This window comes from Photinus pyralis, unplaced genomic scaffold (assembly GCF_008802855.1).
Source record: "Photinus pyralis isolate 1611_PpyrPB1 unplaced genomic scaffold, Ppyr1.3 Ppyr1.4_unclustered_Scaffold1534, whole genome shotgun sequence".
Lineage (NCBI taxonomy): Eukaryota > Metazoa > Arthropoda > Insecta > Coleoptera > Lampyridae > Photinus > Photinus pyralis.
This window is the reverse complement of record NW_022171035.1, coordinates 2,111-134,458: the sequence shown is the minus strand read 5'-3', so window position 1 is coordinate 134,458 and position 132,348 is coordinate 2,111. Positions and strand designations below refer to the sequence as shown.

Sequence of the window (132,348 nt, the reverse complement as noted above, 5' to 3'; positions counted from 1 at the left end):
AGAAGTTTAAAAATTGGTTTGAAATTTCCAACGAGCAAACGATCAATTTATTAATAAACCATATCTATAATGTGGGGTACAAATCTTGTAATCTTCTAATCTTTATGCACTCGAATTTAAATAGGGACAATAAGTTTGTCAAAACCCTCAACAAATTTATTATTTAATGAACCTTCGATACTTATTATTAACTGTGTGTGCGTATTGGATTTCGTTTCGCACATTTTATAGAATTGCAAGTAGGTAATAAATTATTCGACAGAGTAGGTACCTACAATCAATGTATTTTTTTACGGAATGCATCCTCTTGAAAGGTCGGGTAGTAAAGACAAGTTAAAAAGTAATCGTAAACGATTTACATAAAGCGCATTTCCACTTGCATTCATTTCCCATTTGTAAGATGCAACTTCTATAAAATCGTAAAAATCCGGCCACAAATATGAAAGATAGCGTTGCACATGGGCAATCCATTTTTGTTGTACTTCAATGTCAGTTTATGAGAAGAATTTCATTTCAATGCTTTTCTAAATAAGAAAGTTGGAACTGCGCATGCGCAAACCTAAATTTTGAAACTAATGTTAGATTTTCCTTTGTTCCAAGCGCCTAAATATCAAATTTCACTTAAATGCTTCCATAGATAGAAAAGTTGGCACTGCGCATGCGCAAAATAAAATTTGGAAACTGGCGCTAGATTTTCTTTTATTCCAAGTGCCTATGTATCAAATTTCGTTTAAATTCTTCCATAAATAAAAAAGTTGGCACTGCGCATGCGCAAAACCAAATTTTGAAATTGGCAGTTGATTTTCCTTTATTCCAAGTGCCTATGCATCAAATTTCATTCAAATGCTTTTATAAGTAAAAAAATTTGCAATTCGGTTTATAAATGGTCGAGATGCGAAAAGGGCACTGTGAATTTTGAATCGATTCGATTCAACTTTTGGCGTTGCGTATTATATGGCTAAAGCTATGCCCATATTTAATTTCATGCAATTCAGTTCATAACTAACGGAGATGTAAAAGTGATCGAACATTTCTAAACAAAGTTATCGTTCACACGGACAGATAGATGGACAGACAGACAAAGGAACAGACGGACAGACCAACAGGCAGACGACAGATAGCAATGCAAAATTATAAACGATCTCTAGGATCGTTAATAAACGGCAAAAGTGTAAAATTATGGAACATGTAAAAAACGGTTTTTTGTTTTTTTTACAATAACTTTTTTTGTAAGCGGTACAGAAAAAATTCCTTCCTTGGTACAAGACTCGACACCATAACGAACCAAATAGCGAAAAAAGTAGAACAATAGCTCTTAAGATGAAGAACTAGTAGCGTCGCAAAACGAGCGGACGGACAAAGTGGCCACAATAGCGCATTTTTTTTTTGTGGAAATGCGCTACAAAGTGAAAAATTCATTGATTTATTTAAAGAGAATATGCGTAAATTTATCAGTTCAAGGTCAGACATTATAAATGAATTCGTAAAGCCGCGGCTTTGAGTGGTTCATAAACGCGCTAATTCAGCTACCCAATTTAGTGATCTGTCCTACATAACAGGGGGCACTGAATGAAAATTTTCCCACGCTTACATCACCATCTACTTATGAGGTGTGTGAAAGGTGTATTTACTCTATGCCCAAATAGGCAAATACAATCAATCAATCAATCAAAATACGTTTATTTACATGTCAAAGATGAGACAATAATTGTGGTAGTAGCAAAGAGTAATTATGGGTACTCTTTGGTAGTAGCATTGATTATACACACAACGTATAATCAATGGCAAAAAGCGCTTTCTTTCGGTGATCCAAACGCGTTTGGATTGTCAAATCACGTTCTTTCGAAGTGTGATCTTATAATCATGATTGCTAAAATCGTGAACAAACTGAACATAAAAGTTTTATGACACGAATTCCTAACCTATAAATGCAAGGATATTTTTGCTCCAATGTTAGATTAGTCAATATTTGTAACTGAAGAGGAGCATAATCGTGCAAGTACTTCCACTTGTATTTAAATTATTTTCATAATCCAAACAAAAAATACGTAATTCGAATGCAAATGTGCGCTACGTAAACTTAACCAAACTTTGATTCAAATTCGCGCGTTCTTTCGTAAAACGTGATCCTACTAATCACGATCTCGAAATCATGATTGCGCAGTAGCCGAAAGAAAGCGCCTACAGTATAACAAGTCTCTGCTCTAAGCTGGCGAATGCAACCAATGTAAGTGGTTACCAACACAACCTTGGTCTGTCACGTGAATTTAGTTGACAAATGACAAGAGTTGTATTTTGTGGTTAGAAATATCGGTTTGGGAATTCGGCAAATCCCCAAATCTCTTGATAATAACTAATAAGTGTAGGTGTAGGTGCTTATCATATCGTATTAAGATAATTTGCTAGTTATAGCGTGTTAACTTATATTAAATTAAATTTCCATCCACTAAAATGAATAGTGTGCTTCATTTAATTTTAGTTATATTTTCCATTTTTATCTGTGCACAAACGCATGAAAATGATGTCTATACAGTGCAGTATAATACAGACAATTATTCAGAAGAGATATCCAAGCGAAATCATTTTATTATGTTTTATGCTCCTTGGTAATATTATTCCGAAGACCTAAAAATCATTATATTACTTTCTATCGTCTTTAGGTGCGGGCATTGTCAACGATTGGGCCCTATATGGGAGCAATTAGCTGAAATGTTAAATGAGGATGATACAAATATTCGAATAGCCAAGGTAGATTGCACTGTAGATAGTAAAATATGCTCTGATGAAGATGTCACTGGGTATCCAACTCTGAAGTTCTTTAAACTGGGAAACAACGTCGGGGAAAAATTCAGAGGAACCCGAGATTTACCATCTCTTACTTCTTTTATTAATGAACAGTTACGTTCGGTAGGTTTTTTATTACCATATTACACGCACATAATGATTTTTACTCATTACGTCAAAAATCAGAGAAACATTACTCATTATTTACTTAAGTCAATAGGAGTTTGTTTTGTAGGCCGAAGAAGATGACACTGTAAAGGTCCCTCAACCGCTACAAGGATTGATCGAACTTACTGATGAGAATTTTGAAAAACATGTCTCCTCAGGAAAACATTTTGTTAAATTTTATGCACCATGGTGTGGACATTGTCAGGTATTTGTATAACCTTCAAATAGTATGTAATGCATCAATGATTTTGTAGAAATTGGCACCTGTTTGGGAGAGACTCGCAGAATCATTAGAATTTGAACCAGAAGTTAGCGTGGCGAAGATTGACTGCACACAGTTTAGATCAATTTGCAACAATTTTGATATTAAGGGTTATCCCACACTTTTATGGTTGGAGGATGGCAAACGCATTGATAAATATCAGGGTCAAAGGACTCACGAAGAATTGAAAACGTATGTGAATAAAATGTTAGGCTCTAATAAAGCAGATGTAAATGAACAGAAATCTGAAACCGTTAGCAGTAGTGCAGTTATGATTTTAACAGGTGATGATTTCAATCATGGTATTGAAAAGGGTATCACATTTGTGAAATTCTTTGCTCCCTGGTAAGTAATTTTCCTAATGCTATGAGTACTTTGAGTTACCTTTTAGGTGTGGTCACTGTAAACGATTGGCTCCTACATGGGAAGATCTTGCAAAGAAATTTGTGGACAATCCTCAAGTTCACATAGTGAAAGTTGATTGTACCTTAGAAGTGAATAAGCAACTATGCAATGATGAAGAGGTAAGTTGTACTACTCCATGCTGTACGAGTTAAACTGATGCTTTAGGTGGATGGATTTCCATCCGTATTTCTTTACAAAAATGGAAAGAAAATCTCTGAATATAATGGAAATCGAAGCTTAGAAGACTTAAAAGAGTTCATTGAATCACATGCTCATAGTCGCGATGAATTATAAATGTATATACATATCACTTAAGAGGGATTAATTAAAATTTTGTTGATTTTATAAGTGGTTTTTATAACCAGCAACTCATCTATACAGATTGCCTTATTAAGAATTGTGAAATAGCACAAGGTTAACTTGCCATTCTTAATTGGGCGACTTGTATAATTTTAGTACAGTTTTTGTATGTTTGGAAATGTATTTTTTTACTTGTTTGATAGTTACGTTACTTGTAAATGGCAAAAGACTGTATTACTTTTATTAGAACGTATATTAAAGTGATTTCCTCATTAGCTATTCGAATTTCGCGGGCTATTATGACAAACGCAAAAAAAGTACAATTTTTGCCGATCTACCTTTCATTGCATTACTGGTTACTCGAGAAGATGCAAGTTGTCTTCCGTGCTGAGGAATTGAAGAAACAACACACCGGAGAGCGTTTATAATTTTAATTTCTAGATATAAAAATTTAAACCTCTCTTTCCTAATTTTTAGACCTTTTGTTTTGTCATATTTTCTTTTACACATTGTATAGATAGTGTCATATTTCATAGTAGATTAGACTAGATTGTACACTTGGCAGTTGAATGTTGACCATTATAGTCCGGGAGGTAGCGTCCTATTTGACCGGACCATTTTCGCAAAGTTCATCTTTCTACTATAGATTTTTGATCCATAACCTATCAACGATAGGGGCGTCAGCTGGTTCAAAAGCGTGGCTTAAGATGGCGAGAGGCTGAGAAAGACGTTAAAAAAAATTGTTTTTCGGACCATTTTCGCAAAGCTGAAAATGGTATATATAATAGTGTACAATGTAAAAAGAGGATAAATAACTGTCAGCTGATATTTAATTGTGGCAAAACCTGTTAGCTGGGCGTCCAAAGTGTAGCGCTTTAGCGCACGCGGCGACTTTGAATTTTGATGCCCAGCTAACACATTTTTCCACGTTATCGTGTCAGCTAACAAGTGGTTTCCTTTTTTTTGTACCATAAACTGATGAGGTACTCATTTCCATACATGCTGATGTCATATTATTGGAGAAAAATATAATTGAAAGAGAATACATGAGTAAAATGGTATCACATAGGTACTGTATAATAATATTATACATAAATTGAAACATTGTATTTTATAATTTGTAACGTCGTTAACATAAAATAAATCAAAAGAGACAAAACAAACCAAAAAAAGGAAACTAATAGCCCTAACCATAACCACGGCTGCGGCTGCTCACGGAGAGACTACTTAGGTCTATGTTTGTGTGAGATTATCTTTCAGGCGCGACTAACTTTTATTTCCCTGTTAGGGAGCCGTGCCCAAAAATTAGAAAATACCCCTCTGGTGCTCGAGGAAGCTAAGGAGAAAATAAGACAAACAAGTGGAAGATTGTTTAAATATTTTTGGAAATAAAGACAGCGTATATAAATTGATGATTTAGATCCCCAAACTATGGGCGGGTCTCAAAATAATATATACTATTTTTCACTACTAGCGTCTGATGACGTGATTATTAACCTTTTTTCCACTTGTAAAGTAGGCTTTCTCGGCATTTGTTCAAAATGGTTAATAATGTGGACATTATTAACTAGTAGTCAATAATGAGAACTGTCACGGTCACTTTTAGAAAACACAACCCACCATTCGCCATTTCCAGAGAAAATACATACCTAAAATTATCACATTTTGAAAAAATTCGAACGAAATTACTCTTTAAAAATATCTCAATGACAGAACAAAATACGGCCTGTTTGACTTGTACTTCCACGTACTTGATTGACATGTTAAATTAATAAACAAAAAATTCTGTCCAACCGTTCACTTTCTTATCAATATAATATGTTAATTTAGAGGACTTCAAGTGCTAGTAGTGAAAAAAATAGTATATATACCACGGTAGAGAAGTCTATTATTGCCTTCGCACCTTACACCCCTCGGCGCAAGCGCCTCGAGATGTAATCTTGGTGCTCAGGCAATAATACTGTACTTCTCTACCTTGATATATAATGTACTATTTCGAGCTTTATTGATATCAATTGAACGAGGATAAATCCCAATAAACTTGGCTGGCAAAATTGAAACTTCCGCACCTCATGCACGCAATAGCGAGACGATTATTGAATGCTACAAAGAAACCAAAGATGAGACAGAATGTAGGAAGCAGGGTGAAAAATAAACGAGCATTCAATTATAGGGTAGAGAAAAGGATTAAAGGAGCAAAACAATTAGAAAGAGAGTAAAAACGGAGCAAGGAAAATAAAGGCTAATTTAAATATAATTTGCAATCACAAAAATAAAAGGAATTCTACTCTCACTATTGGTAAGAAAGCAAATAACAAAACCCCAACCGATTATGTAGCTCAGTGGTAGAGCGATGGGCTACATAATAGCCGAATGTCGGGTGTTTGAACCTGGGCCGAGGTAAGAATTTTTCATCTGTGGAAGAGATGGGAATTTTCTTAGATCAGTTTCAAGCATTCTGTCGACTACTCCGAATTATAGGTTCTCCTATTTTTGCAGTTTTCTTAATTCGTAAGGTAAATGCTGGAGTAGTATAGAACAACTTAAGACCTTCTGCAGAGGCACATCTAACAAGTTAAAAAGTAATCGTAAACGATTTACATAAAGCGCATTTCCACTTGCATTAATTTCCCATTTGTAAGATGCAACTTCTGTTAAAATCGTAAAAACCCGGCCACAAATATGAAAGATAGCGTTGTACATGGGCAATCCATTTTTGACGTGCTACTTCAATTTCAGTTTATGAGAAGAATTTCATTTCAATGCTTTTCTAAATAAGAAAGTTGGAACTGCGCCTGCGCAAACCTAAATTTTGAAACTAATGTTAGATTTTCCTTTGTTCCAAGCGCCTAAGTATCAAATTTCACTTAAATGCTTCCATAGATAAAAAAAGTTGGCACTGCGCATGCGCAAAACCAAATTTTGAAATTGGCGTTTGATTTTCCTTTATCCCAAGTGCCTATGTATCAAATTTCGTTTAAATTCTTCCATAAATAAAAAAGGTGGCACTGCGCATGCGCAAAACCAAATTTTGAAATTGGCGTTTGATTTTCCTTTATCCCAAGTGCCTATGTATCAAATTTCGTTTAAATTCTTCCATAAATAAAAAAGTTTGCACTGCGCATGCGCAAAACCAAATTTTGAAATTGGCGTTTGATTTTCCTTTATCCCAAGTGCCTATGTATCAAATTTCGTTTAAATTCTTCTATAAATAAAAAAGTTGGCACTGCGCATGCGCAAAACCAAATTTTGAAATTGGCGTTTGATTTTCCTTTATTCCATGTGCCTATGTATCAAATTTCGTTTAAATTCTTCCATAAATAAAATAGTTGGCACTGCGCATGCGCAAAACTAAATTTTGAAATTGGCGTTTGATTTTCCTTTATCCCAAGTGCCTATGTATCAAATTTCGTTTAAATTCTTCCATAAATAAAAAAGTTGGCACTGCGCATGCGCAAAACCAAATTTGAAATTGGCGTTTGATTTTCCTTTATCCCAAGTGCCTATGTATCAAATTTCGTTTAAATTCTTCCATAAATAAAAAAGTTGGCACTGCGCATGCCCAAAACCAAATTTTGAAATTGGCGTTTGATTTTCCTTTATCCCAAGTGCCTATGTATCAAATTTCGTTTAAATTCTTCCATAAATAAAAAAGTTGGCACTGCGCATTCGCAAAACCAAATTTTGAAATTGGCGTTTGATTTTCCTTTATTCCAAGTGCCTATGTATCAAATTTCATTCAAATATTTTTATAAGTAAAAAAGTTTGCAATTCGGTTTATAAATGGTCGAGATGCGAAAAGGGCACTGTGAATTTTGAATCGATTCGATTCAACTTTTGGCATTGCGTATTATATGGTTAAAGCTATGCCCATATTGAATTTCATGCAATTCAGTTCATAACTAATGGAGATGTAAAAGCAATCGGACATTTCTAAACAAAGTTATCGTTCACACGGACAGATAGATGGACAGACAGACAAAGGAACAGACGGACAGACCAACAGGCAGACGACAGATAGCAATGCAAAATTATAAACGATCTCTAGGATCTTTAATAAATGGCAAAAGTGTAAAATTATGGAACATGTAAAAAACAGTTTTTTTGTTTTTTTACAATAACTTTTTTTGTAAGCGGTACAGAAAAAATTCCTTCCTTGGTACAAGACTCGACACCATAACGAACCAAATAGCGAAAAAAATAGAACAATAGCTTTTAAGATAAAGAACTAGTAGCGTCGCAAAACGAGCGGACGGACGGACGGACAAAGTGGCCACAATAGCGCATTTTTTTTTGTGGAAATGCGCTAAAAAGCATTATGCGAGTCACTCTGTAATTGGGCGTAAGCCGGTTGAGGGTCTAGAACAAGAGGGACAATAAATAAATAAATAAATAAATAAATATTTTTCAAGAATTTGTGTACCGTTCGAAAGCTCATTATATTTGCTGTGTCACAGAACAAAAAGAAAGTCAACAACCACTCTGTAAACTGTATATGCGCGAGAAGTGTAATAAAAATCTCAGTCGCGAGGTCTTTTCGTTATGAGTGCAGATAGACCAGAGACATGGCTCTGAGATAGACGTATAATACATGAGCGAGACAAAATATATCGAATTAATCAAGGTAATTTTTTTACTAGAACATTTTTTCAATTAGACCAACGGACAACGGTTTAAGAAATATAAGAGGTTTAATATTTATTAAAAGCGTAACGCGAGCGCCCCAGCTCTTCGTAACACCGACCGACGCGACGCCTGCCTTTATTAACACGCACGATGTCGCATAAGTCCGTCTCAGTCACACTCACGCAGACCCGGTCTGTTTTCTTTTAACGCATTTTAGAATTGTCTAAGAAATGTATTGGTTGCGTTTTGTCCAAACAGGAAAATAAAAGTTAGTAGCGCCTGAAAGATAATCTCACACAAACATACCTAGTCTCTCCGTGAGCAGCCGCAGACGTGGTTAGGGCTATTAGTTTCCTTTTTTTTGTTTGTTTGGTCTCTTTTGATTTATTTTATGTCCTTAACCACGTTACAAATTATAAAATACAATATTTCAATTTATGTATAATATTATTATACAGTATGTGATACCATTTTACTCATGTATTCTCTTTCAATCATATTTTTCTCCAATAATATGACATCACCATGTATGGAAATGAGTACCTCATCAGTTTATGGTACAAAAAGAAGGAAATCGCTTGTTAGCTGACACGACAACGTGGAAAAATGTGTTAGCTGGGTCATCAAAATTCAAAGTCGCCGCGTGCGCTTGCGCTAGCGCCCGCTAACGCTACGCTACACTTTGGAGTTTGGACGCCCAGCTAACAGGTTTTGCCACATTTAAATATCAGCTGACAGTTATTTGTCCTCTTTTTACATTGTACACTATTATATAATGAAAATGGTCCGAAAAACAATTTTTTTTACGTGTTTCTCAGCCTCTCATACCATCACACCATGCAGTCGCGCCAGCTGACGCTTATTTTAAGTGCTAAGTAAAAACTACCAAGCAGAATAAAAAGTAATTGTGCGAAAATGACCCGTCAAAATAGGACGCTACCTCCCGTACTATTACAGTAAATGTCGTAAATTGCCGCATGGATCAAACCAAATACGTTGGGCGTTTGTTGAACTGTATTTCGGTTGAAATTGTATTTATGTCTTAAAACGTAGAGAAAAATTTTAATGAAACTAAAGAGTCTAAAGTGTGAGAGTGAAGGAACTACGTTCTAAACTAGATTTACGAGAACGCACTTCGTAACTACGCGCTCCTCGACTAACGATAGCGCCATCTCAGAACGAGGGGACCACATATCGGCACGCTAATGAACGTACGATTTTCTATTTTTACGGTTAGTTACACCTCTTTAAAAAGCAGATGACAGCATCTCCTGACTGCAAATTAGCAATGCCAGTTTATCCTATTTGTTTGTAACTCTTATTATTGTATTTATTCTATGATTTGGGGTTATTTTTCCAGGCATATGTCCTAAGTACTGGTTCTCTATTTATTATATACATATTATATTATATTATTATATTCATATACAGGGTGTTTCATAATTGAGTATCAATATTTAAGGGGGCGATTTTTGGGTCTATTTTAAAAAGGAAACTTCATATGAACCTATGTCCTAAACGTCTTAACTTTGAGATACAGGGTGGTAAAGTTTTCAAAAATAAATCATTTATTATCAATCTCTGTAATACCACTTTAGATATTTTAATGAAATTTGGCATGTAGGTACTATGTACCCAGAGGCATTTTTTAACGTACCACATTTTTTGCGCATTTTCCAACGAAGTTGGGTGCGCTATTTCTGTCAGTCGATTTTGGGTAAGGGAGGGGGTTAGTCTTAAACCTCACCGCGTATCACCAGAGAGGAAGGGGGTTTAAACGATTACTAAAAAACAAGGGGGAAATCGCAGATGGAATTTTGTACACCATACATATCCATTTGGTGTGAACATCCATGGATATCCACCGGACATCTTTGGACATCCTCGGAAATCCTCTAGATATCCATGGATATCTGCGGATCTCCGTGGACATCCTTGGATTTCCATGGATATACTAAGACATCAGATATGTTTTTGGAAATCCGCCGACGTCTTTGAATTTGCTCTAGGACCCTTAATTACACACACCTAGATGCATTGGAAAGCCGGGAATAGCCATTGATGATAGAGAGAAGTTCAGAAATATTCCCTAGAACTCTTACCATTCGAAATCTGTTGCAATCGTACTAAAATACAAGCCCTACAAAAAAGTCCATCACAGTTTTTAAGCGCATTTTTGCAAATTTATTTGTAAAAAGGTAGCTGCTGGCTGGCTGGTTGGCAGCAAATGCGGGCCCATAGAAGAACGCTTGTAGAAAGACGAGGAGTGTCCATGCACCTACCGGGGCCGTGTAATTAACAACTTTAGGGACGGGGCTACATGTGGAGGGTCGCCGACATCTGGGTACCATCCCCTACCCTGCTATACTAATCTGAAGATTGGTGAGTTTTTTCCTATCTTCTTTCATAAATTTGATCCGATTGCTTCCAAATTGGTGTCGTCGGATAGATCTTAAAAACGCGTACAACTTCTGCGTTTTGTGTTTTTTTCCTAGGAGCGAAATTAACTACCTTTTACAAGGCGTGCGTCTTCGAGGGATAGTCGACTTAGTACGCCCAAAGGTTTCTTAGAGCTCTAATTGCGGTCTCCCTATTTTGTAGCGGGTTTTTAGCGAAATGAACGGGACGTCGGAAGTGGGTACCGACAAAGAGAATGTGGTAGCCCCCGACAAGATCTTACTGATGCTGGAATCAAAACTTGAAGCACGATGTATATCCTGGCTTTACTATAAACGGTCGTAGTCGATCGGTGTTGGACCTTTGGAAGCATCCAACAGCCAAAAACATGATGACTTTGCAACGATGTACGTGCGTCTTCATGTAACTGAATTTTTACGTAGGTACGAATCGCTTTCGATATTTTCTGTAATTTAGGTAGCAAAGGCCTTTTGATTCCAAAGTCTCTTGATTTTGATCAACAAACATCCATATTAAATAAAGCGTCACTGCTTTGGTCGTGGTCTGTTCGAAAATGTAAGGATAAGTTAATTGGTCGTCGGAATTCCGCGTGGCCGTTAACAAACCAGAATGATCTTATTAATTCTTAAGAGATTTCTCAATACGCTCGAAATCAAATTACTCCTTTAATTATAAAGATATCGGGAGACACGGTTTTTGGTATTCAATTTTGAATCTTTACATTTTTACAACCTCAGTACTAACGACTGACTAGAAATTTACTTGTTTGCACATTAATAATAAGTAATGATCGAATGCAGCAATTCACTTTTATCGCTAATAAGTAGGTATACATCAAGGTTAGTAGAGAGAGAAGGTTGCCTCATAACTTTTGAGAAACGCGTCATCGAGAATCCGGAAGCCCCATTTGATTGGTGATTACATTTTTGTTGACTTTGACAGTTGTATTTGAACTGTGTACTTAATTGTCAGATAATGCTGAAGTTTCTATTACGTATACTTATTATAATTCGATTGAATACTTACTGTTGGATACTCAAGTATCAATATAAGCTATTAGATGCCGAAATCTTTGTAGCGTTGCTATATGCAATTGCAGCTCCAACAAATTAAAAGCAAATGGATCGCAGATTTATAGTTTTTCGCTTTTCCAAAAGGTAAGTACTGTATTACAAAAAGAATAACCTAAAGTGTAATGGAAAGGGGAACCTGAACCCTGTATGCAATAGACTGCAGTCTGCATTTCCCGGCCGAAGACTATGCAGATCAAGATGAAATGTAAGCTATTTTGAATAAAGTGTGCAATATTTCGCTAGCATGTTTCTATCTATATGCAATGCAGGAACTTTTCAGCACATCCATGTAAAGTTCCATTTCGATCCATTTTGCATTTTTTGAACTTGCTCTGTTGTTGCGTAATAATTCATTTTTATGATCTGGGCAAAATGGGATTCTGGGTGACGTCATTTGTGTATTTTAATACTGAACGTTTATTGGCTGAAAGTTACGAGGCAACCTATTCTTTACTAACCTTGGGTATACATAACATGAAAAACCAGGTGTCAAATTCTTGACAGAACAGCTTCATTATGCTTAAACCAAAAAGGTTGTAAAAGTTTGTAGTTTAAACAAAGAAGAAATGTGGATTACTAATTTTATGACATCACGGCGCTAAAAACTCAGATAATAAAAAAAACGCGTTTGACATATGGCACAAAATTTTTGGCGAATTCAAATTAACCCAATAACCGTTTTGCGCAGAGAACAATCTTAATTTTGGAACATTTTTTTCTTCGTTTTTTTTTGTTATAAAACCTGACATAATTTTTGTAGGTGGTACACAGAAAAATACGATCTTCACGGATATCTTTGGATATCCTGTGGACATCTACCACTGTGTACACTGGATGTCCACTGCGATTTCCCCCTCCTAAAAAAGCATCCGTGATTAATGGACGACCTCTTATAATATGTTTGATTACGTGCTGTTTTTTAATTCAAATTTATTCGGGATTCGGTTAGTTTTTTGGAGGGAATAGTCATTCCGGTGGTCATTTTTAAACGTTGCCGTGATGATTTTATTTCCGTATCGGAAAACGGTAATTTGTGAGAAAACTTTGACACTCACATGCCAGATGCACAGTATATTCTCATCAAAAAGTGTGGTTATTGTGGAAATGTGCACGAAAATGTCCCGCCAACCGGAAAACGTGTTTTAAATCACGTTACGAAGGTACGCCTGGTCCGAATGGATTACATTCTATAAGAAATACGAATGACGATTATTATAAATGAAAAACCATAGAAATGGTAATACCGGCTAGATATTTAATATTTCTTTATTGCTATGGATACAAAAAATTATGTATTGCAAAAGAAAAGAATTGTTTTATACATAACATGTAGATATTCGTACATATGCGTTAGTTACAATCAGATATGTAAATATAACATAAATATACAAAGTATGTACAAAAATTTAGCCTTTGCTAAATATTATACTTATGTGTCTATGATGGCTACTCAATTTACAGAATTTTTTCTAATAATTGGTGTTTAAGTAAACATTCAAAATTACAACATGCGCCTTAGAATTAGATGCACGAGAACTATAATATAATATATTTAGTATGTTTGTAAAACCAGTCGACGTACTATACCTATTAAACAATGAATTGTTGTATGTACGAGGATACCTGTGCTTATACGTCGGTTCCAACTTTTCGAGTTTGGCGATCTGCATACCACTACCTCGTTACCAAATTAACAAAACCATTTCACACAGTCCATACGCCGTAGGTACTTACCTTTTCGACACAAAAGTTCACCTATCCAACTTTAGGTGCCTAGGATACTAGGCAGCTCGGTATAACAAATGTAATAGAAATGTTTTTATGTGAGGCATTTTGGCGGCAGTCTACTATGTGGAACTTTTTGGCATTAATATGATATTGGTTTGGTTTCCCGTACCTACTTTTCGACAACGCCAACGATATTAATCTCTGTCCACTGACTTTCACCAGTGTTTTGCAGCCACAATCCCATTTTTAAATCCTGTGGTAGAATATTACAAGTTATTATTTGTTTATTTACTAATTAGAGTAATGTGCGTACCTACCTATTTACAATTTTCGATTTGGTTAATTTTTTATATCGTCACCATGTGCAGTTTATTATTTTTATAATAAACACACATAAATGGATGTGTTAAAAAAATTTAAAAAAAACTACGAAATATGACATCACAAATTCATATTTTGTGAGTAGTTAGAATGCATAACTGATCTATGTAATGAATTTTTGGAGTGAAAAATATCAAAATCAAAGTTTGCCTGATTTAAACACTTGTTCAGTTGCTTATCTCAAACTTCTAATTCTGGCACCTACCTTGTTCTTTCAAAATGCACAACTATAGTACCTATAATTATGTATACGAACAGAGTTTTGCAATGAGAACGAGAACGTACTACAAGTCTTCGAAATATTTGTCCATACACTTCGAACATTGTAGATTTAGAAAGTTAATCACCTAACTCTTCCCGATGGTGATCGTAAATGTGAACGGATGTATCCAGTACGGTAGTCAATTATGTCCCTACGGTGCTGGCTCGTCGTTCGATGTTTAGTCCTCCTACTCCATCTGATAATAACATAACAGTTAATAACAAGGAAAGCATGCGGTTAATCAGAGACACAATTTCCTTAAAAAGGCACTTTGCATAATTTATAGGCGTACTGGACATTCTTATCCAGAGACTTTAGGGTTGAGTAAATTTTAAACTAGACCAAATGACGGAACATAGCCATAAACCAAAAAATAATACACAAGGCATATTTTCAACTCTGAAATTACTAACATCAGTGGTTTAACAAGAATATATCGCGTAGGACTAGAATACAATAAAACTATACCATGTATCAGTTGAAACATTGAGGATAGGTACTCCGCTTCGTGCCGTGTTCAGTTGGCCATTTTTTAAAATTGTAGTTGGCTTCAGGAATACGACGCCATAAAAAATGGTAAGCGCCTTTGTTTACAAACATCGAGGTACGCAGTAGGTATAGATAAAAATATGTGACACAAGGATGGTGTTCAAAGCTTGTTTGTATGTGGTTTTTTTAAACACAGAAATAGTTTACAGATAACAAATACGGCTCTTTTACAAACAAATAAGCTTACAAAAGGTGTATATTTGTACCTATAGCGTCTTATCTTAACACGTTAGCAAATAAAAAAAAATCCCATCATTTACCCCGAATAAATTTAGAACCATTAGGTCTTGCTAGGGTCCGTGGTATGCACATTAATACTGCACTTGATGCATGGAAACCGCTTTTAAGTATGGTAGTTTAGACTCATTAGATCAACTTGGTTCTTGATTTTAAAATAGATACTCATCTTTTAGAATTCATTTTCCAACCCCCTTATAGTAAAAACTTACTAACAAAATCCATATTAAGATGCTAGCCGTCGTGGTCGTCGTTCGTCTAATTTCTGTAGCTGTCACGCGGGCGGCCCGAGTTCGATTCCCGAAGGAGAAGAAGTGAAAGGATAGGTACTTATGCCTCGCACCGGTAGAGGGAAGAGACAACTAAAAGAAAGCCAAGAAAGTATACGAAACTATAGGCAAGGCACTAACTAGAATAATCGTCTCTAAAAAAAGTAGGGTTAAAAGAGACATAACCCCGTACAAAATACTGCAATGACGGGAAATTCCCAAATCCAGACGGAAGCAGTAAAAAAGAAAAACCTATGAGTCCGGAATTATTGTAGTCAAAGGCGGGACAAGCACCTAAGCGGACCTACTGAAAGGACAGCGTAAAGCACTTGAGGGCAAGGAAAAAGGAACTAGGCTAGAGGGCACAGTGCAGGATGAAAGAGGAGGAAGAGCGAACCACTTACTACGTACGAGATATGGATGAGATAACAAATACAGAGATGATTAAGGGGGCTGTGGTGGATGACCTGGGGAAAGTTGATAAAATTGAGTGAGAAATCCGAAAGCGTGCAGAGGTCCACCACACTCAGGGTGCCGACGGAGTGGGAAAACCACTTGCAGATCATACCAAGGTTATGGGTTGGGAGCGCAGTATTTTAAAAAAAAGGTAGAAATGTCAAAATGCTGTGGCATTCATAGCAGAGAGGAAATGTGTACCAGTCAACGCACGGTCAAAAATGATGTCTAAACTGTGGCGAGAAGGGCCACTATGAAGATAAATGCGAAACCCAAAAGACATACCATGCAGAAGAGAACGCGCCATTGGCAATGGCGTGCCCAAAGTTCAAAGCCGCAATTAGGAATGTGCCAGTCTGTGATAAGCGGCAGAACAGCTGAATACTAGACCTTAGATGGTAGGTGCCGCCCAGTGGTCCAGTTTTATCTATACACAGATTTGGCTACCCCCCCAAGAAGAACTGCGGAATCAGTGCTCGACCTCACGTGCACTGGATTGGCGGAGAGGCTTTACATTCAGGAGTGGCAGGTTATTGAGGGAAATGTAGGAAACAACAAGAGGGAGATGACAAGGAACTGAAGGAACCCCTAGATGAAGCAAGAGGGTGGGTATATAAACCAGAAGTAAAAGACAAAGCTTGAAAGCTTGAAATTAGGAGAGAGTTAAGTCACGTAAACGGAACTGAAACATCGGGGGTGATAGAGCGATACAGAAAGCTTGCGGGAAAATATTTCTCAAATACTGGTGCCTGGTGGACATAAGAAGTAGCATACGCTAGAAGATAACCTCTTAATGTAAAAAGATGATTTCGAAACGCCAGGATGAAAACGCAAGTAAATGGGTGCGTTTGAGTCGGAATTTAAAACTTCATGGAAAGATCTTAAACAAGTATAAATTGTGCACAACCCTTGTGCAGATAAAGTGCATTTTTTAAACCGAAATAGCTTTTGTTTTGATATCACCAATGGATATATTTCTTGCAGACGCCTTCATCGCCCTTTGTGAGTACCCTCTTCCGACAATCCGTTCTTGAGGTATAAGGGAATGTACCCGATCACGATAAGGGGTCGAGGAGGAGGGCTATGGTTGCTAGAAATTAATTCCTTTCGTTGAGACCTTTCATTAGAGTACCACGAAGGATAAAAGCCACTCCCCCTCCCCCCCCCCTCTACCACGTACTTTGATAAGCTAGCTATCAAGGATAGAACATGTGTTTACTCCCCCCCGAGACCAATGGTTATCGTATGTAAAAGTTATGCACGTTTTACTTTCAAAAAAAGCATCTCAGGAAATAATTCGGGGGGGGGGGGCTTTGAGACAGCGAAATTTGATGGCCGCCTGGCACACCTTCAAGGTGTACGTTACCTACTGCAAAAAATTCCAGGACTCTAGGACCATTCCCCTAGAAGTAGTTCGATAGCAGATTTTGGTTTAATTCTTAAAAAATGCGCAAAAAATGCATTAGGGTAGCAATGAATCGCGCATGGCAGAAACTGATGAAGGATCTTAGTACGTAACCATGGAGGAAAGGCTACAAAATAGTGGCCAAGAAATTTTTGCCTGAAATACAGTCTTCGGAAGAAGAAAAAACAGAAATGTGGACGGCCTGTTTCCAAAAATGCAAGAGATCATGTGCCGATATCAGGTATGGAACCGTTTGGTAAAAGAGAATTTGAGGTAGCCGTGAATAAGTTACGAGACGTAGAAGTGATTAAATTGCCAGTCAAAGCCGATGGAGGGAAAACGCTGGAAATGTTTAATGGTCTATCCAAATGTGAGACAACGAGATCAAACCAGCCGATAAAATATACATGTAGGTATGTGGCCTTAGTGATGGTGAAGACCTATTGAGACATGAGGATTGAGTGTTTTTGTGAAATTTTTTAATTTTGTTTATTTCTATCGGGTGAAAGGTTGGGAGTGAGTTACTACGTACTCGTTAACCTTTAACAAGAAAACCGAACACACTAGTTAAAAGAATACAGTCACTAACGACATGCTCAAACACGTGTTTAGGAAAACGAATGTGGTGGATCCAGCGGCCTCAATCGGAGTTCCTTTGTCCCTACTGATTATTTACTTTTGGGCTCAACGCAGGAAAGTGTGCTGAAAGCAGTTTATTATACATCTAGTAGGTTATTTCACCAGCACGTTCAGCGGTGGACTCAAAAACAACCAAAACTTTACCAGATCTTTTTACCGGTGTTGATTGTAGTAGGTCACGATCCTTATTGGAAGGAAGGAATATTATTTCCTCAATAACGTTTTCATATCCACATTATAGGAACTTCGAAAATAATCGAAACGCATGTACCTAATTTACCACGTTGAATTTTCAGAAATCAGTTTGGTAAAGCTTTGCTTATGTTGACTTTCTGTGTGCGTACACAACTGAATAATCACGAAAATAAATTATAAATTCAGAAGTATGGGCCAAATTGATTTGGTGGGTCTAGAGAACCATTTTGCAAAAGGATTTGTTAGCATCATTGTTATGCAGATTTCCTCCAAGATTGTCATTGTACCTCGGGGAGTAGAATGCGCGTTAGCGTTATACAAAAACACATTAGAGACGAAATTGAGACAGCTAAAATAACGTTTACTTTGAAAAAAAAAAGAATTTTAGTAGGTAATCAATTCCAAAAGGAAGTACTAAACCAACTAAGTATACCTACAAAACTTACATATTATGTATAAGTATATAAATAATGTCTACTTTCTGAATATGAACCTACACATGCTTAAGAGAAAAATTCTATAATATTATTATTATCAAATTTGAAAGTAATTTAAAAAAGCACAATACTATATAGTTATGAAAACTCACAGATTGAGAACCTTCGCGGTGTTCTTATGGGATCTGTGGCGAAGGCAGTCGATCCTCTCGCTTGTAGAAGGACGGTCTAGTGTAGACAAACGCGTGGCAGCACCAAAGGCAAGTACACCACACACACGTAATGGGCAAGCACAAGTTTAAGACTTAACACAATCAAAAAGTACATGTACACTTAGAACAAGAGAGGAAGTGGACATGCATGGCGTGGCCAATAAAATAAAAATGTACCAAAAATTAAGACATGCTCAGGTATATTATATACCTAACGTACCTAGGTATAGGTACCAACCGCCAGTCAAACAAAGTAGAACATATCAAGACGTTGTTGCGGTGGGTATATAGTTGGTCCATATTTTTAACGTGTTGTATTTTATCAATGTTCCCGGAGAACAGCAACACTATTTTTGGCACAGTAAGGCATGCATAAAAAAATGGGCAAAAAATGTGTTCTTGGAGGTTCATGTGTTATGTGTGGGTTAAATGCAATGGTTGCTATGTTAATGGGTACAGAGGAGTATTGCATAAACTAAGCACTATGAAACAAAAACAAATTTTATTAGTCACTCTCTTTTTACAAAATTATTGTCGTCTAAAGTGTTTGGTTCAGCTCTATCTACTAAAAGTAAGTTCTCTTTAAAATATTGTTGCTTTGCGGATGCAAGTTTCTAACGGATCTTGTACATCATTAGGAGGACAACGCAACACACTACGCATACATACAGTATTTCGCGTTTTTTGCCCCTTTCGGGTTCGGGGGCGGGGGTTGGCATACTATAAAGTAAAATACTAAGGTTACTACTACTAAAGTTTTCTAACTTCTCTAACATCTATCTATTTTACTTCGATATTGATAAAATATTCCCCTTTTTGGTAAATGAAAAGAGACGGAAATTAAATGAATTGCAAATATTAATTATTTATTCGTATTTTTTTTATTAATTTATGTCAGCATTTTCTATTGAACGGAACCCCTTTAACGTACTTTAAATATTTTTACACGGTAAATCTGACTCATTTGGAGACGAAGAACTGCTTCCAACAAGTAACGGATCATTTACCACAGGAAAATGATAGAGAAGAGTTACTAACCTGACAATCGATTCGTTCACTTACAAACAAACAGATAATAGTATTTTATTTGTTACTCAGTTGTAAACGTTGATTAACAAGACAAAACGCAAACGGGTAAACGTCATGTTTAAACGCTACTGACTTGTAAAACTGACAGCTGACGTGTAAAAATTTTACAAGTTAGTAATCTAGTAATTTCATTGGCCAGAATTAATGCGAAGTCTCTGTTACATGGATAATATGATATTTTAGACATTTCTTCGAGATCAATTTTAAGAACTAGTTATTTACGTTTACAAATGAGTAACAAATAAAATATTGTACATTATACGCCAGGTAATAGTTTTTTTATCCTATACAAGGAGAAACTTACATTTTCTCGCCTGTGTGAGGACGCGAAAGAAGACAATTGCACGCATGGAGCGAGAAAATTCAATTTTCTCGGCTAGGCGAGAAAAAAAATACGCCTTATGTAAGCTAGATGGCGCGGTTGTAATAAAATGTCTAAAGTCACTAGATATAGAAAGTACCGCAATCATCTGCCATTTTTGGGCAAATTTGCTGCCAACTTAAAAAAATTGACAAATAAAATCTGAATAGCGGTAATTTTTTATAACCTAACTTTATAGTACTGTCATGTTTTATAAAAATATATACAGATATCTCCAAACAGGTGGAACAATCCCTAACATTAAAGTTTCTAGAATCTGGTAACTTCCGCCATTTTTGGGCAAAAATCATGCGTTCTCTCTCTAACACACGAGCCCAATGGATTGCGGTACTTTCTATATTTAGTGACTTTAAAAATGTCAAAGAAGTTATTTCTTTTTAATTAAATAAGAAACATAAAATCGTCAACACTGATTTAATAATTAAATTTACCCTATGTTCACTTTATTTTACTGAATTCAAGAATTTATTTAATTACCGCGAACCTGTACCTATCAATGTTCCGTGAAATTGATAACTTTCCCAATATCACGTGACCAATTCAAACGTTTCAAACTTAAGTCATAATCTCCCATTTACTTTCAATAACGAGCATCTGTATCAATACATTTAACACCAAAATCTACTTTGCACTGTAAGTAGAACACCGTTTATCCGCAATAAGTAGCATTTTAACATACGAGACTACCCCGAAATTAAAATGTGTCCAGTGTGACTGTAAGGAATGAATAAATCTATTTATAAAACACATTTTTTTAAAATACAAGATCATCAAGGATTTAAAGTGTGCCCATTGCGCGTTCGTCACCAAGCATAAATCCAGTCTTAAAAGCATCTAACATTTGACAAGACATGGATCCTGCTAAGAATTTAAAATGTAACCGGTGTGATTTTGTCCCTGAAAACACACATTCAATTTTAAAACACATTTGTTAATACACAAGACCAGTAATAATTTCAAATGCGCCTGGTATTAATTACAACTCCTTAAATCCCGTTATTTTCTAAGGAAATAATCACGCGCCAGTGAAATGCCGGAAATGTCAACTCAGTTCGCACATGATCGGTATTCTCCACTTGCACCTCTGCTCTGTTGCACCGTGACTCCCTTCGGTGACTCCGCACTGTGCTATCGCAAGCGCGCTAGAATTTGAATTTGCGTTGAACTGTATTATAAGGGAAAGGAGTAAATCTACTAGTAAAAAAATACTCGTGGGTCCACTTAGATTGCACCGTTTCGTAAAATTTTTTTCGCGTAGTCAGCAGGAAACGTGGAAATAAACAAAACAAACGCGTGCACGTTGACGCGTTAAAGCAAATCCAAATTCAAGCGCTTGCGATCGGACGTTGTTGAGGGATTAATTTTAAATGTAAGTGTATAGGATAAAAAATATTGTGTGCACCACGGCACGAAAGTTGTTTTCCGGGCCTCAGGAAGTGGCCAGCCTCGGCTGCGCCTCGCCTGGCCATATCTTCCTTCGCCCCGGAAAACAACCACTTTCCCGCCTTGGTACACAAAGTACTATTACTGGCTCTAGGAGATAACAGGCTCGCCTGACGGCTCGCCAGTCAACTTCTCCTATCGCCAGTAAAAACTCACTTACCTGGCTAATAATGTAATAGTTATTTACATATGAGTATGGTAAATCAAGGTTTACGTTAACGAGTGAGATGTTTACTGCCGAAGCGTAGCTGAGGCAGGAATTTCGAAACGAGTAACGTAAACTGATTTGACATACAAATAATGTAAAACATTTTATTTCATACTGCTCTATTTCTATTAAAATACCATTTTGATTAAAATGTTGTAGGTACACATTAAAATAAAAGCAAAAGTCGATCACTTGATTTGATGACAGTAGTTTGACAAATATCAATGCATACGTTTAGATGGATGTCAGTTGCGGTTGCTAGGCAAAATTTCCAGTCTGGTAAAAATTTTCAGTCTGGTAAAATACGATTTACCCAGAGACTTGCTATAACTAGACCGCGCGTAACGTAGATTTTACTATAAACGCCTGTTGTCAAGATAGGATAGGCAACCAACTGTTCATCGCGGGGCGGACGTACGTTTTGCATCTTGCTTTAGCATATGTTTATTCTAAATTTTAGTAGCAAAAAAAGATAACATATAAATGTTAACTGTTTTAATCGAATTTATTGGTATTTTATTTGAACTAAATTAGTATATAACTGCCTTACTCTAGTCCTAATTTGATTTATATGTGTATTTTGGTGGTGAACACGTATGAGAAAATATACTCTTAAAACTAAAGATGTAAGTAGTAAGATATGATTATTTAGCGGATTTTGATTCAATATATGCCTAGCCAAAAACCCAAATGGGCTGTAACTGTTATTTATTTTTCTTAGACTGCTGATAACCATTTTGTTTACAACGCGGTGTGGTGTGAATTGAATGAAAAACCTGAACACATTTTCAGCAATTTGGCAAATTTTTAATGCATCGCTTGATACGTGCAACAATCCTCCACGATTTTTTCTAGTTAAAAGCTTTAAATGACTCTCTGATGCGAATATCGCAGATGCACATATGGAACATTTAACAGACTTAGCTTTTTTTTGTTGTAACAAAACCTGAAATATACTTAGTACCAGTAAGTACTTAGTTACGTCTATACGTAATAGGCAAATAGGTACTGCCGTTGTCTTGCTGGTAAAGGATGTCGAATAATAGTTCTACGTTATTTTAAGTGAATGGGAAAGTCGAAAACGCTCGGTATTGCATTATTGTTTAACACCTTCGTCGGTACCTTTCTAAAATCGGCTTCATTCCCCGCAAAGGCACTATGGTGGGAGTAAATTTTTCTCTTCGAATCTAATCCATTGGCCCTTTAAACTTTTATCCGTTGAAAATCTGCATATTATTTAAAATTTTATCGACAGAGTACATGTTGATACGCACGAGTTAACCTAAGTTCATTGGTTTATTCGCAAAAGAAATTTATCTGTTTACTAATTCGAGCTAATCACGAGAATGATTAATGAACGGAACATCTAAAATAACAGGTTATTTCATTATATTGCATATCATCTCTGCGATTTTTGCCCCGCGGTGCATTGTGTGTTGCATACTGTGTCGACAACACCTTAGATACGTTAAGCGCAGTCTAGTTATAGCAAGTCTCTGGATTTACCAGACTCAAATCAGTCTGGGAAAGCGGCGATTACTAGATAGTATGAAATAAAATACTATAATAGACCGAACGAATTTCTTTGAACGTTTGAACAACATTACGATTGAGGAGTCATTTATTATTTATAGTTATTAATGATACACGTTCGATATTCTTTCGTCACAAGAGGCATGAAAGACAGTAAACAGCGCAATGACGACCCGACGACGTCACCTGGGGCTAATTTTATATTCAAAGCTTACTTTGGGGTTACTACACGAAAAGCATATTATGGAGTCTGTGTTATTCCGCACGAGGAAACACTCGTATCAAAGCAATTCGATTCTGCTAACAATAACTTTTCAATAACATATTGGTGTCGTGATCCTCACACAGTTTTCTTCAACGGTCTCATAGTCACCCACTTCATTTCCATCCCGTGAATTTTGTCAGTGCTTAGCTATTCTTCCAGCTCCAGTGATCCGCCAATCCTGTAGCCATGTAGGACTCACCCTACCAGCAAAAGTCCCTTTTTTCCGTTTGACCTTTAGCATAGTTTTGCATAGACCTTGCTTTATAAAAAGGAGAACTCGACAATAACCAATTTAATTAAAAAATGTTCAAGCCCATCGACATCAAATCAAACTCCCGAACCTGCGCTTTCTCACCTCTATAGTGTTAGCCTTAGAGCCTTTTCACACGGACCACTTTGTGGTGCTTCTTGGAATAGTGCGTTTTGAAGAAACATTGTTTCATATGGAGCTATTCAAACGGGCGCGACCACCGATTTAGAAGAGTCGCGGTGGCGAACAGTGTTCGACTACCGCTGAGACGCGGGACTTCGACTACCGATTGTGAACTGGCGACATCTGACCTGTTGGTTGGTGGCGTAGAGAAGGAAAGTCTTGTCTAGGTTGGTGGCTTACATGTGGCGCGTGAGTTACAAACAAAATATAACGCGCGCTTCTGAGTGACTTAATTTAGAACAGTGGCGACAACATGGGGTCTCATTTTTGATTGGTCGTTGGCTCCGGTAGCCATATTGGAGCTAAACTGGCCAATAGAAAACCTCCCAAACGACGCGGCACACGTGCTATAATTATTAATTATACTGTTTTGGCAGTTCACGCTTGCTTTACGGCTTAGTTTACACTTTGCTTTATTTTACGTTTTCCGGCTCCAGTTTTATACAGGGTCATTCTTGACGAGCGTCAGTTAGAAAGATATGGAAAACCTTTGAAAATTAAGCTAAACTGATAAGTCCTTTAAGGGTTTTGGCACATGATGAATTGAACTAAAATATTTTCAAAATGGCACCACTTCCGGAAATACCGGAAGTAGCCATCAACTTTGTTATTTTAAATAGGGACCCCCTATTTTTCCTACATTTTCGGATTCTACGTCGAATTTGGAGTACAACGGTCCGTTATTCCTGAAATTTTGTAGTAATTTGCGAATTGTAGCCTATGTGGGTTGCGCCTTGTCATGGTATCTTTCGGAAAAAAGACGACAAGTCCTGGCAGCTATTCAATTACAATCACCGTGTATTAATATTAAATTCACAAAATCTTCATTAGTGTAACCCAAACGAGCCATTATTGACCAGAAGTATAAGTTCAAACAGCGAAAAATTTGACGTTTAAACATTATCATAATAAAAACAAAAGAATAACATCAAGCGACTGAATTTTTTTATCAATTTGTCACAAGAAGTAACTAAAACATGGAATATCTCGGAAACCGCTTGAAGCAGCTTTTGACATTTTGCATCAAATTAAAGGTCTCGAAAAAAGGAAAACAAGGGTGAAAAACAAAATGGGGGGTGCCATTTGAAAAAATGGAGTTACGGATATTTAAAAGTTTAAAAGTTGAGAGCATTGAAAAAGTGACGTAGTCTCACTTTTTTAGACTGTCACGCATACCATAAGAAAATTCGATCTTTCCTTAATAAAGCATTGAAAACTGTTTTGCAATATCTCTCACCGTTTTCGAATAATAAATTTTTAAAATTACCCCTGCAAATTCAATTTTTGACACAAAAACTTGAATATCGGCGAAGCTTGGAGCAAAGGGTCAACTATGGGGTATCGTTGTACTCCAAATTCGACGTAGAATTCGAAAATGTAGACAAAATAGGGGGTCCCTATTTAAAATAACAAAGTTGATGGCTACTTCCGGTATTTCCGGAAGTGGCGCCATTTTGAAAATATTTTAGTTCAATTCATCATGTGCCAAAACCCTTAAAGGACTTATCAGTTTAGCTTAATTTTCAAAGGTTATCCATATCTTTCTAACTGACGCTCGTCAAGAATGACCCTGTATAAACTCGTATTTTTAAAGACGCATATAGCTAGGATTTACGATATTAAGAGTATGGAATTCGCTTAAAGTCTTTTTAGATGTAAAACTGTACCTAACCTTACTAGTAGTAATTGATGTAAAAATGGTTTCAGAAGCTCTCAATAATGCGAGTTTACATAGAAAACTGGTTAGAGAAGAAGCTTGTACCAAATCTACCAGCAAATTCAATTGTGGTTATGGATAACGCAATATTGTGATCATAAATACGCTTGAATTGGTTCAAAGTTTAACATTGATGATTACTGAAGCACACAACAATAATATTGCTTTTTTGTACTCCGTGGACTAAATCAACATGTTTTGTCTTCCATTTAAGGAACTAAAGTGATACTTTTTATCCCGGAAGGAGAAACGCGCGACGAGGGACAAGAAGTGATAGAACACACTGAAATGTTAAACACAATTTAATGATTATATTTTGGATATTGCGCCATATTTTATACTTATTATACCGGTTTCCATATAATTTTGAATTTGGGAGGCAGTGGTTTCCCCCCATAGGTTGTCTTGCAATGTTTTAAACGATCATTTCTGCGCCGTTAGTTTTGAACGAGAATCTTTACTTAAATGAAACTGACATTTATTATTCTACAGACACAATTTGACAAGATAAGGTCTACAATCAACTTTTTAGCTCCAATATGGCGGATTATGATAAGTTGTCGCCACTGTCCTAATATAGAGTCACTGTAAGTGGGGCTACTCAGCAGCGTCACAGAGTGCTCCGTGTGAAAATGCCCTTACTATAGACATCCATAATAACGTTGATGATTCTCAATACAGCAAAAGCGTGCTTTTGAAGTTCATTCAGGCTCAGTCATGAAACATGTTCAATAAGCTGAATTCTCAACTTCCAGTGAAACCTTAAACCAGTCGTCGTCGCTGGATTTCTTTCGTATAAGTACCCAAACTGTCTTTATTCCAGCAAATCAGTATACCATCGAGATCCACACTACTTACGCACTTATGAGAAGTATTGTCACCATCGACTGTGGATTCACTATTGGTCATCATTCCAAAAGCCGATGGAGATTGGAGACACGTTTATGTATGGACTATAAAGCAAGCGTCAATAAGTATGACAACGTATAAAGGTATCTGCTCAATACACCGTACCGTATCATGACCGTACTATGAACGTACAGGCACGGAAAATATACGATACGGACTACTATGCCCACTAGATCGTATCAACACCGTACCATACCCGTGCGTAACGGTTATAGTGACCGGAGCGTCCGCGTGTCGTATCCGTACGGTTCCCGTTGGCTCGGTTGTACTTGTAAACAAACGCGTCAGGAAGAGGGTGCGAAACGAACAGTCGAGGCATTATTTAGACCTAGTCGATGACGAAAAAAAATGTCATATGTACTTCCGTATGTTCATCATTTCTGCGTCTGCGCGCACCGATTTGGGACCGTCGCGTGCCATGCACGGAGCGTATCGGCACCGTCAAAATATTTGTTGACGCTCCACACATGGCATGTTACAGTGCTGGTCGGTGACAGAAGTCTTTGGTCGGTGACTAAACGGTGTAGTGGGCATAGTCTCATACTATTCCATGTAAACAATATTTTTTTTGCCTGGTACGTTCCTATTACGGTCATGGTATGATACGTTGTAGTGGGTAGAGACCTTTAGTGCGAAACTAGACGGGCGTTTTTTCCACGCTTCTCCGCTCTGGCTCCACTAGCGTGAGCGGATTCAACGCAACCGGACGCGTTTTTCCGCTGCGATACGACTGTCCTAGCGTTTATTTGGCAGCGATACATTGTGAGAGACGTATTCCTTACCGTAGCGATAATATCGCTCCCGTGTAGTTGCAATTGTTGCGGACATTACGCTGCGTTGATTCCGCGGCGGAAAAAACGCCCGTCTAATTTCGCACTTAAGGTACATAGGGATGAATCGATTATCGTTTGGGATCAAAACCGCGTGAATTCAATCAGATTATTGCCCAAATACTCCGACACGTGCCAAAATGTGAGTAGGTATTATTTCGATGAGATAATTGTCTATGAAGAATCAAAGAAGAATGTGCTGCCATGCATTCCTCAGACAATTTCAAAATGTGGACCTTCTAAATCGACGAAACTGTATCTTATTCCAAGATCAAATCGACTTTTTAGGCAATGTTGATTGTAGTAAAGCATTACAGTAGGTAGTTATGCGGTTGTATCCCTAGTTTAACATCTTTAATGTTAATTCTTTTTAAGTGTTTTACTTGAGAATGGACACAGTTGTTGTCCGAAACTGGTCGTAACTCTACGCTGTATTAATTGTTAATTAAATTCTTTTGGGAAGATATTGGTTTCCTTCATTGGATAACAGTATATCAAAATCGCCATCAAAAATCGCTACTATTGTGGACGTGCCTAGGCCTGCCAATACTGAGGCACGTCTGCGATTTCTTAGTACCGTGGCATATTCTGCGCAATTCCTAAAAAACACATCGACCTCCTGAAAGTTCCTCTTCATCCTTTGACGGATCGCCAATCGACCTTATGTAAGAAGTTCTCATCCAAAATAGTTTAGCAGATGTCATGGAGAGTGATAACGACGCCATTGAGGAATTTAAGAACTTCTAGAATATCTAGGTTATCTCTCTTTAATACTCACAAGTTGGAAGTGACAGAAAATTGGTATCATTAAGATATGTCGAGGTGCATGTCGGATGACGTTTGTCACATGTCACTCATAAACCTGACCCAAAAATCAATGACACTTCAATGATGCACCTCCTAATTAAACGTCAGAATAATCGTCATCTTTGTCTTTTTTTATAAAGATAGAGAGAGTAAACCTACTGAAGGCGCACCAGACAACAAGTCAAGTACCAAAATTAATCCATATGTGACGTACGTACCTTTAATTCTAACAAAACGTCGAAAAGATACCGTAACCGCCAGCTTCTATTATACAGACTTTAGCTGCAATCATCTCTAAGTGAGTCAGTTTTACACTAGTTATACGCACCTACAAGTAAAACTAATAAAAAGTAAGGTTTGCAGAAATATTACGTAAGTTCATAAACAATAGGAATATTTTATTAATAATAGAAGATGTACTCGCTATACAGAAGGTCCAAGTCATCAGCTACTATTAAACGTTGAAAGAGAACAAAAGGCCATTTCAAATTGAAAATCGTGGATATGTGCACAAATAGGAGTATTAAAATCTTTCATTTGGATTTCGGTGGTTTACCTTTCCTAGTATGAAAGTATAAAAAGGAAGAAAACAGAAAAATCCAAGGTAAGGATGTCTATCATGGGGATCCCTGAAAACATAGAATATACGACGAAGGTCAAATTAGAGAAAAGATGCACGATTCAGGATTCACAATTAAAGAGTTATTATCATACTTTAAAGAAAAACCGGAAAATTTCGATTAGGTACTTCCGAAGATATGTCAGAATTCCGTTATCGTTGTTATTTGATTTAAAAAAACACTTTCTCAGTCGAGCAGTTTCCTGGAAAATGGAAAATATGTCCAATAGGTATTCTCGCACAATGAGGGCGATGTGCGCAGTTGCACCATCCTGTTGAAACCAACAGTTTTCAAGTTTTGCGATTTTCGGTACAACGTTTCATTTCGGAGAAATCATCATCAACTTTATTTTTTTATATGGTCCGTAAAAAAAGTACATACTGTATTGAGTAGCATTTTTTATTACGAGTACAACGATGTACGGGACACACAAAAAACAAAAGTTGGAAACTATTGCAATTGCTTTCAACAGGATGGTGCACTCGCTGTAATCAGTTTTCTTTAAAGCATGATAATAACTCTTTAATAGTGCATCTTTTCTTTAATTTGACCATCTTTGTATATTCTATGGTATCAGAGATCCCCATGATAGATATCCTTATCTTGGACACAATGTATATAGATGAAATAATAGTACACTCACCAAACAAACCTTCTGTTACAATGAAAAAACCAAACACCGATTGCACAAATCAGTTCTGATTGATTTAGGAAAATTAGATATAGTGAATGGAAAAAAAAAGAAAATAGGAACACATATAGGGAACTAATAGAAAGTTTTAAATACATTAGTGAAACGAAAAGAACAAGTAGGAAGATGATAGAGGATGACGGGAAGGCTATATCTGAAAGAACGAAGAGTAACAAAAAGTTGAAAATGGGAACTGTAACGGGATCCAAAGTGGACCAACGTAAACGAAAAAAAGTATATGACAAACTAAAAAAACTATTAGGTATTAGCATAGTGTACAGAATCTACACTATGGTACTAGTACAGGAGTTTTATTTTATAGTTTAGATGTCCACATTGATGCAATCTTTTTAACTTTGGTGGGTAAATATTTCATATTTGGCAAGTTTTACCAATCATCGGTAGGTACGGAATCCTAATCACTTCCTAAATGACTTTCGATATGCATGAAGATTTAGTTTTAATTTAGACAATAGATTTGGGCCACGTTTGCTTTAATTTAGCAAATAGCAATTCATTAAAAATATACCTGCAAAATGAGTCATATTTGAGCGTATTTTTTTAGGGTTATTTTCATAGCCCAATTTTCAAATTGAGGTGCCTTTAGTTCTCCATAACTGTCTAATGTGAGCTGGTGGCGTGGACATCCTGAAGATAATTGAAGACGGATCTGACCCTGAAGTGTAACCCGGTTAAACACTTCAGGGCGTTTCGTTCTGAAAAAAACAACAAAATAAAATCATCACTAGAAACAGTTTAGAGGTGTAATTGTTCAGTTGTATCGTGTTTCATCAGATCTTGTTGAATGCCTAAATGTGTTATGGATATCGTGTCATTATGTGATTTTCGAAACATTCATTATAATGCACATAATAAATAAACAAATTTTGCAGTACAACATATCATGCGTGGATAGAATGCGTACAATAAAGTTTTTCTAATCGGCTTACCTCGCACTGTGACTCAACATGATGATATTTCTGCAACAATGTACGAATCATACAAAATATAGCACATACGTACTGTCGAGTCATAAGTCGCAATCATACTGAAGAAGAAGAAAGGCATTTAGTGCGATATGGTAAATGTGAGAAATAGATATGGTTTAAGAAAAGTAATTAATAAAGCAAATAAGAATTGTCCTGTGCAAATTGAGAATATTAGTAGCGTTTAGACATTATGACGCAATTGATCCATGAACATGGTTGCAATGCATTTGATGCAAAAAAGATTCCTCTTACAATAGTATATTGAAAGACAAGTGTTACAATGCGACCTATTGTAATACGACTATCTTGTGGCACGAGTGGCGACGCGAAGCGTAGCCACGAGTGTCCGCAAGATAGGAGTATTACAATCAAGCATTGTAACACGCGTTTTTCTATTTCGATGTGGAAACAATACCGAAACCGTACTTGATTGGCCCAGTTTGCGTGCGTTTCTAGACAGAAATGATGCCGAAAGAAATAGAAACGCATTATTTTTTTATTTTGTTGGATTGGTACCCCTTGCTTTTTTGCTGTCAACGGTATCCGTCAAATCAAAACTAAACATAACCTGTAAAGTGTAAATAACGTACGAGGAACTTGACCGATTGTATTAATTCCGATTAATTTTGAATATATACTCCAAAGGGTAGAACTTTTTTTTATTTTTACTTAGCGTAGTAAAATATGCCAGCAGTACATTCTTGCTTACTTTTTGAACTCCCCTTCTCGGTGAGCCAGTTTTCAAAAATTTTGTACTCCTCGTACTTTACTTTCGATTTTACAGGCAGTAAATTTAACGTCGCTTCATTGGCAATCTCTTGGATCTCCGATGGGGTACAAGAGACGTGTTTGTCATCCGTATTCATCGTAACTGCCGCAAAATGGAATTATGACCAAATACCTAATTAAAAGTTTGAAGTTTGAAAATACAGGAATCGGGTTAGCCAACGTGAAAATAAATGAATTGTGTCTATTACCAACATACACTGAATGATAGTTTAAAATTACCTAACAACGCCTAAATGCAATATTTATAATTTGTATAATTTATTATTTAAAATAAAAGTCGAAATAGAAAAAATAGTATAAAGCACACGTGTCATTTGTCTACTTGTCGCACTCGGTTTTTGCCGCATTCGCCGCTACGCGGCTTATGCGGCAAACTACCTCGTGCGACAATCTTCGTCAAATGACACTTGTACTTTAATATACTATTTTCATACTATTTTTTCTATTTCGGTGCTTTAATTTAATTAAAAAAATCATTATCAGAAACTATAGGGAACATTAGAACTAACATGTTTTATGTTGGGAACACTTTTTATGCCGTTAAGTTTTAGGTTGGCAGCGTAGTAAGACTTGACATTTTGAAGTTCAAACATGGAAGTACCCAACGAAGTACCTACTTGTACTAACTAGTAACTGCCAACTTAAGAAATGAGTTACCAAAAAAAACGACTATAATCACTGTCTTTGTACAACTGTTTTCGGCCGAAAACAGTTGTACAAAATCATCATTGTGACACCGAAATAGAAAAAAATATTAGAACTTGTCAGATTAAATTGGATCTCCGCTCAAGTTAAATGTATTTGCGAATATATATAGTTTCAATATTTCCTGCCTTTGGGTATTGCAATTACAAGGCACAGACGGATGGTTGGGTGTGATATGGATGTTTAGGTTGACAAAGTATAACATAGGTATATACAGTTTAAATAAATATACGAGTATTACGTACATTGTTATATGTATCATTTATGTAAGTATATTAAAAATACCACCTACGGCCGGTTGCAAGAAAGCGAATTGTAATCGAAGTCCAAGATTATTTGCCAAATTTGGTTGCATGACTAAGTATTGGATTAAAATAATCTTTATTATTCCAATCTAGATTTACCTATTCCAGCTATAATCTCTGATTACGTTGGTTTTGGGCTGCATGAACGTGCAATTCTACAGCGATCCCGATTTTTCGAAGGTTTACAATATACAAGGTGGTGCCTTGCGCAACGCAGCATAGGGATTTCAATAGTAATTTCTTTATAGTCAACTACTAGCTCCCCAAATTATTTTAGAGCAAAAGTCTAAATACGTTTTTTTAGAGAAAAAAATACTGCATCTGTTCAGACGAGAAAAAATTACTAAGGGTTTGCTAAGATTATTTTTTAATATGTATGAAAATAAATTAAGGCCAAAGCATTTTAGTAAATGACCTTTTTCGGTTTTTTTGACCACGAATAAACTACCTAGTGGCAGCAAATGGATGTTCTGGAAAGGAGTAGTGTCTTTTTTGAACAAGTAAATTTTTGTGGAACGAAGTAAGTAGAGAAACTCTGTAGATGGTACCTTCTTAGAAGAATACATTTTGAAAGGTCTGTACAGTTTTCTTTTTTACGAATTTAAAAAAAAATAAAATCCGTGTGAGGGACGATATCTCAGCACTGGAAAGTGGTGGTGGTAGCGGTTCCCTGTAGTGCAGCGAGAAAGGTTTTTTTGCCTAATGACTTTAGGTTTAGAATGATGCCAAAATGTAGAGAAAATGTTCAATTATCAATCTCATCTGGTAAACTGCAAAACACATTGCTTTGAAGCATACCTAGGTGTTAAATTTTGTTGATTAGATTTTGTAGTTTTCCTGTCATACTTTCGTCATTTATTCAATAATCTGATTTCGACGCGGAAACCGCAAAATGCACTGCTTTGATGCACCATAACAAACTTACGTGCTCTTTCTGTTTTCGTTGAGAACGCTGCAAAAAGCGCTACTAGAATATGTAAGGGGCTAAGGGCAATATGCTAACCTATGTACGAAAACCGCGCCATCGTCGACTGTACATTTAACCTTTCTTCCATCTCTTCTAATAACTGAGATGTCAATGGTGGACATCAAAGTATGGACGCATCGAATTTAGAAAAGTGTTTGTTTTGGTCTCTATAACCACTAAATTTGTTCACTCTTATACTCATATATTGCAAATGGGGTTAACTTAATTGTTTATTGATACGAAATAGGTTTGCGCATGCGCTACCACACCACAACATTTCTAACAAGTTAAAAAGTAATCGTAAACGATTTACATAAAGCGCATTTCCACTTGCATTCATTTCCCATTTATAAGATGCAACTTCTGATAAAATCGTAAAAATCCGGCCACAAATATGAAAGATAGCGTTGCACATGGGCAATCCATTTTTGACGTGTTACTTCAATTTCAGTTTATGAGAAGAATTTCATTTCAATGATTTTCTAAATAAGAAAGTTGGAACTGCGCATGCGCAAACCTAAATTTTAAAACTAATTTAGATTTTCCTTTGTTCCAAGCGCCTAAGTATCAAATTTCACTTAAATGGTGCCATAGATAAAAAAGTCGGCACTGCGCATGCGCAAAGGAAAATTTTGAGACTGGCGCTCGATGATCCTTTATTCCAAGTACCTATGTATCACATTTCATTTAAATTCTTCCATAAATAAAAAATTTGGCACTGCGCATGCGCAAAGCCAAATTTTGAAACTGGCGTTTGATTTTCCTTTATCCCAAGTGCCTATGTATCAAATTTCGTTTAAATTCTTCCATAAATTAAAAAGTTGGCACTGCGCATGCGCAAAACCAAATTTTGAAATTGGCGTTTGATTTTCCTTTATTCCAAGTGCCTATGTATCAAATTTCGTTTAAATTGTTCCATAAATAAAAAAGTTGGCACTGCGCATGCGCAAAACTAAATTTTGAAACTGGCGTTTGATTTTCCTTTATCACAAGTGCCTATGTATCAAATTTCATTTAAATTCTTCCATAAATAAAAAGGTTGGCGCTGCGCATGCGCAAAACCAAATTTTGAAATTGGCGTTTGATTTTCCTTTATCCCAAGTGCCTATGTATCAAATTTCGTTTAAATTCTTCCATAAATAAAAAAGTAGGCACTGCGCATGCGCAAAACCAAATTTTGAAATTGGCGTTTGATTTTCCTTTATTCGAAGTGCTTATGTATCAAATTTCGTTTAAATTCTTCCATAAATAAAAAGTTGGCACTGCGCATGCGCAAAACCAAATTTTGAAATTGGCGTTTGATTTTCCTTTATCCCAAGTGCCTATGTATCAAATTTCGTGTAAATTCTCCCGCAAATAAAAAAGTTGGCACTGCGCATGCGCAAAACCAAATTTTGAAATTGGCGTTTGATTTTCCTTTATCCCAAGTGCCTATGTATCAAATTTCGTGTAAATTCTTCCGCAAATAAAAAAAGTTGGCACTGCGCATGCGCAAAACCAAATTTTGAAATTGGCGTTTGATTTTCCTTTATTACAAGTGCCTATGTATCAAATTTCATTCAAATACTTTTAAAAGTAAAAAAGTTTGCAATTCGGTTTATAAATGGTCGAGATGCGAAAAGGGCACTGTGAATTTTGAATCGATTCGATTCAACTTTTTGCATTGCGTATTATATGGCTAAAGCTATGCCCATATTGAATTTCATGCAATTCAGTTCATAACTAACGGAGATGTAAAAGCGATCGAACATTTCTAAACAAAGAAAAGAACTAGTAGCGTCGCAAAACGAGCGGACGGACGGACGGACGGACAGCCCAGACCGGTAGGCCGTATTCGCGGACCGGGGGGTCTAGAGGGTACCCTCCAGATAGAGCTGGGGCTCCGGAAAATTTACAAACTTGCAAATTGGGGCTCGCAGACACGGTTTAACGCTCCCAATTGGTACAAAACAGTCATTTTTTTGGCCAACTTAAATGGTCTTATTCATAAAGCATAAGTATCTACTACCACAGATAAATTTTATCTGTGCTACTACTAACAAGTGAATAATTCGTATTTTGTGTGACTAGTCACGCCACCTTATTTTGAGCGTGACGTGTGGATTTTATTATATGTACTACTTTTGGATTTTTCGCGGAACGGGAAATATTCCTTGTAGTTGGTGTTGGTGTAGTTATGGGATCATCTAAAGTTTTCCTTTCGTAGCGACCCCAACAGGACCGCATTGCCTCCTGACCATTCTCCCCCGTCCTGGTCCATCATGCTCGATTTTCTAAGAAGTCATTTTACGTATATTTATCAAAGCACTCTATACTTAGGTACTTACCTATTGGAAAATAACGTTTAAACTCGCATTGATTTTTTTAATGCTCATTAGAGAAATACCAATATACTCGTAGATGCCTGCTTATATAAATGTTCTTAAATCAAATCTTTCAGTATTACCATCATAGTGGTATTACCTACCGTCTATGTTTTCTTTTAAACGTAAACATTACAATTCTAAAAGGTAACAATTTGATAATAATTCCCATCCAGCGTAAAATGTGGTATGGTTTCCGTGTTTGGAACATTGCCAAACCTGAGTCTGAGTGTGATTTCAAACTATCACGAATATACTTCCCTTTCAAATTGCCCCGCTTCCAATGCCCGCGATTACCACTTTCATAATACAAATCCGTTAAACTATACTATAATTTTAATACCATACACAAATACCTACCTATAAACATACGTTTTTAGCGCATTTCCACAAAAATAAAAAAAAATGCGTTATTGTGGCCAGTTTGTCCGTCCGTCCGTCCGTCCGTCGGTCCGGCTCACAGTGCAGCGCTGCTAAACCATGCTAAACAGACCAGTATGAAGGGGCAGTTATGAGTATTTACTTGAAGTATAAGCATTTGCTTACTTTTATTCATACGGGCCACTGACTCTAATACTACAAAATCCATTTTTCTAGGAGGAATCTTAAGGTAGGGGATAGGTACTTTTAACGCATTTTCCAACTCATTCTGGAAGGCGCTATTATAGCCACTTTCTCCGTCCGTCCGTCCGCCCGAGGCCTTAACTACTCCAACGGTTTTCAAGATATTTAGTTCGTTCTTTTTACATTCGGTACCTTATAGTTCCGGTACCTCAACCAAGAAAAATCTTGAGGAATAATGACTGCGCAATGTCTACTTTCTTATGTATACAGAGTGTCTTAAATTGAGTAGGATAACATGGCTATCTTTATTATTATTATACTTCCACATTCGGTTAAATTGGCAAAGTTGTGTAGTTTTTGATGCTTATGGATATTCCGATGCAATATTTTGGAAGAAATAATTCTTTTTGTAGAAGAAAAAAGTGAAAATTGCCATTTTTAAAACGTTCAAATATTGTAGTAACAATCGAAAAAAGTTTCAAATAAAAGTTGTAACATTCAGTGGAATAAATTCAATCGGCGTAGAAACACATTTTTCAAAATGGCGGTTTTCGAGATATTGACATCAACTTCCTTATTTTAAATTGACGACATATTGGATTTTTACGTCACTCGATAGAGAAAAAAAAAACAAAACCAGTGATACTAAACACCTAGTATTTCATTTGGGAATCAACCTTGCATTTTTGCCTTTAAGTTCACAATGTATTTCTTATGGCCATAATTCCATGGCCGTGTCGATGGTGTCTATGCGAGACAATAAACGAACAAATTTGGTTTCAATCACAATCAGCCATGGAATTATTTCCATAAGAAATACATTGTAAAATTCGAGGCAAAATTGCAAGGTTGATTCCCAAAATTGTAAGTGTTTATGTAGTACCTATCACTGGTTTTGTAACTTTTTTCTCCATCGAGTGACGTAAAATTCCAATATGGCGTCGATTTAAAATAAGAAGGTTGATGTCAATATCTCGAGACCGCCATTTTGAAAATTTTTTTCTACACCCATTGAATTTATCCCATCGAATATTGTAAATTTTATTTGGAATTGTTTTCCATAACTCTCTTTGTTATTAAAATATTTGAACTTTTTAAAAATGGCGATTTTCACTTTTTTCCAATTACCTAGGAAACGAATTATTTTTTTGAAAATATCGCATCGAAAAATCCATCAGCATCAAAAACTACGCAACTTTGCCAATTTAACCGGATCTGTAAGTGTAATTATAACAAAGATAGCCATGTTATGTCAGTCAATTTAAGATACGCTGTAGAGATATTTTTACCAGTAAAGAAAAGGATATGGCATATTGTAAAAATCAGATGTGCGCATGCATATACTGCGCAATGTGAACTTTCTCATTTCCAAGGATATTTTTTTAATTATAACCACAGGTGCTTCTAGTAGACTACTAGAAGATAAGCATATCGCATATTCTAAAAATGAGATGCGCGCATGCGCAAAATGTGTAATATCCACTTTCTTATTTTTAAAAATATGTATTTTTTAAATTTTAACCAAAGATTCTTCTAGTAAGGTAAACATATTGCAAATTTTAAGTATTAGATGTGCGAATGCGCAATTTGAGCAATGATAATTATAAGAATATTTATGCCATAACTATTTTCCGAGCTATTTTCCTTTGTACACATAATTAGTTCGTTACGTGACCTTTAGGGGGGAAGTACTGATCAGTTCATGGACAAGGCGCTAAAGTTACTCGCCTTCAGGCGAAAACCTTTTTTTCATTTTTTTCTATGTTGGTTAATTAAGTTGCTGTTTACTTTGTACTGATACGAGGGAGAGAGCAATGTTAATCTAATTATTGTACTTCATTTAGGAACAAACAACAGTATAATATGTTGTCCTTGTCTGTAATTTAGATTACTTAACTAGGGGAGATACATGTGGAAGGAATTGCACTTCTAGGAGCCGAATTAAACATACTTACGGTTTCTTTTTTGGAACAACTATAACAGCTATAACTATTGTAGATATCCACCTCGCAAGAACCGTATATTTAAATTTCTTTTAATATCTATAACTTTGTTATTATGAACTTAAAACAAGTAATAGTACATTATATATCAAGGTAGAGAAGTCCAGTATTATTGTCTGAACACCAAAATTCCATCTCGAGGCGCTTGCGCCGAGGGGTGTAAGGTGCGAAGGCAATAATAGACTTCTCTACCGTGGTATATATACTATTTTTTTTCACTACTAGCACTTGAAGTCCTCTAAATTAACATATTATATTGATAAGAAAGTGAACGGTTGGACAGAATTTTTTGTTTATTAATTTAACATGTCAATCAAGTACGTGGAAGTACAAGTCAAACAGGCCGTATCTTGTTCTGTCATTGAGATGTTTTCAAAGAGAAATTTCGTTCGATTTTTTTCAAAATGTGATAATTTTAGGTATGTAATTTCTCTGGAAATGGCGGATGGTGGCAATCATTCATTTTAGAGAACTTGTGTAAGCGTTTATTGAGCGAAATTTTGGTTGTGTTTTCTAAAAGTAACAGCGTGACAGTTCTCATTATTGACTACTAGTTAATAATGTCCACATTATTAACCACTTTGAACAAATGCCGAGAAAGCCTACTTTACAAGTGGAAAAAAGGTTAATAATCATGTCATCAGACGCTAGTAGTGAAAAAAAAGGTTTTCGCCCTAAGGCGAGTAACTTCAGCGAATTTTCCATGAATTGATCAGTACTTCCTTAAAGGCCATAGCTATGTGAGCTATGTTTCTTTACTAGAGGCATATTTGGTTAACATTTCAAAGAAATATCTTGATAAATAAAGAAGTTGGCACTGAGTGCGCATGCGCACATCTAATTTTTGCATTATCAGTTATGTTTGCCTCTAATAGAAGCATCTCTGATTAAAATTTCAAAAAGATATCTCGATAAATAACAGTTGATATTGGGCATGCGCACATCTGATTTTTACTATATGCGATATATAAATAAAAGAATAAAGATAAAGAAATACCTTCCGTCCTCCTCGCACATTACATTTTCCTGATACAAGATTGGCCTAAGCCAAATGAAAGATTGAAATATTCCTCTTCGTGATGGGAAAAGACTTTCTCACCCCGTCGCACATTAAACGGCCCTGATACGATTGGCAAAGGTTAATCCAAAATAAAACTTCATTTTCTGCTTAGTGATGAAAAATAACTCCTCGTCCTCGTCATCATATTCTTCTGGTAACCGATGGGCCATTTTTAGCTAATTTATCACACGGCGCGTGTGAAGTGTCACCCCTAGAGTGTGGCGTGTGGCGTGACGAGCCATGTTCGACGCGAGTATCGAAGACGTCGCGCCGTGTGATTGCAGACGCACGCTACTCCAGGGCATCGATTCCCGAAGTTAGTCGATATGCTCCGTGATGTGCATGTGATGTGACCGGCTGCCATGACGTCATGATCGTATACGATAAGGATAAGTTCAAGTTTAGCTGCATTCCCGAATCGTGAACAATCTTTATGCGCCAACCAATCACAGACAAGAATTGAACTGTCATTTGTCAGTTTTGTATTTTGTTTTGTTTTTGCATTACGGATACTGTTATTAATAACCAGAAAATCCTCTAACAATTCCATGTTTTATTTCACAGAAAATATGTGAATGTATAGGTTAGGGCACTCAATAACCCCTAGCAAAACAGCTGCAAGATCCGTCCTGTAGCTGCAACTGCGCATGACTTTCACACGCAACGAGTGGTCTAGACCAGTCGTTGCGTTCGATCAATTTTTCCGATGTAGTAGGTTCGAGAATGCAGTGACATTCACGTTCACATCAAGGTCTGTCGATGTGAACAAAGCACATCTTCGGGAATCGACGCCCTGGTCGCGCGCGGCGTGTTTACTTTGAATTGTGCAAAGTTTACCGCCTATCAACGTGATTATGCCGCGCGAAACTCGTCGCGCCGCCCTCATCACACGGCGTGCGGCGCGACACTTTACACTCCCGGCGTGACAGTTCACATGCCGTGTAAAGCGCGGTTTAGACGCTACGATAAATTGTAACAATTTATCGTAACGATCGAATCGTTACGATTTATCGTTGCGTGTGAACAGAGGATTGTAGCGATTTATTGGAATTGGAATTGGATGGTTGATGGCGGCGGCTTCAATTTCTGCGAATCGTATCGATAAATTGGAACGTGTAAACAATATCAGCGATTTATCGCTACGATTTGTGACTAATTTGGCGACGTGAACCAGTTTTGTATCCATTTGGGCTACTTGGACTGTCTATAGCGCACACGTTTTACATTTGGCGAGTGGCGATCAAGTTTGGCCACCCAACAAAAATATTTAGCGACACATATGGCTACTCAAATCATAATCGAGATTAAGATTCTATTGTAAGCAAGCAATATAAGCAATAGAATGCGAGTATAATTTATGTTAGTGGACCAGAACCAAAAGACAAGATGAAAAGTAAAAAAATAAGAACTGTATTAAACCGTGACCGACAATGAGATTGGAACAAGAAATCGTTACATGTAAACAGTGCGCACTTTTTCGATTTATTGAACGATAAATTGGACAATCAGATCGTTACGATTTATCGAAGCCAAGATCGTAGCGTCTAAACCGCGCTTAATGCTGCCTTTAATTACCATAATTGCACCGTGACTTGGCAACGAACCCAAATTACACCGTACGGTTTATTGCAATTTCTCATGTAGCATACAGATACAGTCAAAGTGTGATTCAAATCGCATCTGATGTTAAAAAGAAGTAAAGGCCGATTTAGAGTTCCGTAACGGTATGAGGTACGAAATAAGAAATAAGCGGTAACGTAAATCCGTAAGAGGCAAGGGAAGACCGTTTGCGTCATATGTTGTCAAACTGACGTTTGAGATTGTAGTACCAAAGGTTATTTTGCTTTTCATAGACGTAGGTAAACGAACATGGATAGTGACATCATAATCATAGCGCTTCTAGTGTTAATATACCTTCAACACAAATGTTTAACGGTCGAATACCTTCTCATCTTAATAAACAAAACATGATTCCGTAAGAGATAAGGTATGAAATGAAATAATCCATTTCTTAAGGCCGATTCAGAATTCCGTAACGGTAAGCGGTAGGAGGTAACGATAAGAAATAAGAAAAATAAACATTTAAATTATAATGGTGACATTCAGAGTTTTTCCGTAAGATGTAAGACGTAAGTAGTAAGAGGTAAGAAATGGATTATTTCATTTCATACCTTATCTCTTACGGAATCATGTTTTGTTTATTAAGATGAGAAGGTATTCCACCGTTAAACATTTGTGTGAATGATATGCGCCTCCCATTATGCGTATATAATGCCTTATCTGGCATTAGTGTAGATTTAACTGTTAAAGTCAGTTAAAGTTAGTGTTAGATAAAAAATAATAGGAGGCGTATTTATATAGTTTAGAAAGATTAGAATTTTTACCGTAACTGTCACATGTAATAACGCTCAATCTTGTAATCAATAATATCATTTTCATTAAAGTTTAACGTTGAATTATATTAGGTTATGGGCGCAGACCTTCGTTTTAGTGTTTTTTCCGTTTCGAATTGTGTATTTGTGACGTGTTGTTAAATCCACACATCAGCAGCAGAATGGATTTAGCAAAGCACATTAAACCATTGACTGGTGAGTCAGACTGGCCAATTTGGAAAAGGAAAATTCGTGATTTACTTGATTATCATGAGGGAGCGTTAGATGTTATCGATAAGAAGCTAGAGAAACCGACTCCGCTTAGTGCTAATCCAACACGAGATGAAGAAAAAGCATTTAAAGCTACAAGCGATCTCTATCGAAAAGCTAATAGTTATGCCAAGTCAATGATTACAAGTACAGTTTCTGACACAGTTTATCAGAAAATCATGGACAAGGTTACGGCGCATGATGCTTGGGAGGCGTTAAAACAGCAGTTTGAAGCTACATCCAAAGATCAGCTGTTCAAGATTTGTACAGAGCTATTTTCATTTGGTTGGACATCGGGCGAGGATGTTTCCACACACGTAGCCAAGCTCAAGAGTCTATGGACCGAGCTGAATAACGGGTTAAAAGCTAAGAATGAAAATCCACTCCCAGATCTACTATTGGTATGTAAAATTTTACATATTTTACCTAGTAGTTTTGAGAATTTTAAATCGAGTTGGATGCTGTTAACGAAAGATGAGGTTAAAACATTCGACGAATTAACCATGCAGATTATTATTTTCGAACGAAATATAAGACAGCCTTCAAGTAATGATAGTGATAAACAAGTAGCCTTGTTGGTTAAGTCAAATAAGCAGACAAAGAGGGGTACAGACAATTTCAATTTTGTATCGAAACTTAAGAAAGAAGATACCTGTAATTACTGTCAAAAGAAGGGTCACTGGGTGAGAAGTTGTAGAAAATGGATCGCAGATGGTCGTCCTAAACGTAGTAGTAGCAGTAGTAATGCTGAAAGTAATGCTGCAGAGTCTCAGGTCGCTTTAGGCTCAATAGATAATGAAGTTTTAGCTACTGAACCAAATTCAGAGGATTGGTTTGTGGATAATGGGGCTACTAAGCATGTAACTAGTCGTTCTGATTGGTATTGTACGTTTGATGAGTTTAAAGATCCGCGCACAATTAAAGCAGCTGGAGAAGAACGTTTGATTGCTATCGGGAGCGGTACTATCAAGGTCTCTTCAATTGTCAATGGGAAGAACCAACATATTTTATTGAAAGATGTTTGGTACGTTCCGAAAATTTCGAGAAATTTATTTTCACCATTGGCTGCCCATGATAAAAATTTAAACAGTGAATTCGGATCCACCGTAACCACTTGCTCGTTTTTGGTAAACGGCATCACAGTGTTGAGTGGTATTCGAGAGAAGTTTGGATCATTGTATAAGGCAAATATTAGTCCAATTTTGTCCCAAAACAGGGCATCAGTAAAAATAGTAGAAGCAAACGATCATTTACAGTTATACCATGAAAGGTGGGGTCATCAGGATAAGCGTTACGTCAAGAAAAAGCTTGAACAAGAGTTTAATCTTAAAGTTAAGTTTGATGATACAATATGTGAACCGTGCGTATATGGTAAGGCGCATAGACTTCCATTTGGTAACAGAAAAAGTGCCTCACAACCGGGAGAACTTATTTCGGTCGATGTTTGTGGACCCTTTTGTGAGTCTTTTCAGAAAAAACGTTATTTAGTGGTATTTAAGGACAGTTATAGCTATATCGTTACGGTTTTATTATTAAGTATAAATCTGATGTCAAAGTAGTTTTAGAACAAATGCTAACGCATGCAGAAACTCAGGGTCACTTCATTAAAGAGCTACTCAGCGACAATGGAGGTGAATTTGACAACGCAGATGTTCGAGAAATCTTGCAGAGACGGGGTATCACACAGCGATTGACAGCACCGTATACACCACAACAAAATGGCGGTAGTGAAAGAGAAAATAGAACAATTGTCGAGATGGCACGTACGTTCAAGTATTCCAATTCTGATGTGCAGTTTCCGGACGCGATTTGGGCTGAGTTAGTTACAACAGCGATCTACATTCTGAATAGGACTGGGAAGTCGTCAGAAGATGGTATTACTCCATATGAAATTTGGTATAAGAAGAAACCCAGGATAAAACACCTTCGAATCATCAGTTCGGCCTGCTATATCCATGTTCCAGATCAGAAAAGACGAAAAATGGATAGAAAAGCTGAAAAAGGCTACTTAGTTGGTTATGATGGAGATGAACGATATCGAGTGTACGTTCCAGAGAAGAAATGCGTTGTTTTATCTCGAGATGTAAAATTTAATGAAGTAACTCAAGAATGCGAAGAAAAAGAAAAAGTATTTTTCAGGAATAGATTGTCAGAAGAAGATGAATCAGAAAAAGAAGACCAGATTGATAAACCAGAAATTACTCAACCTGAAGGCAGCACAAGAACTAAAGAAAGCAAAGAAGAAAGTGATGATGAGTGCAGTAGTGAATATAACAATGAAAGATCGTTACGTAATCGAGAAATTATCCGCACTCCAAAGTATCTTGAAGATTACGTTATGACGATGATGACAGAGCTCCATCCTCAAACATATGAAGAAGCTATACAAGATAAAAATCGTGCATCCTGGAAAAATGCCATGGACAATGAAATGGCTTCCTTGATGGAAAATAACACATGGGAATTAGTAAAATTACCCACAGGTGGTAAAGCAATTGCTTGTAAGTGGGTTTATAAATTAAAATTAAATCCAGACGGAAGTATTTTAAAATACAAGGCAAGATTGGTCGCAAAAGGATACAATAAAAAGAAAGGTATTGATTACAATAATACTTTCAGTCCAGTTGCAAAGTTGCAAACTATTCGTTTGATACTTGGTATTGCTGCAACAGAGAAAATGCATTTGGCCCAATTTTATGTCTCAACTGCATTTTTATATGGAGAGCTGGAGGAAAAGATCTTTATGAAACAGCCAGATGGATACGATGATGAGTCTGGTAGAGTCTGCCTACTCAAAAGGAGTTTATATGGACTAAAGCAGTCGCCTAGATGTTGGAATCATCGTATTGGAAAATATTTACAAAAATTACAGTTTAGAGCCAGTAAAGAAGAACCATGTATGTTTGTTAAAGAGAAAAATGGTGCTAAGATAGTTTTAGCATTATATGTAGATGATGGTCTTATTGCTGCTACTCATAAAGAAGATCTTGAAGAATTTATCCACCAACTTAGAACAGAGTTCAAGATTACCTCAAATGAAGCAACATATTTCTTGGGTCTTGAAATTGAAAAATCGCAGAATGGAAATATCAAGATTAGCCAGAAATCGTATGCTCAGAAACTACTTGAGCGTTTTAATTTTGTTGAATGCAAGTCAGTTTCTACACCAATGCTTTCAAGTTCAGGAAGTTCGAATTCAGGGAAAGCATCAGAAAAAGAAGTCATATTTCCATATCGACAGGTCGTTGGTGCGATCATGTACCTTATGTTAGGCTCGAGACCAGATTTAGCCTACAGTGTGGGATTTTTATCCAGGTCATTAGAAAACCCTACTATTGATGATGTAGCGAGAGCTAAAAGAGTCCTTAGGTATATAGCTGGGACTATTGATCTTGGTATAGTATATCAAAGTAACGCTAAGAAGGGAGCGTTCGAATGCTACAGTGATGCTGATTTCGGTGGTTGTAGTAAAACCTAAAACAGGTCGTTCAACATCAGGAGTACTGGTCAAATATGCCAATGGAGCTGTTTCTTGGATTAGTCAGCGACAAGGTTCCGTAACAGAATCTACAGCTGAAGCAGAAATCGTAGCTGCAAGTGAAGCCGCAAAGGAAGTTATTTGGCTTACTCGACTTTTGCAAGAAATTACATTTTTAAAGGAAATTCCAGTTATCCAGATTGACAACGCAGCAGCCGTTAGACTTTCTGAGAATCCCGAAAATCATCGCAGAACCAAGCACATTCAAAGGAAACACTTCTTTATTCGTGAGCATGTTAGTGAAGGCACTTTGGTTGTAGAAAAGGTTTCATCTGAACATCAGGTAGCTGACATTATGACCAAACCTCTCGCTCAAACAAGATTACATATCCTTTGTGTAAAGATGGGACTTGTATAATTATTAATTTTTATCAAACAAGGGAAAGTGTTAAAGTCAGTTAAAGTTAGTGTTAGATAAAAAATAATAGGAGGCGTATTTATATAGTTTAGAAAGATTAGAATTTTTACCGTAACTGTCACATGTAATAACGCTCAATCTTGTAATCAATAATATCATTTTCATTAAAGTTTAACGTTGAATTATATTATTAACAAGCCCTACAAAATCGCGCAATAATTATCCGCGCAGAGCAAAATTCACCATTCGAGAAACTTTTTTATTGTTAGTACAATTGTATCACATATATCGAATGAATTGTGACCAACGGACACAAAAATGATTTTCAGAAGGAATTTTTAAGAAATGGTCTTTTGTTTCCTTTTTTCAGCAGTTTAAGTAACTTAAGGAACACGCGAAGGCGCAATGGAAATTATTAGTTTTTAAATAATTTTATTACTAATCGCCTTTCAAATAATGTTTGTAATATTTAGAGGACCATTAAACTCACAAAATTACAAATTTTATATACACGGTTAATCAAAAGTATGGAATATATCTTATACAGGGTGGTGACTTGCGTCGCGCATCATAGGGATTTCAATGTAAAATTCATAACATGCCATTATTGGCTCCCCAAATTATTTTAGACCAAAAATGTATTAAGGTTTGTTATAGACAACAATTTTTTACGTCAATCAACCGCGTTAGTTTCCAATTTTTTACATAATGAAGACAGAAAATTGGAAAAATAAAACCCGCATCTTTTTCAATAATCTGTGATGCCATGGAATTTTATAATACAAAAACTACAATATCCGTCATGCCATGGAATGTCTGCTATAAAACAAATCAAATTCTATCAAAAAGTATTATATTTAGAACAGCGAATTCAACATAAAGAAAGACCAAATGACTAAAAACGGTTTCCTAATATAACAATTTACAATAAATGTTCGAATAAGTCACCATTAACTGCAAGGCAGTAACCAAGTCAATCATAAAATCCATTTCGAACTACTGCTAATTGATAACTGGACATCTTTTTGTTTTAGAAAATTCCATGGCATCGCAGATTATTGCAAAAGATGCGGGTTTTATTTTTCCAATTTTCCGTCTTTATTATGTAAAAAATTGAAAACTAATACGGTTTATTGACGTAAAGATTTTTTTTCTACAAAAAACTTTAATACATTTTTGCTCTAAAATAATTTGGGGAGCCAATAGTTGCATGTTATGAATTTTACATTGAAATCCCTATGATGCGTGACGCAAGTCACCACCCTGTATATTCGTTAATATTAGTTTTACATTATAGCTTCCGGAAAATTCGTGTTTAGAACAATTCGCTCCTGTAGAATGAGTGTGAGTTTGTCTAATAATTTTTAAAGCTTATTCCCTAGGAGGTGGCTGGTGTAGAATGTTTTAAATATTATGCACATTCAATCGAAAGTCACTGCAGAAGTGTTATATGCACCATTTGTGGCAATTTCTTCAAATATATGCAATTTATCTGGCTGTCTGTCAAGAATCCTCTGTGCATGTCTCGCCCTCTACAAGAGATCATAGTCGGTTCCGAATAACCAGTAAGGAGACCACTCAGTTTTTTTCTGTGTGCACCACAATATTCTCTATAACACTCGCACTACCATTAGAAACTAAATAGATGTCTACCACTGGTAAGTGGCAATTCAATATGATCTTGTTTTAACTCACATCACAAAATGAAATGTATATGATAAATTGGGTAAAACAAAACGCGAAGAGTAAGTCACACTGTCATAATCATGGGGCACAAAAATGAAATTATTCGTTGATAATGCTGATGTAAAGGATGACAATATATCTGCAATGTTCGGTTGGTCATAAAGCGACTTTCATATAAGTAAATTAATGTAAAATTAATATTAACTCAGATTATAAAAAGAAAATCCATACTTTGAACTAACCATGTATGTAATTTTTTTAATTTTGTAAGTTTAATGGTTCTCTACATATTTCAAACACTATTTGAAAGTCCATTAGTAATAATTATTTAAAAATAATAATTTCCATTCCGCGTTCGCAAGTTTCTGAAGTCCCGCTATTTACTAAAACTGGAAACAAAAGACTATTTCTTAAAAATTCCTTTTGAAAAACGTTTTTGTGTTCTTTGGTCACAATTCATTCGATATATGTGATACAATTGTACCAACCACAAAAAAGTTTCTCGCATGATGAATTTTGCTCTGCGCGGATAATTAATGCGCGATTTTGTAGGGCCTGTTAAATCTACACTAATACAAGATAAGGCGAATATCATTCTAGTTTAAGACACCGAAAGAATTATAATATCGTTCCTAGAAACAGAAACGGATTTACTATCGGCGTTTTATCTTCAAAGACTTTAAACCTTAAAATTAACTATTTCCAGTGTTACTAAAAATTAACAAACACCATCATTTAATTGTCTGTACCATTGACCAGCTCTCATTGAAATTTCGTGGCTCTATGTTAAACGGATTCGGAGTAAAAAAATAAATAGTGGAGCTGCGCACGGATTTTCCATAAGCCTTAATGTATTTAATGTGTCCTGAACTGACTCCTAAGGTCACGTGACTTTTTCGAGCGCTCCGGCAGTATCTTAGGCCTCGCTACGATCCATCTGCCCAATGTATAGGTATGCAAAATGGTTACTTTTTTTACAATTGTAAGACATGGATGCATACATTTTTCAACAAACTTCTTATTTCGTTGCGTACCTAATCTTCTCTTAGGTAATCATGTATCATTTTCCAAGAACGATTTTAAAATGAAACCAAACACTAAAGGAGTTATTACATTACTTACTTTATTTTTTAATAAATTTGTATTGTGTATTATATTACACACCGTCCAAAGTTGTTATTGAAATCTGGAAACGCTACGGTCACAAAAATTAAACTACTCACGGCGACCTTTTACATAAAACGCGAGATTGTTTTTATCTCGAAATCTAGGGCACTACAACAGAATTTCTCATATTCTAGGTCAAATTCGTAATTGTGGCATCTTATGTTACTTTTATCATTTATCAATTTGACCATCCACTGAGCGGTTTGAAATACCTATACACTGTGAGGTAATTTACTGTGGCCCGTGTGAAAGAGGAATTCCAAACTACTAAAAGTAGTTGTCAGTTGTGTTTATATATATATTATATAATATAAAAATAATAAATATAGAAATTACATAAGAAGTCCGTTTATTCGGACTGGATAAAGTGATGTAAAATCGATTAGTTTCTTGTTTCATGGAATTGCATCATAAATGCAAAGAAGCATTTTTACAGTAAACTTAAAATTTATTCAAAATGCCATTAGCAAATAAGTTTTAATTTAATAGTGAAAAAACAAACCTTCCCTCTGAAGACACGACTTGTTTTTCTGCAAATTAAAGTCCTATTTGTGATGAAAAAGGTTAGGTGAACATCAATGTTATACGTAGGTTACATACAGAGGTATTCTTTTGAGTTAATACGTAGATCCGTACTGCAGTTCTCATAATGTACCTATGTACTTATCTCCCCCATCAAAGCAATAGAGAATTTAGACAATATTTATTCCCAAATGACAATCAAAAAAAGGAAAGGAACAAAAAACTTGAAAGTGAATTGGTACAATAATTTGGGTAATGGTTTCAGAAATGTGCGTAATGTGTAGTACCAAATTTTCTGAAAGAATTATAGGTGCATCGGTAATTTACAATTAATAGGTACATTAACATTACAGTAGGCAATGCATGTATTTTTGTTTGTTCTTGGTGTCGAATAAACTTTTATTTATTTTGAGTAGCATTGATCAATATGAGTGCAGCCCCAAAATCCGTTATAAAATTTTTAATGCTTTGATGTGGACCAATTAAGCAGACAGGTACATAGGGAAATTGTACGTCGTACCTATGTATTCTCTTAAACGAATTTGTATGGTAGGTATGTAACTATCTAAGAGTCAGTTCTTCTAGCGCCTTTAGTATCCTTATCTTTAGCAAACATTTGCTCAGTATGCAACATCGCTGCACTAATTAATTTTGCAACTTTTTTGTGTAACCTAACCACAGGTGCTGTTCAAGAGAACTTGTCTTAGACAATAGAGGTTTTACATGTAGGTACCTATTCACAATTATTGAAACGAGAAGATAGAAGTGAAGTGATAGAACAAAAAGATGTAAGTAGTACTATTACACTTCATACTATATACAAATAACAACAAATAAATCATACCAAATTATTGTAGATGTAAATACCTGAGAAGTCTTGTAATATAATCGGGCCAATTATCTGGAAACATCACCAGGAAAAATCCAACGGCAATTAGAATCATGCCGGCTAACTTCATTCCTTCAAAGTGAGCTCCATAAAGCACGACATCCAAGGCTAGAAAAAAGTTTGAGGTACATTAGGACATAACGATCAACTTTAATATTGGTCACCTCCAAGGCTTACTCGTAATATAGAAATATACACAATAAAAGTTTCAGAAATAAACATAAAATTTATCTTATCAGCTGATTATCAAGTAGTCTTATAATCAAAAATCAAAAAGATTTTGAATTCAAGACTGATCAGTGTTCACATAAGACACTCTGACTCCCAAACGTCAAAGCAACCTGCAAAATGCTTGCACTAAAAACTACCTCTATGTTTCTTTCTTATTTGTACCACCATAGGTAATGAATAGACAATAATGGTCAACGTAAAACAACTGCAGTGTTGAATCCTCAAATATAAACTCACCACGTGTTTGCAGGATCAACATGTTGTAGGTATGTAGTATAATTATTATTATCACGTTTTTCCATATGGGAAGAATAGTTATTGCAGACAATGTTTAATTGGAGGGAGCCACTGGTTCCCAATTTTGATAAAAAAAAATACCTGCACATCAAAGCACATACATCTTTTCTGCTTTACGGTGATAACTAGTTACATTACAGTCCAAGCGCTAATCAAACAGTAGGTAGAGTATGATCCAATTTCGTTGAGATTAAATGGGTAACTTTCTTATTAGTGTAAATGAATGAAAACAGATTAGGTCTGACGGCTACTTTTGTCGAACTGTTAGCCAAGAGTAGGAGTGGATCGATGTATGATTTTTGCTCATAGTATAGATTTTGATGTCGTAGGGTTCGTTAAAAATCTCCGTGTAGATGAGTGGATGGCTTAGACTACAGTGACCATAAAAAACCTAATGACCGTGACTTTAGAGAGACAGTGGCGACAACAGAGTATCTCGTTTTTGATTGGTCGTTGGTTCCGGTCGCCATATTGGAGCTAAATTCCATACTCGCCAATAGAAAGCCTTCAAAACAATGCGGTACATTCCGTGCTATAATTATGGGCACGTTCACCAGACGAAGCGCTTCGCTAGCGCTACCTAAAATGTCTGGTGAACGACTCGCTCAACTAACTCTTCAAAGTAAGCGCTGCAGCAGCGTACGAAGCGTATTTCGGCAACCGCTTTCTCTGGGTAGCGGTGTTTGAGGTTATATCTGTAACGTACACTGTGTTACTGTGTGACATGTGGTTTGACGTACACGTAACAAAAGTGGGAATGAGAAATGACAGTTGGTAGATAGCGAACCGTTCAACAGAACCAGGAGCGCTTTATAAGCGCTACTTGTGAGCGGTTAAGCATACACTTGAAGCCCTTCAGTCTGGTGAACGCACCCATACTGTTTTGACAGTGATTGAACTTGATGAATTGTTCCTTAATTTAATATTTCGGTTAGCCTTCCCTTCAGGAAGGCGGCTTTTAACTTGCGCGGTTGGAGTGTTCCCCGTTCAGGGTTCATCTTCCGTTTCACTTGTTTATATCATGGACTTTGCACCGTTACCGGAAGTTTTAAGATTGACCTGATGATGGCTTGTTAGTTGATAGTTGTTAACATGTCGCCTCAGCCTTATTTTTCAACATTAAATTTTTGAATAAATTGAATTTTATAGGGAAGGTTTTAAGATCTTAAACGTGGATTTTCTTGTATTTGGTTTATTTTACGTTTTCCGTCTCCAGTTTTATATAAACTCGATTTTTAATTGGCTTTACGATATTATAAGGTAAATTACGCCGAAAGGTAAATTTGTGTTATTTATTCCTGTTATTAAATTATACTACTTATTTATACATATATTTGTATCCATTAGATTAATTCTTTTTGTGAGTTTTTTTGAAAATTAAAATTTATAAATACCTATGCTTGTACAACTGAGGAAGAATTACGGGAAAATGTACAATGAGCGTTTGAAGCAGTTCAACCACTAAAAATCCAGAATGCAACAAGATCTTTGAAAAATAGATGCAGCATGTGCATTTCCCACAATGGAGGGGATTTTGTTTAGTATCAGATACCTAGTTCACTGTTTTGTTTACTGTTTTCTTTAAATGTTGATATCAAGCTTATCTATCAAGTGTTTCTAAAAGGGCTAAAAACTAACGACAAACGGCATTGATTTCTACATAAAGAGTGCCTGAATAATGCTAAAGTGCGATTTCGTTTTAGCAAATTAAAGGATTCGGCAATTCTCTCTAGAGAAAAAACTAAAGACGGAAGCTTATTTCTGGAAACGGTAATGCAATAAGCATGAAAAACGAGGTCACATGCACCTAAACCATATTCGTTTATCTGCGCTAATATGGAAGGTTACGCATTTAATCCAATCGAAATTGGACCACACTGTACAAAATCAAAAAAGTTTATAATTGGTTCTTAAGACAAGGCATACCAATAATTTTTATCAATTTCTAACATTTCCATTTTAAAAACGTCCTAAATAAAGTAAAGTCACTCATTCATCTATTTGCAGAGAAAATGTCAAATTTTAATTCAACTTATTCATATCGTATGACTAGGAAGGACCTATCTACCTACGCTTTCGTTGAGACAACGATTAATGAATATTTAATTGTAGACGAACCAAGACGTTCGTCATAATACCTACCAGTTGTTTCACTGATATTGATATTATGCATTGATTCCGCTGACCTTCCGCTACTATAAATATGTAATGATAACATTGAAACATTTTTATTCCCAATGTCAGGTATCATTATCGGTAAATCAACTTTCAATATTTCGAATAGGTACGCATTACGTACATATTTAAATGAGTAACGTAATTTTTAATTTGGGCATTTGAGACCGAAATGTATCTGAATTTCGAATACAAAGATCGTGTAGATCGACACTAGAGAGAAGAAACAAGTATAAATTGTGCACAACTCTTGTGCAGATAAAGCGCATTTTTTAACCGAAAAAATCTGTTTCTGACTAAAAAAATATATATTTGTATTTCAAGCATGGCATGCAAGTAATGTTTTTAAGGATAATTTGAGGCCGCTGATTTGAACTCTTGAGGTCAAAAATACAAAATGTAATAAATTTAAGCTTTAATTAGTTATCCTTCATGGTACTCTAATGAAAGGTTTCAACGAAAGGAATTAATTTCTACCAACCATAGCCCTCCTCTTCGACCTCTTATCGTGATCGGGCATATCCCCCTATACCTCAAGAACGGATTGTCGGAGAGGTACTCACAAAGGGAGATTGAGACGTCTGCAAGAAATATATCCATTGGTGATGTCAAAACAAAAGCTATTTCGGTTAAAAAAATGCTGAAGCTAAGCTCCACTTAAATTTGTCGGTGCAAACGGCTATCAATCGCCTTTACAATAGCAGAGATTCAAACTACAATCCAATAGTCTACGACGGGGCGAGCAACAATAACAAGAACGGATTGTCGGAAGGGTACTCTCAAAGGGCGATTGAGACGTCTGCAAGAAATATATCCATAGTGATGTCAAAACAAAAGTTATTTCGGTTAAAAAAATGCACTTTATCTGCACAAGAGTTGTGCACAATTTATACTTGTTTAATTTTGATAACACTTTGGTTTTGATGAAACACTCCGGCGGTTCTGGTTCTGCCACCTCGACTCGCTCTGATTTGTAGCGGTCCATAGCTCGGCTTCGCCTCGCACTTTTCACTGTTAAACAAAGACAATTTCTCAGTTTCGGTTTTGGTGCGTAAGAAAATGCTATTGAGCAGACTGAATTAACATTTTTTTTAATTCGTGAGGAATATTTTTGTTTTTTGGAAACATCACTTATACAAAGTGACTTTTTTTGAAAATTTCGATTCAACTTGTCGAATCCAAGTCTGCACATAAGATTTTTTAATTTTGGGAACACTTTTTGGTTTTGATGATGTCCATAGCTTTTTTTTGAAAATTTGGATTCAACTTGTTGAATTCAGATCTGCACATAATTGTACATAAAATTTTTTAATTAACACTTTTTGCTTTTAAGGACACATCCGCTCGGCTCCGGCCTCGCCTCACTCTGATTTGTAAATGTGCATAGCCGGCTTGGCCTCGCACTGTTCACTGTTCAACAAAGATAATTTCTCAGTTTCAGTTTTGGTGGGGTAAGAAAATGATATTGAGCAGACTAAACTGACAATTTTTTTGAATTTGTGAGGGATATTTTTGTTTTTTTGAAACATCACCTATACAAAGTGACATTTTTTTGAAAATTTCCATTCAACTTGTTGAATCCACATCTGCACATAATTGCACATAATTTTGGTAACACTTTTTGGATTTGATGAGACATACGCTCGGCTCCGCTTGCTCTGATTTGTAACGGTCCATACGCAAAATTTTTTCATATCTCCCCTCCTTCACCCTCTACGAATTTTTAAACTACAGATGGTTTTACTTTTTATTAGTAAAATGTATTTTTTTACAAAATCAAAATTCTAATTATTTATCCAACAATTATTTTGTGATTTAGATCGACATTAAAACAAAAAAAATGTATTAACTGGAAGAAGTATTTTTATAATATTTAAATGACAAATTAGAGTGTAAATTGCTTGAATTTTGATTTTTTTGTCGCATGCAATCCTTGAAATATAAATATATATTTTTTAGTCAGTGACAGTTTTTCCCTAGGCCGCCATATTGGTTCCACAAGGCGGGGGAAGGGAGTGCTGCGGGTCAAATCGATCTATTGGACATACACATCGTTTATGGCAAGTGCATGCATTGTTCGTCAGATTTTTTCGATTTTTAATATGTAACGCTTAGATCATCAGAAATACTTCATTAGGAAAGAGTGGAAAAAGAAATATATGAATGTACTTTTACCTTGAACACACCAAATTGCAATCATTGCATATTTACAATGAACATTTTTATTTTGACCATTGTTGTCTATCATTTGACAATTATTATGTGGGCATGAAAGTGTTCAGAGATACAGCCGGGTCATCAACTTATGCGAGTCATCGTCTTGACATCAACCCCCCGGCATGACTTAACTCCTGGACCGGCTGGACCCTACTTGACTCTAGCGAATTACAGTACAGAGACAGCTATGTGCCAGGGCGAACCTTGCGAGTTGCAACCCATGGTGAGCCGGTTAAGGTGAAGGTCCGCGAGTCACTTTTTATTTGGACGATATCAAGTAAACGGGTCAAATAGGGTCAAGCTGTTTAAGTGTCAATTGGGTCTCGGGTAAAAATTTGTCACCAAGTAAAATAATTGAATCATGTCAATTACAATTGAACTTTTTTCATGCAAATTCTAAAGCTTACTATTATTAAACTAATACCAGTAGCATAAAGTACCCACAATTGACAATGGGTACTCTTTGCTACTTGTAGGCATAGAATGTATTCTTATAAAAGCGTTACCTGCAGAAACGGGCACTGATGTAATAAGACCCAGCGTTATGAACAGATCGTATGTCAACGCCACACTAAAATTTCCTAATAAGTTGGCAACTGAAAAAGTTGTACATGGTTAATTTATACGCAACGGCGTAGAGCATACTTAAAGACAAAATACTTGACGCAAGTAACGCCGGCCACGGTAGACGATCCCAATGTAACGATTCTACTCCAGTTAAAAATAATCCTAAACTAAACGGCCATAATAACGCAGCGTTTAACATTCCAATTAAAGAAAAGAATAGGGCGACTTGTCCGTAAGTAGCATCCCCGATAACTTTCTTAAATAAAACTTTGTACACTGCGGAGCTTGCTGCCGCCGAAGCCGCCAGAACCACTCCTCCCAGCGTTGGACTACCAGTAATGCCATCCATATACGCAAGTAAAGCAATTCCTGTATCGCATAAAATCACAGCCATTATCTAAAAATTACTATTTGTAACACCAGTACATACTATCCAATAGCAAGTACCCGAATTCCAACGAATTGCTCATGAAGAATTACCCATGAAAGCAAATAAACGGAAGAGACGTTCGTTGCAAATAATGCCATCACGTCGGTCGACAACAAAATGCATAAAGCTCTTATATACATATAATTCGTTATCACCCACAGTAAACAAAATAAGCTACATCGTGTCAAAAAACGAGCTACAATTAATAGACGGCGTAGTTAAAGCGCAGAGTAGCAAGAGACTTACCAGCTGTAAAACCTTTATCCCGAAAGTCTCGTACACTTTCTGAAAAAATATCTGACGCCGACTTACAGCGTTGCGATGTCAAGCGGCATAAAAAATATAACGGAAAAAATAACATAGTCCAATTTGTAACAAACCAAGTGGTAAAAAATGGCGCGTTAAAGGAAGATGACTGCAAAATTAAAAAGCACATTAAATGTAGATCCGATACCGTACCATATAAGATCAAATCATAAGAATGTGAATGCTATTTCTGAAAGTATATTATGTAGTAAAATCTATATGACGAAATCTACAGAGTCGAGAAAAAACGCAACAATAGCTGGTCACACAGAGAGAGGTTGATCCGCCGATTTGAACTGCGACAGGTATTATGTGTCACGCACAATTCTGCCCTGGTTAATTCTAGCGCGCTTACCTACTAATTTACAAAGAAATCTGTTTGGACCGCGCCGTTCCAAACCTCTCTATGTAGGGCCAGCGTTTTCTAATTGTCGACATGTACATAAAGTTTCAAGCTGTAGGTACCTAATTTGCAAAAACAAAAAATGGGTACAGATCTTTATTTAAAATCAAAACTATGGATCAATTCAATACTTACATATCGTCTAGAAAATGCAGTCATGTTTAATCCTACATCATGAGGTATAAATACGGCATCATCACTATCCACTTGCCTACTCAGGAAGAGGTACTTAACACAATGTGTAGCACCAACCCAGGAACCAGTTACGCAGACTGTTACCCAAATTCCAAAATATATCTGTAATGAAATAAAAATTTAAAAATAGATCATGTTTTAAGTAGGTATCTAATAACTGACGATCAAAAAAGGATTGACGTCGGGTCGCCTTTGGAAGTTCAAGTTAAAATATGATTTCACATGGAAACAAGAATTCCAGAGGTGACTTGACAGAAACTCTTTTTTGATCGCATAGTATATGATTTAGATAAAACAACATCCCTTTGGAGTTTTAACAATTATTCAAGTGATGTATTTCTTTTGTCTTTCGTTTATCGCATCCATCCAGTTCTTATATGATTGTGTTAGATTACTTGCCAAGTTACCTGCATTCTACTGATGCGTTAGTGATTAGGTGAATGCCAGTACAGCATGAGTATTGTCATTTATAGCCAATTACAAATACAGATTGCTCTTTTATAATTATGCTGATCATATCCTTAATTCCTGCACAGAGGTATGGCGAGTTTCCATGGTGTTTTTCTACGTAAATATGTTGTTTTTCCAATTTGCAGTACAGCTGCACGGGTTTTACGTCCCAACCCTACGTATAAATTCCTGACAGATTTACGTGTTTTTATTGATATTTAGGTACAGCACGTTGTTTTAAAGATGATATTCAACACGAGTGTGCAGAATTTAACGGTATAATAAATTACGTGTTTCAGCTGACTCCATGATGAATGCCAAACCTTCACGGAAAAAATGGCCGTACGTATTACGAATACAAGCAAACCGGCTTCAATTTCGCGAAAGCAATATTCGAGATCGTGATTATACGCAGGAATAAAATGCCAACATATTAACAAGGTTTTATTGGAAGCAAATGCATAGACTAATTGTCTTTAAATCCCTCCTGTATGCTGTTGTACACAACATTTTATTTCTTGCACAATGTGCTATCCAATGACGTCACTAAACTTTGAGAAACTTGCTTTTACCCAGCTGTAACGGTTAGCAATCCGAAAAAAACTTATTTGTTTATCGCAATGAGTTTTATAATGTCTGTTTATTTTCTCGAGTTTATTTACCTAGCTTCTTAACGACGCGATTAAAACATAGCAGCGACGTTCTTGTTTAGAATGTTTTCACTCAAAACATAAAGCTGGTAAGACTTTATCGCTTTCACAAACGAACATTTTAGCCCACCTAAAATGGTACGTTAAATTAACTGGGTAAAATTGTCACACGCAAATAGTACGCGCTAACTCTTTGAAAGTTTAACCTCGTCGACCGAAAAATCCTTTACAGTCCGGTCTCACTAGCGTTTTATCTCGAAAATGTATGTACACGTTGTTATCGCTCTTATTTCCCAACATACTTTCGTTCACGTTCGCTATGAAGCGGTATATGTGTAAATTTTCTTATGTTGAATAAAACAAATTCGAAAAAAAAAACTTTTTAAAAACGTCTAAGCGACCAGCTGTTACACTTCAAACTGATCTTGAGATTGACTACCTAGAAGCATCACTAGATCCAAATGTTTGCCATTCCATGTCACATGAAGGCAGCTACCAGTGTCATTCATTTTTGAGCACGTTTGGCTTTGATGGAGTATTGGAATGTGTACATTTCAAGCTGTGGTATAGAAGGATGACAAGTAAACCGCCAATACCAGGACATTATAGAGCTTGTAGTTCCCTAAAACCAACCGCGACGAAAGTGCCGGACGTTTCACAACTTCATCTGTCCGAAATCTCCCCACGTTCAGTAGCTTCCGTACCGAGGAATAACTACTTTCTTAGGAGAGAAATAAATTGTATGGTTCCCTGTCTTGTCTTGCTCATCCTTTACAAGCGTTTACAGAAAGAGGTGCGTGAAGGGAAACGAATTTTTAATTTGAATACTTCGAGAACGAAGTGCCAGGAGAGGGACAGACAAAGGAAAAGTGAAGATTATAAACAAAATGCATCTGTTTTGCATATCTCGGAAACAGAGTATCAGAAATGAGCATTCACAAATCTGCAAGTTCTGGACGAGACACATTCGTCGGTAGGTCAAGGATGCTGTATAATACCTATAGGTTTGCTCGAACACATAATTTTTTCGCCGTCTGTAGTGATGTCACCGGCGGGCCTATGACCGCACGACATGCTTTGGTTAGTGTTCTGTTGATACCACTTTAAATTTTATATTATGTTAATCCTAATGCGTCCAAATGTATGTTGTAGGTAGGGATTTCAATTAGAAACTAGAAAATTTAAAAAGTTGCCTTGCGATTTCCTCAATAACTGTGTTTCTAGGTGAAAAAATGAACTTCTGTTAACGACCGATGGTTGCTAAAGGTTGTGACCGAAGTTAAATTTGGTAACAAATTATTATCAGTGTGTGATAAAAATGAAAAATATATATTTTATAGGGCAGTTTTTTAAGATCTTATTTCGTAAATAACGGCGAAACTAACAGGAATTAGCTAAATAATTTTTGCTTCATGCAAATGTCGTAACTTTATATATTTGAATGAATTTTATTCTAACCAACAATTTTGACCCAGAAGGCAGTTATTGAGGTAACAAATTTCCAATTTTTCAATGTAAACGCTACCTTATATGAGCGCCAGTTGAGTTTTTGTTGCAGACGTATACCTATAAATATGAGTGTAAATAGTGTGAAGGTGGCATTCGTTACATGATCGTACGCGCTGTCGAACCTACGCTAATCGTTTTCGCGAAGTGCCCCGTGCAATTTTAAGTCAATCAATCCATTAGGCGGATCTCGAAGGAAGAAAGCCAAGATCGAGCCATCGTCTACATCAAGTATAATCTTCGTGCTGGGAAAGAAGATTTTCGCAGCATTTCCAAGAAAGAGATAAAGTTGAAAATTTCCATAGCGGGGCACCTCAACGAGAAGCCACGCCCCAGAAGTCTGTGGTCGGTCCGTGCGTTCCAAATAATATCCAAGTCCAGGGGGCGGAGCCAAACCCTTTCCACATCAAATCAGCCACAAATGCGCAGAATTAATTTCGTTTAATCTTTTACCTTAAAGAACTGTTTCGCATCAATCCCCGATTTATTCATATATTCTATTGCAGTAAAGCCACGTACGTTAAAGGAAACAAGAACTGTTTCATACTTTAAAAAAGTAAAGAAACTTTTCACCCTTTCGGTTCTGCATCATTTGTACGTCTACAAAACTTCCTATGTACACAACACTGTAATATTCTATGTAGCAGATAATACTGAAAATATGTAGGATAACTTAATTATTGCGTAAAGATCCTATTTCCATGAAAATTCCATTTAGGTAGGAACATTTTCCCAAAAGAGAGTGATAATTATGCAGTGCCTAGCATTGTTTACAGCTCATCTACATCTCCCACGTTATTCAATTTGACATTTACTAAGTTACAGTGTTATGCACTAGATGTTGTATTTTGTAGTAACCAACACTTTCGGCGGACCGCAAGTAAGTTTTTTCAAAGGAAGTCGTTTGTACCGAAGATGACGTTCTTTTTCTTAACAATGTAAAAGTCCATAATATATTTTAAATCCCAAACTTATATTTTATTATATTCGATATTCTTACGCCATCTATTCCTTTGTAAACCCCTTTAGTTCAGATGTAAGTTAATTCTATGACAGAGTTGCTATTACTTTAGTTCCTTGTTTAGCCGTCCGAGTGTACCTTTCTGCACTTCCTTCTATCCCTTCTTCTTTAATTTTGTAACACTTAATAGTGTAACTGAGAAACGATAGTAGAAGGCATGGTAAACAAATATTGGCAAAAAGAGTTAGTTAGGTAAAAATGATCTTTTTGAAAATCTATATTCAATAACGTATACCTCGAAAACCGTTGACAATTCGACAAATATGTATAGGAATAGTTTTACAGGAAATTTAATTAGCTTTCATTTTTATGTAAAACAATTTTTACTACAGGCCACCGTTTCCGAGGTATAATTAAAAAACCCAAAAATTAGACCTTTGACCCTCCCTCCCTGTGGTCGAGCGCGAGATGTAACATGAACATTTAAAGAGGCAATTAACCAGGTAGTCTATTTGGCACTCAACGTGGGGCACGACGCTTTAACACCATTTTGTCGAATGCCATCAGCTGTCCCTATACCAAGAAGCACAAGTTCTACGCAGAGTAATCGCTCTATTGAGATTAAAAAAACCAGTTTAGTCCTTTCGTTTTTAAATTTTTAATATATGTGATGGAACCGAATTAGCCCGCTAAAATTCGATTTAAATATTCCCGAAAGCGACCCTGGCGCGAAGAAAAAAAAGGTCATCATTACGCTTTGTTTCGTTTTCGTGGAACACGTGTTTTTTCTTTTCTGCTCTACATTGAAATGGGCCATAATTTACAATAAAAGTGTCAAATATTACGCTATGCGAGGAAACTTAATGATCCCTATCGACATTAACAATTCCCATTTTCGTCTAGGATTTGTTTAAAAGGGGGAGAATGGGGCGGAAGTATGTGTGCTTTTGTTGAGACCAGAAGTAAATCTTTACGTTGCGAATAGTGAGTGCAGCTTCGACAATTACAAAGGTGATGTACTCGTTTTATTTATCTCTACGTCTATTGCATCCATCTAATAATGATATGAACGTGTTCGATTATTTGCCAATTTAACTTTATTCTCGTACAGCATTGATTATTGCCATTTATAACACATTCCAGATACAAATTGCAGTTTTAATTATACTGGTCCTACTGTGAATTACTGACCGATTTACGTCTTTTTATTTATATTTAGATACCCTATGTTCCCTTAGGGGCGGTATCCAATACAAGTATGCAGAACTACAATTTAATTTATAATTGAATTTATTGCAGCACATTTCGCTTTTGTTTACCTAAATATGTTACTGTGTATTTACAGGGTGCCTCATCTGGGGGCGAGGGACGTACGTTAGGTGGTTGATTGTTACATATTGCACTTGGCATTGTGAATTAATTACTTGATACCAATGTTTGCCACGACATGCTCCTTTGCATTATTGTAATGTGATAGTACATAAAGTTATGCTCCTACTATTTATTTGAACCGGGTGATTATGATTATTAATATTTGGCAGGGTGACTTGTTTCGAATATGTACTGTGCTATATTTGATACCGATATTTAATCTCGATTTGACGTAGCAAAGGCTGGCTAAAGTTCAAAACTGACATACGCAGAGATTATGTTTTATGTACTGTTTTTTTGTGTCTTTGAAAAGAGCCATCTTGCCGCTATTGTTAATCAACCCGATTAGTCGATCCCTGACATGTAGTGACCGAATATTGGTTTTGTGTCAGTCTTTGTTATGCCAGTGCAAATATGTCAACTGTCAACGCCTACATAAATTGTGTATATTTTGTTTATAATTATGTATGCGTGTGAGTTTGCCGATGGCTGCTCTGTTATTTATGTTATGTCATGATTTGTCTTTTGATCGGTTATTGTCAGTACTCATGGTAAAGAGCCTGGAGTTCGGTAATTTATACCCCGGCATTTTAAGACTAGTGGGTTGGACTGGCCCTAGAGATGTGTGAATGGAAGAGTTGGGGTCCCGATTAGTCGTACATGAGGGCGCAGGCAAGTCCCGGCCTCACTTGCCCGGGATCTACTAAAAGCGTACGGCGCGTTCCCGTTGTGCCCTTTGGTTTTTTGTATCCATTGGGGTATCCTTCCTGTGTGAAATTCTCTGCTGAGAGGCCAACTCCTAGTGATTTCATACAATGTTGACATGTCATGACCAGAGCAACTAAAGACTACTCGGTGTGGGATTTGGACTGATCACCCAATATTCAAACTTATTATATGAATTTATTGTAATGTTTTAATGATTGTTTTTTTGTTATGTGTGTGAAATATTGATTCTTTAGGAATTCCAGTGGAGCCTGGGATTCGACATTGTATTGATGTACTTGATATTGTTTATCAGAACGCAGCGTAATTTATATACAATAAATAGTCATTTAAAACGAACACGTTTATTTAGTATATCTTAACATTACTTGACTTCACTGACAAGTGTAGTTGCCAACCGCCGCCCTAACACATCACCGACACCTCTGCTAGTCAGGCAACACACATTACAGAATTAGTTTTCCTACACTTCCCCTTAATTCTGTAATTACTACAATCTATGATATTTAAACAATCTCTAAAATATTTAAATTTAACACATGGCAATGATTTAGTGAAAATGTCTGCTTCTTGAAATTCTGTTGGAATATAATTCAATATAATTTTCCCTGAATTGACACAATCTCGAACGAAATGGTGCCTTACATCAATAAGCTTTGATCTCTTAGATTCTAATGTTGATGCAATACGCATGCATGATTGATTATCCTCATAAAATTGAATCGGAAACACAGTACAATTTAAAAGATCAGAAATGATTTGACCTACAAATAGACTTTCACACACACAATAGGATAAAGCGATATACTCAGATTCTGCACTTGACAATGCTACTACATTTTGTTTCTTTGTTTGCCAACAAACAGCGTTATTATTTATTTTTATTACATAACCAGAAATACTTTTACGATCTTGAATGTTGTTTGCGAAATCTGAATCAACATATGCATTCAACTGAATTACAGAATTATTATTTTTCGTAAATTTTAAACCAAGATTTTCAGTTAGTTTTAAGTATCTTAATACTTGCTTCAAGTAAGTCCAATGTTCATATGTGAAACAATTTTGAAATTGACTAAAGTATGACACACAAAAACTTAAATCGGGTCTAGAACCTAGCATTATATACATTAGGCAGCCAATCAATTCTTTATAGGCAATTTTCGGATTACATTCATTTTTACCCCCTTTTAGTTGTAACTTTGGCTGCATCGGTATCTCAGCAGGTTTGCAATCTTCCATTTTAAACTTTTGCAATACTTTCTTAATTAATTCATTTTGACTAATAAAAACAGAGTCATTAATTTTTCTAATTTCTAAACCAAGAAAAACCAAATTTTCGTTCTTAAATTCCGTCATTTTAAAAATACGTGATAAACTACTTTTAACAAATTCAAGTTCATTGACACATTTTGAAAACATTATTAGATCATCAACATAAATTAGCAACAATGTGGTATTTGTAAAATACAAACAAGGATCTTTCTTTGATTGTGTAAATCCTAAATTTATGATTGTTTTATTGAAAAGAGAATACCAACATTTCGGTGCTTGCTTCAGGCCATAAAGGGCTTTATTCAGTTTACAAACTACGTTCGGATTCCTTCCTTCCAGACCTTGAGGTTGCTCCATGTATACTGGACTGCTCAATGATCCATTTAGGAATGCAGACTTGACATCGAGTTGCTGAAAAAATAAATCGTTTTGCACATATATAGACAATAAAATTCGCAACGTTGTCATGCGTGCTACCGGCGTATAAATGTTTTCGTCCACTTCACTTTGTTTAAAACCACGTGCCACTAAACGCGCCTTTCTTTCAACTTGCCCGTTTATAACTTTTACCCGAAAAACCCACTTTGAGTCGATCACTTCCTGGTTCACAGGTCGTTCCACTAATTCCCAGGTTTTGTTGTCTTGTAGAGATGTTAGTTCCTTCTGCACTGCATTTTTCCATTCACCACTTTGTGCAACTGCTTCGTCATAAGTTGATGGTACATCTGATAACATGCTGCCAGCTGACAATGCCGCAAATAAGTTGGAATGATCTTCTACCTCATAATCCTCTAAGTAAGCTGGCGGGCGTCTCTCTCTGGTACTCCTCCTTGACATCTGATTTCCATCGTTAACTCCAATGGAATCTTCTTGCTCATCTTCGATGTTTTCATTGTTATCCACTTCTTCAGGATTCTCAACAAGTATATTAGGATAAATCTCAGGACCGTCTTCCTCAAATATTACATTTCTTGCGTGAACAATTTTCTTTCTATCTTTATCCCATAATCTATACCCGTTGTCGGCATATCCTATCATCAACATTTTCTCGGAACGTGGGTGTAATTTCGAAGACCTTACTTCCTTCGGAACTAAATTATACGCATTACAACCAAAGAGTTTAATCTTTGAAAGATTTTGCTTTTCCTTGTACCAAATTTCTGCAGGGGTTGTATTTTGATTTAGTGCCTTTGTTTCCAATCTATTAATCAAATAGGTAGCAGTTCTCACTGCTTCTCCCCAAAATTCTTTTCTTAAGCTTGAATCAAACATTAAACATCTCGCCATTTCCATAATTGTACGATTAAACCGTTCAGCGACCCCATTTTGCTCTGGATTGTACGCTACATTATACTGGATTTTAATTCCTCTTTTCATGCATAATTCCCTAAACGAATGCGAAGCGTACTCTCCTCCGTTATCACACCTTAATCTTTCTATTTTGCAATTAAATTTTGCTTCAACAGCAGCTACATAAATCTTAAATTTTTCAATTGCTTCACTCTTTTTGCTTAACAGGTAAGTCACACAAAAATGCGAAAAATGATCAATGAATGTTATATAATACTTCTTACCATCGTACGTCTCTGGAGTGATTGGACCACAAATATCGGTTGAGATAATTTCCAGTAGTCGCTTCGCCTTTCTACTTTCTCCTATTTCCCGGAATGGTAGGCGAGATTGCTTCCCCTTTAAACAAGTATCGCACAAGGATGGCGAGGGATACTTGCTGGAATGTCCCATTCTCCTGTGCAATAGCCGTTTGTCTTCCACTGCTCCGTTCGCTGAATTTACTTCTTGTTCTTTCCAAAGTTTGATTGTGTACAAATTTCCATTCAATTTTCCTTCGATTATTTTCTTCTCTTCCTTCATGATGGCAACCTCATTTTGTTCAAAGACAACCTTTAGACCGTTTTCTTCTAGCTTCCTTACTGATAACAAATTGTATGCTAGTTGTTCACATATCCAAGCATTTTGTATCATAATTTTCTGTCCGGATATACTTCTTAAATGGAGATTACCTTCTTGTCGTGCAGTTATTGATTCCCCTTGTTTAGCGACGTTGATTTTGCAGTTGATTTCCTTTGAAGATTTCAGTAAGTTTTTTTAAAGTTGGACCAACTAGGTGATTTGTCGCACCGCTATCCACTACAAATGTTACAGCTTCCTCGTCATTACTGATTTGTCGTTCTGTGCTGCTAGCTGCGGTTAAGAATGTGATGCTACCTTCATCTGTTGAAGAGCTTTGTTGTTCCGCTACACATCCACCACCCTGTCTCGAGCTTCCTTTAAAATGATTTGAATTCGGAGCATTCCGAGGACAGTCTGCACGCTTATGACCAACTAATTTGCATAAGTGGCATCGAAACGGAAAATTAGAAGTTCCTGTCGAGTTGAAATTGTTCCCACTAGAGTTTCCATATTTTCGTGTTGCATTCCCTCTTCTGTTAGGCTTATGACCCATAAAAGCAACATTGTTGTCTACCTCCTTCTTGTCTTTACTCCGACGGCTTTCCTCCATTAACAACTTATTTTTCACGAACTCGAAATTTACCTTTGATTCGTCTTGGCAAAACATGACATCAATAGCTGTGGATACAGTTTGATATGAATCTGGCATTGACGTTAGTAGTTGAAGAATGATTTCACTTTCTTGTATCGTCCCACCTGCGCTCTTTAATTCACATATCGTCTTATTAAATTCCGTGAGAAAATCATTGAGTGGCTTGTCTTCGAGAAACCTTAAACTGCGTAACTTCTTTTGTAGCATTACCTGCGATGATATTCCTTTCTTCGTGAAAGTGGCATGTAGACTTTCCATGATTTCCTTTGCAGTTTTTTTCTCCTTTATTGTTTCTAAAATATTGTCAGCGACAGACTGAACAATTATTGTTTTCGCTTTCACATCATTTTTAACAAATGCGTTATACTTTTCCCGAGAACCTTCTGAATTTTCCGGTGCTGTTTCAGAGATTACGTCTAGTACTCCTTGCTGCTCCAGCAATAATTTCACACGATACTCCCAATTTGAATAATTGTTTCCATCAAACGGCTTCACGTAAAAGAATTGCTGTCGGTCGGCCATTTTCTCTATCAGTACACCTCTACGATTCTCGATTTCCGAATCTACAAAAATACGTATTACTTCTGCCGCATCCACACAAATTGTTATTTCCAAAATGCCCCTGGGCCCATAACCTATTGTTTATCAGAACGCAGCGTAATTTATATACAATAAATAGTCATTTAAAACGAACACGTTTATTTAGTATATCTTAACATTACTTGACTTCACTGACAAGTGTAGTTGCCAACCGCCGCCCTAACACATCACCGACACCTCTGCTAGTCAGGCAACACACATTACAGAATTAGTTTTCCTACACTTGACAACATGCATTTATGCCATTACAAACAACTAATTTTGCTATATAGTTCAATATTAATTTGTTGGCTGGGTTTTTTCTTGGTCAGTTCTTTTTTTCCCAGCCTATTTTTATTTTTGTACTCGGTGAACTACCATTTTCTAAATTTAATCTTGGAATGCGAACTATTTGGATTAAATCTTCGTTTTTAAAGCATGTACTTGTTTTATTTGTATCCCTTACTTGATCCTCATTCCGACAGGCAACACATATCTTGTAGCGACTCTTAAAAACACAACGTAGTAAATGGTCCTATTATTTTGTTATTCAGGTTAGGTAACTTTGTCTAGACGATCACGTGCCATGGGGTTCAGTTAGTTTGGGAGGGAAAGTTTTGAATTTAAATCTTGAGTTGCGCAGTCTCTCGGAGCTGGCCTGGGTACATCACATATACTATTTCGAATCAAGCCAGAATGACAGATCTGAATGTTCACACGAACAGAAACGACAAGATTAACATCTGTTAATGCCATCCTAGTTGTTTGAATACCATAACTTGAACTATAAATAGGTAGCAAGGTAGTTCTTCATCATTTTCCAATTTGGTAGGTACCGGTAGTTTAGTGAATCACACAAAAGATTGAGTGTGTGTAATAGGTACTCAAAGAAGAATGGCGTGATACCAGCGCCGGCAATTCCAGTAGTGCGCAAAGGCTCGAGCACCAGACGGAAAACAAAGTGGTGGTGCTTAGCACTACACGCGCAACAAACGACACATTCTTTTCTTACCATCCCTGCTTCGACTTGTACGGCAGAAAGATCTTTTTCTGCACTTCGCAGGCTGAAGACCTATTTGCGTTCGAATTTAAGGCAAGATACTCAATCATATGTAGCCGTTCTCCATGTACATCGGGATTATACCGCGGCGTTGGATTTAAAACCCCTGATGAAGGAGTGGATTTCGCGATCTGCGCAACGTTCTTCTACTTTTTCGATGGCAATGTAATGAGATGTGCAATATATTGTTTATTCTATTTTCTCTTTTTATCCCCCGTTTACTCCTCCTAATCCAATTAATAAAAACATTGAATTTCAAAATCGTTTCTTCTGGGCGTAGAGCACCACACGTCAAAATAAAGAAGTGCCGGCCCTGCGTGATACTCAATCTTTTAGCAGATAGGTAAACGTTTCGAACTTCGAAGCAAATACCTACTGTCTGAAAGTTTGCGTGACGACTTCAATATTTCTAGCACTTAAAACGCTAGAACTAAGCATAGCAAATTATCTTGTCATTTAATACCCAATATAAACAGTTACAAATTAATTCCTGTGCAAGTATGGAGTGTAAAAATATACGGTAGGTAAATAGTCAAAAAGGCTGAGTTATTGTTATGGCTTTGGTTGAACCAACCCAGATTTGTCGTAAGCATGCGAGGTTATTTAATTAGTATTCGCATTCTAAATGCTTAGCCTTTGCAATACGAGTTTTCGTTTTCTTTTCGCGTGTATATTATCAGGTATCATGCGTGCGGTGGAGAGTAATAGTGCTAAAATTACGTCAACCTTTATAGTGATTATACGGGCAACAGGCATTTTACATATAGTATTTCACATTTTCTTACTTGGTATTTGGAAATGATTTATTACATTGTAACCAACTCCAATTCTATACCTATTGATTCATATCTGAGTTGAAAACTAAATCTGTGTGCAGTACTGCATGATAAAAAGAAAATGTTAAAGGAAATTTTGATACTGGTCAAGTCCCAAAGTTCTGGAAGAGAACAGATTCTTTCCGATCTAAGCAAGGAAATTATGCGCACACGTTTTGCACTTAATTTCCACATAGGTACACACATTATGTTTAGGCAGGTATTCATATTGCAATTAAAGTATTGGGATAATGCGTGACTTTTATATTTCAAAACATTTGAACGCATTCGACGAAAAGAATGGTACTGGGTCAAGGTTATAACGGGTTGCAGTTTAATTTTTTTTTCAAATTTGACGAATAAAATTTCCGAATTCCGATAAGAAAAAAGAATTAATCACATGGATACCATTACACCGTGTGATAATCCACCCTTATGGTTAGGCAACACACCTTTAAATCTGAAACAAAAATATGATATGCTCTGTATATAACCAATGACCGTTTTGCGCAGATGCGGATACTAGGGGATTAATGAAAAAAAAAGATGGCGACGAAGTCGACGGAAGGCATCATGATTATCAGTGCGATGTTGCTCTGTTCGATTGGAGCGTAACCATTCCGTGAGGGAAGCACCTCATAGTTTGATTGTTCGCTGTATTTGTTACTTTCTGATTCGTGGCCCGCTGCAGTTCTTGTGCGTTAGCTATACGGAGGGGGGCTTTCTTATTTGATGTTTCGATGTTTGTGTGTGCGAGTGGTTCATTCTGTCTCCGTGGAGTAGGTACCTAATACAGTTCGATGTTTCGCTGTATCTGTTGCCTACTCGTCTCGTGCGGATTGCAGTTCTTAGCAATGCGAGTAGGGGCCCTCTCATTTCTCACATTTCTACTAATTTTCACATGAATACTTTCTATTTGCAATCTCACATGTACTTTTCGTGTTAAATTAAAATTATGTTGATGGAAGGCTGGAGTAGAGCCATGCCATTTTGATGTTTCCTATTTTCCATTTATTATTTTACGAGTTGTGTTATCTCAATTGATCGTACAGGTATTTTGATGTGTTTTTGTACTGAATTGATTTATCATGCATTTATGATGTCTTGTGTATTTTGTTTTTATGAACTTATTGAATTGCATTTGATTTGATTATCTGATTTTTATCATACAATTTGAGATGTTTTATTTATGTGTATTTTCTCTTGCATTTTATTGCTGTAGGTGATTTGTTTCATGTATTTGTGTGGCCTATGCCGGGGTTTTTGTCCCGTAGAAGGTTTCCCTAGCATGGACTTGTTGTGTGCGTAATATATTTATTTGTTCTTGTCATTTCTTACTCACAAAAGTTCTGTCTTTTATTTAATTCCCTTCCCGATTATGTCTCACGTCCCAACACATACAAGAACCGATTACACAACGTAGGAGTTCATTCGTGCCACCCATATCGAGCCCACTGCCATCCAAATTCAAAGTGCCGCTAAGCGTCCATCGTTTCGACTTGAAAGGTAGATGGCTCTGCTTGTAGATTTTTTGCCAGAGTTGCCAACGGTAAGTATAGGGTAAGTCAACGTTTTCAGTGGCGGCTTGATAGACCCCTATGAACATTACAACCGATATAACAAAAGAAAATTAAAGTGTGCCTTGCATCGACGCTTGGATTTTAATTAAAGTAGATTTGTGGTACGCTTTCTGAATTATCGCGAAGTTATTTGCAAAGTTTCATTAATATTGCGAACACATCATTTCAGTCCTTGGACCTGACGATGCTAGAGATCAATGTTTAAATGCTGAGAGAACCGATTTGGTTTGATACGAGTTACGTTTTAATCTTTTAATTGTCAATGCTGTCTGGAGTCAGCCCATATATCTTCTAAAGGAGCTACATTTATCGAGAATGTCGACCCAGCCCTACGGTCAAATCTATGTTACACAGGAATATCTGGATATCTGCGACGTTATTAAATAATATCGGTAATCGATTTCGGAAATCAAAAGAAAAAAGAGAAAAGACATTTTTTTTTAAATATTCTACTCAACTTGCCTTTTAATACAACGCTTATAATCCAATGGAGCAATACATCGATAAAATCTGTTATAATTGCTAACAGTTACTCGTAAAAAACCGTAAATCATTACGATTAAGACGCATTAAGAATTTAAACTAGAAAATTAGGTTTCTTATTTATATATGTGTAGCTCAACAAGGTTTAATTGGGAAAGATTCTTTAATTTTTCAAATCGTCATATTAAAACTTCAGTCTATGAACTTATTCCCAGTTGGGTTTTACCATGTAGGTAACGGGCGATCAAAAATGAGTTGCTGTCGAGTCACCTTTGGAAGCTCAAGTTAAATACGATTTCCCATGTAAACAAAAATTCCAAAGGTGACTCGACAGCAACTCATATTTGATCGCATTGTACTAGTGCCGTACTATTTTTCACTCAACGTGCCGATGTAAGCAGTAGGATCCGATTTCGGTCAAGAGTTGAAAAATCTGGCCAAAACGCGTTCTGGCTAGGCGCATATTACTGTTGGCTGAAAAACGACTTCCTGACTGTTTAATGTAGTTCAGAACGCTTTTTTGATATTTTGCAATGCCCGAATGCGTACCGAAATTTATCAGAGAGGCAAAATGCATCGAGCACGCAAACAAACCGCCCAATAACCGATCTTTTTCGTGATTTTTTTTATAGAAGTAGACTTGCCCCGAAAATAGTATTTTACATTATTAGCCAGGTAAGTGAGTTTTTACTGGCGATAGGAGAAGTTGACTGGCGAGCCGTTAGGCGAGCCTGTCATCTCCTAGAGCCAGTAAAAACTATTACCTGGCGTATAATGTACAATATTTTATTTGTTACTCATTTTTAAACAATAGTAAACGTAAATAATTAGTTCTTAAATTGATCTTGAAAAAATGTCTAAAATATCATGTGATCCATGTAACAGAGACTTCGCATTAATTCTGGCCAATGAAATTACTAGATTACTAACTTGTAAAATTTTTACAGGTCTGCTGTTTTACAGTCTTGTCAGTTTTACAAGTCAGTAGCGTTTAAACATGACGTTTACCCGTTTGCGTTTTGTCTTGTTAATCAACGTTTACAACTGAGTAACAAATAAATGTGTTAACTCTTGTGCCCAATATTAATGAATCTCTACCTTATCAGCTTGGTAGGTAATCAATTCAAGTCAGTTATTTACCATAATTTTTAATCCATGGAAAGCGATTGTTACATAATTGTAAATTTGAATATCACACATAAAAAATAAAAATATGTTTTCATACTATAGATTGGCCCTATACCGTGTTGGCTGCGTGTTCTAATGTGACAGTAATTCTCCATACGGATTATGGCATTATAAAGGATCCAGAACGCGTTCTGGGCTAAATACTAAACAGCCTGAAAGCGATATTTCGGATATTGGCTTTACGCTGGGGGCGAGAATCCAGTTTGGCCATATTTTTCGACCATTGGCCGAAATGGGTGTTTGGTCCCATCACATAGAAGTAAGATAGGTAATTATTAAAGCAAAAATTTAAAATAATTTAGTCGAAGTTCATATAATGATACAATCCTGGATACAATCAAGTTACATGTAAAAAAAAAGTGATCACCTAGAAACCTACAGTTTATTTGTTATGAGCGACTCAAAAACTTTATTTTATGGAAATATTTTAACTCGAATTATGATAAGGTGGTTAGAATTTCGATATTTGTAGACCGCCCAAGAAGTAATTCGAGTGCATTTCAATTTCAATATGTATATGTTTCCAACCATTCGGGAATATTGAGATTAATCATCGACCAGATCTAGTGGTTACTCCCTATGGAGAGAGAACCTGATCGTAGTCAGAGAAGGGTCATATAAACATTTATTATGCAGTGTAATTAGCAGATACAGTACCTCAAAATAAGCATAAATGTTAGATAAATATACGTCCGGTTTTGTTTCATTTTCGAGTCATAAATGGAATCGTTGCTGAATGGTGTCTAGCAGCTATTAATTATGGCTAATCAATTATAATAAACCCATAAAGAGCGTTTAAAAAAGCGGCATAGCACCTCAGTGTGACCCCACGGAGTCATTGGATTTGACCCATTTTCAATAGATTTGTTACATGTGGCATATAAGTCTACTGAGCAAAGTTTCAACCGAATAGGTTCAAGCGTTTGGCAGGGACAGAGAAGCGTGACCCCACGAGGACATTGGATTTAACCCATCAATATAGGTTCATTTTAGTTTGGCATTCACGTTTATTAAGAGCAGGGAATCGAATTTTTAGTTGAGTAGGTGGCACCATTATACTCAACTTTCGTCGTAATTTTTACGAAAACTAAGTCGAATCAGGAATAAAAAAAGACATAGTCTTGTAAGGCACATGTTACTCTAGTGCTTGAAATAATTTCCAATCAAATTTTCATTATAATTACTTTGTAAATAGTAATTAAAGATTTGAAAAAAAAGTTTACGTTGAAACTTAAAAAACTATTCAGCGGGTAGCCACCGTCATACAGAATCACATATCAAAATTTCGTTGACTAATTATACATCGTACGCCCAAAATTTACAACAAAAGGATCAAAAAATCATGACGTCATGATTGACATCCATTTTACAGCTAGGTTAGTGGAGCTATTTTTGAATAGATGTCGCAACAACCGCATCGCGTTGAAAGTTTGTTTCACGTTTTTTCATGCCATTCAATGAAACCAAGGTCAATAACAAACGAGTAGCATCATTCTCAAATTACGCCATCGAAGCTGTCTGGGCTGTGTGTAATTTCTTACGTATTATTAGCATATGTAGTTGTTTTAGCGGGGCCCTTTAAAAAATACAGGCTATCACAGATTTATATCCATTTTACCTACCTAATGTCTAAAATGTTAGATGACTTAAATTTCACTATCTACTTGGCGCTTTTGTGCAGTATTCAGTATTTAATCATTCCGAAAAAAATTAGGGATGAACTTGGTAAGTTCCTTCCTTGTGGAACCTATATAAAATGTATTAGATTTCCTACGACTTTATATCGTAATACTTTCATAGATGTTCATTTTGAATTTTTGATAAATGCGCTAGTCGGCTAGATCATCACAATTCATACCTCTCGCCGAAGAGTTTTTTTTTAATGTGCCATATTAGAGATACCTACTATACTACTGATCAGTGATCATTTCTTATGCCTGCAATTGCACCTATACAAAGCCACAATTTTGGTCGATAAAAGTTAGCACCCCCACTTTGCCCAAATCAAGTAAACATATGCCTATAATTTAGAACTAATTAAAGACTAATTTGAACCCACAAAATTAGAATTTGTACCCGCTTAGTTCTGGCGGAAAACCGATTTTTAAAGTGAGGGTGCTAACTTGAAATCAAGTTAGCACCCCCACTTTTTCCGATTGAAATTTTATTAGTCGCATTAAAAACTATGAATTAAAGACTATTTTGTACCCAAATTAGATTTTCATTGTTTAAACAATTTATACATTATTTAAACAATTTTTTACTAAAAAAGAGCAATTCTCAGAATTAATAAAAATAAATGGAAAGTATAAATTAAATACTAATTTGTACCCACAACATTATAATTTGTACCCGCTTAGTTCCGCTGGAAATCCGATTCCAAGGTGGGGTGTGCTAGCACCCCCACTTTTCCCGATTGAAATTTTATTACTCGCATCAAAAACTATGAATTAAAGACTAATTTGTACCAAAGTTAAATTTTCATTGTTTAAACAATTTTATTTATACATCATTTAAATAATTTTTTTACTAAAAAAGGGAAATTCTCAGAATTAATGGAACGTATGAATTAAAGACAAATTGTACCCACAACATTAGAATTTGTATCCGTCAGAAACCTGATTATGACGTAATAAGCAGTGGTCGAAGTGAGGCGGTATGCGGCGGTATGGCATACCGATAGATTTTTGGTTTTTGTGAAACATACCGGTAATAAATTTATCCACATAGGCATAACGGATAAAGTTTTTTCACTTATAATTGCACAAGAGGTTTGTATTTTACCGAGTAAATTTGGGTTGTTTAGGTAATGAAAATCTGTTACCTAGTAATTAGACGAGAAAAACTGTCAACTAATAAAAATGCGACACCGCAGGTGGAGCATTTTTAGGTTGACAGTTTTTCGAGTCCAATTGCTAAAAGGAAACAGATTTGAATTGCCACAACCCAAATTTACTCGTTTAAATACAAACCTCGAGTGTAATTCGGCAGGACAATTTAACGAACAAGAAATTCACCAACTAATCAATTATTGACAGACGTCAAACTAGTCATATGGGAAAGGATAATGCGATAATTGGTTCGAAAATGAATAAGTGAAAAAACCACTATACTTTGTTTCACTGGTGCTGAACCTGACGTCATAAATGTGATTCTCTCTTCATTACATTTAAATCGATTGAGACAAAAAAATTACGTCATTAACGTAAGTCGTGACAAATAAACCAATTGATCTGTCATAATATCAATCCGTCAAACGATTTTCGTTATAGACAGATTTCCAGTGTTGATTAGGTAGTTTGTGTTAAAAGTGAAGTAAATATCATCAAAGTTAAAAACGCTTAGGCAAGTCGACAGTGCAGCAACGCCGTTAATAGACAAGTATTTTAAAAATTTTACCACATAATGGTTCGATTCGCTCATATCATGAATTTAGGTCATTCCCGTTACCATTAGGTAAATATGACGAACCGATACACAGAATAAAGATGTTCGCCAGAACACTTAGGTATTGAATTGATTTTATAGGTGAGAAGTTACACTCCGTTCCTTACACAGTAATCTTCAACGACTTGATGGCGTAGAAATATCTGGTACCTCTTTGTCCCGCAGTTTGAAGAAACTGAAATTCACGTGGCGGAGATGCACCGTCTCCAATAGATTATTTTTAATGGAACAGCCCTATGCAGTTCAAAGAAGACTACACTTTTTGAGAGACTTTAAACACAACGAAACTTCACTCTTTCCATTACGACCTGTGGTTTTAGACGAAACCTGGATATACAGTAAAGGGTCTTTTAGAAGAAGCTGGCAAGATGGTACTCTCAAAACAGTTAGAAAAAGAAGTGAGTGAAGGGGTCCGGTATATACCTACTACTCCATGCAGGATCAGAAGATGGATTTGTGGTGTAGTGTCGCTTTTTGTCTTTTGTACATACGATTTGAATATGAACATTTGAGAGTTTTTTCTTCACTACCTGTTTTCTTTCACAATTGCGTTTTTTTTTTAAATAAATCGGATCAGAAGATATTCAAGATCCTTATGCGAATATCTCGACTGTGTGGCAAAAGAACAGAAACTGTATGTATGCGTTGTTATTTCAATGAGCCAGTGGTATAATGACTACGCTTTATCTCAAATTTGTAAGATGTATAAATGCAAAGGCTTACCGATAAACCATGGCCTATTCTACTTCTGCAAATGGCTAGTTAAGGGTCATTAAAATTCGCGCAACTTAACGCGTATTCTTCACATTGGTAGCATACTTAATTTCACATCAACATTATGTAAACAAAATATTAATTTACGAACTGCCTAAACAAACTTTAAGTTACAAATGTTCCTATGCGTTTTCTGTAACCATCATACACTTCATCTCAAAGAGTTTCGGATGCTCTGGCAGTATCCATTTGGATGTGCAAAGAATCGGTTACATGAGGTGATTACAAACGGTTGAAAAGGTTTAATTCATACCAACGGACTTCCTCTACATAAAATACATGACCATTTAGCCATTATAAAACCTAAGAACAGGAAAAAACCTATCAGAACCAGATGCCTTACAAGTGATTGTCAACTTGGGCGGTCTAATAATGATGAACGATAGTGACACCTTAATAAATAAGTTGAAACGTCAATGTGACAATATGTAAACCAACTACTAATTTACGACCTGCCTTAATTTTGCTATGACGTCAGATAGTGTGACGAAAGGTTCAGTACCCTTGAAACAAAGTATAGTGCATTTGTCGCTGGAAAAGTTGCAGGTAACTTTTGCCGCTGTCAAAGTGACAATTTCACTGCGGCTTATGCGATTTTTTATACATGAGTTGAATTGTCATGATAATATACGCATACATACAATACTAAGATTTTATCAGTTCAGCCATACCGGTAAAAAATATTTGCCACTTCGACCACTGGTAATAAGCATTTAAAGACGGCCTGGCATGAATTCAAAATATACGCTGTATAATGCAAGAAGATTCTAGCCCTTAGAAAAATTCTCCGCAATCTTGCATTTTCGTCGCTGAAAAACAATAGCGCCTTTCTTATATTCTTGAGACGGTGTTTAATAATTTTCAAAGCGATCAGGGGTTTCTATACGGTTATTGTTATTGTGCGCATGTACAGACAGACAAACGGACAGATATGCAGACAGCAATACACAAGTATAAACGATCTCGAGGATCGTTACTAATTTAGCAGAGTGCATTCTTTCGACCCCAATATTCCCTCCCAACTTGCGCCCTGGCTCAGACGACTTCCTAACAATATAATTTGTTTACAAAATAGTTATTTATATAACAAGAGCGCGAAGTTCAATTTCGCGCATTGAGACTGAAGGTATTTTGACAAGGCGAAGCCGAGTTAAAATATCAGTCAAATGCGCGAAATAACTTCGCGCTAGCGTTATATACAATATTTTTTCTATTTCGATGTGGAAACAATACCGAAACCGTACTTGATTGGCCCAGTTTGCGTGCGTTTCTAGACAGAAATGATGCTGAAAGAAATAGAAACGTATTATTTTTTTTATTTTGTTGGATTGGTACCCCTCGCTTTTTTGCCGTCAACGGTATCCGTCAAATCAAAACTAAACATAACCTGTAAAGTGTAAATAGCGTACGAGGAACTTGACCGATTGTATTAATTCCGATTAATTTTGAATATACATATACTCCAAAGTGTAGAACTTTTTTTATTTTTACTTAGCGTAGTAAAATATGCCAGCAGTACATTCTTGCTTACTTTTTGAACTCCCTTCTCGACCAGCCAGTTTTCAAAAATTTTCCTCCTCTTACTTTACTTTCGATTTTACAGGCAGTAAATTTAACGTCGCTTCATTGGCAATCTCTTGGGTCTCTGATGGGGTACAAGAGACGTGTTTGTCATCCGTATTCATCATAACTGCCGCAAAATGGAATTATGACCAAATAATTAAAAGTTTGAAGTTTGAAAATACAGGAATCAGGTTAGCCAACGTGAAAATAAATGAACTGAGTCTATTACCAACACACACTGAATGATAGTTTAAAATTACCTAACAACGCCTAAAGGCAATATTTATAATTTGTATAATTTATTATTTAAAATAAAAGTCGAAATAGAAAAAATAGTATAAAGCACACGTGTCATTTGTCTACTTGTCGCACTCGGTTTTTGCCGCATTCGCCGCTACGCGGCTTATGCGGCAAACTACCTCGTGCGACAATCTTCGTCAAATGACACTTGTACTTTAATATACTATTTTCTACAACTGAACCGATTGTTAATTAAATTGCTGTTTAAGTTCAACTTTTTCCCGTGCGCGAAATACTTTTTTGTACTCATTGAATGGAAAGATAATGTTTCCAAGCATCCTCGATGCACGGGAAAACGACTTTCCCGCATCGCGGTGTTTTTTAGTTTCCGCTGGAGAGAAGGGGTTATGCGCGTTCTTCGGTTGGTTGGTAGTACTTATTGAAGTCAACGAACGTCATGTCATGGTTAACTGTCATCTGCTGTAAAATCAATTAAACCGTTGGTTGAGGGTATTTAGTGCGATTAATCGGAAACAGGCGTACACTAAGTTTTACGTAAATATATAAACAAGAACTTATAACGCAATCAAATTATTTTTCAGAATTGGAACTCAAGAAAAAGTAAAATTTATTGTTAAAACGTCTTAAAATGTGACCAGTGATATTCTGCAACTATTCGCATATGCAGTTTAAGAAAGCACATATTAACACACACAAAGCTTCCAAGGATTTTAAATGTAACGAGTGTATTTACGCAACTCAAGATATTCAGTGCAAACGATGCAATGCCGTGACCAGTAGCACTCATTGCAAAGGCAAAATATGTATTAACCAAAGATGTGGAAGTTTTAAATGTGACCCAGTGCATTATTAAAAGTGGGTAGTTACAAAATTATGTTACCAACCAAACATATGATTGTGTTACCAACTCATGATTAAAAAAAAGCTAATTTACAAAACTTTATTAATTTTGACCTTTTTTTTACGTAATTCGTTACAAAAAATATTGTACCTAACTCTTTCGGAAAGAATTTTCCCGCATTCGCACTAAATGCAGCACTCCCTACGGTCGTGCTGCAAACAAAGTGCTCATGCGGGAAAATTAACTTACCGAACTTGTTAGGTAAATAACTATTTTTCACTGTTGACGATTTCGCGCACGTTGTCAATAGCAACCTTACCTATTAATTAACCGTTTAAAAATCTAGTACTTCGCGTTTCGAAATCCGTCAGAAAATGACACGTTTTTTTGACAGTGTAGAAAAAAATGTTTGTATTTAATCCTTAATTTATATGTTGCATTTCCTTTCTTTAGAAAAAAATTGTTTAGATAATGTATAAATTGTATAAACAATGAAAATCTATAACTTGGGTACAAATTAGTCTTTAATTTTTACGTTCCATTTCTTTTGATTAATTTTGAGAATTGCCCTTTTTTAGTGAACAATTGTTTAAATAATGTATAAATTGTTTAAACAGTGAAAATCTAATTTGGGTACAAATTAGTCTATAATTCATAGATTTTAATGCGACTAATAAAATTTCAATCGGGAAAAGTGGGGGTGCTAACTTGATTTCAAGTTAAGAGGTCGTTTATTAACGAGCGACAAAAAGTGAGTTTATGATTTTGCACTTTCTGTCCGCCCGTCCGTCTGTGTACATAATTGATAACGCGAACGGTTTCGAATTTTACAGTTCTGTTTTGAGTAATAGGTCAATGGCCAAGTGACTAACTTTCGGTCGATACTCGTCCACCGGAAGTGACCTTGTCACTCGTCTATATTGGTGCAGTTTATTTATGTCGTACCCGAGGTCGTACCTAATTGGTAAAATGCATTGAAATCCGCAAAAATTTCAAAAATCGCATACGACGTGAAAGTGCATTCGAGGAATTGAGAACTGCATGATAGTAGCTAAGTACCATTGAATAAGCAAATTATTCACGCTACTTTTGGCTATTTTTATGTATACCTAAAATAAGGTCTTGCCATACAGACGAACCGAAAAGTCATCAAGGCCCAAATAATAATGATAAATGAGACACATTTTAGTATGTGTCAGTATATATGTACAGTGTGTAAAGCGATGGAGTATACAAGAGGGAATTTTTTTTTAAATATTGATTTATGAAAAAAAATTATTCTTCATAATATGTTTTGCTTGCTTTGAAAGTACCAATAACGTTTCGATTGTTTGTGGTTTGATAGCAATACTCTATCTTAATTATAATGTAGAATGATAACTTTCAATAAAAAAATTAATTTTATTATTTTTCCAGATTTCTATAAATAAATTTTAGATTATCGAAACGTTATTGGTACTTTCAAAGCAAGCAAAAAATATCATGAAGAATAAATTTTTTTCATAAGTCAATATTTTTAAAAAATCCCTCTTGTATACCCCATCGCTTTACACACTGTATAATGTATATGGAGTGCAAAGAAGTACCTCCTGTAAACATTTTAGGAGTATATTCATTACGTTTATGTAGATTAAAAACGAGTTTTCTCAAAAAATTTACTTTAAAATTACTATAGGTAATCGATTTCGAATCTATTATTCATCATCAGACCTTAGCTGAAATAATATATTATTCATTACTTTGCGAAAGCGCTCTAAACGGTTTTCGTATAATGTAATGTATAATATGTATCTCCGCTGCAAGGTATCTTGATCTTCAGTGTTGGACATTGACGATTAGATGTCCGGTTGCGAATATTTTCCCACCGTTTTTTCGCACTTTTCGATGCTTTGTTTCGTTTTAAACTCCTAGAGCAGGGCTGTCACACTTCAACTAGCATAACATCTTTGTATGCAACTTTAGTAGTGATGTTGTAAACATTTCGTATTTGAGGGAAATTTATACATTTTAGTGGTCCGCCACAAAAAATTAAGTCGCGGGCTGCAAACAAAATTTCACAAGTGAAACGGAAAGTCGACGATGGTAAACTCACAAAGAAAGGTATAAATATAAATAGTACAATAACCTTCCTACGTTAGCAGTTTTACAGTAGCCTCTGTTTATTCAGTTATGTCACATTATACGTCTGGTACTGTGATTGTAAACATTGTATCAGATACTGTAACACCTGGTTGATAGGAGCGCCATCTTTTGCAGAATGGCTACATTATAAAAAGTACGGCATTTAATGATACCTTTTAATATCATTTATAGTGACACCTATTGTGTGATTAGATTTTTAAAAAAATTAAGCTTTATTAATTGAAGCGCCATCACATGGTAACTCCCACTAAACTTACTTAGCATTGCCAAAGATCATACTACACTCTTTGGCATTGCCGTCCTTAAGCGCCGGAGTAAAGCGTTGCAAGCTTTATAGAGGAGTCGATGGTGTCCGTGTGTCAGTGAACACGATAACTGTCAAACCGTTGAATTTTTTCATTCAACGGTCAAACGCTTGGACCGATTTGGTTCAAACTTTGCACAGTTGACCTACTATATTCCACATGTAATAATCCTATTGAAAATGGGTCAAATCAATGGCCCCGTAGGGTCACACCGAGGTGTTCTGTCGCTTTTTTAGATGCTCTTTGGGGGTTTATTTTGTACTAAACTGAAAACAATATAAGGTTACGATGGCACTTTTTTACCTTTAAGCCGCAATAACTCGAAAACGAAGCAAGATATGACGTATGTTTGTCTAATAGTTTATGTTTGTTTTTAGGTACTGTATCTGTTATTACAGGATGGACTTTTAAATTTAAGACACACTGTATACCTACAGAATCCACAAGATAAGTCATAAAACCCATTTTGACACAACATGTTAAAAATAATAACCATACGCATTCGCACAGTTGCTTTCCTTTTTGCAGCTGCTGTGATCTCATATCCGGCCAGTCTGCGGGTCGGGTTCGATCTTCGGCCTTGAATACCTAAGTAACACGTTTCACTAGCGACGAAAGGACCATTATTTAAGGATGAATTTATCTAACAGTTTGTTTCACAGCAATAAAGTAAAATCATTGAATACGTATTCAATGATAAAATCTATCGTGTAGGCAACTGAAGAATAAACTTCACATTAATATTTATTTCCAACTTAATCTTTTCCAATTTCCGCTTAGATATTAACAAACTGTTCGTATCATAGATGATTTTTTGATAACGCAGCAATCATTATTCGTTGAATATTAATAACAATAGTAATCTCTATGTCGGTATTGATTTTATGTCAACTAACTAAATGATATTCATGTACCTACGAGTATAATCTATTTCGTTTCGACTCCACAGTTGGTTTAAAAGGAAATAGAAATGACATGCCAATGTTATAATTTAGGTATATTGTGTTCGGTGAATAGTTAAAAACGGTGCAATACCTGTTGCAATAAATTATTTCTTTTTTTTTTAATTATAGTTTTTATTCTTTATAGGTATGTGTTGCAAGTATGGAGTTTCGTTAATTAAATAGGAGTAATTGTTGGTCAGATCTCAATTATTACGATAGAACAAATTTACTGCAAACTCACTTTTCACTACAAACGTCCGTCTGTAATCTACGCGTGCAATCATAAAGAGTGACATGGATATCATTGAATAAGTAGAGTAGGTATGAAGAAGCATAACGCTTATGGGTTTTTGCGTATTGCTGTAATGTTGGTTGCATACCGTTAATTTGTTTACAAACGTTCACATTTCTTGCTTTTTGAGTAGTTTCTTTCAATATTGGGCTATGCTTTCCTTCTCTAAGCTATCAATGATGTAGACAGGTCAGTCCTGTTGCCAATTTGTATACCTGAACTCGTATGGTTTATTTAATAAACTGGTTTAATTTCTATTTCGTGTTTATGTTAAGGACGGCGAATATTCCTAATGACCGGTCAATGTGAATAATTGAGCGACGGAAACAGAAAGAGCCTTTGCGGAATGATTTCTTTGAAATTCAATATCTTCTCGATACTATAAACAGCAGTAGTTTCCCTTCCCGTAAGTTTTAAACGGCAATGCACCCTAAATGTATCACGTCCGCCGAATAATTATAATTATAATCGCCGCATTAATTACTTTGACCGTAACATTTTTGTGGTCGTTCACCTTTCCAAAATAGCAGTGGTCAGAGGATAGTTAAGACGCTTCGGATTTTCAAACCTCCTTGCTAGGACCCATGGAATGAAGCGCCTAAGCTTGCTGATTCCTAGGCCTCCATCCCTAATGCCCGCATGCAGGAACTGGTTCCCGATCTTGGAACACAAATGAATGAACTGTGCCACATTTTCGCTCCTTACTCAGTCATTTGTGGTCCCATAGCCGATAGGGCCTCTTCTTCTTTGGCCTGCGGGGGAAGGACGGCGCTTTCAGAGAATGTCGAAATCGAGTGCTGTTTAGCATTGTCCCTTGACCTCCTCGTTTGGTATCATTCGACAGCAGATAGGCAAGGATTTTTAAAAAAAGGTGGTGAAATTTTACGTCTCTCAAAGTTGGTCAACTTTTTAGGGAAGAGTTCGAAAGACGGTCGAATTAGCACTACTCAAATTATGTCACCGCTAAAACTGAATAAAACAATCTCTACTTTGGACTATGACGCGTCGAGTCGTGAGCCTAACTGTGCCCCTCGCAAGAATTCCGTATTTAGATTTTCTAGTAAACTGACGCCCATAAATGTCACATACCTCTTTTAATTGAGTTCAACATGCTATAAAACTTAATTTCGTCGAAACGCATTTATTTAGTAATTTAACAAGAAACTACGCTGTTAACTCAAATCTGAATTTACTATACTTCTTTTTGTATCTACTTACCACCCTACGATTTGAATTAAAAAATTTAACCATTTCTGAAGTTAGGCAACCAACACTCTACTAATAGTTCAGCTATTAAATATCAGAGGTTGCATCGTGTTTTAAAATCCGTTTACTTTGGATTTTACACAGATTGCAATCATAGATATATCGGGCGATCAAAAATGATTGGCTGTCGAGTCGCCTTAGGAAGTTCAAGTTAAATAGGATTTCCCATGTAAACAAAAATTCCAAAGGCGACTAGACAGCCAATCATTTTTGATCGCATTGTATAAATACCTAGATACAGCCATCCTTTAACAAACGTACCTCGGTTTTTAAAAAACATATCAAAGAAATTTGTACATCTCTCCATTACTTTCTAACCAAGAAGAAACATGTTCTATCTCTTTTTATTGCATTAACCACTATGTCGTACGCGAATCGGACGCTTAAAACAAACTTAGCGCGTCCCATAAGTCATGTGACAGTTGACACATTTCACGATTGCGCGAAATCAAATCTAACTAAAAATATTCGCCCTAAACATGATGGGCGGTTTTTTCACTAAATATTATGTAATTATGGCGTTATCAATTGAATACGAATAACATTAGTGCTTGCCATAATGATATACGCGTCCATAATTGTTATTCCTGAAATAGTTTTATTACATAGAGCTACGCCATTCAAATTTGGGACTATGTTTACCTTGTTTGGCATGATGTGCTGCAGTGAATTCATTGCTGGCTTGCAGAATATCAAAAAAACCGTAAGTAAATAAAGTTTATGTTCAACATTTTAATTTTAATTGCATGGTTTTAGGCGTAATGGGAACGGAGATTAAGTTGCGACAGGAAGTGATTTCGTTTCCAATTATCATTTTGGCCTATATGATGTTGATGCAGTGCGTTTGTATCATGATCACAAAGAAGGATCCGTGCAATATTCTTAGGAAAACGAGATTTATAGACTGTGTGTGCGTGCAATATCAAATTTTGGTCGCTACGCGTCTTGCCTACCTTTCGGCAAATGTCCAATCGGTGGGGTTTGTTTTTGAAATTATAGTGCTAATTGTAGTAAGTAAGCTACACGTGTACATTTATTAAAAATAAATACAACATCTTAACAATGATATCCAATTGGTGATAATACTCATTTAGTGAACATTCATTACGTTTGTAAAAGTTCACAATCCGAATCATCGCCAGATGAAATTGACAAATCCGAATCATCACTGTCATTATTAACACTTATTATAAAGTTCAGAAACATCAACCAATATAAATTCTCTTTTAAATTAATCACTTTCCACATGTTCACACACTTTCTTCCAGTTGTCAGCTGTAATTTTTTCAAATTCTTCATTTGCCACCTTTCTAAGTAACATCTTCCATTTTAAATGTAACATTTCTTTCTGCTATGCGATTTAAATAAATAAAAACGCAGTTTATTTATGTTGTAGTCTCAAATATGATAATCTTCTGTGTGATTTGTGCTAACAATTTGATTGACAGTTATAATAAATAATGCGAATCTTGTCTTCCATGCTCAGGGTACCTCTATAAAGGATAGCGCTATACGTAATTAATGTGCCGAAAGTGATGGTAATAGATGGTACGTCCTTTTGAACTATGTTGGGGTATGGCTGTATCTATGTATTTATATATCTATGATTGCAATGTGTGAGTGGCGACCTCTATTGGTTCTCTTGAATTGAAGGCCGTCCTTAATTAAAGAAAAGAATTAAAGAAGAAGGCGTATTTTGAAACGAATTCGTTGTCACTCTGTGTGTAAGAAATCTCTTTTAGAATTTTGTTTGCTAAACATTCGCTTACGTAAGGATCTCGGTTGATATACAAGAAAACTTATTTTATATTAAATGACATAGCAGATACAAATACGTACCTTTCTAGCGTTTTTAGAGCACAATGAGCTGGAACAAGATTTGAGTTGACTTCGAATTCCACCAGGTTGCGATGTTGTCGGATTTTGCTCGGTGGCAGTCGCAACGGCTTCTTGCTGGCTACTAACGGAGTCTGTATGTGTAAATAATCCATTAGCGACACCTTCATCTGTAACGAGGACACTTGGGGTACGGTTTCTTCTAGGATTGAAGATAGTTGGGATGTCGCCGTCCCGTGTCATAGCCTATTAAACACTATCAACTCCTCCATGTTTACGAGGTGTTGTTGGCAGCCTAAAATAAAAAAGAATACTCTCGTTAACAATATTAAATTTAATCGGTACTTTTCAAGTTCTAATAGATTAGATTTGTTGTATTTGTTGTAAGTTATTTGATCGTTGCCCGTTGGGCTAACAACACCTACAGTGTGAGGTATTACAGGCATAACATCGAAGAATCGAAAACTGTGTGTGTAAGGCGCTTCCTTTTGCACTCTAAGGAGATTACACTGTAATTCATGAGCCATGTGAGACACACCTGTACCAAGGATGAGCAGAGTTTATCGGAATCACCTAATTACAAAGACCTGCGCGGTTTGCCAGGGTCCACTCCAACCGACGTGGTCATGCGGGAACGGGAGCGGGAGTTGGACGGATGCGGTTTGAGTGAACTTGCGCTACCATTGCAACTACACGGGAGCTGAGACGGGAGCAGAAAAATTCAGAAAATAAACGCTAGTGAGTATTTTGCAGCGGAATCACGCGTTCGGTTGCGTTCGCTCCGCTTACGCTAGCGGAGCAAAAGCAAAGCAACATGGAAAAAACGCTCGTCTAGGTTAATCCATGTAAACTCCTGCATCTCATTCCAGCGTGTAAAATACTTCGTTGATTCCGCAGCGGACAAAAATTCACTGATTTCGCAATCCTTGCAACCATCGGAGACATTGGAAATGATAACCGTATAACCTATAAAGCCATAAATAACCCTTATTCACACGGAGTAATCTTACTCCACTCGCTCGTGTCGCAAACGTAAACTTTCTGAATAATTAACGAAACCCTTGCGCACTGTTAAGTAAGTACCGCATCGACAGTACCCGCGACTTTTCCTGAATCTACCGATTGCAGTCGAGTACGGTACAATCAACACTAGACGCGACACCACTTGTCTTCTTTTCTACTCGGCAAACCTGGTAAATTCATACCCATACAAAACATAAAGCATTTCCAATGCTAAAATGCCCGTCTAGTTTCATACTTATTTATAATATGGAGCGCTGAACGGATGAGCACCGCGGTTACACACTCAAAGCTTATTATCAAAATGGTGAGAGTTTAGTGCAAACGCATCGAGACTTTCCACGGCATTTTAACATACGAGTATATTGCGCAACCAACGAGTACCGTGAGATAACGTGGTAAAGAAGTGAGTAATAGGTCGGTCAAAATAGACATTAACCCTTGCATAAATTGTGAAAAGTTTCCATCGATCCCGTGCATGCAAAAAATTTTATTCAAGGTCAAAGTTCGCAAAAACGGGTTTTTTTGCTTTTTTAGAGGAACGGTTCGTTTTATGATAAAAATAGGTCAGACAAATTGTAGATCATGCAATTATTTACAAAAACTGTTCTTACACTTTTCCCCTAAGATTCAGTATTTTTGAGAAAAAGCGATTCTAAAATTGGCAAAGTTGTATTCCCCATAACATGCTGACTACGGTGCCTATGCACATCATTGGACGAATAATAATAAGTCAAATTATTTATCTGCGTGACTAATGTCCGTGTGCACCGAAAATTTAAGCGAAACTCAGGTAGCTGAAGCGTAACTTAAAATCCATGGCAACCATTATTACGACAATGGTTGTCATGGATTTTAAGCTACGCTTAAGCTAAGCTCTGCTTAAATTTGTCAGTGCAAATGGCCATAATAATAAGTGCTCGTCTTTCTGCTTTTCTTGTTATGGTCCCAACAAAATGCCATTAGTCTTCAACCTTCTCTGGTATTGAAAACAAATTTTCCTCTAGAGAATTAACGCCATAAAATTACCTACAAAATGATATAGCACATCAGTATATAAGTCATGCATGATGATACTATGAAATACAGAGGGAAGAAAAATCCAAAGTTTTAAAATAGTCGTGTATCCCCGGCAAGTCTGATTGCGATGTTACGAGGCGAGATTGTGTGGGCAAGAGTCAAAATCGTCGTTCGTGCACATACCAAGGCAATTGGCGCAAGCGACGGAGCAAGCAATTCCTGCTTTGCGGCAGCCATACCTCCCTCTGCACCCCGTTGTACATCGGCAAAATATTGTGTTAAGTATCGCCTCTGGTGCCACTGAATCATTTGTGGTTACTGGGAATTAGTACCCTGTCTTCTCCTTTGGCCCAACCCTATTGGGTGGGCGGTAAGGGGTTATTGAGCCACTCTTGTATCTGTAAAAAAACACAGGCCGCTCTTTTTTCCTCCTAAAACTGTCTATTTGCCTATCTTTTCTCAGAATACTAGATCTTACTAATCCACTTATTTCTTTTGTCCCCACATGACATAAATCACTGTGATTATCAGCCATAGTTAATCATGTGGCATCAAGTAAAGTAAAACACTAGCTTAATTAAAGATGAGCAACTTATCTTAAGGACTCACTAAACACAATGGAACTGAATGAGTTCGTTCGCGTCGTTGTCATCGGGAAACACGTTGCATTTGAATAGATGAAACAATTGAACAATAGGAGCCTCATAGCGTGATTAGAGTGAACTAATGACATCCTTGCTGTCCACCAACATGCACTGACCTCCCCGTGGACCTTCACCCTCCCGCCTACGTAACATAATCGCATTCGGGCTCCCCGTGTGCGTACCGAAAGAAATGTTAAAAATGTTGATTTTTCTTCCCTCTTGATCTCATTAAGTTTATTATTATTACATACTGTGCTATATCATTTTGTAGATAATTATTGTATGCTGTTTAAATCTCTAGAGCAAAATTTTTAACTAGGAGCACCCGTTTGTAAATTATTCACGAAAAACTAAAAAAAAAGGGACCTTTAACCCTCTCCCCTCCTTTAGCTCACACCCCAGCCCTCAGTACTTCTACAATGTTGTTCAGGATACCTTCCCCTACGTCTGTGCCAAAATTGGCTTCTACATATGATTTTTTTCCTCTATTCAGCCTTTTTTGAGCTTCGTTGTCTGAACTGGACTAACAGCCTAATTTCCAAAAATCGAATATCTAGCATTGTTGCAAGCGCGGTGGGTTCATCTGGAGGCGAAACTTCGAATAATGTTAGCCTTACATCATATTCAGATCACTTGGAACTGTTGTCATCCAGATAAAAATATAAACTTCTCTGGCCTTTCTAACAAAAATATTACATTTTCGGGAAAGTTTGAAAATTATAATTTTCATATTGGCGGGCAATTGTGCTTAATTTTTGTATTACAAGTTGTATTTAGTTTGACTTTACTAAAAAAATTTCAACGATTTTAATTAATCTATTTTGAGGGCGTAATAAATTCATTACGCCCTGGTTGTTATGAACTTGTTTACGTATCCTGTATCCAAGGAGTTATCATTGAATTACAGTAAAGTGAAAAATAAAGAATGTTACCTAGGATGTTTTTACACAAAAATAAAAGAAACGAAATGTTCTGTTCGAGAGTATTGTCCGCATGAATCACGCTGATTAACTGCTTGTCGCTACTATTAAGCGTCCAGCAGCAATTTGATCTTTTTAGTACATTTCCCAACGATGTTGGAACGCGCTATTATGGTAACTTTATCCGTCCGTCCGACCGACCGAGGCCTTAACTACAGGGTGGGGCAGAGGAACTTGCTGATTTGTATTCGGCGACCTTGGGCGACGGTTGCTCCGACGAAAGTGGGAATAGGTATATTTGAGAGAAGGGCATATACAGTTTTTCCGCCGCGTAGTGTAGTCACCATCAGGGGTGGACGAAGGCGGAACGCCCGTTCGCCGTCGAGGCATAGTTTTCTAACGGTCGCTCAGACATAGCCACCTCAACGTGCATTCCGTACTCATTTTAATATCGCGCCACGTGGACGTGTTCCTGGCCGGCAATCCATTGTTTCGTGGATAAACAATTTTAAGGAAACTGGTGAAGAAAAAAAATTAAAATGAGTGCGGAATGCACGTTGCGTGGCTATGACTGAGCGACCGTTAGAAAAGTATGCCTCGACAGCGAACGGGCGTTCCGCCTTCGTCCACGCCCTGATGGTGACTACACTACGCGGCGGAAAAACTTTATATGCCCTTCTACAGTTTTCAAGATATTTGGTTCGTTCTTTTTGCATTCGGTAGCTAATAACTCTTGACGATGAACTTTCTTATTTCTAAAGATATTTTTTGAAATTTTAACTAAAGATCCTTATAGTACAGACAAGCATACCGCATTATGTAAGAATCAGATGTACGCATGCGCAATGTCACTATTCTTGTTTATAGGGATATTGTTTTGAAATTTTAACCAAAGGTTCTTCTAGAATAGGCCAACGTATCGCATGTGTTAATCATGTTTTAATGATCAGGTTGATTGATTTTATACATTTGATGCCAGTTTTAGGTTTCCATTGTGGGTCGCTCAGACCGTACCGCCTCACGGTAATTATTAAGGTACCTAGTTTCCTCTCTACTAGCACTACTGTAGGCGCATTTTTATGGGATGGTGGTAGTTAGATGGTTTACAGTTGATTTTTGTTAGGGTAGCTTTAGGTAGTGTTATGTATGAGTGTTATGAAGTATACTCTATACAGAGTGGGTCCTTTAGAGGTCTGTTAATTCCAAAATACTTAATCCATTTAGCGATCTATATTTTGTGAGTCAATGGGTTACCAGATGCGTTGTGACCCGTTAATCGCATAGGAAAAGGCGACAATCTAACGGACGATATCACAATCTTAATATCTTTTACCTGACCAAAACAACTAAATCAGAATTACTCGTACTTAAGTGATGTCATGGAACAGCGTGCCAAGCGCGAACTGTGCGATTTTGAAATTTTGTTAAATAGACCCAAGGTTATTTTTTGAAATACTTAGACCAGTGTATTAGTTAATATTAAAAAGAAGGCCGATGTACCTAATGTACGTATTAGCTCCATTTCGGGGCGTGTTAGAAAATGAAAAAGAATAGGGATGAGTCCATGATTATTGTTTACAGGATAGTCGTTAATCAGTACGGTTCAAATTGCAAAGGAGAGGCGACAAGGAAGAATTAATCACGGGCGTGTGCGTACTAATAGGATACGCGTAGGGATTACGTAACATTTCTGTCGAAGCAAGAGAGTTTTAGTGTGCAACAGGTGAATTTGAATCAAACCAAGTAAGTTGAATGGATCCGCACGAAAAGAAACTATTGGGAAAACTTGCTCGTGACACCCACAACAATGTTGATTTAAAACTTTGGTTTTTGGTTTGCAACGAGAAGCTGGCAATAGTTATAAAAAAGTGTAAGTGGGTGCCTAACCCCTAACACCAAAGTAAATTCACTGGATCGTAAATCAAGGTTAGTTACGATCGCGGAAAATCCCCGCTACTAGCCAGGAGTCAGCAATTTGGGGTTCCATTCCAAGAATCCTAAATAGAAGATGATCCAGTTTTCCAGCGTTGGACATCCCAAAGGGGTAGTTTTAGACGGCGTATGATTAAGGTAAAGAGTATCTTTTTATTTTAATCAGTATGAATTTTGACCGATTGGAATTTTAACGTGAGACAGTAATTAGAAATATCTTTCAAAGGCTCGGTCTAGTCATTTTATACCCGTTTGGTTTTTGTAAAAGAAATTTCCACTGTAATCAATATTCGTGTATGAATTCAGTTTGGAGAAGGTAACAAGTTTTCCATTTAACATCAGTATTAACTATTAAGTACCAGAAATCTTCAGAGTCAAATATACAAATTTTATGTTTTCAAGTTGTTTGTAAATAAAGTAGATATTCCATATGTTTCTATTATCTAAGGGGTTTGTTTAACACAGTATAGAGAACGTGCCACGTACAATACCGTAGTAAAATTGTGGATATTAAATGGAATTTACATTCAAATTGTAGGTACTTTTAGACAAAAATGACTCATTTTATGTGTTCTGTAAACGCTACCAGTCACACATACCTACATATAGGTTCCTATAAAAGAAAGATATACCTACTTCAGAAACTAGTGCTCTGAATCTTTCAACAGCTGCTTCAGGAGATGAAAAATTTTACCTATATGCAAATGCATGAAATCGATCGGCGCTAAACCACATTTGAAATTATAAATATTGACATGAATTTGTAGATTTTCCCCTGGCTTGCAATTTAAATACTAACGCTTTTAATAGTGTACATACCTATTAGGTACAAAATGTCCTTGAAACAGTCTGTTAGTTCACATATGATCACCGAACCAAATTACATCCTAGCAATTTTTTTGGAGGTAGGAAATTAATTAATATTACGGTACATTTTGTCCCCAGTTTCATATATCTTAGATAGTCTCAGGGTCATAGACAATGGTCCTGTCCGGTCCTCCTGTCCCAGTCTATTAAGCATATAGGTAGATATATATCGAGTGTGACCTGTGCGTAATTATTATAAATGTACAAATAAATTTTTGTTTGTCCTCGTATCAATTAAGTAATCTTATTTATGTGCTTGATTCTTGATAGAAACTAATCGATTTACGATTATAATTGTCATGTCATATTTTTGGTATTAGGGAGGTGTATAGGTACTAATGGATTAACTTATGCAGAAGGTATACTTTTCTCAAAAATCCATTAAATGAATAACTACTGATACACGTAAAAACTCATCTGTTAATTAAAATTCTACTTTTTTTCATATGTTAAAAATATTGGTCACATTAGATAATTTCTTTGTCATGATTTAGACATAGAGATAGTGTAGGACATTCGACAATTTTTACCTCATTCCACTTCAGGGTTAAATTAAATGCGGAAGGCCTTGACACTTGCTTATTTTCAATTTTTCACATACAAGTACGTAAACGTGCCCTTAATTATGAAGATATTCATTCACTGAATAATTCACTATAAAGAGCAAACACAAGGATTAATTAGCTCTATATTACGTATAAACTTTGGCAAACCGAGAAGCGGGATTTTCTCAATCAGTTCCTAGATCAAAATGCAAAGATTTATGAACACAAAATAAGTATAGACTATAGATACGTATAGGTATCTACAAAGTTTCCTGAAAGCATGCAGATCGTGTAATTAACGAACCTAATTAACGTGATAGACTTACATATTCTAAATTCCACATAACTACATACTTCTAAATCATACCTGTATATTAATTTAACGGATATAAAAATGTTCGTTTCTACCATTGCTTTTTTTTTATAAAAAATGACGGAATAATGTAGTAAAGTACTTCACACAATTTCTAGGACGAATTAGTTTCGGACGGCAATCACTATACCGACTGAAGACTGCTTGTATACGTACACATTGATCACAAACTGGCGGTTGCACCGACGCAAGGCGTCGTTTATTGCGCAGCTTATCAATTTATTAGAGACCAACGTAAAGCACACGAGTATAAAGCGGATAAAGACGTTAAACGGCTTTGACATGAAATAAGATGTAGGTACCTACCAGAATCTAATTCTCAACGTATGAGTTGTGAACTGAACACAATACAAAGAGTACCTATTGGGGTTACTATAAATATAGGGACACGAATTTGTGCTAAAAACCAATTCATATACGCTAATCTCATTCACGAAAGAGTTCAAACTAGGCCTCTGCTCTCAAGGTATATCTGTTAATTGCGATAACATTTTTTGAAAATCCCTTGTAACTTCATTCAAAAGGGATCATTCTGTGATCGGACGGCGCACGGCGTCGTATCAGAGAATTGGCAGGTTTTATATTTGGTCAGAGATCATTCTCGAGACCAAACAGATCAATCACAGCCTGATGACGCCTAGTAGGTATATAGGTATAATTACTGCAAAGTAGATTAGGTATACTCCGATTTTAATATTTGTAGGTTAAATATTTAAGTAATTCGCTAATGTTTGTTTAGTGCATTTTTTAATTATCATTGTGCTATTGTTTGCGTTTTGTCCGTCTGTCCGAACGGCCCGACCCACTTCTGTGGTTTTAAACTGCTTTTAGTGGAATTACTCTAGAGTTGTTGTTCAGATCAAAACTTTAACTGGGAACATCTCAAGAGCGAAGTGTCGAAAGAGAATACTCGCAAAGGGAAAAATATGAAGCGTCTGGATAAGATATACCTATCTATCTACTGATGAAGTCAAAACTGTGAGTACGAATATGTTAAAAACGAGGTTTTGGAGGAGAGTAGGTACTTACAAACGGCGATTGGAATGTTTGAATGAGACATATCTAACGGCGATGTCAAAACTTAAAGTGTAAATATCTCGAGTTTGAAGTGTCGGAAGAAAGTGCTTGCAAATAGACGAAACATCTAGACAAGACGTGCTTAGTAAATCAAATGTGAATACATCAAAACGGAGAGTTGTGAATCTTTTAAAACATACTGTATCTGCATAAGATTTGAACACAATTTATAGCTGTTTTTTAGTGTATTTTCTTCAAAGTGAAAAATCGCTATTGGCTGCATTTTGTCGTCCGTCCGTCCGTTCGTCCGCTCGCCCGTCTGTCCGTCCGCCCGCCCGTTTGTCCGTCACACGTACTCCTTCTAAACCACTAAACCGATTTTGGCGATATAGGACTCATTTGAAAAGGCTTGGTCCAAGGATTTCGTGCATATCCATATGTTTTGGTTTTCCGCATGCGCAGTGTCAAAAATTTGGTTTAACGCATGTGCGATGCTAACGGCGAGTTGCACAAAAAAAAATAATCCAGGATTATCGTTTAATCCGGTATTAAGACATTTGATTGGCTTTATATTACAGTAGGCAGCCAATCAAATGTCAACATTCTTGTTTAAACTCAGATTTCGCAAATAATGTAGGATTTTGATTATAAGGCTTGTCTCACAGTGGAAGCGGTTACGCACGAACTGAAATACGCATGTTAACGTCAGAATTGTACGTCCGTGTACGCACAAATCGCATTCGCTGCGTATCCATCATGAGCTGAGCAACTGTTCACAAACACAATCGTGTTGCGAGGATAAAAATTGCATCGGGCGATAAAAGATTGCTCATGTTGCATCGCTTATCGCATCGCTGCAGTGGGAACCGCGCCTTATACGCACGAATACGGACGATTTATTAATCGCTAATGTGCGAAGGTCCGTTTGAAATCGTACGTTTGAATAGTTCGCCCCGTAAACGTACGTATTCGTACGAATCCCAGTTCGCGCGTAAACGTTTCCACTGTGAGACAAGCCTAATTCGCTTTCCTGCAACCGGCCGTAACTGTTTTATTTATGAAGATATTTAAATGAAGCTTTATATGTAAACACTACGAATATAAGTAAAATGAATGACGTTTCCAGAATGTTGTTTTGCGCATGCGCAATGCCAACTTTCTTATTTATGAAAGCAGTCAAACGAAATATCATATGTAGGCAACTTGAATGAAACTAAAACTAATATAACTAATACACAATGCGCAATGCTATTTACGAAAGCATTTATAAAAAGTTCCATAATATGTAGACACTTCGAATAAAAGTAAAACTAATATCCATTTCAAAATTTGTATATTGTACTTATTTGTATATACGCTCCAATATTTTTCATTAAACTGTATAGACTTTCGACGATAGGCGGCTCATTTGAAAGAGAATGTGGTAAGGATCTCGTACCTAGTGGTATTTTTTCCTGGTCTTAGCATTAATATTGTTAGGAGGAAAATACGTTCTCGTCATTTATGTTTGCATAATGACTTTTTAAACTTGTTTTAACTAGGTTGAGTAAGTCTGATACGCATTGAAAATATAACTACAATTTAGTAACAAATATCAGACTGGTTAATTGATTAATTTTATACTGATATTTTCGGTAGGTTGCTTGATGCTTGTTTTTCACATCTACTATATACCTACATATAAATCTATAATACTACATAAACCATGCTGGAACTTACAACAAATGTTAAAGGCCGGTACAGAGTTCCGTAACGGTATGAGGTACGAAATAAGAAATAAGCGGTAACGTAAATCCGGAGGTAAGGGAAGAACGTTTGCGTCATATATGTTGTCAAACTGACGTTTGAGATTGTAGTACCAAAGGTTATTTTGCTTTTCATAGACGTAGGTAAACGAATATGGATAGTGACATCATAATCATAGCGCTTCTAGTGTTAATACACCTTCAACACAAATGTTTAACGGTCGAATACCTTCTCATTTTAATAAACAAAGCATGATTCCGTAAGAGATAAGGTATGAAATTAAATAATTCATTTCTTACCTCTTACTACTTACGTCTTGCATCTTACGGAAAAACTCTGAATGTCACCATTATAATTTAAATGTTTATTTTTCTTATTTCTTATCGTTACCTCTTACCGCTAATTTCGTTAAATTCTCTCCATTTTCGTTGTCCGGTTAAGAATTGCGGTGAAACTTTTTTTTTCGAATTTTCAAAAATTCGTGATTTTCATGTTCAAAATCCCCCAGATACCAAATTTCGTCGAAATCAGAATTTTTTTTCGCACCCCCAAATGGAGGTGCGCTCTTTCGTGGTACGAATTTTGAAAAAATTTTATCAAAATTGGATAGGGCGGACCCAAAAACCCCTTCAAAAACGTGCCACCCATCTTTGTAACTCTTATGGTTGCTGAGAAAAAAATTAAAGAAGAAATCCAAATTTCACCACTTCTTTGGGGGTTGCTCCCAAATGAAACACGTTGGACCATCGGTTTATTTGGAAAAAGTGCTGGTCTTGGTCCCCTCTATCAACCAAATTTTTTTTACATGCGGTCATGTAACACCCTGTATACCACATGTAACAAATAAGCCAATTGAAAATGGGTCAAGTCCAATGACTCCGTAAGGTCACTCCGATGAGCTCTGCCGCTTTTTTAGATGCTCTTTAGGGGTTGATTGGTTATGTACTTAAAACAAACAGGAATATCTTACGATATCTTAAGGCGCAGATAGACTATAGCAAGTTACTTACGACAATTTCGCGCGAGAAACTTCCACATGTATTTACACTGTGAGCAATAAGTGTCGCGATAAACTATCCGGCAAGTTGGGTGAGCCATTGCTGTCGCAATTTCTCACACAAGTGTTTACACTAGCAGCTCTTTTAACTTCCGCAAATGCGGCGTTTTGGCGCCAATAGGACATCGTAGGTACGTGTTGCCGCGGCTGTAGTAGTTTCATGCAATAAAAATATTGTGAAACACAAAAGAAATGTTGGATAAGAGTATGGGGCCTACCACAACTTAATTGATGAGCTGAGAATCGGAGAATCAATCCCAACAATTTAAAAATATTATGTCAGCGGTAGAACTTGAGGAAGTATTATTACAAGTGGGTAGCAAAATTTAAAAACAAGTTTAAAAAGTCATAACAACATAAATGACGAGAGCGTATTTTCCTCCTAATAATGTTAATCCTAGGACCAAGAAAAAATACTGGTAGGCACGAGATCCTTACCCCATTCTGTTTCAAATGAGCCGCCTATCGTCGAAGTATATACAGTTTATAGGAAAAATAGTGGAACGTATACAAATACAAAAAAATTTTGAAATTATTAGTTAGCATTAGTTTTACTTTTATTCAAAGTTTCTACATATGAAACTTTTTTTTAAATGCTTTCGTAAAATAGCATTACGCATTGTCTACATTAGAAATTTCATTGAATACCTTCATAAATAAAACATACAACATGCGTAAATAGTAAATTTATAATATAATATTATAAATAAAAAAGTTTGGAATTGAACAACATTTTGAAAACGTCGTTAACTTTAGTTATTAATAACGGGCGATCAAAAATGAGTTGCTTTCGAGTCACCTTTGGAAGTTCAAGTTAAATACGATTTTCCATGTAAACAAAAGTTCCAAAGGTGACTCGACAGCAACTCATTTTTGATCGCATAGTATTCGTAGTGTTCACATACCTACAAAGTTTCATTTAAATATCTTCATAAATAAAAAAGTTAGCATTGCACATGCATTAATCCAAATTTTTGACACTGCGCATGCACAAAACTAAATTTTGAAACTGGCGTTAAATTTGCTTTTATTCCTTGCTTTCATAAATAGGAAAGTTTGCAATTCGGTTTATAAATGGTCGAGATGCCAAAAGGGCAATGTGAATGTTGATCGATTAGCTTCAATTTTTGGAATTGCGTTTTATATGGCTAAAGCTATACGCATATTGAATTTCATGCAATTTGGTTCATAACTCACGGAGATGTCAAAAGAGCCTACTTTATTTTTTGGTCTACATTGCCAATTCACGAACTCCGATCTACAAATTTGATAAAGAATCCTCTTGCAAAATTTCATCGTAATCGGTCCATTCCATTCATTATCGAGATATCGTGCTAATGGACAGACCGCAAAAATCATAAACTCGCTAGGAGCTCCACGACTTGTGAGACACAGCGCACATTTGCGCGCAGGATTGAGACAGGATTTAAAACATGTTCTATTATTTTTGCAAACTTTTCTGCTAATGGATTTTTTCGTGTTTGGTGAGATAGCATTTGTGATGACATCTATGGTCTATCGTTTGCAATATTTCTGCTAGCAAAAATGTTGTCGTGGCAAACAGAGAAAAGGTTTTCGTCTCTGTGTTACACTTTTAATGAATCTTTTACAACAATTTGTGCATTTTTGTATCCAAATTCATAAACAATGGTTCAATGTAGAAGCAAAATGGCAACTTTGCAGTTTTATGGATGTGGTTAGAATACCTTCTTTTACCTGACTGTTAACCAACATATGACATATGTAACCACCACGCCTGACGCCACACCTGATAACTGTCAAACTTCCAACTTTCTCAGTAAGCTATGTAATTCAATTTGTATTAGTTTTAATTTAGGAATTGTAAACCGTACATGTAGAAAAGAATAGATTTAGTTATCTCTTGAGACCTATTTATACTGTAGTCTCGTGACTAATACTAGAGATAACGAACTTGAAGTGCTTGTGAAATTTTGATAAAAAAATGGTGAGTGATTTAACCTTCAATTGTGTTTTTACACGTATTGTAATCACCGTAGTTCACAGTCAGTTTGTTAACGTAACTAAATGGTAATCACACCAGCACGTCCTGGGGAAAGAATTTTGCAGTTTAGTTGATGGTGTCCCGGCATTTGTTCTGAAACATTTTTAAGGTATAGGTATTTCATGTTTATGTTATCAAATTGTGTAAATACCTCAAAGGTATTCTGAACTGTTCATGTGCTTATTTGTTGTATCATTACGTAGTACTAATTGGTCAACAACTGAAATGTGGACTTGTAGTTCGTTGTTAAAATCTGTAGGTACTTGTTTAATTGGTTGTACATACAGGGTGTGTGTTTGAAAATGCTTAGTAGGTTTACACCATTGATTATGTGTATAATCAATGGTTTACACAGTTCTCATTTTCTCAAACCAATAGTTCGACATCTACAAATCTTTTAACTTATCTATCAACATCAAAATATAAGCATACCTCTGAAAAGCATTTGAAAGAGTAAACCAAGAGGTTTTACTGCCAATATTAATTGGTAATAGTTTCTGAACCAATAAAGGTGTTCATCGACAACAACTGTATGAAATGCATTAGGTATGCATTGCCACAAATTATAGGGGGTGATTTGGAAAAAACTAGTTTTATTTTAATTTGTAGAAATACCTACTCAGAAATGTGTACTTAACTAACTGCTTTTTTTTAAATTTCAGATGCAATTTATGTTGTTATTTAGTCGTCAAGGAAAGCTACGGTTACAGAAATGGTATGTAGCCCATCCTGATAAGTTAAAGAAAAAGATAACCCGCGAATTGATCACGACCATTTTGGCCAGAAAACCGAAAATGTGCAGCTTTTTGGAATGGAAAGATTTAAAGGTGGTTTACAAACGGTACGTTTCGATTTCTATCTATCAACTTGTAAAATATCGACATATTTTAGATATGCCAGTCTGTATTTCTGTTGTGCAATTGAGCAAGATGATAACGAGTTACTCACACTGGAGGTGATCCATCGCTATGTGGAATTGTTGGATAAATACTTTGGAAGTGTAATTAAAATTATACGTGTTTCCCTTGTGCATTATTGTACCATACATTTTTCAGGTGTGCGAGTTGGATATAATATTCAACTTTGAGAAAGCTTACTTTATTCTTGACGAGTTGCTGTTGGGTGGGGAAATACAAGAAACTAGCAAAAAGAATGTATTAAAAGCAATTGCCGCGCAGGATTTGTTACAAGAGGTTAGTAATGGAAACACCAGCTATGATTTATAGATTGTTGTGTCGTGTTTTTTGGAAACTAGATTTGTTTAGTACTTCTTTTAATTTACAAGTTTGCTGTGTGTGATTTTGTAGCGAGTGAATCACTAATTGAGCTGATTTTACACCCATTTGTGCTGCACTGCTAATTTTCTGCACTAAATGCTTCGGTGCGTTGTCTATATTTGTTGTGAATGTTATTGCATTTGAAAATGTAGATAAACAATTGTCGTTGTTTTAAATCACTTGATTAGGAGAGACTATTCAACAACAGTTTTCTAATTCACTCAAATGGTAATTGTACAGTGTGCGTTTAAACAAATTTGATGAGTGCCAATTAGCTCCTTGCATTAATTACGAGTTCCTACAGGTTTGCAAAAAGACATTGTGTCTGTTATGGACTAATACAAGAAACTACTTAGCACGAATTTAATTTACAGTCACATTGTATTGTTATTCTTGTTAAATTACACTTTAACTTGTTTTAACATCTGAATTCAGCATTCAGCAAACATTGCTTACATATTTTAACGTCTTGTAATTCTTTTCCTCTTTTACTCCTTCGCTGGCCTCAATTTGATTGGATGTATGTGATTAGCCTCACTTGCACACACTGAAATGAGTGCTGAATCCACAAATCGGAGGAGTTAAAATGATTTGCAATAAAGTTAAATGTTTTTGTGCTAACTCAAATGTACACTATTTAGATATATACCATTACATAATGTGTAGAGTATAAGCAGTTACTGACTCATCATAAGGCAGCAAGAAAGTATTGTGTATTTGTTTATGAAATATTTACCTACTGCTTACTTTATGGAAGTAAAGAAGGTATTAACTTGAATGTTGGAGACATTGTGACGGTTTCTTGTATGATCTGCACCTATTTACTCTGGTATTAATGGCATGTGAATATTGTGATTAACAAGGATTTTCCTTTGAGTACAAAATGATTCATTAACAGCATATACTTAATCTGAAAATTTGTGTATAGAACCATTATTGAAACTAAAATATAAATCTTCTCTATTGTCATGATCCGTTCCATTTTGCACTTTTAACTGCGTTTGTGATATCTTTTTTTTTTCAGTCTCATAATCGACGTGAGTTACATTTCCATTTATATTTTTATTGTTTGAAATTCGCAATATAGAAATATGTGGTCAAGTAGATTCAACACTAAAACAACAAAAGCCAAAAATAAACTCTCAGATCATGGAACCATTCCCCTGTGTCCAAGGATGTCTGTCATGGGGATCTCCGAAACCATAAAAGATACAACAATGGTAAAATTCGAGAAAAGATGCGCAATAAAGAGTTGTTATCCTTCAACAACAACCAGAAAATGCCGACTAATTCCGAAGATAACCCAGAAAAACCGAAATTTGCAGATTTTCCGGAAGTTGGAACTTTCTGGTTTTTTTTAAAGCATAATAATAACCCTTTAATTGCGCATCTCTATAATTTGACCATCGTTGTATCTTCTGTGGTTTCGGAGATCCCCATGATACACACCCTTATCTGGGACATAGTATATAGAGTTTCCCAATAAGCATGACCTAACTTTGATAGCTAATACTAGAAATTATGTCCCTTTCTGTTTGGTTTTCCATTTCATAATGAATCGTATGTTCGTAGTTTCTTGCGTTTTTACGAATTCATAGCGCCATTTTTTTATTAGAAAATAGTGATATTTACATTTTTGAAATCAATAACACAAAAACTAAAAATGACTTCCATAACAAAGTTGATGATTGTTAACCAGAGACGAAACATACAGAGATTTAAAATTAGCATCTTGTAGAGAGAAAGCCTTAATTGTGTCATTTATTTTGAAATATCTTTTTAAATAGCATCGGTAAAAAATAAAAACGGTTTTGCAAAATTTGGTTTTTCTCAAGATCTCCGAAAGTAGTCAGAATTTTTACAGCATTTTACGGCATTTTGTTAACCGTCAAATTACACAAGTTTGCCAAATTTAAACTAGCTACCTACCTATCTCTTACAGTTACAGTTACAAAAATGGCTGATGGTAGAAACATGTTTTTTCAAAAATTTGAAAAAGATGATATAATGTAATATATGTATACAGCGATATGCAGTCAAATGTCCAATACACTGACACTGAATTCTAATAAACGGACAGCTAATCTGTGAATATGTACCCCACTGTCGTTTTCTACGTTGCACACGGTGTTGTTTTTACGTTTTTAGTTAAATATAGTAATTCAAGCTAGCGTTCATTGTAATTATATCGCGATTTTCGCGACTTTGTGTTACTTTTTCAAAAACTTAATACCACAAACAGAATCAAGCTAGTTACTTTTGAGATACATAATGAAAATGAAAAGTTTGACTTTTGGGATGTTATCATATTTTACTACCCACGTTAGATAGAAACAAGTAAAAAGGCTTTCGCCCTAAGGCGAGTAACTTCAGCGCATTTTCCATAAATTGATCCGAATTGATCAATACTTCTCCAAAGGCCATACCTATGTGCGCTGTTTTTCATTACTAAAGGCATATTTATAGTTAAAATTTTAAAGAAACATCTTCATAAATAAGGAAGTTGACACTTACTGCGCAGTTGATATTGCTCAGCCTGCGCATGCGCAGTTGAATTGTCAAGATTTTCCTTGTGCCAGAGCGATACGCTACCGAATGCACAAAGAACGAACTAAATATCTTGAAAACTGTAGGAGTAATTAAGGCCTTGGACAGACGGACGGACAGAGAAAGTGGCTGCAATAGCGCACCGAACTTCGTTGGAAAATGCGCTAAAAAGGTAAGAAACGGTCTATTTGAGATATTTTTACATAGAAACCAGTAACATAGTCAACAAAATTTTTGGCCCAGTTTCTGAGATTGTTGGTATTTTTTAAATGTAACGCCTTGTATATTTTAAGGTTTGTATTCCATTATTTCCTGATTACATTGATGAATCACAACCTATTTTTTTTTTAATTTCAGTCATGAAAACCTTATTTTTTTACTGATTTTAGATAGTAGGGTATCATGGAGATTTTTTTTAATTGTATCCATGGTGATTAAGGCAGCTGGTAGCAATCAATAATCGTTGACAGTAGAAACATGTCTTTTCCAAAAATATGATATAATATAATATCTATAAGAATAATTATATATTTAAGGTATATATAGGTTGTGATACATCAATGTAATAAGGAAAAAGAATGCAACAAAATTGACGTTAAGATATACAGGGCGTTGCATTTAAAAAATACCAACTTTGGGTAAAATCTCAGAAATGGTGGTCCTACATTTTTTTTTACTACGCCACTTGATTCTAGGCAAAAATATCTCAAGTAGGCAGTTTTGATCTTTTTTCGATCGTACATGGGTTGTGGGATACGGTAACTTCCCAAAAAGTCAAATTTTTCGTTTTCACGCTGTATCTCAGAAACAAACGTAGCTAGATTGATTCTGTTTGTGGTATTAAAAGTTTCTCATAAAGTGGTACGGGAACGTGAAAATCGTAAATCTCTATCTTTAAAACAGCTGAAGTACATTACAGTCTCAACCAAAATAGGACATAGTACTTCTAATGCTAGTTGCCATTTTAAATATTTCTTGGGTGTAACACCAACAGGTAGCCTATCGAATTAATAAAAAAGTTATATTTTTTGTTCCTTAAAAATTTGGTGTTGATGCAGCGATGAAAAATTGTTCAACGATTTTGATGTCCTGTCAATATAGTAGCAAATCATTGCAACTGACAGTGCAGTTATCAAAACCATTATAGTATGGAACATCACTCCTCAAGTGCAGTTTCATAAAATCATAACAAAGTGTCATCTAGTGAGACACCATATTCAGATTAGGACGTCAACTAAACTTCTACCTTACTATTCTAAAATTAAATAGGCGTATCCATGGCTTCAATATTGCGCTTTATGTTTGGAAATGGAAATTTTAAAAAATACAGTGCGTGCGGGATAAAAGGGTCACCTCAATATCTCTTTTACTTGGCGAAATACACCAAATTGTCATATATAATGTTATATGCGACATTACGATCTGTCCGGTCGCTTATTGAAACATCCGGTTTAACCGAAAATCGATGCAACCTGTGCTTTTCAAATGCAATGCTTTTTTAAGATATTTGAAAAGAGCAATCAATTTGCTGTACCACAACATAAAATAAGCATATTTGAAATACAAAAAAATGATGCAGATATTCGTGATTCAATATTTAGAAAACATCAAATCTAGCATGCTGTGTGCTGTTAGGATGCGCGGTGTCAGACATGGATAGTATTGCGCAAAACGAAACATTGAAACAGTTGATGTAGGACTTTTCTGTGTGATATGGCATACATCACGCTAGATTTAATAATTTTTCTAACTATTGAATCACAAAGTTTTCCATTTTTTTTCATGTCAACCATATGCATACCTATTGTCTTAAAAAGTCATATAAACGTATATTTTACAAATTTTTTGTATGACGCCAAATAAAAGAGACATTGAAGTGGTATCACGATTCAAAAGAATTATTTACACCTTCAGTATTTGGAAATGGTTTTTCGAAAAGTGTGGTAAGAACTTGTATGTTGTATGGCATATAGCTTGGAAACCTGGGATTTGTCCAGATGTTTATTCATTCTACTGTCTTTGCGTCAGAAGCAACTTCTATTTACGTGAATATCTCTCAGCTTCAATCTATGTACCTATAATTTCTAGATACAACTTCTTTGAGAATATTCATTTCATGTCTAAGGTAATAGGTGTAATCTCTTGCGAAATTGCTTTTTTCATTTCTTGGATTATGAACGGCCTTTATAAAAAGATATATTGTCGAGGAATGAGTGGAGTGTATTAGCTGGAAACTACAAATTTGATACTGTGCATCGGAACAAAATTTTAATACAATCTAGATCTCGTTGCCTATTTACAAATTTTCAGTTTGAATATGACTAGTAAATGGCCATCATGATGGGAAATTCCTGTAATCACGGACAAGTTTTAAAAACATATCCGTAAAACAAAAAATAGATCTTGCCAAAAAACTTTTTGATTTTATTGTTATATTATAATCAATGGTGCCAAGTGGTAGAGTTTATTGTGATGTTTTTTGTTATTGTTGTGATAAATGCTATTATATATATATATATATATATATACACATTATACACTGTTTAATGTAGGTTATATTTTCTTATTATTCATATCCATGGAATGGGTAAAATTGAAAATTGACATTGCAATAGTCTTGCTACGTTAACATCTTTCATGCCATCGTGTATAGATATAGACGTTTTTTAATTGTCTCGTGCATGACTATCTGGCTTGAGTCTATTTGAATGTCGCTTTTTCTGTTTTATTAGTTCCATGTATGGTTATTGAAGTTATTTTAGAGTTTAGTTCTAGTCAATTTCAGCACTAAAACACAGTATTATTAGCAAACTTTGAACAATTAAGTTTTTTCAAAATTTATTCTTGGGAACGGTTGTTATTAACGTTGTATATGTGTTAAATAAAATTGATTTACTGCAAGTTGGTGTTTTACAACTTACCGTATTATTTTTATGTATCCGAAGATTTGGTTAAAAAATGGAATTTGTTGTACATAAATTAACGTTGCAATAGTAACTAAATTGCCCAATGCACACAGTTTAGTATATATTATTCAACAAAATTTCATAATGGAATAACGTCCCACTTATTTTCTAAAGGGAGTAAATCCATACTGTAAAATGATCCATAAGTCTATTATCTTCTTGGAATGTAATATGTATATTGCTTTCGTCTTCACATCATGCAGTTGTGGTTAGTTTGATTGTTGCTTTTGTTTTTATTATTTTATGAAACATTTAATTAAATCGTCAGATGTCAATATCATCTGCTACAGTCTGTATTTATCTTTAGCCTCATGCCGTTATACATTGATTATTGTAAGTATTACGATTGTCGCCATCTATACGCAAAAATGCACAATGAAATGTGCTATCATTGGGTACCAATATCACCCAACAAATTCAGCCATCTATAGAGCGTATAAATTGCATATTATTCATTTACTACATAGACTCTCTAACTATAATTATAGGAATGTTGAATATTGATCATTACTTTTTATGAAGATCATTCGTTAAACCCCCAATAAATTAAAAATCAACAAATTACATTGTATAATATGCAATTTTTGGGGATTTGTGAAATCAACATATTGCTGTGATCAACTTGCCACTGTAATGTCTCAATACAAACATAATTCCTCTTACTTTGTTACTGCAGATATATAATTGGATGTTCTGTTTATGTAAATTATAGCTCGGACATAACACTTACAAATAATAAACGAATTGTAACTGTGACCTGACAATTCGCAGGAATGGATAAATTTCCTCAGGATTTCTCATAAAACATATCAGATCATTATGCCCAATAGTATAGTGCCGTATAGTACTCATACAGTTTTTTTCTTTCTCTAACTGATTAACATCTTAAAATGTTGGACATGCTTAATCACCTTGTGCATTAGAGTAAGTCATTCTAAACAATTTATTTATAATAATTTACTGAAGCAGAATAGGTAAAGATATTGTTAAATTCATGCGTTATTTGAAACGACCTGTTTTAAATAACATATAGGTTCGTTTTTCTTCATAAACGAAAAAATACTAATTTGTTGCTCAGTTATCTAACTCTGTCTCTTAGGTTTCTTAGTTACACAAGTACTCCTGATAGTAACGTTTTGTTTCACTCGCGCACTTTTCGCACAAACGTCCAATTCCTTCGTCTCCTGGAAATTAGCGGGCAGATCATCCAGTGTTGAGCATTCCGTGAAATAACGTCGTTGTATTTGACGTTAGAACATGACCGCGGGCAGTCTTCAACCTCACCAGACGACTCTGGCCGTCTTTTGTCTGGTAACAATTCCCGAACCAGTCCTAAAGACCAGTCATTATCGTTTCTTATGACAACCACAACAACAATGTTTTTGTAATCTTTCTATTAACATAACTGAAACCCTCGTTTTTCTTATAACGACTTCTGTATACACAGTGTCCAAGATGAGGATGTCTATCATGGGGATGTCCGAAACCATAGAAGATATGACGATGGTCAAATTAGAGAAAAGATGTGCAATTAAAGAGCTATTATTATGCTTTAAAGAAAACTAAAAGATTTCGATTACTTCAGAAGATATTCCAGAACAACCGAAATTTTCCGATTTCGTTTGTATTTTTTTCTAAAGTTATTATTATACAAAAAAATAAAAACCACTTTCTCATTGCCACTTTATGAGTTCTACAAGACAGCTTTAAGAGATTCTCAATACAACGTTTCGTTTTGTAGAAATCATCATCAATTTTATCTTTATATATTAGTACACCCTGTATTTAGTAGCATTTTTATTACAAATATAACGATATACTACACAAAAAACAAAAGTTGAAAACCATGGTGCCAGTGGCGTATCCAGCGAAACTTTTCAGAGGAGCGGGGAGCACATTGTGAATACAAAAGACCTTAGTCGCACATTTAATTTTATTGATATACAAAAAGGGATACATATGGGTGAAGTAAGTCAAGATTCCATTTCAAATAATAAATTCAATTCTTTTGAGCCCACTCCTGGCAAATCTTTCAATGAGCGTGTCTATATCAATGCTGATGTCTCTGTGTACAACATGCACAATCCCATTAATCGTTCTTCAGACATTCTTGTGCGTAACCACGTCTTTAATCTGCACAGAGTGGAGAAAGGTCATTCTGCATTCGCTATTTATTTATTTATTTATTTATTATTCTTCTATGCTAACTCGATGGCTGGATGAGTAGTGAGTAATAAGTAGCAATGGTCGAATTACGGCGAAAAGGTCTACATCACATTTTTCTAATAGTTCCATAATACTGCTAGGAATGTTATCTTGGTTCTTCCAATTATTTGGTCAAAATTGTACTTATCCTCAGAGTATTATTTCCGAGATTATTTCCATGTGTGATTCATCATCACCCAGCAGCTTATGATATTTTTTTACAATTGTCTTATACCACAATGTATGTATGGTGGGGATGGGTACTGTACACGTGGCATCCACCACAGCTGGAGGGTCTATAGTCATCAAAATACAGATCCAGTAGTCTGACTACTCCTGTATTTAGCGACTCAGCTGACTAACTGTATAATTTTAGAGCGGTTGAGCTTCTATCAAAATTTGCCAACGGTACCTGCCATCCTCTGCGTGTATCATATCTAAAAGCAATTAGTTGGTGAAAAATCTCAACAGAAGAGTCGTCTTTCAGTATAATTTTAATTTGTGAATTTTTTAACTAAAAAGTTTCCAAATCGACAGCTGAGGAAAATGGTATTTGAGGTGAGTTATATGGCTATGGCTGTTGATCACAGCATTGAAATGATACAATACTCGTTTTATATATGTGCATGTATATGGCAGAGCGCATAGCTTATAAATTGTTTTTCCAAAGGACGAAGCTATGGAGGGCGCTTTACGAGACATAGGCCTGCTGTAACCTTACGTGTTTCTATTCTCTCATTCGAGAAGGGACTTCTTAGTTATTACATCTGACTAATCATTTAAATAAATAACAGCAAGCAATTGTAATTATTTTTTTGCTGATTAATCACTTATGTAGTACCTAAACTATATGTTCTTGTTACTTGTAACTCAGGTCATATACATGTACTTTGATTCCATACAATTAAGATTACATTTTTTACAGTTACCAATGTATTGCTTCTGGAGTGTAATTAAAGGTTCGGATTTATTTCTAGTCCCTTTTGTTCACATACTAATCTGGAAATGTGATTTTTTTACATACATATCATTGTTGATCGTAGGCAGCTTCTATAGGAAACTCCATAAGAGTATTGCAATTTAATGATTTTAACCCCGTATTCGATATTTCTTAAGGAATTTACTATAGACGTGTACATCTTGAATACTATAATACAAATTTTTTTACGTTTTTTTATACAAATAATTATCATTATATACATATATGCTTCCATGTGCATTTAATCTAGATCTCAAATCTGTTACGAATCTTTTAATTGTATAGCTGTAGAATATGATACTAACAACAGGTGCTGTGCCATCTAGTATTTTAATTTTGTAGTTTTTCCGTAAATAACATTTTCAAACGCTGTAGCCTTTAATTATTATTAGCGATTTTATTTGTGGTTTGGTAATAGTAGCTTTTACTTCTTTAACAGGGAATTTACAATAGGGTGCGGTACACTGAGCTTGTATATTATAATTTGTATTTATTTAACGCACAATAAAACTTCTTTGATTGCTAGTTTTATAACTGTTTTGCTTGCCGAACATTAAATCTAGTGAATTACTTCTTCAATATGAAAGTGGATGGTGCTCTCTTTTGGATTTCTTCTTTTAGGTATGTGACTCAATTTTTTTATATTACTTGTAGTCTAAGCAATTCAATCAGTAATCCACATTCATATTGGTTTATGCTTTAACGAATGTTTTAATCTTTACCTTGTTTCAGGAGGAAACGCCTCAAGGATTTTTTGAGGATCACGGATTGGGTTAACAACTGAGTACATTATAAAATTATGCTATATTTTTCTACAGAGAAATTATTCGCTGTGGGTATATAGCTTCATGCTAACTTTTCAAATAATGAAATCTTGTCAAAGGACATGCTCATGACACTAGTTATTACATTGCATTTTAGGTGGATAGGTATTATGCAGGTTTTCGATCTACTATAATGATTGTTTTTTTTAATACGTAATTAAATAAGTATGACTGATGGCAAGTGCAAACTCAAGTACAGTACAAGTACTTGTGTGTATATGTAACGCTATTTAATTTAATTAGAAGAGGTGATCAATTTTGCGCTCTTTTGGAGGTGCCCAAACGCTCGTTTGTTCGTCGTGCAAATAATGACGATGTCCAACGAGATTTGACACGAGGTATAACTTACAGAAACACTTACTTCCTCTTTTGCGCATTTGTTTTACAATAGTAATTAGAGTAAGCCGTGGGAACATTTTCACTCGCAGAGCCCACAACTCCCATGCTAAAAGTGGTTAGCGCCAATTTATCCGCGCGTTGTTTTTTCTTTACCTTAAAGCAGTAATATGCTGTCGGTCTGGCAAGCTTCTGTTGTTTCACAACACCGACTAAATAACTTTAACTTAATTTTACATTGATTACATTGCATAAATTCATTGTAAAACAAGGATAAATTTAGTTAAATTAATTTAAATAGCGTTGCAACTCTTTTGCACTTCTTGGTTCTACATCCACTATTGCGATAGGTTGGTCTTTTTTAAAGTTTAAAAATAATATTCCAGATACCTACATTACATTCACATATTGATTTTTTCTATGTGCTATGTTCGATCCACATCTAATTTTTGACTTTCTACCATGTTCCTAGAGCAATTTTTAGAAATCTTTTTTGTCTTATTGTCTCTATTAAGCATAATTTGAGAGCCATATGTCAATTGTAACTAAAATCGTCAAGAAAGTTACATATTTTTTAATGTCAGCACTCAAAACAAGTTTTAGTTACATAATAAGTGGTGACAAGGTATTACCATTTATATAACCCTAGTGGTGTAACCAGGAGGCTGTGTACAAAAATCATATACACAGCACACTTTGATACTGACATATTTTTTGCGCCCAGTTTTAAGCTAAGGAGTACTTGGCCACCTTTGCAAATAATTTAATGGAACAATAATACGCGTTTGTTGAATTAAGTGTGTTAATGAATTCTGTAATCTTTAAATGAGTGGATTTTACAGATTAGACTTTTGTAATTTCATGACAATTAATTTTTGACGTTGCTCATTTTTTTGCAATATCATCAAATACATATTGCGCCTACATACTTTATTCTAGTTTTGACATGACGTACCTACGCCTCTATTTTTTCTTGTAATTAGCTATTAAACTGTAAAACAAATTAGAGCTGAAGTTGGAATTAGATAGCTATTCTATACGAAAGCATTATATACTTAAGCAAATTGTACTAAATATAAAGAGATTCAGTGCTATATAAATTTGCGTTCCCTTTTTTTTCGTTATAAAACCATTTGCTATAGTATTTGTGTCTATTTATCTATTGACACAGTTTAATACTAACAAAGTACAGATTTCTACTGTGTGTCTTTAGCTTTACACACCATGTTGTGCGGCTAAAGTGCATCAAAATTAATTTAATATTTCATTATCTAAACTAAAATATTACTATGGGCATAAATAAGTAACGATTTGTATTAAAAATCATGACGGCCTCGGGCCTCTATACTAACTAACCAATAAAACATTCCCTCAACATAGGTCTATTATAGCATTGATTCTCTTTACATACTCTTTTTCGTATAAGTGTAATAAGGGTTAATGTACCTAGTAAATAAAATATTGTTCGATCAGTTAGTAAAACTTACATAGCCTTTTCACGACTGCAATTTGTGACCTAAATAAAACGTAAAAGCGATGCGATGAGATATAGTCCAGTCAAATTAGCTTTAAAAGTAGTATAAACGGGATGTAATTTCACTCAACGAAAGTGTATCATCCTATGTAAAAAAATCCTCTGAATCCGAAAATCATAGTCCCTCTGGCCGGAACATATTATTGTTATTAACAAAAAACGAAGAAAAAATGAGAAAATGTCGTGTTTTTTCGCATTTGACTTCGAATATCTTGTTAACTATTGCTCTGAGGGAAAGAATGAATAGGCATGAACTTGTTTAGAATAAAATTTTCTATAAGATACCTACAGTTGGTTTGGAACGTTTTTTATGGAAAAATGTGAAAAATTAATCTCTAAAATTAACAGTTTGTTATTACCAAGTAAAATTCATCTAATCTTTTTGAAAATCCGTATTTAGTAACTTCTTTTGATAACAAAACTGTATGACAAACCGATCACTGTAGGTTTCATAGTAATTGATTAATTAAATAAACAAATAAAAAAAATGTGAAAAATACGACATTTTTTCTTCGTTTTTTGTTAATAACAATATGTTCCGGTCGTTTCCGGCCAGGGGGGGTTATGATTTTCGGATTCAGCGGATTTTTTTACATAGGGTACCCTCGATTTCGTTAGGTGAAGTGACAACATCCAGCGCAAAGGGTAATTTGACTGGACTAATAGTTATGTATTATTATTATTAATTAAAAATTAATGCTATTTTGTCATAATTATGCAGATAGTATACGCTTAAATTGGATTTCACATGCAGAATATAGCATAATCATGATTTTAGTTGATTTTATAAAAATGTAACAATCTAGTTAAGGAACTGCTGATATTTTGCAGAAACGATTTTGACATGTTCATTTATTAAAATGAAAGTATTATCATTTTTTGTTTAGGATTATGGAATGATAGGCATGTTGGACATGACAATATTGTTTAAACACTTTAAAAGTGTTCATGTTTAGTATAAAATTAAATGTGCATATTTTACAGCTTTAAATAGAAAATGTGTTTTTTTCTTTTGTCTGCTAAAAATTGAGTAATTACTCGAATTTGGATTAGTGTAAGCAAAAAAATGCTTGCTTCATGACTCGATCATGTGGTATTTTTAAGGATGCTGAAACGGAAGTACAAACCATTCAGAGATAAGTATTTATTGTGAATACATTTTCTAATTTGCACACTGTGATTTGCAATTTGCATTACCACCAAATGCAATAGTTGCCTTATTTGTGTGTGGGATTCAGTGACGTTGCTTCATGTAGGGGAAGGTAGGCTAAGTTGGCGAATCAGGTAAGATAATGAGGTTTTTATCCAAGTACATTTGGTGACGAAGAATATGCTGTATCGGAAATTATCCCAGGATAAGTTCTTTCTATGTCAGAAAATTTGCAAAGAAATGGCATGGACCCTGAAATACTTAAGAAAATATTAATACCGATGAATTATGCTTTAAGAAATATTTCCTTGACATCGCCAACCTTTCTTCCATGTTGCCATACTTTAAATGCATTGGTGTAAACGCTCTGTTGTCCTGTTGAGTGAAAGCGGTAGTGCTACCCTATTGTATAAAGAATAGCTTTACACTCTGCTGTTATCAAGTTGTCTCGTGTAGTTATTTTGTTACTTGATCTATAGAAGATATTGTGGATAGAAATTGCCTCAAATTTCTTTGTTTTGGAAGCTTTTTCCCAAAACATGAAAACGTTACCTAAATACATTAATGACAGTACGGAGGATGTCCTGGCATTGGCAACGTTTCAAACGCTAGCTCTACTAGGTACAAGCAGTAGTAAAGTGGCTGTAGGCATTGAGTAAAAAATTGAATGCTGTAGGTAAGTACAAGAGGAAATTCATTGTTACTATAATAAAACCCTGTGTGAATTAACATTGGAACCTTGCGTTCTAGGGTAAATTCACTTAGACCATAGGTACAGTACATGGACTGCTATTAGCCCTACGTTTTGCATACATAATGGGTGATCACGAAAAGAGGGCATGTGAATCTCACTTCTCAGCATTAACTAAAATCGTGTAAACACCACTTCAATGGCAGCTTCCATAGCAACACGTAGGTACTACAGGAAGTTTTACATACACTTCATTCTCTTCTATACGTCCACTAATAAGAATAGGTTTGCTTTCTTGGCAAATATAGCCGATTATTATATGACGTTTATTAATTTAAACTTTTGACCAGAGCGGGGTAATTATTTGAAATGAATCTATTTTAAATAGGTATTACTATTTTGTATTTTAAATAGATTTCTCAAGGTATTTTATATTTGAAACATTTCTGAAAATATGTAAAAAAACCTAATTTTGTATCGTTCTATGGTTTTAGTGATGCTTACGGACTTGCCTATGTTAGATCAATATCCAAGTATGTAATAAGAGAACTGTTTGTATGACACGGCTTCTGTGGAGCGCTTGTTTTCCTTGCAGGAATGATTTTCCGATCAGAAGAGATGTTTAACAGACGCACATCTTGAAAAACTGCTTTTAGTTAAAGCAAATGGTTAAATCTTGAGAAACAAATTTTTAATATGTTCTTGCTTTATGAATATTATAATAATAACCTTCTTCGTCTTTGTCCTCGATACTCGAGCGCATACGTAAAGTGCTCAGCGGTCGAGCGCTTTTTGCTGCCCGCTATTGGTTTTTCCGCTCATGAGCGTTTTTCGCTAGCAAGCTCTTTTTCCGCTCCCAAGCATGTTTTGCGCTCGCGATAAACCGCTCGAGCACTTTAGCAGTGTTCGGAACGGGCAAACGGTTTCGCTTTGCAAAACAAACTCGATGCTCGCGAGCATTTTTGAGACAATTAGAGCGCTCGCCGCTTAAGCGGTTTTTTGAACGCTCGACCCAGCTCTGTTTAGTATCTTGTGTTTAATTAGCGTTTCTTATTTTGTATTTTCTATTTTGAAATAGTATATTGCATAATAAGGGTGCTAAGAAGCCTATTTCGCACTTAAGTATTTTGCGACACGAGCCAAGTTGAATTAGGAAATCGGCATCCATGCAGTTTTGCCACACCTCGCAGCACGGCTTGTAATTATAGATGGTTGTGGCATTGCGCATACGCAAATCCACACTTTGTAACTTGCGTTAGATTTGTCTTTATCCCAAGTGCCTATGTATAAAATTTCATTTAAATATGCTTCCATAAACAAAAAAGTTGGCTTTGCGCATGCGCAAAACAACATTTTGAAAACGTCGTTAATTTTACTTATTTTAGTAGGGTTCACATACAAAGTTTCATTTAAATATCTTCATAAATAAAAAGTTAGCATTGCACATGCGTTAAACTGATTTTTTGACACTGCGCATGCGCAAAACCAAAAAATATCGGTATGCACGGAATCCTTGGACCAAGCCCTTTCAAATGAGCATATCGCCCAAATCGATTCAGTGGTGCAGAAGGACTAGGTGTGACGAACGACAAAGTACAGCCAATAGCGATGTTTCATTTTGATGAAAATACTTACGCTAAAAACAAATGAAATCTTCAACAGTTAATATCCCAAGGGCCAAGTGCATTAATGTTTTGCTTAGAAGGACGTCGAGTCAATTTGCAACGTAACAAAAATTGTGGATGAAAAATTGACGAGAAGTACTTCTTCTTAGCAAAACAATTTGCCGAAAACCGACAAAATTTAATCAGGCTTTTTTTAACCACGCGGGATATTCGGCAAGATTATTTCCTGAATATATATATTCACTGCGGTTTCAAGATTTGCGAAAGAATTTGCACCAAAACTGGATATCGCGCAAGAGATAAGTGCATTCGAAATTAGTAGGTACATACATTAGGTAGACTTGTTCGGAGTGACAGTTTCGTATCTATAAGCAACAACTATAGTTTGGATTTGCAAACTATACTTACATCAGAAGCGATAAAATTTTGACACATTTTTACCACGGTAAAATTTTGACGTTGCAAATTAATCACATTAAATTTAGTCCAAATGTCATGTAGATTAAAAAAAATTAATTAAAACTAGGGCATCCCATCTAAAATGGCCAAGCCGGTCAATTTTTTCAGAATTTCGAATTAATTTTCCTGTAATAAGCGATTCAGTTCGTCATTCGACCCCCTACCTACACCACCTTGCATATTGAATGGGTACGGTTGGTTTCTTAGTATAAGCACAAAGTGAATCCACTGTATGGTCAATCCAAAGTAAGAGACGATATTTGCGGAAAAACACATATTTTATTTAATTGATGAGCGCGATCGTGATTTCTGTAAGAAAACGCTATAATACTCTACTATTGAAAATGTAGATTGAGTCCAAGTTTCGCACCTCTTTCTTTCATTACATTGCATCGACCAAGATATTGCTTCACAATTTGACGAATAGTTTATACACCTCTCGTTGTTTTACACCATGGTTTTAAGGAGAGTTCCATACGAAAGCATAGACAGGACAAGGTAGTTTTAGCAGGCGACGCTAAATAAAATGCTGCTGCGTTGTATGGAATATGTATAGGTACAAAATGGTAGCCGAAGTGCACGCGAGGAGCGCTGTCGTCGGAGTGAGCGCGGATGCGGGTCTTCTGATAGCTGGCAGGGTGCGGGGCAAGGCGAACCGGTTTTGCAGGCGGAGAAATAGTTGTTTCTTGAAGTGCCGTCGAAGCAGGAATTGGTTTTGGAGAGTTCCGAGCTCTGCTTTTAAACTTTTGCGGTCAGGGACGCTACGCTCTTATACCTATCGGTTGGCGGCCCTTTTGACGAATGAGGGTGCAGTATGTTTTAGTTTGCTGCCGGATGTACAAGCGGCACGTCGCCACATTGCTCCCCCTCAGCGCAGCGGTGTGAAAGTTGATAAACTTTTTGGGAAAGTTCACGTGTCGTCTAGTCGAAAATGCAGTTTCCTCGGCAGGAACTGGTAGCTGGAGCAAAATGGACTGCTGAATTTCACGATTTGCGGTGAATGCTGGCTTCAGATCATCGATAGACACTTCGTTGCGGCCGTTTAGGTCTATGACGTAGTGCCCGGTAATTGCCGTGAACGGTACCTCGTATACGGGTTGGAGTGATTTCTGTAGACCTTCTTTTCGGATAAAAACGTGAGTACCTAGGTAAGGTATGCAGCTCCGGTTGGAAGAAAATTCTTGACTTTCTATGTGCTCTTGCTGGGGTTGGCCGGAAATCTTCGAAGGAGGATCAGTGTCTTCACAAACTCGGTTGTGTCCGAATAATGCGGGCTGCTGATAAATAATTCTGGCAGGCAGGGAAATGCGCCGTAGACCTTAGTCATCTGCGGGTGTTGAGCGAAGACCCAAAAGGATGATATAGGTAGCACCCATGGTACTACCAGTAGTATCATGGGTAGCACCTCTACCCATCGCTCGATTCTGTAGCACTTGATCGCAGCTTTTAGCGTCCGATGGAGGCGTTCCACTTTATCGTTCGCCTGGGGATGATATATATGCGGTAGTTTGGAGATGTTTGATTCCGACGATCGGTTGATTCCGGCGAAGAGAATGGACTCAAATTGTCGGCCACGGTTGGTTGTAATCTATGTTCCGAAATTCCGAATCTTGCAATCCAAAATGTCTTGCGACGCGACGGATTCGGCGGAGATGTCATTTATGGGAATAATTTCTGTCCATCAAGCCGTGAAGCGGTCGATGAGCGTAAATGCGTACGTGTATCCTAGATTTGTAGGAAAGGGACCGACCAAATCCATGTGTACACAACATATCATTGAAACTTAGAGATTCCAATTGAAACTGTCCTGGAGGTGATACGGTGTGGTGATAAATCTTGGAGTGTTGACAAATTGAATGTATATCCCCATTATTACATTTAAAGGCTTAGAAAGAAGCATTCACTTTTATAAATTAGATGAAGTTTTATTAATTTCATTTTTTTTATCTTTTTGACCAGTCTGTCGTCAATAATAATGCGACAAGTGCGACCATCACTCAAGCCGCCCCCTGGATTTTACCCAAAGTACTAACTGTTAGTCAACGTGGCAACATTCAATTCTTAAATGTAAACTGTCAAATTCGTTTTTTGAGGTTGGACAACAGACGCAAACGTCCCGCCATTGTTTGCGGTGATAAACTTGTAATTTTCGTAAATTTTAGTTGTTTTATAAAAGGTGACTTCAGAGTTATGTGAAAAAGTGAAATCGCATTTCTCTGAGTAAAACTTTAACGTATATGCGTGATTGCATATAGCGCCTATTGAGCTACAAGTAAGTGCACCTTATAAAAGTCAAATTACAATCAATATAGGTACTCTTTTTGTAAAACTACCACCATACTATACTTGTTAAAGGTACCCTTTTTCTTTACTACAAACAGTTTCACAGGGAAGACATCTCCTATGGTCGATTATACTATAACATCTAAACCTAAAGGTTGCTTAATCCAACTTCTGTAAACATCGGTAAACGGTTTACTATGCAAGCACATCTCATAGTGCATATAGTTAGTATACATAAATTTTAAGCCCATTTTGGCACAAATGCAGTTATTTGGTAAATAGTTACGTAGACTGAATATATAATTATGAAAAGATGAAAAGGTGGTGTTTTTATATGTAGAAACCCGAGTAGAAACCATCAACCATTTTCTTACAAACAAATTTCTTTTCAGGTATTGTGCCGTCACTTGTACAGTGTTTTTAACTCCGTCTTTTATATGACGTGTCTTGTAAAATGGACGTGACCGACACACTTCCCGAAACAATAATGGAGAACCCTGAAAGTATTGGTGATCCAGGAGAGACGCCAGAAGACGTACAGACCACTTCAAATGAGAATACAACAGAACCTAAGGCAGATTTTATTACTTCTTTATTGGAAGATTCGTTTAATGAACAATGTGCTTCTGCAGATAATATGTTAATTGGTGAATGTGACGAACCGGCGAGTGGTTTAGAACTGTCGCATCTAGTTGAACAGCCAAAGAGCACAGATTTTTTTTCTATTGACATACAATCGCCAGAAGAGAGTGAACCTCTAAAGGAAAATATGGATGTTGACGAAGAAATTGATACTGCGAAGGAGAAAGACATTGAGGTATCAATAGGCACCACTCGTAAAGAAGTAACGGCTGAAGGTGATGTTGAACAACCGTCCCAAGAGATCACACGGTTACCTGATGAAATAACAGCTTCTGAACCAGAGGAGGTCCCTGTAACAACGGAAAATGTTCCACAACCATCCACAGATAAACCGAACGTTTCTGAATTAGAAAATCCTCCTCCAGAGCCAGTACATGCAGATGACAATATTCAGCAACCTACCGAAATAATACTTACAGTCGATGAAAGAGAAACTACTGAACTCGACAAACCACCACAGGAGATTACTGCTGTAACCGAGGCTGTAACTGTCACTGACCAAGAAACTAATGTTCAGCAACTTCCGACAGAGATCATACTGTCAGATGACGATGAAACAGACGTTTCTGAAGTTGAAAAACCGTCACAAGAGATTACAGACGTAGCAGATAAAGAAGCCAATCTTCAACAAGTGCCCACAGAGATCATACTGACAGACGATGAAGCAGACCCGTCTGAACTCGAGCCACATCCACCCGAGATTGCGGCCATTACTATAGAAGACGATGATGATCATACAAGATCAGACATAGTTTTCCCTAACGAAGAAGCTATGGGGACAGACAACGAAACTGAAAAAGATGAATCTGGAGATAAAGAAACACCTAATGCAGACACATTGATGACTATACCTGAAATAATTTCATGCGTAAGTGAAAGTGGAACCAATGTTGTAGATAGCGTTACATCAGAGGATATACCTACGAGCAGAAAGGAAGGTGAAACCGGTACAGAAGGCATGGAAGTTCAGGAATCGGATACACCAAACGTACCTGCAGAATCAGAAAAAAATTCAGAGGTTACAAAGGATTCTGTAAGCGACGCTGATAATGTACTAGGTGACAGTCTAAATAAGGAAAGCAATAACGCAGATGCTAGTGATGGACAATCTGCTCCAATGGAGACGGACACAGTTTCCGATGATGTGGTAGAAAAAAGCGTAACTACTGGCAATGTAGATACAGAGGAAGTGGACGATTCAGATCCTGTATTTGTGAGCACTGATAGTGAAAAGACCAGTAGTACAGAAAAAACTGCTGCAGGTGAGTATTGCATTCTGTGTATTATTCCAGGCGGTATCGGCAGGGTTGACATGTTTTAAAAAAAGCATACTATGCTGAGAATATAATTTAAAACATTTCTTGGTACTTAAGGCAAAACTTTAACAATTTTGTGGTGGATAATTTACTTATTATCACTTGATCCAGAAACTTATATTTTAAAATTAAAATTTATTTACCACTGTACTGGTCAGATTATTTGAATATTTAAAACCACTCGAATTAATGATTGATGTTGTCAAACCTCACCCAATATTTGCAATTTTGTCAGAAATTAAATACAAATTGTGCAATGATGTCCTGAAAATGACTTCCAGTTATTATGTTTGCCCACCATTATATTTGACGGTACTGGGTTCGTGTAAATAACTGGACATTGAACAAAAGACTATATTAACACATAACTGACGAAGGTAATACAACGTGGTAGGTACATGACTGACTTACGGAAACGGACATGATGCATTGCATTGTTACCAAACTAAACTACAATACTACAATACCAACTTAAAAATATATTCGCGTTCAATACATCACATTTCCTCCCCATGTTAACAATTCAAAGATCTAATTTTTGTGGTGGTTTAATAGTTCGTGTACTACGCCGCAATGGTTCAACAGAAACAACCTCGGCTACAGATTTATCGATTGATACATTGCTATCCGACACTATCGGCTTAACAGGACTAGTAATGTTTGGAGTGAATTATCCACCGGTGTGACACTATCGGTCACTGTAAGTGGTACAAAAGGTACATGATATGTGGAAGGATTCACTTCTACCTCCTCCAAAAAACTTTTTCGTAACGAATTTACATGCTTATACATAATTTTGTCTTCCACTTTGACCAAATACGTTACTCCACTTACAACTTTCATAACTACACCTTCCTTCCATTTCACATTACTACCAGGACCCAATCCACCTACTAACACTTTTTCTCCAACTGTAAAAATTGGTGGACTATTAAATTTTTCCGGTTCTTTTAAAATGATCGCAGTGTTATTAGTTGGTTTGAGCATGTCCAATCTAGTTCTTGGTTTAAATTTAAACAACCACTCGTTTGGACTTTTACCTGTTGAATTAGGTGTGTTACGGTACGAAAACAGAAAATTTATTACTTGCTGTTCTATGCCTAAACTAGAATCTACCCTTATAAATTTATAAAGAGCATGTTTGACACTTCCTATGGTTCTTTCAGCTAGCTAATCCATTGGATTGGGGGTGATATGGTGGTGATTTTAAAGGTTGAATACCATTTACTTGGCAAAATTTTTGAAATTCTCCCGAATTGAATGGGGGTCCATTATCACTCAATACAATTTGGAATGCCTAATATTGAAAACGTCGATTTACATTTTTCAATCGTCTGAACTACATCTGTGCCCCTCATCATGGCATGAATATCTACCCATTTAGATTTGCTGTCAACAATTAATAGAAAGGTTTTGCTTTTAAAATGAAAGAAATCAATATGAACTCTTTGTCATATACGAGGGGTTGACCGCTGGGCAAATGTGGTGTACAGTCCCGAGGAAATGATGAGCAAATGTAGCAAATGTTGGGTAAATGTAGCGAATGTTCAGGAAATGTGGCAAATGTTAAGGAAATGTAGTAAATGATGAGGAAATGTAGCAAATGTTTAGGTAATGTGGCAAATGTTAAGGAAATGTAGAAAATAGTTTAGCAAATGTTTAAGAAATGTAGTAAATGTTTATGAAATATGACATATCAATGCGAGTATCAATGATTTGTAAATGTAAAGATAAATGTATATCAGACGCTTACAATTCGTGAAAATTATGCAAAAAAATGTGTTTTAACATTCGTTCATGTAGTGCAGTCGTAAATCATGTGCTAGAGTCCTTACCCTATACACCGAAAAAGTAATAGAATGATTGTTACATTTCGATTGCATACATTGCTTTTTTTGTTTTGAAATTTAAGAATCTCGGAGAGACTTCATTTCGAGTTCAATTGCAAAGATTATTGTTTGATACATAATCACAAATTTTTATGAATTCAATCGGATTAATAGAACAAAATTCTTATGGGAATTTTTACTTAGATTAAGTACAGTCAAGAAATACGACAAAGGCTATAACAAAATGTGACTTAATTGATTTTAAATGTTGTGATACACCTGCTCAAATTCAAAAGTTCAAAGAAAATGCCTACGGCTATGTGTAGTCCAAGCTATTTTCGAGAATAATAAGAATTGAAAAGGAAATATTGTTCTACGAATTATTTTCATTTTTATGAAGTACATAGCAACAAACATATATGTATATATGGCAACAAATAACAGTCGTAACGAGGTCGGAAATAAAGGTGGTTTATTTATGAATAGCATTTAACAGTGAGTCACCATGCCTCGCTCTATGCTGTGCATTTTTACTGCGATAGCATTTTCTTGAAGTATCAGTCTGACAATGAACTTCGTTCTTCATTCATAAAGTACCCTTATTCCCGTTTTTATCGTTGAATGCGCGGGTGGGTGTGCTCGTAAGTGTAACAAACAATGGCGGTAACAGCAAATATTGAGACAATCTCTGATTGGGGAGATACGGAGGATACATTTATCAATTCCATTGAACAAAAACTAGAAGTCCAAATTCCTCTATTCTTAAAAAATATAGTAAAAGTGTCCGGTTTAGCAAATAAAATCGGGATTAAAAATTTATCAGAGGACGATATTAATAGGCTAGAGGAGTTTGTAAAAGGCGAACTTGTCGACTTGATCGATAAAGAAGAGTATGAAAACTATTATGGGCCGTTGTTTAAGAAGAAGCCTACAAATTTTAAATTTCTTATGGGACACAGAAAGTTATTACTAGCCATGAGTGAATCACAACGTGAACTAACTACAACTACGTCTCAGCAACAAAATAAACGCAAAGTCAAACCTAGCCGAGAACCCAGCATTGCTTCGACGTGCAACAACACAAACCTTCAAATGGCTGAAAATTTATCAAAATATAGTACCAAAATAAAACAAAACATTGTGTCTTGGGTTTTGTTACTAAAAAAAGAGAGCAAAATCACAGAAGATGAAGAACGAGAATATACCACTAAAATAAAAAGCATAGAATACCAGTGTTCACCAGATGACGACGATTTTATTTGCTGTTATATCCCATGTTTCATTTGCGATGCGAAAGTAAAGGTATGCATTGCTTTTGTACGCTCGATTTTATGATTGGTATTTTATCTTAGCACTTAGAAATCAATTCCTGCATTAGATTTGTTAAAATTATTTTATGTATAAAATTTTGCTTTTGCTTAAATACGTCAGATATGTCAGAATCTATCTCAACATGTAGTTACTACATATATATCAAGTATTATCGGTATTACCCTCTGTAATATCATATGTACTAGGTAGAATAATGCACTCTGATTGACGAGAATTTCGTATACATAAAATAATAACAATTTTTAACTCTTTCCGAGACTCTTTCGATCTCATATAAAACGCTCACTTTGTAATGTCCAGATACCAATTACAGTTTTTGGATACTTTGACACAATTCCAGCGCAGCGAGGATTTTTTTAAAGTATCCTTGGAGTGTAATGTGTATCTGAACATTACTAAGGTACAGAACTATAAATATATAACTACTTGGAATACATTATCAACTTGTGCCCGGCGCCTGTTAACGTGTACTACTTCAATTTTAGGTGAAAAAACTGCCTAAGAATCACAACACCCATTGGTCTTTTTCGAATTTTTATCAACATGTTAACAAACATTTGAAAAATAAGGACTCAAATAAAGATAAATTCCAGGATAACTCTAAGCCAAAATCTAAGCGCACGATTCGCCAACCCACACTACATACATTCTGTTCTGAACCGTCTACTAGTTCTTCCTTTATACCCACCATCTCTAGAGTAGATGAGAAAATAGGTGAAGACGCACAAGAAACAAGATCAGATGTTGAAGTCGTAGTATCTGCTGTCTTATCATCAGAAGAAGAGGATGAAGATATCATTCAACCAAGAAAAAAAGCAAACAAGCAAATAATTTTATCAGACATTGAAAGCGGTACCGAACAGGATTTTCCTCGGGATTTTCAAACAGACGGAATTGTACATGAAGGGGCTTACAGTTCTGTTGAGCAATCGTTACACCAGCCCCAACAACAACCGACTTCGGTCCTTGTTGAAAACAAGTGGTTATCTCCGAAATACTCGCGCTGTGAAAGAAATCGACGTGGCCGCGAAAATTCTTTTGATGATGAAAAACAGCTGCTTATAACCAATTTTTATAAGCCACTAAAAGACATTGAGAAGGTGTTAATCGAAAATAGTCAATTAAAAGAAATAATTCAAGAACAAGCCAAAAAGTTCCGATTATTGGGTGACAAGGTTGGCGGTGCATCGTTAACGGGAGCTCCTGTGTCAATTTTTTTAAATATTATGCTTGATACAGCTGCTGCCAATGCTTCCAAAACGAAATCAAAAAACAGATTTGACGAAAGTGTAAAAAAATTCTGCTTGTACCTATTCTTAATTGGAGGGAGAATGCTATACGAGACATTATATGCAAATTTGAAAAACGTTATTCCTTCAATAACAACTTTACACCGTTCTATTACTAATTCAAATATACAAGAAGGGGAATTACGCTTTGCAGATCTGAGAAGATTTCTTGATAGTCGTGGATTGCCAAGCGTCGTGTGGATAAGCGAAGATGCGACAAAGATTACAGGGAAAATAGGATACTCTTCACACAATAACTTGGTGGTTGGATTTGTCATTCCACAGCATAATGGATTGCCACGTGAGAACTACTTCGAAGCAACTTCGGCACGAAGAATCCAACAGATCTTTGTGGAAGGAGAACGAGCTCAATATGGGTACGCAATCATGGCCCAATGTCCAATTGATAAAACCCCTTCGTTTTGTCTTAACATTTTCGGTACTAATAACAAATTCACGCATAATGATGTAATACAGCGATGGGAACAAATGAAGGTATCTGCACGTCGGTATAACATAGAACTTTTGGGTTTCTCGTCAGACGGGGACACGAGGTTGCTGAAAGCGATGCGGCTCACAACAAAACTTTCTAACCAGGTAACAGAAAAGTGGAAGTGGTTTCACATGCCATTAGATACTGGCAATATTTGCACTCAGGACACAGTTCACATCGGAACAAAATTAAAAACGCGTTTAATCAATCAAAAAGTCACGCTCGCTCTTGGAAATTTTATAGCATCATCGGATCATCTTAAAACTCTAATTGAGACTGTGTCTAAAGATAAACACCTTCTGACCTTAGGAGACCTAAATTCACAAGACAAAATGAATTTCCGATCTGTTGAAAAAATTATTGCTCCTAAAGTGTCTGAACTTCTTAAAAAAAGTGTTCCAAACAGCGAAGGAACTGTTGCATATCTTAAAATACTCAGATCTGTACTTGATGCTTTTCTCAGGAAAGACCTTAGTCCTGTAAGGCGATTGCAACTGATTTGGTATGCGGTCTTTTTTCTTCGTATATGGAGGAGTTGGGTAAGAAATTCCGAGTCATACACAGTGACTGAAAATTTTATAACTCTCAATGCGTACTTGTGTATTGAAATGAATGCTCATGCCCTGATTAAGATCATCCGAAAATTTAGGGAAGAAAAACTTGATACGGATTTTGCCACTTGGCTCTTCAGCTCTCAACCATGTGAGCAAATTTTTCGCGCTACCAGATCACTCACGTCAACGTACTCTACGATAGTTAATTTTAGTTTAATGGAAATGTTGAACAGAATTAATAAAATAGAGACTATTGTAAGTATTATGAGTGATTTGCGCGATACATTTGTATTTCCACGGGAAGGGTCATCTAGAATGGGAACTGCACATAACTCGATTGGTATTGTGTTCCCTTGTGATGAAGAAATCGAGTCAGTATGTATGACAGCATTGCAAGAGGCGATAAATGATTGCAAGTTATTGGGTATATATAACGATCGAGATAACGATGATACTCAAAACCTTTGGGAACAAATTATGATATTTGACGGGAGTATTGATTCACAACCGTATAAATTACAGGATCCAGATGCATTGGATTATCATTGTGTTGACTTAAATTTGTCAGAAGAATTTTCATATGAACCGGCTACGAATGATGTGTTACGCCAATTTGTTGACCAACAGGATGATAGCGAAACAAGCGAGGATCAAGAACAAGATGATGACCATAGTGATTCCTTAATCAACTTCCAGGATTTGAATTTCGCTGACGTTCCTGTTGAAGAACCAATTCATGAAAGAAGCCCCTATGTCAAAATCAAATGCCAAAATGGTCAAATTAAAACGATAAGAAAGAAAACATTGTGTTGGTTTTTGGACGATAATGTGAAAAGGTATTTAATGTGGCAGTTAATTAGTATCATCTAATCTAATACATTCTATTACCTTTTAGGTTGAGTTCTGATCGTCTGCTGCGCGTTAGAGCAGATCAGAATTATAACAGTCGCAGTCCGAGAACTGAAAGTACATCTGAAACTCACCCACTTAAACCGGTTTTAGAATCATATTATGCGGTATACTATTCCGAATCATGGTATATAGGTCGCGTAATAACCCAGTCTGAAGATAAATGTTACAAAATCAAGTTTCTCCAGTCTCAACTCAATACATTCATATGGCCTAAAGATGATGACGTACAAACTGTGGACCAACAATACATTTTTTTTGGTCCAATAAAGATGATCGGAACAAATAACATGACAATCTCAGAAGAAAATCGTAACGCCATAAAAAGGAAATACAAATCAATTAAAAAAATGTATAAGTAATGTTGTTTATTCAAACTATTTTTAAATTGTGTATGTTTTAAGTCAAAAGTAAACTTTGATTTGTAGTTGGGACAATATTGTATATTGTGTGTTTAACCTGTTCCAAAGCTCACAAAATAAGAAAATATATACCCAGGTAATATTTCAATTACCAAATGACCCGCGGAAATGCTTGTACATATTTAACTGTATGTAGTACCTAAATGATGAGCAAAAGTAACAAATTTCTGGTAAATTTATAGCGAATGTAGTAAATGTTGTGTAAATGCAGTAAATGTGGCAAATTTCTGGTAAATTTATAGCGAATGTAGCAAATGTTGTGTAAATGTAGTAAATGTAGCAAATTTCTGGTAAATTTATAGCGAATGTAGCAAATGTTGTGTAAATGTAGTAAATGTAGCAAATGTCTGGCAAATGTAGCAAATGTGGAAAATGGCAAATGTGGTGTACACAATTTTGCCCAGCGGTCAACCCCTCGGTCATATATATATTTTCTGTTTTAGGCCAAGATATTAAATTAGTTTCACGAGCATTGTTTTGTGACTCTTGACATATGCGACATTTGTTTATTGATTGCTCTAGTTCCTCATTTAAACCTGGCCACCAAACAGATGTTCTCATTTTGGATCTTACGATACCCACATGATCAGCATGAATTAGTTCCAAAACTTTTGACTTCAACACCTCCGGAATTACTACTCTATTACCAACCATAACGCAATTTCGTTCAACTGATAATTCCCCTCGTTTTAGGAAAAATGGTTTTATTACAGGATCTTTGATCTGGTTTGGCCAACCTCTTAGGATAAAATCTTTAACTTTGATCAAGATTTGATCTTTTTCTGACATTTTACCTATTTCTACGCTAGATAATGGTATTTCATTTCCCGTACTAAATGAATTTATCGACGACTCCACATTAGTAGGCTCCTTCAATGGTAAACAAGAAAGAGCATCTGCTTCTTTCAAGTCGACCCCTTTTTTATACTCAATACTATAATCGTATGCGGACAACATTACATTCCACCGAACTATACGTGAAGCTGACATTACTGAAATTCCCTTTTCTGGATTAAAAATGACTTTTAAGGGTTTATGATCTGATACTAGAATAAATTGCCGTCCGTAAATGAATTTGTGGAATTTTTTTATTCCGAAAATTATGGCTAATGCCTCCCGCTCTATTTGAGAATAATTTTTTTCTGCTTTTGATAGCGTCCCAGATACAAAAGATACTGGTCTATCTACTCCGTTAATACGATGACTCAAAACACTACCGACCCCGTATGAGCTGGCATCACTTGATATTACAATTGTTTGTGTTGGATCATAATGTACCAGAACCTGGTTTTGTTCAATTAGCTTTTTACTACGCTCAAATGCATTTTTACATTCCTGTGACCATATAAACTCTGTATCTCTTTCTAATAATGAATACAAAGGTGACAATTTTGATGATGACATCGGCACAAATTTTGCATAATAATTTAATAAGCCAAGATATGCCCTTAATTGAGTTACATTTTCTGGATTTGGTGCCTCCATTATGGCTCGTACTTTTTCTGCTGTAGGATGAATTCCCTCTTTGTCAATACAATGACCTAAATACTCCACACTATTTTCAAAAAATTTACATTTTGACAAATTTACTTTGACTCCGTATTTTTCCAAACGATCTAAGACTTGACATACTAACGAATAGCATTCTTTAAAATCCTTACCAGCTATTAAAATGTCATCTAAATAACAATTCACCTTAGGAATTCCCACTAAAATCCTATCCATGACTGACTGGAATATGGATGGAGCACTCGTTAACCCAAATGTTAAACGTGTATACCTAAATAGACCCATATGTGTGTTTATTGTGAGCAGTTCTTGAGAACACTTATCGACTTTTAACTGAGAATACGCTCCCGTTAGATCAAGCACAGTAAAAACTTCACCACCTGCCAATGATGAAAAAATATCATCCATGGTTGGCAAGGGATATTGTTCAGCAATTAAAACTTTGTTCACCGATATTCGGAAATCGACACATATCCGTACATCTCCATCCTTCTTTTGTACAACTACGATGGGTGAAGCCCATTCACTATTTGTTACTGATTCAATGATACCTGTTTTTACTAACGCCTTTAATTTATTTTCTACCTTTGGCCTTAATGCGTATGGCATGTTGTAAGCTTTTTTAAATATTGGTTTCACATTGTCTTTCATGGCTAGCTTAATTTCAAATCCTTTAATAGGGGTGGTTAAATCTGAGTTAAACACTGACTTGTACATTTGTTTTAAATTTTCAACTTGACTACAAGAAAGCGCAGCTAATGTAAAATTACCTTGCCATCCTGGAAATAAGATATTTAACCAATCTCTGCCTAACAAAGGCATAAAATTCTTTTCAGATTTGACTATAGTTAAAGGTAAGACATACTTCTTCTTCCCTTTTACAACTTCTACCTTCTGTTCCCCTACTGCTTTTATAACTTGACCTGTGACTGAGCTTAAATTATACGACACTTGACTCAAATAACATCCACTTAGCTTATCATTGAATACATCTACAGACATAACAGTTTTACATGCCCCTGTATCGACTTCAAAACATATCATTCTATTAGACACATTTAATTTCAATTTGTGAGGCAAATTTTCTGTACTTATACCCTTAACATTATTTAAAGAATACAAGTCTGTATTGACTTGGACTTGCTGTTGACTGGATTCTCCTTGCGACTCCTCCACTGCTTTTATCTGCCCCTTACTCCGACAAACTTTGGAAGTGTGTCCTCTCTTTCTGCAGACGAAACATTCCCACTGGGCTGCCGGACACAAATTTGGGTTGTGGCTCCTGCCACACCGATGACATGATCTTGTAAACTGCTTAGACTGTTCGGACTGCTGGATTGTTGACGGTTTACTGCCTGACTGCTTACTTGATGACTGTCTTTTATTTGACCCCTTTGTATTATATGACACTCGACTGGATTCTGTTTTCTGCTATGTACCTCACCTGCCGACAATAATTTGACTTGACTTGCTGCCATTTCATGCGCTTGTGCCATGGTGCATGCTTTTGCAAATGTTAGCTCCCGTTCCGCTAAGAGTTTTTTTTGTAGGGCCTCCGAATATAACCCACACACTAGCCTGTCACGTAACGCTTCTTCCAAAAAGGCCCCGAACTTGCATGTGTTTGACAACTGTTTAAGTTCCACTATGTACTCTGCGACTGACTGATCTGACTTTTGATTACATTTGTTAAACCTAAACCGTTCACTTATCTCCGATTTTTCTGGTACATAATGCCCTCGTAACACGGTAATCACCTGCTCGTAACTCTTCTCTGCTGGATTTTGTGGTGCCACCACATTTTTTAAAGTACTATAAACGACTGGACCGGCTAGTGTAATAAACCACGATACTTTCATCTTCTCCTCTACGCAATTCACTAAAAATAGGTGCTCGACACGCTCTATGTACATTTCAAACTCCTCTGCAGGAAATGCTCGATTGAGCCGATTAGCGCCATCCTCGTCGCCACTATTATGTTTGCCCACTATTATATTTGACGGTACTGAGTTCGTGTAAATAACTGGACATTGACCGAAAGACTCTATATTAACACAAAACTGACGAAGGTAATACAACGTGGTAGGTACATTACTGACTTACGGAAACGGACATGATGCATTGCATTGTTACCAAACTAAACTACAATACTACAATACCAACTTAAAAATATAGTCGCGTTCAATACATCACACCAGTATGTCCAGTATCTGGATATTTCAATACACCAATTATTTTTGTACTTACTCGAATATTCAAATAACCACTCGAATACATAAATTTAAAAATTCCCAGTCCACCTACTTATTCAATAAACCATTCAATGGTGAGCAATAATATTTATTTCACATCCAAATACATAACTTGTTATATAATGTTAATTGTGTGTATTTTGTATCAGGACTTGGAAACAATCATGAATTTCAAAAATCAAAAATTAACTATCTTTTTAAATGATTAAAATTACAATTTTTCGTAAAATACTTTCCCTAATGGTAAATGGCGTCATCCTCTTGGTTATCACTGCTGCCTACAAAATACTAAATTGGTATTTTTAGTGCTGATTCCTAATATGGATCTAGTGATCATTAGAATGCTGGATTTTGTTTGGGTAGAATGAGGGTTGTCCCCATTCTGACAGGATCATTAAGTTCCCCCCCACCCCCACCTCACCCATAGAAAACTGTTTCCCGTATCTAGAAAACAATTGCTCATTACCGAGCTAATTACTTATCTATATTGTTGCCGAGATTGTTGCTAATTATTTACAGCAGTAAATTAAAAGTGTGATGAGTGCGGTTACTTTCTCATTAAGTTAGGCCCACCCAAAACAAAACTAAAAGAATTTGGTGTGAAATAAGAGTGACTATTCTAACTAGAGCCGATGCCATCTTCAAGGAGTCGTCCAGTGTGGGTGTTGATTTCTTTCTCTTTATTTATATTTATTTGTTATCTGTTTGTTCCATAATTCTTCGGGAAAATGGTCTTTACCTGTCTTTCCACTATAATTGACAATTTGTATATCACCAAATTTGTTGCTAAGTAACGATAACCAAACATAATACCTACTTACTGCACTAGATAAACACAGATTGTAATCTTATATAAATTTTGTTCGCAGCGTCTTAAATATTTTCTTTGCGAAAATAGTATGCAGACACTTAAAATAACAAATACAATGTCACCTAAATTTTTTGCACATTTTAATAATAAAAAATGCTTCCTGAGTGCATAGATTAAAAAAACAATAAGTACGCATCGCAATGTAAAATTTAACAGCGCTTCACTTAGTTAAGTTGCGAATAGACAGCGCATGATTGATAGAAGATTGTTTTAGAAATCACTGCGATTGTGACCTGTTAAAGGAGCGCGTCGTTACCTTTAAACCATCCAAACCATACCGATGCCTCCCCCTTACTTTTTTGGTAGTTGGCGTAATATGAAACTCAGTTGGTAAATTTGTAATGGCAAAAAGTAATGCTTGTTTAGTGTTTATTTTTCCGTAGGGAATTCCAAGGCATATTTGATTTATTGTAAAATGAACTTTTTTATTTTGTCGATTTCTACGGTTTTGAAAAATGGAAAGTTATAACTAATGGTATGGAACAGATGCAGTATTTTTTTCTCTAAAAAAAAACGTATTTAGACTTTTGATCTAAAATAATTAGGGGAGCTAGTAATTGACTATAAAGAAATTACCATTGAAATCCCTATGCTGCGTCGCGCTAGGCACCACCCTGTATATTAATGTAGAAGACGAATTTAGTTTCTGCTGATCAGGCTAGAATAATATATTTTGGCAAAAAAAATTATTTCCCGATCCAAATAGGTTTTTTTACGTAGCTAAATTAATCTAAATCAGAGAAAAATAATAGCTAAATTGTGCACAACTCTTGTGCAGATAAAACGCATTTTTTTAAACCGAAATAGCTTTTGTTTTGACATCACCAATGGATATATTTCTTGCAGACGTCTCAATCGCCCTTTGTGAGTAACCTCTTCCGACAATCCGTTCTTCAGATATAAGGGAATAT

General features: G+C 35.9%; 4 protein-coding genes across 23 annotated transcripts; 3 read left to right on the top strand and 1 right to left on the bottom strand.

The window, feature by feature from the left end:
• The first annotated feature begins 2,277 nt into the window (after window positions 1–2,277).
• LOC116181674 (thioredoxin domain-containing protein 5 homolog) lies at window positions 2,278–4,194 on the top strand. The gene is made up of 6 exons (XM_031502082.1): window positions 2,278–2,606; window positions 2,661–2,907; window positions 3,020–3,157; window positions 3,207–3,559; window positions 3,606–3,738; window positions 3,785–4,194. The coding sequence occupies exons 1-6, from the start codon at window positions 2,452–2,454 to the stop codon at window positions 3,911–3,913; spliced, it is 1,155 nt and encodes a 384-aa protein (XP_031357942.1). The 5' UTR covers window positions 2,278–2,451; the 3' UTR covers window positions 3,914–4,194.
• A 9,170-nt stretch (window positions 4,195–13,364) lies between these two features.
• Window positions 13,365–93,480, bottom strand: LOC116181661 (putative thiamine transporter SLC35F3). Of its 14 annotated transcripts, none has more exons than XR_004147306.1 (12): window positions 93,295–93,480; window positions 85,983–86,274; window positions 57,042–57,203; window positions 56,444–56,612; window positions 56,215–56,393; window positions 55,846–56,164; window positions 55,707–55,796; window positions 50,259–50,388; window positions 49,372–49,399; window positions 30,684–30,713; window positions 13,624–15,555; window positions 13,365–13,572 (listed from the first exon to the last, which is right to left on the bottom strand). XR_004147306.1 is itself a non-coding variant. In XM_031502048.1 (12 exons), exons 2-12 carry the CDS (start codon window positions 86,220–86,222, stop codon window positions 14,595–14,597), a joined length of 1,506 nt encoding a protein of 501 aa, XP_031357908.1. In that variant the 5' UTR covers window positions 86,223–86,274; window positions 93,295–93,480; the 3' UTR covers window positions 13,370–14,594. The 14 variants fall into 14 exon arrangements, 11 of the variants coding, with proteins under 11 accessions (XP_031357907.1, XP_031357915.1, XP_031357908.1 ...); XR_004147305.1 differs by having other exon boundaries at window positions 13,366–14,017; window positions 14,351–15,555; XM_031502048.1 differs by having other exon boundaries at window positions 13,370–14,603; window positions 15,406–15,555.
• A 5,284-nt stretch (window positions 93,481–98,764) lies between these two features.
• Window positions 98,765–111,763, top strand: LOC116181676 (AP-1 complex subunit sigma-2). Of its 4 annotated transcripts, XM_031502086.1 has the most exons (6): window positions 98,925–99,086; window positions 99,139–99,252; window positions 99,806–99,984; window positions 100,035–100,143; window positions 100,199–100,336; window positions 109,850–111,763. In XM_031502086.1, exons 3-6 carry the CDS (start codon window positions 99,806–99,808, stop codon window positions 109,892–109,894), a joined length of 471 nt encoding a protein of 156 aa, XP_031357946.1. In that variant the 5' UTR covers window positions 98,925–99,086; window positions 99,139–99,252; the 3' UTR covers window positions 109,895–111,763. The 4 variants fall into 4 exon arrangements, with proteins under 4 accessions (XP_031357947.1, XP_031357946.1, XP_031357944.1 ...); XM_031502087.1 differs by lacking the exons at window positions 98,925–99,086; window positions 99,139–99,252 and adding an exon at window positions 98,765–98,918; XM_031502084.1 differs by lacking the exon at window positions 99,139–99,252.
• A 6,064-nt stretch (window positions 111,764–117,827) lies between these two features.
• LOC116181664 (fibrous sheath CABYR-binding protein-like) lies at window positions 117,828–127,468 on the top strand. Of its 4 annotated transcripts, none has more exons than XM_031502069.1 (3): window positions 117,828–118,008; window positions 118,412–119,923; window positions 123,624–123,771. In XM_031502069.1, exons 2-3 carry the CDS (start codon window positions 118,474–118,476, stop codon window positions 123,638–123,640), a joined length of 1,467 nt encoding a protein of 488 aa, XP_031357929.1. In that variant the 5' UTR covers window positions 117,828–118,008; window positions 118,412–118,473; the 3' UTR covers window positions 123,641–123,771. The 4 variants fall into 4 exon arrangements, with proteins under 4 accessions (XP_031357929.1, XP_031357930.1, XP_031357928.1 ...); XM_031502070.1 differs by having other exon boundaries at window positions 123,732–123,751; XM_031502068.1 differs by lacking the exons at window positions 117,828–118,008; window positions 118,412–119,923 and adding exons at window positions 119,930–123,108; window positions 126,370–127,468 and having other exon boundaries at window positions 123,732–126,310.
• Window positions 127,469–132,348: the final 4,880 nt, after the last annotated feature.

What these genes read in the sequence shown, in the direction of transcription:
- LOC116181674 (XM_031502082.1), top strand. Translation starts at nt 2,452, where the DNA reads ATGAATAGTGTGCTTCATTTAATTTTAGTTATATTTTCCATTTTTATC. An exon ending in CATGGTGTGGACATTGTCAG is followed by an intron (nt 3,158 to 3,206) that starts GTATTTGTATAA and finishes ATGATTTTGTAG; the next exon opens with AAATTGGCACCTGTTTGGGA. An exon ending in AACTATGCAATGATGAAGAG is followed by an intron (nt 3,739 to 3,784) that starts GTAAGTTGTACT and finishes CTGATGCTTTAG; the next exon opens with GTGGATGGATTTCCATCCGT.
- LOC116181676 (XM_031502084.1), top strand. An exon ending in TTAAAGGTGGTTTACAAACG is followed by an intron (nt 99,985 to 100,034) that starts GTACGTTTCGAT and finishes GACATATTTTAG; the next exon opens with ATATGCCAGTCTGTATTTCT. An exon ending in CGCAGGATTTGTTACAAGAG is followed by an intron (nt 100,337 to 109,849) that starts GTTAGTAATGGA and finishes ACCTTGTTTCAG; the next exon opens with GAGGAAACGCCTCAAGGATT.
- LOC116181661 (XM_031502047.1), bottom strand. Translation starts at nt 86,222, where the DNA reads ATGACACGGGACGGCGACATCCCAACTATCTTCAATCCTAGAAGAAAC. An exon ending in GGATAAAGGTTTTACAGCTG is followed by an intron (nt 56,394 to 56,443) that starts GTAAGTCTCTTG and finishes TATTAATTGTAG; the next exon opens with CTCGTTTTTTGACACGATGT. An exon ending in GTCGTGTCTTCAGAGGGAAG is followed by an intron (nt 30,714 to 49,371) that starts GTTTGTTTTTTC and finishes ACATTGTTGCAG; the next exon opens with AAATATCATCATGTTGAGTC.
- LOC116181664 (XM_031502067.1), top strand. Translation starts at nt 122,464, where the DNA reads ATGGCGGTAACAGCAAATATTGAGACAATCTCTGATTGGGGAGATACG. An exon ending in TTTGCGATGCGAAAGTAAAG is followed by an intron (nt 123,109 to 123,623) that starts GTATGCATTGCT and finishes CTTCAATTTTAG; the next exon opens with GTGAAAAAACTGCCTAAGAA. An exon ending in TTGGACGATAATGTGAAAAG is followed by an intron (nt 126,311 to 126,369) that starts GTATTTAATGTG and finishes ATTACCTTTTAG; the next exon opens with GTTGAGTTCTGATCGTCTGC.